This window comes from Saccopteryx leptura, chromosome 1, assembly GCF_036850995.1.
Source record: "Saccopteryx leptura isolate mSacLep1 chromosome 1, mSacLep1_pri_phased_curated, whole genome shotgun sequence".
Classification (NCBI taxonomy): Eukaryota; Metazoa; Chordata; class Mammalia; order Chiroptera; family Emballonuridae; genus Saccopteryx; species Saccopteryx leptura.
The window spans coordinates 263,120,467-263,264,355 of NC_089503.1; the positions used below are offsets into that span (position 1 = coordinate 263,120,467).

General features: G+C 51.4%; 1 protein-coding gene across 3 annotated transcripts; it reads right to left on the reverse strand.

The window, feature by feature from the left end:
- Positions 1 to 15,250: 15,250 nt before the first annotated feature.
- On the reverse strand, positions 15,251 to 103,978 carry GFRA2 (GDNF family receptor alpha 2). 3 transcript variants are annotated; one of them, XM_066351089.1, is made up of 10 exons: positions 103,924 to 103,978; positions 102,815 to 103,226; positions 97,548 to 97,862; positions 92,010 to 92,093; positions 71,647 to 72,001; positions 31,831 to 31,940; positions 30,995 to 31,135; positions 28,987 to 29,159; positions 16,277 to 16,330; positions 15,251 to 15,467 (listed from the first exon to the last, which is right to left on the reverse strand). In XM_066351089.1, the coding sequence occupies exons 2-10, from the start codon at positions 102,852 to 102,854 to the stop codon at positions 15,345 to 15,347; spliced, it is 1,395 nt and encodes a 464-aa protein (XP_066207186.1). In that variant the 5' UTR covers positions 102,855 to 103,226; positions 103,924 to 103,978; the 3' UTR covers positions 15,251 to 15,344. The 3 variants fall into 3 exon arrangements, with proteins under 3 accessions (XP_066207186.1, XP_066207200.1, XP_066207190.1); XM_066351103.1 differs by lacking the exon at positions 103,924 to 103,978 and adding an exon at positions 103,831 to 103,859; XM_066351093.1 differs by lacking the exon at positions 103,924 to 103,978 and adding an exon at positions 103,459 to 103,528.
- Between the last annotated feature and the right edge of the window lie 39,911 nt (positions 103,979 to 143,889).

A 143,889-nucleotide genomic window follows, 5' to 3' on the forward strand; every position in this document is an offset into this window, starting at 1 on the left:
ACACACACACACACACACACACACACACACACACACACACATAGAAGTTTCTGGTTTGCAGAACTCAGAGGGATGAAATTGTTTACTCTTTCACAGTTCTTTAAACCAAACCCTGAGCTCCTGTGTGGGAAGCTGGCTGACTAAGAAACCAAAGAGAAGTAGACTAAGAAATGACCATAGAAATGACTTCCCTGACCCTGCCCTGCATCGACCCAGCTGCTTATGGACTCAGGTGATCACAGGATCACAGCTGGGCCTAGCAGTGGGCTGGGGGAAGCCCACTTTGCCGGTGGGACCTGCTGCCTGTCTGCACGCCTTCCTGTCTCAAACTCGGACTGGGAGCCTGTCAGTCTTATTAAGGGCCACTTCTCTCAATGGCCCCATGATGGCATTCTTCCTGTAATAATTTGCAACTAATGATGAATTTTACTAAGTCCCTCATATGGCTTTTTTTAAATGTCACTAAGTTAAATTGTGAAAAATGTTATTTGCTTATGAACTTAAGAGAAATCAAAGTCCAAGGGAGTGGACAGAAAGAAAGAGGCATCCACAAAGGATGCTTGTCTTGTCTTTTCTTGGATTCCCTGTACACAGTGGATATGGCCTTATGATAAAAGATGAATGGGGCCCTGGTCAGTTGGCTCAGTGGATAGAGCATCGTCATGGTGTGTGGACATCCTGGGTTTGATCCCCAGTCCGGATACACAAAAGAAGTGGCCATCTACTTCTCTCCCTCTCCCTCTTCTCTCCTTCTTCCCCTCCCACAACTAGTGGCTTGATTGGTTCAAGTGTCTGTCCCAGACACTGAGGGTATCTCAGTTGGCTCAGGTACTAAGTATTGGCCCAAGACAGGGGTTGCCAGGTAGATCCCAGTCAAGGCACATGCAGGAGTCTGTCTCACTATCTCCCCTCCTCTTACTTAAAAAAAAAAAAGTGGATGGGATTTTGGACACTGTATCCCTGTGGATGAGGGCCAGGATGTGTGCCCCCCTTGGGGAATTTTGTGCAGCTGTACTGACGTGGCCAGGCAAAGGACAGAGGAGTCCTAACAAGCTTCTCTCCACTGAGTAGTAGTCAGTCATAAGGGCAATGCCTTCTGCTGGGCCTGGAGGAAAAGGTGTGACAGAGAAGGTACCTGTCTGCCTGAGAGTCAGGAAAGCATGGCTGTGGTCCTTTTCCTGGTCTAGGTCACTTGCCTCATGCCTGCCTCAGTTTCTTCTTTTGTCACATGAGTGGTTTGGACCAAGCAATCAGGCAATCTAGAATGAGTGGAATGAGTGAGAGCCGCAGGTGGCCAACTGGAGCAGATAGGCTCAGTGTGAGCCCACTGACTTTCTAAGTCCTTCAATACTAGGCTCCACTATGTGACCTTGGGAAGCCCCTTAGCCTCTGTAAACCTCAATTTGTCACCTGGAAAGGGGGTTAAGTGACACTTGGAAGAGCTGGGGGTACTGAATAAGCTAATGTGTATAAAATGCCTAGTGCAGGGCCTGGGACATAGTGGGCTCTTAATAAAATAGGTCTCCTTCTCATTTCCTTATTTCTGCACTGCCCATGCCTACCTTCTTCCTGCTAATTGCTGCACCAAATTTGAGCATTGGGAAGCCGCATAGGCAGCTGCATTGTTTTAATTCCCTGTACAAATGAATGAGCCGAGGGAAATTCTAGCATCTCCTCTCAGTTGTCTCAGGGGATTATTGCTGGAAGTCAAAGATATTTGATGAAGGTTTGCACTGTCTGCACACCCATTCTGGGAGACACAGCCCATTATAGACAATGTCCCTGAGATATGGGTATTCCTGATCTGAGATTTTTGGTACAGGAGAAACATGTCTTCTCGATATTAGACCACTAGGGAAGAGATCGTTTTCCATGTTTACCTTGGTAGTCAGAAAACTCATTTAACTTTTATGCTTAGGATCTATAATATCTGAAATATGGTATCCCTCCACCTCTCATACACACCTCTCAAAGAGACCTCCAACAGGACACTATTTCATTCCCTTCTCTCAACACACTTGTACATGCACACACAGGCACACACACAATTTTAAGTCATTTAAAACCAGGGAGTGTGTACACCACATGCAGAACACCTGGTGTCTGAAACTTAGGAGATACTGAATAAATGTTCATTGAACAGAGAGATGAAGGAATGAATAAAGGGGCAAATAAAGCATTTTAGTTTGGGTATCAGATATAATTTCTTCCCCTTCTACTTTTTGATCTTTTACATTTTGACCTTTTACAGTTACTGAACTTTTTACTATAAGCACAAACTTAATACCTTTTGAAATTACAGGGGTGGGGGGCATAAATAAATAAATAAATAAATAGGCATCCCTTCCCTGAAGCCTTCCTGGCCAGCTGCAGCCAGCGAGCACCTTGTACTCAGGAACATGGACTTGGGAATAAAGCAGGACACACGTTTCCCTGGCTAGGTTACTTAATAGCTGTGTGAACTTTGGCAAGTTGCTTTGCCTCTCTGACCTTCTGCTGCCTTTCTTATAAAAACAGAGACAATGAAACTTCCCTCATAAGGTAGTGGAAGATTAAACAAGACCTGGTAAATGAAGTGAGTGACAGACATGGAAGTGGCCCATGGGAGTGGCCCATGGAAGTGCTCAGTGAATGCTGACACAAGAAAGTGTCCTGCCAGTCTAACTCTAAGTTCCCCGCGGTCAGGCACCTTGCCTGATGCTCCTCTTGCGTAAACCTGACTCAGTGCTGGGCTCTGCAAGTCTTGGAATAAACTTCTGAACATCAGTAGAGGGAGTGTCCAGGCAAATATCAATCTGGTTTGTGAACTCATAGCCCATAGATATGGGAGGGGCCATGGAGGTTAGGTGATCTGGCCTGCATTTTACAGTGGGAGAAACTGGGGTCTAGGGAAGTGCTGGGTGGCAAGACTGGCAGGGACCCTGGGTTCCTGACATCAGGTCCCCTGTCATACTGCTCTTCCAGGCTATTGGCAGAGATGCGCTCAGGGACAGACAGCCTGGCCCAGGGTATCAGCCCCCTGAGGAGGTAGCTTCGAGAACTGTCTTAAAGCTGCAGTAATTAGCCGTGGTACAGACATGGAGCGTTCCACAGTGCTATTCACAGCCATGATCTCATTGCACCCTCACAGGAACCATGTGAGACAAGCACAGGTGTTTTCATCTGGACTCTAAGAGAAGCTTGAGTGCTAGAGAGATTAAGGGATGGGTGGAGCTCCCTGGCCCCTCCCTTCTTCCTTGTCTTTTAATTATCAGCTTTGGGACCCCTGACTGGAAGTGGAGGAAACTTTTGCTTTTGCTCCTGGCCTTGGCCCAACCAGTGGCCCTCAGTCTCCATCACTGATGGCCCAGCTGGGTTAGGAGCAGTGTTCTTTACCCCGTGCCCAGTGGGAATGTCCCAGGGGCTGTGTCTGGAAGTTGGCACCATCTCTCAAATTTGCTCTGGAGAAGGTCAGAGTCTGAATCCCACTGAGTCCGATCTGTGGGAGCTAAGAGGGCCTGGGCTTTGGCTGAGGCTGCCTTTGCCTGTTGCTTCCATGGGCCGATGGAATCAGGGGGAGCCCAGGGACTAACTTTGAAGGTCTTGACTGGTATCCTGGGCTAGGCTGAGAGCTAAGAGCTCCAGCGGTCAGTTTGGCCAAAGACAGTATTACTCACATGGTAAGGGTGAGGGAGGGAGGGCCAGGTGTGGAGCCCCAAGGCTGTGACGTTGGCCTCTGGACCTGCACCATGTACACACACATGCCTCCATTTGCCGCAGTCGCCAGACACACGCATGATTGGCATTTAGCAACTTTGAAAATGTGAATCGCAATATAAAATTAATTTCACATTTAAGCCTATTTATTCAGCAGCTCTTTATGAAGCCCTTGCCAATTTATCATCTATGCGGTTACTTGCTCCGCATTGCTGAGGGCTGAGTGTTAACCCTTAGCTAGAACAAACCCTTCTCTCCCTGGAGAGCGCTGGGCTCAGCTCCCCGCACCCACAGGACAGAGGAGGCCCAGGGCTGCTGCTGACTCAAGGAGGCAGTGGGCACCTGGAAGGGGGAGGTGACCTGCTGAGCACCCTCCCCTCCACCCTATGACCTATTTCTACCGGTTCTCTGGAAATCCCTGTGAGCTTAGAGCCTGAAACGCAGGACAAATGTATTCATCAACACCACTTATCCAGAGCCTACCACATGTTGACCACAGGGGAGCCCGAGGAAGAACTGCCTTAAAAAGTCCCTGATAGGCCAGACAGCAATGTGGGCTTCCCCTTACCATGTGTGGGTGACTGGCGCCCATCAACTCTTGTCCCCCCCACCCCCTCCTCACACTTTCCTAGGGAGCGAAGAAAGACTTGGCAGCTCCCCGGGGAGATCCCCAGGCCTTGGCCTTGCTCCTTTGGGTCAGCAGTCTAGTTTGGAGGTTTTCACTGAAGTCTGTTCTAGGGAGGTAAACCCCTTCCCTATACTTGGGCTAATGTAAGCCATTCTCTCTGCAGTCTCCCTCCAGAGAATGACTGGGGCCTTACGGGGTGTCTCCTCTACTGCTGTTAAGGAGCATTTGTGCTAATTATTTGCTGTCTCGCTTACATAACCGGGCCTTTGTCAGCGCTTCTCTGATGGGGCCTTATGTAAAGTCGGGGATTGGTGTTCAGTAAGCATTTCTGATGAATTCCCTGCAAAGCCCATAGAGCTCTAACTGTGCTTCTGCCCTGCTGGGCTCCGAGTGCCGCAGGGGCACTCACCCTGGCTGCACAGCCTTTGTACTGTGCTGGTGCTGTCTGTCGCCAAAGACAGCTGCTCCAAAGGGCACTCAACTGGGACACTGTCTGAGTCCACAGGCAGGCCTGGCACACCGAGCTCAAACCTCAGTTGGAGTAGGACCATCAATTGGAAGGGGCTGAGTATGGTAGAAATAATTCTCCTATAAAAAATGTGAGCCACCGCCCAACCCTCAATCCTCTTGTTAAATGCACAGCTCAGGCTTCAAAACTCATTAACTAAAATCTTATTAGTGGCCATGAGAGTAACGAATATCAATTGAGTGCCTTGTAGGCATTTTACCTGGGGTATCTTATTTAATCCTATCTATAATCCTGTGAGGTATCATTACTCTGTGCATTTTACAAGAATGGACACGAAGGCTAACGGAGGTTTGATACCTTGTCCAGAGCATTGGAGGTCACAAGTCTAGTGCATCTTGATAAACTTCCTCAGTGCCGCTATGTTCTTTCATAAAATCTTAAATAATAGGAGTGAACTGGGAACAATTGGGGAGTGGCTGGGGGGGACATGGTGACTTCAGACTCAACACTGAGACTTGCCATGCTAATGAGCATCCACCTCAAGACTCTGCAGCTGTATCTTCTTCTCCCTCCCCCACCCCAGCCCCACCTGTGCCCTTGGATGGGAAGACTCAATGTCATGAAAAGGTCAACACTCCTTTGGTTAATTTATACATTGAATACAATTTAAATCATATACCAGAGGGTTTTGTTTTTCTCCCTGAAACTAGACCTGGTATTTTAAAGTTTTTTTTGTTTGTTTGTTTGTTTTTTTGTTTTGTTTTGTTTTGTTTTTTAGAGAGGCGAGGTGGGGGGGGGGAGGAGCAGGAAGCATCAACTCCCATATGTGCCTTGACTAGGCAAGCCCAGGGCTTTGAACCGGCGACCTCAGCATTTCCAGGTTGACGCTTTATCCACTGGGCCACTATAGGTCAGGCGGTATTTTAAAGTTTAAAGAAAATAAAATGAACCAGCAAATAAAAGCTGAGAAATAATTTAAAAACAAAACATAAAAAGAGCACTGAGGAGAGACTAGCCCTGCCAGACAATCTGAAAACAGTGTACAGCCTCAGTGATGAAAACAGTGTGTTACTGGAGCAGATTAGCAGACCAATGGGACAGGACTGCCCCGATATAAGCCCAGAACATATGTAAGAACTTAGGAAATGATGACTTTTAAAGAAAAGATTTTGGAACAACAAAATAGCCATTTTTGGAAAAAGATAAATTTGGCTCTATACTTCAAACTGTGAACCCTGAAGGGTCCCGGGAGAGTGGAGGGGCAGGAAAATATTTACTAAGAAAGGCTCCTGATGGCTAACTGGGCTTAAATTAAAAAAAAAAAAACAACAACAACAACAAAAATAACAGAGTCTAGCACAGGGGCATCTTGGGGAGATGCCTCTGCATTAAACTACCTGCTTCTGCACTGCTCAACTGCCTGCACTGCACTGTGTTCCCGCCATCTGAGTCAGTCCTTATGAAGGAGCTGCTGGAGTCCTATTTCAACCAATAGGACTGAGGCCTTCCCCCATCCAATCAGAGCTGTACAGCTCTAACCAATCAGAGAGGCTCTATTCTGGTCAATAAGGACAAGTCATCCTCATTTGCATGAGAAGAGACCAATCAGGGACCAAGGCCAGACCAGCTCCCCTCTGGCTCTGCAGCACACTTTCCACCTAAGCTTGAGGCTGGGAAACAAATGTTGCTTGAGCAGAAGGTAGAGGAGAACTCAGACACAAAGCAGGCCAGAGCAGAGTAGTCTGTTATTGCAAAGCTACCCAAATGAACAGCCGCAGGCCACCAGAGCTTCCTGGCCCCAGAATAGTCTCACCCCCTGCTGTTTCCACAGTCACGCTGTAGCACCATTGAGCTATATAGCACTATTGACCTAACATTCTTGAGCTGTTGGCACTATATAGTTTTTTTCATCACTGCTCCCCAAATTGGAGATTCTTGTTGACGTCTGAGCTGGCCAAAACAATCCTTGGTCATTGATTGACAGGAGCGAGGATGGAGAAGACCTGAGGAGATCCCCTGGCAATACCCTTCTCCACTGGAAATCAATTATGCAACCAATCACAATTATTCAGGAGGGCAGTTCTCAGAGTCCTCTCTCTCTCCTGTCGCCGTCATGCTGAAGCTGTGAACTCACCAGTCTACATGGACACGCCCAGGTTGAGCTATATCCCCCATGCATGGGGAGGGCAGCCCCAGGTAGGGCTGCTCTCTGAGTGGGTCGTTTGCCCAGGCCAAAGGAGGGTGATATGAAGAATCCTGCCAAAGAATAATGTGGCCCTCAGCACCCACTAAGTCCCATTCCCAAGCAAAGACCCAGCAGTGTGTCTGCTTGCACAAATATTGTTCAGACTGCATGGCAGAGGACCTGTCTTCAGCATGGCTACCCTGGACCAGACAGTGAGACACACAAGTTTGGGCAAGTTTGGGGGTCTGGCGAGGGGATATCCCTGTCACCCAGAATGACAGCATCTCTCGCCCATTTTTAATTATCAATACAGTCACATCTCCATTCAGAAGAGAAGGTTATGTCCACAGCCCCCAGATAGAAATGTTATAAACACCCTTCCTGGAAAATTAGTATGAGTCATTTGGGTCACTGTGGCCTCGCACTCACCAGCTTTACAACAGAAAAGTGATTTCAGGTTGCTAGGGCCCCTGAAAAAAGACCTTTTATCTTCCACTTAGGGTAAGTGAAAGATGGCCTGGGCCAGAAGTGTCATCCCGCAAGGATTAATTTGGCCAGCTTGGCTGGACTCTGGTTTTTAAATGGAGCAAGGTGAGAGCTATGGCCTGTATTTAAAATTGTCAACTTCTTGCAAGTAGGTGGGTGGGAGAGGGTAGGAGCAATCCACTGTGCAGACCCAAGAAAAATCAAGAGGGAGGTTTTCCTGGAATCCTGGATCATGATGGCCATGGCGGTTGTGCAAACTCCTGCAGGAAAGTTAGATGAGAATTCATCGCTTCCAGTCTGGGTGGTCTAAGTGTAGGAGGTACCATGAGCAGCAACCAGATCAAAGGTGTAACTAGAGCCTGACCAGGCAGTGGTGCAGTGGATAGAGCATCGAAGTGGGACACGGAGGACCTAGGTTCGAAACCCTGAGGTCACCGGCTTGAGTGCAGACTCATCTGGCTTGAGCACAGGCTCACCAGCTTGAGCACGGGGTCGCTGGCTTGAACGTGAGATCATAGACATGACCCCATGGTTGATGGCTTAAGCCCAAGGTTGCTGGCTTAAGCAAGGGGTGCACTCACACTGCTGGAGTTCCCCGGTCAAGGCACATGAGAAAACACTCATTCAACAACTAAGGTGCCGCAACTGTGAGTTGATGCTTCTCATCTCTCTCCCTTCCTGTCTGCCTGTCCCTGTCTATCTGTCAGTCTCTCTCTCTCTCTCTCTCTCTCTCTCTCTCTCTCTCAAAGAAAAAAAAATGTGTAACTGGAGAGTGCCTTCCCCTGGGTCAGTCATTGTTCCATGTGTCCTGGCAGGTGTTGACTTTCCAGGAAATGCTATCCTACCAGAAGCAGGCATGGACAGAGAGCGAGGGGCACTATTGTGAGCCATATGCAGAATGAGCCTACAGCCACAGTCCACCGCTCTGCAGAGACACTAGTGCTGTTTACTGAAAGAAATGAATTGCATCTCCTTCCAAGTCATTCTGGGCTGGGCTGGTGAGTTCAGAAATAGCTGGCAGTCGTAGCATCACAGAATCAAGGTGGAAAAGCACCTTGGAGAGCAACACCTCTGACCCGTCCTTCCCTTTGCAGATGAGAAGAGTGGGGCCCAGGCACAAAGGGGCTCTCAGTGGCTGTGCTGCCGCGCCTCGACTTTCTCTGTGAGCACAGTGGCACTTCTCCTGGCCCACTCCTCGCTCTCAGCCATGGTCCTGTTCCAACACATGCGGATGCCTTCACTCAGACCAGAGAACAATGTCCCCTCTTCAGGGTAGAGGCCCTGGGTGGGTACAGTTGAATTTTAGCCTCATTCGCCTTCCCAGCCTGAAGCCCCTAGACAGACCCCAACTTTACAATGAATCTGCCCCCATGCTCCAGACCATATTTACGTCTGTGTGGCCCACAGGCTGCCGGGTTTTCTCCCAAGGTAGGGCCTTTCCTCCCAGCTTTCTCTCCACCAACTCATCTGCGAGTTCACCCTGCCCAGTAGAGTGGCAACCTGCTCTCTCTTGTCCTCTAACTTGAGGACAACTTCAGCCCCATCCTCCATCACCACCACCAAAGCTCTGTGGTCAGACTGGGAATGAAACTTGGTCTCAGAGATCATCAAGAGCGGGGGTGGCTAGCTGTAGCCCAGAGGCTCAGTCTGCCTGGACCTGTTTTTATAAATACAGTGTTATTAGGACACAAACAGACCCCATTATTAACATACTGCGACTGCTTTCATGCTACATTTGCCATGTTGACAGCAGCAACCAAAATAGCACGAAGTCTATAATATTTATTACCTGGCCCTTCACAGGAAAGGATTGCCAGTCTCTGATCTAAGGCAACCTTTCTGAGGCCCAGAAAAGTTCAGTGACTAACTAGTGTCACTAGCTGATGAATGGCCAAGCCAGAGTTTGAACCCAGGTGCCCTGACATTATTTCCAGTACACTCAAGACTTCTTGCAGAAAGTAAATGAACTTGGACCTGTCATCAGATGCTCAGCTTATTACCAGCCTTTTTCTGTAGGGAAATCACAGGGGAGAGGTGTTTCTGCTCAGAAAGCATCGAGGTGACTCTGAACTCATTCCCAAAAGCTGGTTTGGGGGGCCTGAGGCTCCTTCCCTGGAGAAACTTCCTGGAAAAGTTCCTGGAGAAAGAACCTGTGGTGGTTAAGCCCCTCTGCTCTTGCCTGGACCCTACAGGGATCAACACCAGCACTAGATGCTTCCCAGCAGTGCTAACACTGCCCTGGCTCCCGGGGCCAATCAAGGCCTCCTACTCTAGCTTTGAGCTTGTATCCCACTGCAGTGGCGTGTCCTCTGTTTTCACAAGTAGTGACAGGGTGGTTAACCAAAGGGACTCCAGACAACATGACATCTGGATCTTCTATAGCCACTGTCCCCAGCAACTGGCAGATCAAATCAACTCTGATTTATAAATACTAGGAGGTCCCCTTTTTCCACTTGGCAATACTCCCAGAAGCACAGTCCAGGGCCTGATGGTGGTCATGTTCTTGTGTCTTCCACAGGGAATCCATGAAAACTTCCAAGGGCACAGAAGGAGGAGGAAGGGAGAAGCTCAGATAGAACCCAGAGGGCTCCTCCCATTGCCAAGTGTGGGAACCCTGGCCAACCAGGCAGGTGCCGAGACTCCTGGGCAGGTGGAGGCCCAGGGTAGCATGACCAAAGGGTAAAGGGAAGGGCATGGCAGGACGGACACTTTAATCTCAACAGCGGTCCTATGTGGCAGGGACTGTCATCCTCATTTATAGATGAAAAAATCCAAACCCAGACTGGACGTGGTCACCCAGTTGGTCAACAAGAGGTTCGGAATTCAAACCCAGGTCTGTCTGACCCCCAAATGTATCCTCTTTCCTCACCACCTTGGTGCTCCCAAGGCAAGAGCAATCCAGAATCAAGTGAGCAGGTTCCCAAACAGTCAGTCCCCTTCCTGGAGAGGCCATCTTCCAGCCAGAGCCCTTTTCCAACAGGGTCGTCACCTATCCCGGGAAAATCGGGGTAGCAGACACCAAGGTGGAATGCCCGCCCCCATCCTCCACTGCCCAAGAAAGGCCTGGAGCGAGGGCCACGTCTGGGGCGGCATGTTCTGTGCATGTCTCTCCGTTCTGAGTCCACGCCACACTCTATTGAATAGACTAGTTTACAGAACTCCCTCACCATGTGCCTTGTAGGCTGGGGAGGGAGAGGAAAGCAAAGCAATCAAGCCCACATTAACTGGCACCCCTGGGGGGGGGGGGTAGCTACGGGGCAGGGCACAACATGGCAGCTTAGGGTTGGCAGCCTGGTGTGGTGCTTAGAGCACAGCTCTGCAAGCCAGCCTGCCTGGGTTTGCGTCGGATTGCTGCCACCTCCTCTCTGTACCATCTTGGGCAAGACAGTGACTTATCTCTGCCTCAGTCTGCTTTTCTGTTGAAGAGGGACAGGGCCAACCTGACCGCCCCCCCGGTGGGATGAGAGGAGATAATATTCATGCAATTTGAAATAGTGCCTGACACAGAGTGAGGGCTATATGGAAGCATTAGTTAAATCTTAAATATACGTATTTTGCTATATCTACATTTTGTTTTGCTTTCAGTAATGCTAGGAAAAACCTTCTGAAATGCTCACTCCCCTTTCTGCTCTGGAAAGTACAGCACAAAAAACAACTTGTTCTGGAAATGGAATGTGGCAAGTTATGTTCTGGTTACTTATGGCCTGCACACAGCACGCTTGTGAAGATTTCAGTACAATAGAGTCAACAGGTACTCACTTGTTTTAACATTTTTTATTGATTGATTGAACCAGCAACCTCTGTGCTTGGGGACCACACTCCAACCAGTGGAACTATCCAGCCAGGGCAATACTCACTTGTTTTAAACATAGGAGTGATATAGCCGGATTTTTAAGAAACACATCAGAACTTAGATATTCCAAGTGGTCACCTTAGCAAGCCCGGGTCCCATTATTCAGACAGGAGGCTCTGGGCAGGAACCCACCGCAGCGTCGCCTCTGCCCGTCTCTGTGTCTCCCTTCTCTCCCCTCTCCTCTCTTTCCTCTGGAGCCTGTTTAGAGTTTTAAAAGACCTTAATCATCATCTAATATAACTTTGTAGGACAGCTAGCCAAAGTTGGACAGGTGGCTAGAAACCAGCTTCTCCACCACCAAAACTGACCACTAAGAATGTCACCAAACTTTTAGTCCATTTTTAAAAGACAAATATTGACACACACACCCGGCCCCCCGCACTGAGACTTATAAGAATGGGCACCAGGCTGTGAAGATATTTACTTGTATTATCACAGATTATCTGACCAGTTTTTCCAGGTAGCATCCTGGCCCACTTGGAGGAAAGGTACAATTTAAATTCATGTCAGAGATTAGAAAAGGCTGGCAAAGAATTCCTCTAGCCAGCAGGCAGCACAGGGGGTTCACTCGTAGGTTAGCAAAAGGGGGTCTGTCCCACGCAGGCACTGGCTGTCAGGGGGACAGGGCTGGGGACCAGGAACAGGCAGGCCTGTGCACACCAGGCAGCAGGCAAGAAGTGGCTATGCTGGCAGGCCTGGAGCTGCCTAGTATCAAGACGGTCTGGTGGAGATGGCAGGGCTCATCTAGGGCCTGAGGATTGAGTCAGGGCTTGTGTCTTGGAAGGATTCACAAGAGCAGGGTTGGACTCTCTTGGAAAACCTGTGTTGCCAAGCAGGTTATAAAGGCAGGGACAGGTGCACAGGGAACTGAGAAAATGGCCCCATGTCTGGGCTTAAAGTAAGGCCAGCTGTGGAGCCCACCACCAGGTCAGCACAGGATGGGGGCACAGCTCGCTTGAACCTGCCTCCTCCGAGCCCTGGCTGCTAAGGGATGGGGCTGGGAGCTCTGCTGTGCCTTTAGACAGGTCCAAGTGGTCCTAGCTGCATTGTGAGTAGGACGGAGGGGGCAAGAGCCAGGTGGGAAGCTGATGTTCTTGGCTGAACAAAATCATCCCAGGTGGAAGCGTTCCCAGCGAGGGGAGAGGCATCCCTATGTGGTTCCGACCTGACAGACACTTCGAGCCTAGGAAACGGAGGGGAGCACAATTTGCAGACAATGCGTGCCCCAGATCAGGACTCCCCCGGGGCTGGTGGCAGAGAAGGTTCATTTCACAGACTTGCTGACTGCGGGAAAGGAGCAGCGGGCCTCTCCCAAAAGAACTACAAAATAATGTGAGCCCCACCTCTGGCAGCCCCCCCCCCCAGTCTCCTCGTCTCTCTCCTGCTCCTCTCCCCTCTCTGTCCCCCAAGCCCAATCTCAGTGCGGCCCAAATGTCTTACTGTTACTAAGACTCATTCAAACTATTAAGCTAATTAACATTAAAATAGTAACATTTTACTCTTCCCAGTTTTATTGACATGTTTCTGAGAGGGTCACAGAGAACAGGAGTCACCTCAACCGAAGGAATGACTGTTTAGTGGTAAAATCTTAGCTACATGATGCCCGGGAGATGTGTTAAGGCAGAGGACAGCTGCCCAGAATCCATTCCCCTCTTCCTCAGGGCAGCTCTGTTTCTTCTTGGGAAATCTCCTCTCCCCCATTACGCAATCCAAGGACTTGTTTCCCATTAGCAATGCCAGACATGATATATCCTCGCACCCAGGAATGGCAGGAGGTAGGCACAGGGTCCCAGTGCTGCCAGCTAGATGGCACAGGTGGTGGTCATTCCTCACAGAGGAGGCAGCATGCTGACCCTATAGGTCCTGCCCTCTAGGCCTCACACAGATGTTCTTTGGCACCCATCCTAGCCTTGGTGACTTCTACCCCCACTGATGCTGTCAGCCACCTCCCCCACAAGCCTTTAAGTGAACCAGACTTAGGTGTTTACAAAAAACATGGATGCTGAGCGGCCCCCACAGCTGCCTCCACGCACCATCAGGCCAGTGATGATGGGGAAGAGGGCTGGCGGGCTCACTGCCCTTCGACGTAGATCACAGTCGAACCCAGTCTGTCACTGTGAGCACTGCCAAGGACATGGTGCACGTGTGACCAGAAATGAGCCATTGGGAATGACCCAGGATTGGGAGTAGAAAATGGCTTCTGCGCTCCCTATGGCAACAGGATGGGATCACGTGCAGTCCTGAAGGCCGTGGTGACAGTGGAATGTCTCATCTGACAGTCTTCCCCGCCTTGCTGCCGTGTGCACTTGCACACGCGTGTGAGTACTTGCAAGCCCACATATACGTGCGCACGCTCTGCTAGCAGGCGTCCTCCTGGTCCTCCCCAGGAGAGCGTGGTGGTGTCTGGTAGAGGCTGTATGATGAGTGGGGGAAACAAGAAGGGGTGGACCACAAGTGGCTTCCTTCCCTGGTGGGACCCAAGAGGCCAGGTCCCTGCCTTCACAATCATGTACCTTCAATAAACTAGGAGTCCCAGAGGGGAAACTCCAGCCCCCCAGGACATAAGACTAACAGGGCCACATACAGAGCCACCCAGACAGCTTTAAGACAAAAACATACTCAATGTATGACATCAAGTTGTCCCCCCACCTTAATCCTTACAGAAACTTTCGTTACCTTCCAGATTGGGACCAACAACCAAAGGGCACGGCACTGATCAGACAAGTGAGTGGCCCAGAGACTCAGCACAGTGGGACCCTCAGACTCACCAAGCATATAACCATCTCCTAATGGAGCTTTGCCACCCACACCAAGCACACGTGATGGGCGGCCCACCAGGAGCCCCAGGTAAGCAGCCAGGTGCAGCACTGGGCCAGGAGCCCAGCAGGGAGAAGGCACACCGGAGCGAGGCAGAAAAGAAGCTGCTTCCTAGGACATTTATTGGAGCCTGGGCCAGCGTGAGTATGATCAGGAGTCCCAGCCACGGCCAGCAGCCCCACCAGCCATGACACAGGGCATCCATCTCCTTTGATCCCCTTATAGACAATGTTATAAAAAAAATAAACTTTACAGTAATACATTTCGCTCATCTGTTGGGGTATTATTTCAATAGTTTTGTTTCTTAAAAAAAGGAAAGAAAGGGAAAACACACGATATATGTATATGGATGTGTATATACATATATGTTGAGAAGGGAAACGTGTACATACAGTTGGCGTACGTCTTGGGTGAGGAAAGATGAGGTGGAGGAGGGGAACAGCTGCAGAGAGCAGAGGGGGGGGCAGTGGGTATCCCACTGTGGTGCTTTCTGCCCCTCTCAGCAGCCCCCTCTCCAAAGAGACCACCAAAAGAACTTCTCTTTGATTTCAAAATTCCTGCCACCAAGGAGGAAGCAGCAGCCTTGAGCTGGTTTTGCTCCCTCTGCCCCAGGGGGTCTCCCAGGGGCCCCCTTGGCTACAGTTGGGGGAGGGATCTCCAGGTCACCACCCCTGCAGGTCAGAAGCAGACCTGCCCGGCCCACAGAGGGAGGGCAAAATAAACTCCACCCTTGAAGCCAAATGGAGGTGTTACAGGTGCCCGACTGGACCCCCAGGGCCAGCCTCACTGCTCTGCCACCTTACGCTCCCTGCCAGCCCCTGGCAGATGCCCAGAGTGGGCAACTTCAGAAGAGCGCGGCCACTGTCCTGCCCCAGACCACATCAGGCACAGCCAAAAGTCCCTCGGGCCACAGGGTCTCATCTTGATTCTTCCAGCAGCAGGGTCCAGAGAGAAAACACCAGCCCCTTCAGTACCAGGGTACCCTTACCAGGGGGTTCACAGGCTGCCCGCCTGCTGTTTGGTTTAGAAAACTTCTCTGGTAGAAGAAACCTGGGAGCAGACAGGTTCAGAAAGTAGGTGGGAAAACATTTTTTGCAAGGGGTGTGTGTGTGTGTGTGTGTGTGTGTGTGTGTGTGTGTGTGTCCATCTCATCGGGCGGGTGCTCTCGTCCACAGAGCTTTCAGAAATCTCCAGACGTGGGGCCCAGTGCCTATAAGGCCAGCTTCCACAGCAGAAAGGAGACAGCGGTCAAGGTGGCCGGAGGTCTGGCTCTGCAGGAGCCTGAGTGAGATCTGATCACCTTGTTACTCCCTGGGATGATGTTGGTGGTGAGCTGAGGCCACGGCAGAGAGGGAGACAGAGCAAAGAGAACAAGAAAGACAAACCAGCAGAGTCAGCAGGGCTGGGAGCAGGCAGAGGAAAGGAGTCCCCTTGCCCTGCCCTCCCGCCCTCCCAGGAGGACATGCCTTTGTGCTCTCACTTGGAGACAGCCACGCTTCCAGGGAGCTGGGGGAGGCAGGGCCATAGCCCCCGGGACAGCCTGGCTGACCCTGCCCAGTAAGGAGGGTCTGCAGGTGCAGGCCAGCATGGAGGAGGTGGTCTAAAGATCTCAAGGAGAAGAAGCTCCCAGGGTCCACTAGGACCTCCTGGAGCTGTTCCTAAATGTGGTCAAACCCCTCCTCCCCCATGAGGTACCCCCTGCACAGCTCTGACTGCCGCTCCTCCTCCTGCATGGCCTCTTTCCTCATCTAGGCTACAAACAGACTATGTATGTAGTCAGATACACTCGTGCATGAGGGCACCTTCTAGGAAGGGAGGGTGTTTTTCTCCATCTCCATCTCCTCCAGATCACAGAACCAGCACAGAACACGTACTGTGAACACTTGTTTTAAAGAGTCAGGGAGGCTTGGGAAGGCTTCTGCTCATAGCAGCACTTGTGTCTCCTTCAAAGAGACAGCCAAGGGCCCTAACTGCAGCCTCTGCACCCATTCCCCAGCACAGTGTGTGCCCACCCAGGTCCAGGCCAACCAGGAGCTCAGCTGGCCCAGCCTGCAATGGGATCTGCGGGCTGTGAGTCTGAGGCTCGCCTGGAAACAGCCCCCTGTGGCCCATCCCCTGCAGTACCCGCTCTGCCCCACTCACCTCTGTGAAGCACATGCTCAGCTCTTTGGAGCTATTGGCCTTCAGCCCCTGCTCCTGTAGGAGATAAGGCACTAGTTAGGACAGGTCACTGCAGTTGGGTCTCTGACCAAGCTTAGTCCTGTCACTCGGAGGAGGTCCAACCCTCTGTGGCCCTGCCAGCCGCTGCTGGCCTCACAAAGCAGAGGGCACACGTGAACAGTGCTGGCTCCATCCCGTGCAGCACGAGACCCTGCCCCTTTCTGACATCCTCAGCAACCTGGTCCTGTCTCCTCTGGGCTCCTGAAGGACAGAGTTCTAACTGTGCTCGCCAACTTCCAACACAACAGAGAAACAAGCCACGCACCATGCACAGAACTTTCTTTTTTTTTTTTTTTTTTTTTTTAATTTCTGAAGCTGGAAACGGGGAGAGACAGTCAGACAGACTCCCGCATGCGCCCGACCGGGATCCACCCGGCATGCCCATCAGGGGCGATGCTCTGCCCCTCCGGGGGGTCGCTCTGCCGCGACCAGAGCCACTCTAGCACCTGGGGCAGAGGCCAAGGAGCCATCCCCAGCGCCCAGGCCATCTTTGCTCCAATGGAGCCTTGGCTGCGGGAGGGGAAGAGAGAGACAGAGAGGAAGGAGGGGGTGGGGGTGGAGAAGCAAATGGGCGCTTCTCCTATGTGCCCTGGCCGGGAATCGAACCTGGGTCCCCCGCACGCCAGGCCGACGCTCTACCGCTGAGCCAACCGGCCAGGGCTGCACAGAACTTCCTATCATGTCAGAGCTCCCTCGACAAGGTCAACACCATATCTTCCTCTCCTCACACTGGGTAGTGTCTGCCCCACAGCGGTGTTTTACCACATGCATGAATGAATAAATGCATGCCATGGGTCAGAACTGGCATCTGAGTGCCAGCTCCAGGAAGAGCATTTGGGCTCATGGGAAAGAGCTGTGATTGATTAGTGATGTCTGCCCCAGTGCATGTCAGGCGGGTATCTGGCAACAGTGCCAGGTGTTGGCCTTCCCACAGAAACAGATGTGTGGCACCTGGGAGCTCTGTGGTCAAGGCGAGGAAGGAGAAAGGACAGCCAGGGTGGGGGTGACTCAGGGTCTGCACCCCTGGCACGAGCAGGTGCATGCAGGACCAGAGAGTGCGGTGTGCATGAAGAACATCCTTTGTTATAATCCTTGTAACAGGGATCCAGGGGAACCAGCTGGGGGATATGCTACTTCTGTCTTGGCTTCAGAGGACTTGGTTCTCAAAGCACCTGGGGGAATCTCTGGCCCCCAGAAGTAACTGGGAAGCCCAAGAAATTCTGCCTAAATCACTGCTGTTGGCCAGAAGTATCAACAATCCCTCGGACATCACAGACAATCTAACACCCAGGGCATCTGGTCAGCTAAACAAAGCCCCAGCTGTCACACACCGGTCCCACCAAGAGCTATCACTGCCGACGGCGGAGACGTGACTGTGGTGGTGACAGTGCGGCAGGAATGAAATTAGAGACCAGACCCAGGGGATCCTATTCAAGACCATAGCACTAGTGACCCAGGTTTCAAGGTCCAGCCCAGCCAAGCCACCAACGTGTCTCCCTGGAAAATGGGGTGTACTCTAAGGCTCTCTGGCCCAAAGACTGTATTCTACTGCCCAGGACCAAGTGCAGCCCCAGCCAGAGCTGTGGGAGGCCACTGCCAGCAGACCCGCACACCCCACTTCCGAGATGGTGCCATCGCCACTGTCTTCTGACTGCCCCGACCCTCACCTTCACCCGGCCGGGGCATCTCCAAGATGGTGCCATCACCACTGTCTTCTGACTGCCCCGACCCTCACCTTCACCCGGCCGGGGCATCTCCGAGATGGTGCCATCACCACTGTCTTCTGACTGCCCCGACCCTCACCTTCACCCGGCCGGGGCATCTCCAAGATGGTGCCATCACCACTGTCTTCTGACTGCCCCGACCCTCACCTTCACCTGGCTGCTCCCGGGAGCAGCTCCCAGCCCCTACTGGCTGCCCTCCCGTGATGGCCTGGGGCCTGTCACACGACGGGAGCACACCAGCACGTTTCTCCCACACCCTTCCCTGCTCCGATGTCCCGGGTGTGGCAGCTCTGTCTCCCTCCACAGTCCCTGCCCACGGTGCTCACTAAATATGGACCCCGTACAGTTACACAGCGGGATTCGTGTCCTTATCCTCACCTCAACCAAGGCAGCTCCACTTTATATACTGGACACTGGCACAAAATTGTTTTGAAAAATAGTCTACTGCTTAAAAATAAATAAGGCCTGAGAAAACTACTGAATTAGCTGAGCTCTAGGCCTGGCCACACAACCTTCTCCCGTGAGACGCCAGCCCTCGGGGAGCTCAGGGCCCTCAGCACTGTGGGCTCTGAGAGCAGCACCAGGGCCAGCCCCACGGAGAAGCGCAGGAGCCCAGGGCCAGGTCTGGGCCAGGCTGAGCCAATGACGTATGGTCTGGTGTGCACTCCGCAGCAGCCCAGGGGATGGCTGGACTTCGCAGTTCAGGGTGAGCAGGACTTGGCAGGCTCTTTTTAAGAGGGGAGAGGGCAGGAGTGTTGTCAACTATTAGAGAGGGAAAAGGTGGGGGGAGGAGAAAGGGAGAAGAGGCAGAAAAGGGGGAAGCAGCACCCAGAGACAAAGAGCCCAGAGCAGGGAACAGAGGGGAGTGGGAGGGTCACAGAGGAGGGGGAGGGACACAGGAGGAGGCGCAGAGGAGGCCCCTTCAGCCTCTCCCCTGACCCACACCACCCTGGGCCAGCCCCAAGGAAAGCCAATGCAGCTGCCGGCTTGGACAAGAGCCTCAAGGACTTTGAGGACAAAAGGACTGACCTCCCTGAAGATCAGGCATAGGACCCGCCCCTCCCCACACCCCATTAGTGCCCATCATTCATAGATACACCTTCCACAGCCTTCACCTGAAGCCCTGCTGTACCAGGGACACTGCAGTCCTGCAGGCTCCAGGACAAGGGCCGCACTGACTGCTGAGAGCAGGTGACACAGTGGCTCCCTCCAGCTGTCCTACAGTTCCTCCTGCAAGTGCTATAAGATCTAGTGCATACATCTGCCCTCAGACCCCTCAGCCTTTAGACTGATCCCAGCCTCCCCTGGGATCGCCCCTTGACCCAAGAAAGGAGGGAAGGGCATCAGTCCATTTCAGCCAATGACCTGAGACAAGTCTCTTCATCTGCTGGAGCCTCCATTTCCTCATCTTTAAGATGGGACAAATGTACTTCACTGACCCATGTGACTATATATGAGAGGGCATAAGGCACAGCCAAGTCTGCACCAATCTAAGGACTCTGTAATTCCACAGGCATGGCGCTGAGCAGAGCTTAGTCCGGCCTCCTAAGGCAGGGCCAGGAGACACCAGGGAAGGCCTGCTGTTCTCCTCTACCCGGCAGCTCATGGGCCGGAGACAGGAAGAAGGCTGTAAGGTGGACACCACCTGACTTCCAGAAAACACGGAGCAGGTGGTGAAGGCCACGGCACCCTCTCCTAGGGCCAGCCTGAGGTCCACATAAGTCCCTCCAGATCTGGGCTCAGCAAACAGCACAGGGCAGGCATCTGCCCAGCAGCTGACCTCTACATATGGCACATGGGAGGAGGTGGTGTGCAGACAGAAAGAAGTCGCATTACCTAATTCAAAAGCCACAAGAAGTTCAAATTCCTGGCCTTCCTCCTCACCATTAACTCCCCCTCAGCGCTCTCTCCCACAAGGGGTTCCAAAGATGAATGGTCACAGCCCTGCTTACACCCCAGCAAGAGAAATAAACATCCACACAGTCACCTACACCCCAGGTCAATAACTAGGAGGGGGAAATAGGCTGCTTCCTTCCCGACCCCCCAGAATACAGGCTGTCCTCTATGGCCATGCTCCCACTTCCTCTCCATGATTATCTGAGCATGCCCATCCCACCCGTATGGGACAATGGTACTGGTCTAGAAGCTGGTCAGCCTCAGTGCCCGGAACACAGTGCCATGCAGGCAGAATTTATGTTGAACAAATGCACAAATGCACAGATGGGTGAATAAATGAATGACTACGAGGGAGAAGAGAGGGAGGAAGACAAGAAGGAATGCACACAAGTCTCTCAAAGCTGTGGAACAAGCCACACTTATAAATCAGAAATGCCTGCCTGATAGACAGGCCTAGGCTCCAGGTAGGAGACTCACCAGGGAACAGGCAGGATAAGGAGGAGACAGAGGTGGTGGCTGCTGGCTGCTGAGCCCGTGCAGGTGTGTGGTGAGGGGGCTGTGACAACCCCTTCCAACTCATTTTTAATCCCCCAGATGTGATGGGCAGCATCAAGGGTAAGAGCAGAAACTGGCTGGTGTAGACCCGGAAAGCAAAGGAGATGGTGTCGCTGGAGCCCCTTTGCCCAGAGAAGGGTGAGACTCCAAATGATCTGATGGGCCCTTTAAACTGGTCCAAAGCAACCCAGGGGGAATGCCAAGGCCACTGGGAACAAACCAGGGTCGGGAAAGGCGCTAATCTGCTGCTAGTCTCCCCCATCCACACTGCGCCTCCCTGGTCCAGGCCCATCAAATGGCGAAAGGACTTTCTAACCAATCTCCCTGCATTCTCAATGCAAGGACTTCCCTTCCATACACTCCCCACACAGGGGCATCAGGGAGAGGGAGGAAAGCGGAACAGGGAGCTGCCCACAAGCAGTAAAACAGGCCGTTTTCTAGACTGGAGGGCAGGACATTCCAACAGAGCAAATGGTCTGGGGACTCGGGGTTCTTTCCCTCCCTGGATGGAGTACTACGCAATGCCACGCACCAGGCACTCGATTACCCATAGATAGACGGTGGGGGCAAGCTGCAGCCAGTCTTCCAGGGATACTCAGCCGGGAGCCCCGAGTAAGCGAAGGCAGCTTTGTCTGAGCAGTCAGGGAGACCACCCCCTGAGCTGACATGCAGGCAGAGAGGGGTGCAGAGAGGAGAAGGGAAGACCCTTGCTCAGAAGGACTAACGAGGGCACAGCCAGCATCTTGCTTGCCTCGCCTTCACACCCACATCACGGAGTGGCCTCACTGGGCTCCAGAAGCCGGGCCTTGGATGAGGGTCAAGACTGGTCTGTTCACTACAGATTCTCTACTTTAGGGGAAACTCACACAGGTGTGTATGTGTGTGTGTGCGTGCATGGCAGGGTCAGAAGGGAGAGGGTAGAGGCCATTCTGCAGACTCTGCCACACTTTCCCACATTCTAGAAAGTCCCGTTTGGGCAGGGCTTCCAGGTCAGGGCACAGTCAGGGGTGGGAGTATAGGGCTGGAGACAGCACCAGGCAGCCAGACACAGGGCCGCCACAGGGCCTCCTCGCTGCTCTGTGGACGCCCACATGTCTGCTCAGCAGTCCCATCATGAGGACCAGAGTCTGTCAGGTCCCAGAGCAGAGGCCACGGTGGGAGAGACCCTGGGGGAGCAAACAGCATGGTGCAGCCGGAAGGAGACAGCCCCACAGCCGGGGGCTGCGGACTCTGAACAAGTTACTGTCCTCACTGGGCTTCTGTCCCTTGGGGTTGAAGGAGATCTCCTAGTGCCATCTGGTCCTAACATCCACTCATTCATGTGGGTCCCCAACAGGCTGCCACCTAAGGCTTCCCCAAGGGCCCAGGCCTGTGGATGGGGAGGAGGACAGGGGGTGTCTGGGGTGCACGGCCTCCCCCACACCCTCCCACCCTGACCTCAGCTTCTGCTCTGCCCTCACTCAGGGACTCCCTCTGTAGCCATGGGCTGCTGTATTCCCAAAGGCCCCATAATAGCCACCATGGAGCCCTTCCCAGCCAGCAGAGCTTCAGAAGGGGACACAGGCTAAGGAAGGGACAGACTGCTCATGCAGCCTCCTGCCCACGTGAGAGCACTTAATCACCTGCAGTCCCACACCTGGTATGGAGTAGCAGGTGTTCATTAAAAAGGCTCATGAAACAGAATCAGGGGCCCTTCCCCTTCGGCTTCTGTGAAGAAGAACCAGGGTTGATGGTGGGTGGGCTGCCTCTGAGGGTCTGCTTCTCTCCCTCTCCTCCTGGGATAGCTGTCCCCAGCTGTCCTGTCCAGAGGGGCAGAATCAACAGACCTCAAACAGAGTGTCACAGGGGCCGGGCCTTGGGGAGCCCCTGCCAGGCAGCCTCCCGAGCCCAGCCCCCAGGACTCATGACACCAGCTACAGTGTTTAGTCTACAGACACCCTCATGTCCATCACCTCGCGTACGGACTGGACACTAACTCCACTGGAACCAGACCAATGGTAAGACCAGCCCCCAGATGGGAAGCCTGCAGAAAATCAGGCTGGGGGAAAAGAAACCAGGCAACGAGTTAGCAAACTTCTAAGGTGAATTGGAGGAAAAAAGTGAGTCGGAGTCCTCGGGCACTGAGGGGCTGCAGTGGGGCGGAGAGCACAGCTTGAATTCTCCACACCCACCGCCAATCACATGGAGAGCCGCTTGCAGAGCCATATCTCCATGGGTGAACCTGCCCTGACGGGGTAGGGGAGGTAGGGTGACACATGCAGGCTGTCGGTGCCCAGAGGGACATGTGGACCATGTCAGAGCACGGTCACCTGACAGGTGGCACAGCCCTGACCAGCTGAGCTGCCCACCATGCTAGCATGAAATTTTATTCTTGACCCAATTTTTTTTTATTTGCTTTTTGTGGGTCCATACGCCCTTTTTTTTTCTTTTTTCTTTTTTTTGCCCCTTTATTACTTCTCCCCAATTCAGGCCCTCCATTACAGGCATTGTTTGTTCTATTTAACAATATAATTCACAGTTCACCACAAGATTTTCTCAAGAAAGAGGGGAGAGGAGAGGAGAGGAAAAAAGGAGGGGGGGAATAATTTCCTTTTTTTTTTTTTTAATTTTTATTTTATTTTTCTTTATTTCATTATTAACTTTTTTAAAAAAAACAAACCAACAACTCTTTTCTATTTTTTATTTTTTTTAACTTTTTATTCTTTATTAAATCTCATTAATACTATCAACAAAACCACCCTCAGATGCCATTAAGGAAGAGAAAATCGAATGTCATGGATACAAAAGAAAGAGAGGTAACATAGCCAGATGAGGAAAAATCTATGGAAAAAAAATTTAATATATTGGATACCTTGGAGCTAAATGATAGAGAATTTAAGATAGAAATCCTAAAAATCCTCCGAGATATACAAGAAAACACAGAAAGGCAATTTAGGGAGCTCAGAAAACAACTCAATGAACACAAAGAATATATTTCCAAGGAAATTGAAACTATAAAAACAAATCAAACAGAGATAAAAAACTCAATTCACAAGCTGAAAAACGAGGTAACAAGCTTAGCTAATAGAACAGGCTAGATAGAAGAGAGGATTAGTGAAATAGAAGACAAGCAACTTGAGGCACAACAGAGAGAAGAAGAAAGAGACTCAAAAATTAAAAAAAAAAATGAGATAGCCCTACAAGAATTATCTGACTCCATCAAAAAGAATAACATAAGAATAATAGGTATATCAGAGGGAGAAGAGAGAGAAAATGGAATGGAGAACATACTCCAACAAATAATAGATGAGAACTTCCCAAGCCTGTGGAAAGAACTAAAGCCTCAAATTCAAGAAGCAAACAGAACTCCGAGTTTTCTTAACCCCAACAAACCTAGTCCAAGGTATATCATAATGAAATTGGCACAAACCAACGGCAAAGAAAAAATTCTCAAGGCAGCCAGGGAAAAGAAGAATACAACATATAAAGGAAGGCCCATTAGATTATCATCAGATTTCTCAGCAGAAACTCTAAAAGCTAGAAGAGAGTGGACCCCAATATTTAAAGTCCTGAAAGAGAGGAACTTCCAGCCACGAATACTATACCCATCAAAGCTATCCTTCAAATATGAAGGAGAAATAAAAACATTCACAGATACAGAAAAGATGAGGGAATTTATCATCAGAAAACCCAGGAATTACTAAAGGGGGTTCTCCAATCAGATACAAAGAACAAAAAAAAACAAAGCCACAAGTAAAAGCTCCAAGAAGAACACAATAAAACCAAATTTAAACTGTGACAACAACAAAAAGAAAGGAGGGGAGAGGATGGAGATTAACAGTAGCAAAGGACGATGGAGTGCAAAAGTACTCACAAAATAGTGCACTACAATGAACAGGGTAGGAACCCTTTTCATTACTTAAAGGTAACCACCATTGAAAAAACCACCACAGAAGCACATGAGATAAAAAAGATAGCAACAGAGGAAAGATGTATGAAATACAACCAAATAAAAACAAAAGATAGAAAAACGAAAGAGAAGGATCAAACAAGACACAAAACTAACAGAAAGCAACTTATAAAATGGCAATAGGGAACTCACAAGTGTCAATAATTATAATAAATGTAAACGGATTAAACTCACCAATAAAAAGGCACAGAGTAGCAGAATGGATTAAAAAAGAAAATCCAACTGTATGCTGCCTACAGGAAACTCATCTAAGTAACAAGGATAAAAACAAATTCAAAGTGAAAGGCTGGAAAACAATACTCCAAGCAAATAACATCCAAAAAAAAGCAGGCGTAGCAATACTCATATCTGATAATGCTGACTACAAAACAGCAAAAGTACTCAGAGACAAAAATGGCCATTTCATAATGGCTAAGGAGACACTGAATCAACAAGACATAACAATGCTTAATATATATGCACCAAACCAAGGAGCACCAAAATATATAAGACAGCTACTTATTGACCTTAAAACAAAAATGGACAAAAATAAAATCATACTTGGAGACCTCAATACACCGCTGACGGCTCTAGATTGGTCATCCAAACAGAGAATCAACAAAGATATAGTGGCCTTAAACAAAACACTAGAGCACCTGGATATGATAGACATCTATAGGACATTTCATCCCAAAGTGACTGAGTATACGTTTTTCTCCAGTGTACATGGATCATTCTCAAGAATTGACCATATGTTGGGCCACAAAAACAACATCAGCAAATTCAGAAAAATTGAAGTTGTACCAAGCATATTTTCTGATCATAAAGCCTTGAAACTAGAATTCAACTGCAAAAAAGAGGAAAAAAATCCCACAAAAATGTGGAAACTAAACAACATACTTTTAAAAAATGAATGGGTCAAAGAAGAAATAAGTGCAGAGATCAAAAGATATATACAGACTAATAAAAATGACAATACGACATATCAGAATCTATGACATGCAGCAAAAGCAGTGATAAGAGGGAAGTTCGTATCACTTCAGGCATATATGAACAAACAAGAGAGAGCCCAAGTGAACCACTTAACTTCACACCTTAAGGAACTAGAAAAAGAAGAACAAAGACAACCCAAAACCAGCCAAAGAAAGGAGATAATAAAAATCAGAGCAGAAATAAATGAAATAGAGAACAGAAAAACTATAGAAAAAATTAATAGAACAAGGAGCTGGTTCTTTGAAAAGATCAACAAAATTGACAAACCCTTGGCAAGACTTACCAAGGAAAAAAGAGAAAGAACTCATATAAACAAAATCCAAAATGAAAGAGGAGAAATCACCACAGACACCGTAGATATACAAAGAATTATTGTAGCATACTATGAAAAACTTTATGCCACTAAATTCAACAACCTAGAAGAAATGGATAAATTCCTAGAACAATACAACCTTCCTAGACTGAGTCAAGAAGAAGCAGAAAGCCTAAACAGACCTATCAGTAGAGAAGAAATAGAAAAAACCATTAAAAACCTCCCCCAAAATAAAAGTCCAGGCCCTGACGGCTATACAAGCGAATTTTATCAAACATTCAAAGAAGACTTGGATCCAATTCTACTGAAAGTCTTCCAAAAAATTGAAGAAGAAGCAATACTTCCAAACACATTTTATGAGGCCAACATAACCCTCATACCAAAATCAGGCAAGGATGGCACAAAAAAAGAAAACTACAGACCAATATCTCTAATGAATACAGATGCTAAAATACTAAACAAAATACTAGCAAATCGAATACAACAACATATTAAAAAGATAATACATCATGATCAAGTGGGATTCATCCCAGAATATCAAGGATGGTTCAACATATGTAAAACGGTTAACGTAATACACCATATCAACAAAACAAAGAACAAAAACCACATGATCTTATCAATAGATGCAGAAAAGGCTTTCGATAAAATACAACACAATTTTATGTTTAAGACTCTTAACAAAATGGGTATAGAAGGAAAATATCTCAACATGATAAAGGCCATATATGATAAACCATCAGCTAACATCATAATAAATGGCACTAAACTGAAGGCTTTCCCTCTTAAATCAGGAACAAGACAGGGTTGTCCACTCTCTCCACTCTTATTTAATGTGGTGCTAGAGGTTCTAGCCAGAGCAATCAGACAAGACAAAGAAATAAAAGGCATCCATATCGGAAAAGAAGAAGTAAAGGTATCACATTTTGAAGATGATATGATACTATACATCGAAAATCCCAAAGAATCCACAAAAAGACTACTAGAAACAATAAGCCAATACAGTAAGGTCACAGGATACAAAATTAACATACAGAAGTCAATAGCCTTTCTATATGCCAACAATGAAACATTTGAGAACGAACTCAAAAGAACAATCCCCTTCACGATTGCAACAAAGAAAATAAAATACTTAGGAATAAACATAACAAAGAATGTAAAAGACTTATATAATGAAAACTATAAACCATTGTTAAGGGAAATCGAAAAAGATATAATGAGATGGAAGAATATACCTTGTTCTTGGTTAGGAAGAATAAATATAATCAAGATGGCCATATTATCCAAAGCAATATACAAATTTAATGCAATTCCCATCAAAATTCCAATGACATTTTTTAAAGAAATGGAGCAAAAAATCATCAGATTTATATGGAACTATAAAAAACCCCGAATAGCCAAAGCAATCCTAAAGAAAAAGAATGAAGCTGGGGGCATTACAATACCTGACTTCAAACTATATTATAGGGCCATGACAATCAAACAGCATGGTATTGGCAGAAAAATAGACACTCAGACCAATGGAACAGAATAGAAAACCCAGAAATAAAACCACATATATATAGTCAAATAATTTTTGATAAAGGGGCCAAGAACACACAATGGAGAAAAGAAAGCCTCTTCAATAAATGGTGCTGGGAAAACTGGAAAGCCACATGCAAAATGAAACTGGACTACAGTCTGTCCCCCTGTACAAAAATTAACTCAAAATGGATCAAAGATCTAAACATAAGACCTGAAACAATTAAGTGCATAGAAGAAGACATAGGTACTCAACTCATGGACCTGGGTTTTAAAGAGCATTTTGTGAATTTGACTCCAATGGCAAGAGAAGTGAAGGCAAAAATTAATGAATGGAACTACATCAGACTACGAAGTTTTTGCTCAGCAAGAGAAACTGATAACAAAATAAACAGCCAACTAAATGGGAAATGATATTTTCAAACAACAGCTCAGATAAGGGCCTAATATCCAAAATATACAAAGAACTCATAAAACTTAACAACAAACAAACAAACAATCCAATAAAAAAATGGGAAGAGGACATGAACAGACACTTCTCCCAGGAAAAAATAAATAAATAAATAAATAAATAAATAAATAAATAAATAAAATAAACTGTTTCACATACTGAAAACTGTAAACCTACTTTTGCCCCACCCTGTATATTTAAGTTGTGCAACCTGATGACCCAACACACGTACGGATACACTGAGAAATATTCACCACAAGCCAATCAACATACCCAGCACTTCACACCTTTACCACTTTCCTTTTGTGTGTGCGTGTGTGTGCGTGTGTGCTCGCGCGCGTGAGTGTGTGTGTGTGTGTGTGTGTGTGTGTGTGTGTGTGAGAGAGAGAGAGAGAGAGAGAGAGAGAGAGAGAGGAAGGGAGGGAGAGAATATGAGTGTGTGGGCACGACTGTATGTGAGTATGTGTGTATGTTCTGACTAGACTCACCTCCTAAGCAAAGAACCTACTGCAGTACCTGGTATGATGTCAGCAGAGCGAGAAGCTGGGTGGGGAGTCCTGTGATGTGCCTCCACAATGCCAACCGTGTAACCCTGCTGTGGCACTGACCACAGTCCATGTCTAATGCTGCTGAACTGTTTGACTCTGGACAACACCATAAGGACCACAAACGCCAGGCCTATGTCAAACTCACTCACTGACCCCTCCCTGGTGTCTCACATAAAATCTCGCACACATGCACACGTAACACATGTAGTATAGACAAGCGGACGATGGACAGACAAGAGAAATGATCACCATGGGTCTTGGAGTCAGGTGTAGATGAAATTTTCGGCCACCTCTAACTAGCTGATACCTGGGGCACGTCGCCTAAGCCTCCTGGGTCCATTTCTGTGTGTAAAATAAGAACGCCAACACCTCGCCGTGTGAGAACTCAGAGTCCATTGGCACGTACTTGGGGAGGAGCAGATGGCTGACATATAGCCGTTTCACTTCTCCTGTCAGCCATGCGGCCAGTACAACCCCGGGATGGAACAGGAGTGGGATACTTGCAAGGTGAATGCCTTGTGAAGCAATACGTGGGAAGCTAGCCCCACCAGAGGCTCCCTGCAGCCTAGGCCCCTGATCCAGAGGGAGGAAACTGCACCCCAGTCTGCTAATTCCCCACACTCACCTCGGACACCACGGTGCCTCTCTAGCCCCTCAGCCTGCCCTGGCTCCACTCCCCAGCTGCAAAGCTGTGTCCCCTCACCTGGACAGATGTGCAGGTGGTGATGACGCTGGTCCCCAGGCTGGTGCTATCACTGAGATCATCTGGCAAAGAAGGCATTTTCTCCGCCCTAGGGGCCTGGGTGGCCTGCAACGAGGGATTTTTAGGGGACAGGTTCACATCTGTGCCGTTGCCGAAGGCCTGGATGGCGTTCCCTGGATTGAGAGAGAGCAGGTAGACACAGAGATGTCAGGGGCCACCCATCACTCCTGCCCCTCACCATCTCAGCCCTGTGTTCCCTGTCATCACCCAGAGCCAGGATTTCACTGTGCTGAAGGTCCCTTCAGATCCAAGGTCTCACATGCACCAAAGAAAATAGCAAGAGGGAGCCTGAAAAAGACAAGAGACCAGAACGGAAAGAAATGTGGGTGATGAGGGGTGCCGAGGAGGAGAGGAGGGTTCTGGGAGTGTGGGGAGCCGGGAAGGAGGATCTGGCCTCGCCCAGGGCAGCGAGCACTGAGTCTCCTCAGACTCAGTGGTGCAGACCACACGCCCTCCAGAGCTTCCCCACCCCCACAGCACAGGGTCTCCTGGCTCCTTTGCAACTTCAGATGTTTCTAGGTCCCCACCATTGGCATTCCAAGGGCTCTAGACTCAGCCCTCATCCCTGGGTGCCCTCAGCAAATCCCACACAATTACTTAGCACTAATTCACTAAATTAATGGGACTTCTTTGACAAAACTGTCCCAAAGGTTTGACCTTATAGCCAAATACCTAAAGAAATCTCTGCCTCCACAGCCTCGAATTCACCACATCTGCACCTGAACTAGGCATCACTCCTTACATCTCAACACTGTCTCCCCTGTGCTTCCAGGCTCGGAGGCTTCACCTCTCCCTACCTGATCACACACTTGCCGTCATTTGAGCCCACCTCTTACAGATCTCTCCACTCCATCTCTCCCCTCCACCCCCCCTGACACTGTGCTGATTCACAGTTGTCCCTGTCTTCTCCCATGACAGCCACTACTCGCTCCGAGTACACCTGAAAATCACCGCCAAACCACATCCCTATCTCCACCTCTCCACACCAGAACAGAGAATGAGCCCTCCGAGATGCAGATCTGCCCGCTGCACCAGGGGCTGACCCCCTGCAGTGGCCCACACCACCACCTGACACCTGTGGGGACCACAGACCCCGTTTAGAACGAGGACTCTCCTCCTGTCCAGACAACTCCAGGCAGCCTCATACTCTGTAGCAAGGCTCAGTGGTCCACGGTTCTCACAACTCCCTCTGCCCAGGTGGATGGGCATGCTCTCCCCGCCTCTTCAGCTGACCGCTGTCCTGCCCCCTCAGTGGGTCAGCCTCCGAGAGCTTCCAAGGGCTCCTATAGGGCGCTCCACCCTCACCCTAGCGCGTTCATCCCAAACTGTGTCCACACGCGCCTCAGTCAGGCTGCCAGCTGTCCGTGACAGGCACTATGATTTGTATCCCTGAATTCCCAGGGTCATACAGAAAGGAAACATGGACAGGTGACAGAAGGGAGAATAGAGGGAAAGGAAAGGGGAGGGGACCTTCAGGTGGCTGTGGGCAGCAAAGGCTGAGAAAATGGAGGCAGATGGCTTGTGGCTTCCCTTGCTCTCCAGCCTGTGGGGTAGGAGCTTGATGACTTGGAAAAACAAGTTACTGATTCCAGTGGGGTCCTTAAAATAGACCTTTAGAGGGAGAAGTGACAGACAGCAGAGATCCTCACCACAGGTCTATCCCCAAAGGAACCTGTCTGAAATTGTCAGCATAGCAAGCCACACACCTTCAACCACTACTTGACACAGGCTCAAGGCCCCCAGAGGTAAACTGAGGCTGGCCCACTGACTGCTCTGGTGTGACTCTCCAAGAGCCCAAACTAAGGTCTCCGTAGGCCACGCCACGCTGGAGTCCACTGGCCGTCCCAGTGGCGGAGGAGGGAACGGCTCGGGCAGCCCTCCACGGACCACCCTGGAACGCGCAGCCGGTGAGGGGCTCCTGGGGACGAGGGGATGCTGCAGGACTTACGGAGGCAGGGGTTCTCGGTGAAGTCCCTGAGGAACTTCTCACACTCCTCCTCCATGTTCCCGCTCCCACGGCAGCTGCACCAGGGGGACACCACGATGCCAGTGGGCTTGGAGTCCACATAGTTGGGTGTCATGTCAAACCCTGGGCAGGGAGAAAGAGAAGCAGAGAAAGAGGAGCTAGTAAGACTTTCTCTTTGGGCCCCCAGACCTCAGGCATCACAGACAAGAGGCTGGGGACTCTCTCCCTCCTTTGTACCTGCCCTAAATACACAGACATTCCAACTCACAGTCCAAACTCTGAGGGTCACTATGCCAGGGAACCAGGGGCCTCAGAAGGGGACAGAGGGCATGGGCACAGAGGGAAGACCAGGATGGCCGAAGAGACACCTGCAGCCCCTCCCAGAGCATGGCCCTTGCTTTCTCCTCGGCCGCCAAGCAGAGTACGTTCTGGAGTCAATGATTAGGCTCACCTCCTAGACTTGAAGCCCAGTGCCAAGCATTTATTAACTAGGTGAACCTGTGCAAGTTAGTCCATTTCTCTAAGCCTCAGCTTTCCTATCTGAAAAATGGGAATCCCAGCACCTCCCCAGATTTAGACAGTCAGGTCAAGTGCTTGGCGCAGAACCTGGAGTGTCAGACCATGCCATCACTGTTACTTTTCCTTCTTATTTTGAAAGCCTTATAAAGGTCCTTGAGGCCTCCTCTCCCATGATGAAGCGCCAACCTCGCCTCTGGTTTCCTTGGCAGCTCTATCTGAAACTGCCACCGAGGCCCCTGCCCAAGGACACTGGGGCAGCCCGGAGTCACGGTGAGCCTGGGCATGGGGGGATGGCTTACCAATCATGCCAGCAAAGGAGCCAAGACACGCCTGGTAATTGTCAGCTGGGCAGCTGGTAAGTGTCTGGTAGGAGGCACGACAATTGGCGTGGAAGTCCGCCAGCCGGGACCTGGTGTTGGGAGAGAAGGGATTACGGTGGCTGCCTTCCCGCCTCTGATATGGCAGAGGGATTCCTCCCTCAGCTTCCTGGAGTGGAGGAAGCCAGAGAGAGGGAGAGGAGGAGTGGGGGTCGCCAGGCCGTGGGGGCTCGAGGCTGGGAGCTCCGGGAGGACAGGACTCCTGGAGAACAGACACACAGATTAGGCACGGTCCACTGTGGATGAATCGTTTGGTCAGAGGGACAGAGGACCCACAACAGGTATGACAAAAATGCCCAGACCGAGGCAGGAAAACTAGGTGCCACCCTCTGCTTGGCCACCCTCCTGGTGACCTGCCCAAGTCCTTCCATACCTCGCTCTCCCCACCTGCAGGATAGGGACATGCACCCTGCCCTAGCTACTACTGTGCAGCTACTACTGTGCAGGAAGTGTCTGAAGTCCAAGGAGCCGCCCAGGGAGGCACAAGAGTCACCACAGAAAGAGACGCCCTGAGGAAGGCCTTCTCCTCTTCATCAAAGCACTGAACTGGACTCTGAAAATGGTCAAAATGGTCACTTTTATGTTGTGTAGTTCACCACAATAAAAAGGTGATTTCAGAAAAGGTACTTCCACAGCCACCTTTTATCACTGAACCCTCGCAGACACTGTGAGATCTGGCAAGCCATCGCCCTGATGATCCCGCTTCACAGAGGAGGAGGCCGAGCCTCAGGCGGCTAAAGAGCTTGCCCAACGTCCCCGAGCTGCTGAGCGGGGTGCCCGACCTGCGTCCCCAACCTCCAGCTCGGGCAGCTCCCCTGCTGCCCGTCCCACTGCTCCAGTGCGCAAGTCCTTCAGCTCCTCCCAGAACCTGCACTCTGTGGCACCATAAATGTATTTTCTCTTTTGCAGGGAAAAAAAGGGAGGATCTGTCGTTATCTCTGCCCTCCTCCCTGCCCATAAATACACCGTCCAGCTCTTCACCACCCAGCCCGCAAATAGGGAGAAGCAGCTCTTCCAGCCAAGCCTCCAGCCCCCGCAGAAGACGATCTCATCTCCAACGGGAAGCCCAGCGCCCTCCCCGCTCCACCACCAGCAAACGAGGGACGGTGCCACGAAGGGGTGAGAGGGTTGGTCTCTGCCCACACCCCAGACCTGCAGAGACCTGAGAGGAGACAGAGATGTTAATAGGTTCAGGGGACCTGTGAATGTGACCCTATTTGGAAATAAGTTCTCTGAAGATATAATCCAGATAAGATAGCCATGGAGTAGGGCAGGCCTTTAATCCAGTGACCAGTGTCCTTACAAGAGAAGGCGACAAGACAGACACACAGGGTGTGAAGACAGAGGCCAAGGCTGGGGTGATGTGCCTACAAGCTCAGGAGCACCCAGGATCACGGTAACACCAAAAGCTGAGAGAAGGTCCCTGAACAGACACTCCTTCGAGCCTTTAGAGGGGCCTGGCCTTGGGGACACCTTGACGTCCAACTTCTGACCTCCAGGATTGTGAAAGAACACATTTCTGTTGTTTTAAGGCACCCAGCCCCAGCACTTTCTCCCAGCAGCCCCAGGAAACGCATGCAGCACCTTCAGAGAGCGCACTGTTGCTCCGCCCCGAGGTCTCCCCCAGTCAGGAGGGGTCTGTTCGGCCCCAGCACTGGAGGACCGCAGGTGGGCAGCATGGAGCCGGAGCTGCACTCCCGCAAGATGTGGGCTGCTGGACACCAGCTGAGCCGCAAGTTCCAGTTCCCACCAAGGAGACACCCAAAGATCATTCCTGAGCGCAAATACAGGGGTCCGTTCCAACACCACTGGGTCACATTACATTACGGCCCCGCTCCCTCCTGCAGCCTCCCCAGTGCCCACCTGGGCATCTGCCCAGCCATCCTGCCGCCCAGCCATCCTGCCATCCTGCCCTGGGAAGCCCTTCTGACCACAGCCCACGGGGGTCTCTCCCCTCTCTGTGTGCCAGCCACAGACATGATCTGGACTGGGCAACTGCACACGTCATTGCATAGACTCTGCTGTCCCCTGTGTGATCTCTCTAACTGGGACACACATTCCCGGAGGCAGAGGCTGCCGATATCTCCATCCAAATCCCGTGGGTCTGGACAAGATGGTAGATATCCACTTACCCTTTCTCTGAGTTTGTGCTGTGTCCCCGCCACGTGACTAAGACAGGATGGGAATGGCACACGTGTCCCTGCACTGTCAGAAAGGGATTCCCAGCTAACAGAATGGGGTCCTGCAGGAGTGTCTGCATGCGCAGGCATAGGAGCCTCCCGACAGCACCACTGTGCCCAGCACGCAGGCCTCACATCCCTCCAGAGTCACTGCCCCGGTCACTGACTCTGGGAACTCTCAGATCCAGCCGGCCTCACCACCGGGCCCCAAGGCTGGAGGAGTGGAAGCGTGAATAGGAGAATATAACAGCCCACAAAGAGAAACAAGGCCGCGATCAGAGGAGAGGGCTTGGGAAGGAAGCAAGCCAGGGAACAGAAGTGACAGAGCTCCCACACGAGGTGGGGCCCTCGGTGAAGAGGGAGGCAACTCAGCTGCTCGGAAAGGAGAGGGTCTGTCATGAAGCTATGCTCTGTCCCACAGGCAAGGGCCCGTGATGTAACCTGTACTCAGGGTCCCCAGTTTTCTGAAGGAGTGAGCCATGCCTGCCTGCCTCCCTCATGGGGCACATGGCACAAGTGGGGCACAGAAAAAGGGCACCAGTCACTCTCACATTCCTTCTCCACCCAGGCGTCTCACCCCAGCACTGTGCCTGCCACTGGCAAATATAAGCAGGGGACAGCTTTCCCCGTGTCTAGTCACCCCGCCATGGTGGATCCAGTCCCCTGCAAGGCCATCTGAACATACCCGGGAGAGAGCTCCCTCATCCCTCCCTCGCCACCAGGCTTCAGAGTCACCACGCTAGACCCCAGATGAACGACATCCTTCCTACCCCAACATCACTTTCCATGCCACACTGAGGACACAGGGAGGAGCACAGGCCCCCGAAGCTGGACAGCATGCACAAGGCCCCTCTGCCAGGCCCCAGAGTGACCCACGTGGCAGGGCAGCCTTGCTCCTCTGAGGCAGTGGCCTACTTCCTTCACAGCCGGCCCACAGCTCTATTTGGAACACAAGGAGGGAAGGAAGCAGGCCCAGGCCAGCAGACGGCAGAGGGGAGGGGCAGGGGAAGGGCAGCGGCTAAGCTTCTGTTCCTCCATTCTCTATTCTCAGTGTCCAAGTGGCCTTGGCAGACAAGAGTGACAAACCGGGCCGCTTAGGAGGATGTCCGGTCCAAGTCTCCGGGAGGCCTTTGACTGTTAGGCCTTCTCCACCCCTCAAGACACTCTGAAGTCTACAGCAGCCAGAGCCTCTGTCAGCATCAGAGACAATGCGGGGTCAAGTTCCTTCAAGCCGTGACACACTCAACTCCAACCAGAACACACACCTGCCATGTGACTGCACCCCGCCCGGCCTGGAGGGTGCAGCTTCCAAGGCCAATGTTACCCTCTGCAGCTGGGGATCTCTGAGCCACATCTGGGCCAGATGGCACTCTTCCCTGAAGATGCCCTGAGGTCACCTGTCTCTCGGAACTGCGCTCACTGCCAGCACAAACTTTCTCAGAGCAGCCCCTTCACCTCTCAGATGTCTTACTTTAAGAGCCCCCATGAGAGAAGATGGCACAAAAGAAAGCATGAGAAAGAGAAAGAGAGAAAGACACCCCCCCCCAAAAAAAGAGAGAAACAGAGACCAGTAAGACCCTGAGTCAAGCCCCCCTCACCAAGGTGGAGTGAAGACGCTTAGGAGCTCAGGGCAGCCAGGAGTCTGTCCGAAAACACAGAGCCTGTCGGGCCCGCCCATCACAGCTGAAGTCTGTTCAACCACAGGGAAGCGGCAAGAGGCAGATACTTGACTCCCAATTTGATTAAACAGTTGCCAGATTAAATACAGGACATATATTTAATTTGAATTTCAGATAAATAATAATGCACTTTTATAGTATAAGCATGTCCAGTGCCATGTTTGGAACATACTAATATTAACCAGTTTCTGTTGTTTATCTGGAATTGAAATTTACTGGGTATTCTGTGTTCTTATTCATGAGACCCAGCAACCCCGCTTGATGGGCAGCTGTGCTCCTGCAAAAGCAAGTGGATGTGTGAAGACTGATCCTCACGAGCAGAAATCACCCTAACTGGGGGGGGGGGGGGAGGGATGGACTTACTATGCATCAGTGGTTCTCAGAGTGTGGTCCCAAGACCAAAGCATTGGCATCACCTGGGAATTTGGTAGAAATGCAAATTCTTGGGCCCCAACCCAGACCTAGCTGATCTGACAGTTCAGAGCACGGTCCAGAAATCCATGCTTTCACAAGCCCACCAGGTGATCTGGAGGCAAGCAGGTCACAGTCTGGGGACAGGGCAACAGGCACAGGCTCAAAGTTGGATCGGCTCCCACTATCCCCACTTCATGGCCCTGCCAGTGGGGAAAGTGATGCTTCAGGCCACAGCTCAGGGCTACGTGGTAGAAAGTACACGTGTACACACACACACACACACACACGCACACACAGTTACCCTGGGACACATATTTCTCAGTTCTGTGCTTTGGTCTTAGCCAAAAACAAACAGAGGCACCAGTCACCAGCGAGAAACTCCACGATCCAGACTGTGAACTTCTTCCCAAACACCTATACTTTCTCAAAGCTGTCTGCTCTCATGTAACACTGAGGTGGATTGCTTCCATAGAACCCCAAACATTCCAATGCTTGGCCAGTACATGGGGTTTTTGGTCTGAAGTTGTATACTTCCCAAAGTTCTCCTTTTTAAAGAAAACCAATGGGTTTCTACTGGTTGGAGACAAGGAGAAAGAGGAAAGGGAGCTAATGTTTTCTGAGGACCTACTACGTACCCGACACCGTTCTCTCATTTTCTGTGCAACCCTGTAAAGCAGACAGAGTTCACAGTGAGGACAGGGTAGCTCCGAGAGGCAGGACACACAGATACATGCCCTGCAGCCAGCACTCCCAGGCCACCACCTGCCACTGAGGGCAGGGTCCTTTCTCGGGCTCTGCTGCCATGAGCCACAACTGCTAACAGAGTAGACACCAGCACTGCTTCACACAAACCAATAGGGCACTTGAATATTTCATGGAGGCAAAAAAGGGCTCCCAAGAAGAGCAAATGACTCATAATGGGCTTCACAGACAATTTGTGGGAATACAGAGATAATGGCTTTAATGGGCCCATGTGCCTCTGGAATGGCTTTCGAAGGGCCCCATTAAGGGGACTCGGTGTTATGGGACACTGAGAAAGAGGAAAGTGGATTTCACCCACACGGCTGCTTTCTGACACCTGCAGGGCTCACTGGGCAGCCTTCTCCTCCATCCTTTCCTGCCCCTTCAGAACACTGCCACCACTCACTTCATAACATTAGGAACCAACTGGCCTTCCTTCCCTCCCATGTATCCTGAAAGTGCACACAATACACTTACTGTTTGTGCCCAAAAGAGCTGCTCTCCTAGGAGTGGGTAGGGGGGCTTCCCCTTCGGCCAGGCTGTCAACCATGGTACTCCACCCTCCTGGGCAGCAGGGAACACATGATCCAGGCAGGGCCAACCACACAGTTCTTTTCCCAGGCACTCTGACTGGGCCAGGGAAAAGAAAGTAATGTAAGCTAAGCCAAGCAGCATCCAGCCCTGAGGTCTTGCTAACGGAGCAGGAATGGAAGAGCATTCTTCTTCTTGGTTATGAGACACCACAGGTGTGAGCCAAGAGAAACTGGGACTGTAGTTCTAGCCTCACAGTACAATAAGAACAAACAGCTAAACTGAAGAGAGAAGCACAAACAAGAGACAGAGAAAGAGACCTACTTGTATTTGAGTCCTGGAATACTCTCCTGCCCCTTTCTCTATTTTATCAGGAACCAGTAAGTTCCTTTTTATTTTTTCTTAAGCTAATTGGGTCTCTGTCACTGAAAACAAATAAAATGATACCATTTATCTTCGCTCTCTGATTTGATATGATCTTCTCTGTCCAGGTGCAAAACAGAAAAGGCACACACTGGAAAGGACACAGACTGAAAGCCAAACCCACCAATGGTCTGACTAACCCAGGCAAAAAGCCAGAGTGCAGGAGCACTTCAGAGACAGAAACTCAGACTATGAATGATGGCAAAATCCTAGAAAGAAGACATGCCTGGCCTGGGGTGCTTGTCCCAGCTCAACCGGAGACAAATGGCTCAGACGCATACACCACAGAAAGCCACATTGCTGTTCAAAATGACAAAGATGGACCCTGGCCGGTTGGCTCAGCAGTAGAGCATTGGCCCAGCATGTGGAAGTCCCAGGTTTGATTTCTAGTCAGGGCACACAGGAGAAGTGCCCATGTGCTTCTCCACTCCTCCACTCCCCTTCTTTTTCTTTCTCTCTCTCTCTTCTGCAGCCATAGCTTGAATGGTTTGAGCAAGTTGGCCCTGAGTGCTGAGGATGGCACCATGGCCTCATCTCAGGCACTAAAATAGCTCAGTTGCCAAGCAACAGAGCAGCGGCCCCAGATGGGCAGAACATGACCTAGTAGGGGACTTGCCAGGTGGATCCCGGTCGGGGTGTACGCGGGAGTCTGTCTCTCTGCCTCCTCTCCTCTCACTTAATCAAAAAAAATGACAAGGATATAGATTGTGCCAATATATGACAATTCAAACATGAAATCATGTTAAGGGATAAAAAGCAGGAGACAAGTCAGTGTATGCACTCCGGTTACAAATGGGGGTGGGGGTGGGGGGGTGAGCCTATGAAATGTCAGGACCCAGAAGTAAATTTCAAAAGATGCTAAAGCGATATACTGTTTGTTATGTTCTCTTTCAATAAAGTTGCTTTAATACCATAATTATTCCTTTAAGTGGGCAGGGCTGATTATAGACAACGATGTTTCTAAGCCTCAGAGCAAACATTACCAGTTCCAGAACCATCGGCAAATTCAATGGACTCTCCATCCAAGACAAAGAGGCTGAGAGAGAAAAGCTACCAGCTCAGAGAAGGGGCTCCTCATTCTGGGGCAGCTCGGCTTCCTAGGAGGTGGCAGGCCAGAGACAGCCTGATGCTTCCTGGGAAATGCAGACTGACCCCATCTGAACATGACCCAGACCGCCAGGCAGGCAGGCTGCCGCACATGGAAACGTTTAAGCTCCACTCCCAGGAGACCCTTAATTCATCCAGAACTTGTCTCCCCGCCCAAACCCTCCACAGAAGCACATCTAATTGTGAGGTCCACTTCTTGACATCAGGTCATGCTGATAGGCTATGAGCCTTGGCTCAGCTCCTCACTAGCTGTGTGACCCTGAGTGAGTCCTTAGCAGGTAATAATATGTTTGCTTTCGATGGTGAGTGGCTCTCTCCAGACCTCCGTTGCCTCATCTGCAAAATGGAGGTAAGAACATACCAGTACGGACCTCACAAGGCCATGAGGAGGACTGAAGGAGGTGTCCAATGAGCAAACATATGTGCATGCCTGGACACTGCCCGGTGGTGGCGGGTACCCATCAGTACTTGCTGCCTCTGTGACTGAGATTACGGGGCACCCCTAACCATCCTGAGCACGCAACACTGTGGAGAACGCAGAAGCTCTCTCTTCAGGACAAAAGGACATAGTATCTCTGACCTATTAACAAGCACCTCTGCATTTATACAGTGTCATGCAAAGTGCTTCCACTGACGTCATCACGTCTTACTCTCACAAGTCTCTGGAGGGGGCATCCCTGCCCTGTTTCACAGAAAAGGAAGCAGAGGCCTAGACAGGTTAATGAACTCAATTAACATCCCAGCAGCAAGGCCAAAAGCCTGAGCTCCAGACCTTAGCTGCAGAGCCGTGGGCTTTCCTACCACTGTGCTGCCCTGCCCTCCCCCAGTACCCCTACCCCAGCCCACCACTCTCCCCCAACTCCGGCACAGTGGCCACAGAACCGGGCAGGCTTACTTCTCCTCTGGACCATCCAAGGGAGCCAATGGGGCACCACCTTCCCCCTCTGTCCCTCTTTGCCATCCAGTCTAAGCTCATCCAGCATCCCCTCTCCCCACAGGAGCCATGGCAGCATCTCAGACAATGACCTGAGGAGGGCCATGGTTTGAGCCACTGGACCCCAGCTGACCAGAAGCAATCAATTAGACCCTGGCCACCATCAAGAGTCTGACACACCAACCACAGTGGCCAACCCAAGCCTGCGTTGGGAGAGGATCAGGAGAGTTTGGATTGGGCAGAGGTCAAGCCTAGCCCACGTGGCTCTTCCACCAGGACCCAGAGCTGGGAGCCAAGATAACTTCCTTCTGGAAACCACCACTGAGTACACTCCTCTTTGTCCTCTGAAAATACAGACATGCAGGCAGGTATCCTTTTCTCCATCTTTCCCCCATCCCTTCACCTGTGTTCCAAACGTATTATTACCTGCTAAGAGAAGAAAAGAATTAAATGTATGCATCATTTGATTTTAATTGAAGGACTGTTCTATTTCATTGAACTGCTAAGTAAGCTGAACAAGAGATTGTGTTTACATAAGCAAACCCCAAGTCACTATAGACTTGCTGTCACATTAAGTCAATACTTATGAAGGCTCTCTATTTAATTATTCAGTAAGGATTGACTTATTATTGTGTTAAGAGTGTGGTTAGCCTTGAGCAAGGTAGCCAGCCAGCTGAAATATTTCTTTCAACTTTCTCTGAATGCTGATATGGCTCTTGCTGGTGGTAGGAGGTTCAGTTTCTTCCCTGTCTCCCTCCCCACCTGCTGCAGCGGAAAAAGCTCCAGGTCCACCGTCCTCGAGTCAGGGGTAACAGGTGATCCTGTGATGGCCAAGGAGTGGGCAAGGTGCCGGGCATTAGTCCCACACCTCTGACACCCGGAGCTTTCATTAGCTCAGTTTTTCTGTTCTTAGGTCGAGCTGTTCTGACCTAATTGTTCCTGTGCCAGATGCCGGGACCGCCTACTCAAAGACCCAGTTCCCTCCCCACCTTTGTCGTTCCCAGCACTTCCCCTCCCTCCAACCTCCAGGGAATGTGCTTCTCAGCCTTCGCAATCCATCCAAACCCTGTTACTCTATGGCATATTGTTACAGAGATTCAGATAGGTTCTTACATCAAATCACATTTCCTGAAACATAACATTCAGGGGAAAAAACCCAGAGCCGGATGCTTAGCCTAAACTGCAGAGCAACAATAGAGGCACGGTGATTACCGGCAAAATTCCAGCCACCAAGCCACCTCATTCAAATCCCAACTCTGCAATTACGGAGCTCCAACACCAGGCAAGTTACTTACCCTCTGTGAGCGTTCTCTTCCATAACAATGGTCTAGTGGTCTTGGGCAGGAGTAACCAAGCTTCCCATGTAGCACCTAGCACTGCGCCCACGCTACTCTGCTGACTACTAACATCCCCAAAAGAGGACTCCCTGGGCTTTGACAGCCATAATTTGCCACCCTGACCCCCACGTATATCAGTGGTTCCCTGCTGATCTCTATTGTCTCAGCTGTTCTCACACTCCTCCTCTCTCCCACCCAATCCCTGTAGCAATATCAAACCACATGCATTCCCAACCATGAGGTTTCAGATCCTTATCCCTTAATGCTACTGCTGCCCGGAATGCCTGCCCCAGACCATGTTCTCTTCAAAATCTCTTCCAGTTCACCCTTCTAAACCCACTTCCAGTCCCAGCTCTCTCAGAAAACCTTCTCTGAATGCCTGCCCCAACTCTGAACATGTTTCACAAACTCCAATTACTGCACTAGCACCACCAACCATATCATGATTTATATTTTTCATATCTGTTTCTCCCAACTGGGAGGAACGATCATTCAGGACAGAAGAAACCATTTTATTTGCGTTTAATCTTCAGTGCCCAGAGTAGTGCTTAACGCCAGAGGCAAAATTAAGGTCAGTTGAGGCCCCGGGCACAGAAGAAAATATTGGGCCCCTTGTCATTATGAAAAATGTAAAGTTGGGTGTGGTTTTGCAGAGCCCTTCAGAAGTCAGGGTCCAGGGCGCATGCCCAGTGCACCTGCCATTAAATCTGCCTCTGCCTGACCCCCAAACAGGATCCCAGTAGCTGCTGGATGGAAGGAGAAAGGGAGATGGGAGAAAGAACAGATGGATGGGTGGGTGGGTAGATAGGTGGGTGGGTGGATGGATGGATGGATGGATGGGGACTACATCAAAAGCACATAAGACTTTCCTCTAAGCAGGAGGAAAGTGAAGAACTGTCTTAGTACCTGTCATCCTGAGAAATAAAATGATAAGCAGACTTCCAGCCAGCACCACAGCAAAATGCATCAACACTGCATCTACCTGGGTGCCAAGACAGCTCAGCCCCCCAGTGCCCTCTGCGGGTCTGTCTTCCTCCGCTCCTGGCAGTTGTTGGGAGCTTGGAAAAGTATCTTTGCTCTCTCTGGTAATAGCCATTCGCTAAAGGAGGCCCCAGGGGCCTGCAAGAATTAATGCACATCCTTAAGTACCACTCTTAAGATAAAGAAGTGCCTTGAGGACCACAGGGCTCCCGTGGAGAAAGGCTGGGAAACTGTCCATTCTCAGAGAGGCAGAGAGCAGAGGGAGACTGTGACAGACCAGAGGATGTGAGTCACACCGCCACTGCTCACAAGCTGTGAACCCCAGAAATGTCACCGTACCTCTCAGCACCTGACGCTGATCCCTACACAGAAGAGTGGAGTGAAACCACACATGCAAAAGTGAACAGTGAGAACACACAGGCAAAAGGACTCTTGAAAAACAGACTTCACCATCTACATGTTTATTCTTTTTCTCTTTAGGGATAAAAAAGAGAGAGAACGAGGCAGGGCTGTTACATCCACATTCCCTTCTCCAGCTGATTGGATAGAGCAGCTTCCGGCGCAGGGAGCCAGAGCCTGGACCCGAGGCTGGTGCAGGAGGCAGGTAAGCTGCACGCCACAGGCTGGACCCACAGGAAGCAGGAAGGGTCGGGTGTGGGCGGGGTCTGCTGTCAGACAGCACTAGGCAAACACACCCTCAGGCCCCTCAGCCTCTCTTCCAGGCCTTCTAGAATCGACAGACCAAATAGACAATATTCCTCCTATCAACTATCTAGGCAGCTCTGCCTCCACCAGGAGCCTTTCTCATTATATAGACTAATGAGAACACTGCTTCTCCGGAGCCATTCATCAAGGCAACATCCATTATAAATGACATTTTTCCTGAACTAACAAAGGATGTGAGGCTGGGGAAACTGGTTAAGAGGAAATATTTAGCTGATTTCAGAAACATTCCAAAATGAATTCCCCACCCCCTTGCTGGGCAGCGCTCCCTCCCTACCACGGTCCCCACCGTCTGGGTCCCTCATTCAGACCCCAGCCCTAGCCACAGGGCCACCTGCAAGCAGGCGGGGGGGGGGGGGGGGGGCTGGCTCCCAGGGACAGGCTCTCTCCAGAAGAGGGTGAAGTCTGAGCAGCAGCATCACTGAAGCATATAAGACTCAATTATTTGTGGCCCCAACCTGCTGAGGCAAGATGAAAAATAAAGCGAACTGCAGCTTTTTTTCTTTTTCTTCCTTCTTTCACCTTCACTGAGGATAGTGTTTCACAAAGAGAGCTGTACAAAAGTGCAATCTATAAACAAGGGGTTCCAACCCGTCAGCTATGGTCAAGCACACAGAAGCAGCTCCCGGGGAGGAGGGAACATGACCTGTCCATCTCACCTGCGAGCAGGAAGCTCGCTCACATGTGTTCCCACACACATGCTCAGATGAAGACTCTGCCACCCCGACAGGCTCAAGGCTACCCAGCCCCTGAGGGGGAGTCCTCTGTGCCCTCAATCACAGGCCGTTCCCCTAGGTCTTGAATCTCGTATGGGTTCTCCCTGTTTCTACCCTCCAACTCCAAAGCAGGCCACAACTTCAGGTATCCCTTTGAAATCCGAGGGCCGGTAGGGCCTGGTGCTGCACCGGCACTGAATACACGAAGTACAATGCTGCAGAGGGTCTGCTTCTGCCGGTGCCTCCCACGGGGAGTGGGCTGGAGAGAAACCAGAGGGCACACAGCAACCCACTCAGGGAGAGCAGGTGGCCACTGAGTAACTAGATTGGTCATTAACCCACTGAAAACCTCTACTATAAATCAATGAAATGTCAGGACCTGGAGCTTCTGAGAACTTGAACTGGAGCCTCTGGCTTCGACTGAGGAGAGGATCAAGTGTGCAAGTAGACCCTTCACATGGGGCAGGGAAAAGACGGTGACTGCTTTCTTTTGATGAAAAGATGGTGACTCCCATCTGACATACTACCGCCAGGCAAGGAGAAGACTTAGCTCAAGTGTTTGAATGCATTTATCTTAGAACAGGCAGATTCTGGGGCCCAGTCAAGTTCCTCACTGTTTACACCGAGTCTCTCACACATGCCCCGCCCCCCCCAGGGCCAGCCACGGAGTCCAAGATACAGAAGGAAGACAAGCCTGAGTGGAAACTAAGACACAGGTAGGGGCCAACCCACGGCGAGAGGGAGCGCCATGATGGCCAATGGTGCTATGGAAGGCAAGAAGAACACTCAGCCACAGGAGAGTAGAAAAGAGCAGGCTCTTGAGGTGGAATCTAGAGTGTTGCCGCAGAGTCTGGACGCCCAGACAGAAGCCGTTCCAGGGCACCTGTGCTCCAGCTTGAGCAAGAGAAAGCCCCAGAGGGGTCTGCTGTAGACTGAATGTTTGTGTCCCCACAAAGTTCACACGTCAAAACTTGGTCCCCCATGTGTAGGTACTCGGAGGTGGGGCCTTTGAGAAGTGATTAGGTCATGAGGGTGGAGTTCTCATAAAGGGATTAGGGCCCTTATGTAAGACACCCCACAGAGCCCCCTGCCTCTTCCCACCACATGAGGACACAGCAGAGGACAGCACTCTGTGAGACAGGAAGCAGGTTCTCACCAGACAATGAATGTGCTGGAGCCTTGACTCCAAACTGTAAGAAATACATGTCTGCTGTTTATAAGCTATCCAGTCCATGGTATTTCTATACGGCAGCCCAAGTGGACTGAGACACAGTTCACTGCCAATCTGCACTCTAGTGGGCGTAAGGACTCCCCAGATCCACTGTGAAAACTTTCAGCTCCCCAAGAAAATCTAAAGTATGAAGTAGGCCCCCCAAGATTGCTCACTCAGTAGTCCTCTTCCTTGTAAGCTAGAAACTGAGTTGGCCATAATACCACTGGATATCCAGTACTTCCTATAAAACAAACTCTAGTGTCTTAATCCCACTCCTGTGGTACTTCTGGGGATAAGGTAGAAAGCAGTATCTCAGATGGCAGCCAAGGTGGAACCGCACACACAGCAGCTAGAAGAAGGCAGAGCTGACTCAACAGACAAGGCCCCGAAGCAGGGAGTCAAACGCGGCAGAAGGAAGGCTCGTGGGGGACAGTGGGTGGAAAGCCACAAACCATGGCCCAGACCCATCAGGAAACAAGAGGGGCCATGGGCAGTCAAGTTCCACTCAAAGAGAAACACAAGAGGACTCTATCCCAAGAGGTACAGAGCCTGAAGGCAGAAAAGCCCATCAGGCTGACGACACCTGAACCCGTGTCCGAAGGAGCAGTCTTACCTACACAGGAAGGTGACCCAGCGGATGGTCCTCCACGGGGGCCTGGTGTTTTCCGATGTTCCTTCTCGTTGTCTCTTGGCCTACTGGATATGCACTGGACGTCCTTACTGGCAACCTGAATTTCACCTAGATTTTGCTCGTGGTGCAGATGTTGGTGTTCAAAGGGAAGAGAGCACACACACTCTCCACTGCTGCACTGGAATGGGGTACACTGACTGAGTTTTGATGGATGCGAATCTGTGGCAATGAGGATGGTAAGACTAGCTGCGTAGCTGATGGGAAGCTAGCCTTTGAACACCCTGCTGATACACCCTTCTGTAGTGTATGCAGGTGGAAGGCCTTAAAACAGAGCCCTCTCAAACCAGGAAGCAAACTGGGAATGGCAGGGTGAGATCTAGCGGCTGGCGATCTGACAGCAAAGGGTCTGCAAGGGGTGACAGCTTACATTTTAATGAAGGTATCCAGGACCCTAAGACGATGGAAGTCTGTGTGCACAGAACTGAACATAAATAGAACCAAAAAATAATAATAATTACATGCCAGGGGGCATTCAGGAATTGGCATAAAATGCAATTGTCTTTTTGGTCCCCTGACCCACCCTGGGCTCAATAAAGGGGCACATGTAAGGGGACCACATGGAGTGAGACATAATCAATGTCTGGACAAGGCTGCAATGGCTAGAGTCAAGGTCCACACACATCCACCGAAGACCAGCCTTCCGGGCTAGCACATACTCCCACTCACCCTCACACAGAAGACCTTCTTTAAACCCATCCCTTTGACCCCTCCTGCTCTGAAAGGGAGCAGAGGGACAGCCATAGGCACAAAAGAGAACAGACTTGTTATCTGAGCTTCCATCTTCAGAGCAGAGCTAGTCAGCTTGGAGAGGTTGAAAAGTCAAGGATTGATCATCCCAAAGGAGATTTCTGAGCCTCTCCCAAAACTGAGACCTCAGAGCTAGACTGTTCCGATCCAGCCTCTGCCAAGCAAAACCCACAGCAAAACCCACAGCTGTGCTCCCACTACCAGGAAATGAGCTCTGCTGCTGCATGCAACAGGAGACTGGACAGTGAGACTGAACAGGTCCCGGGCAGGGACCAGGGATGACACCCTGCACAGAAGCCACAGCCCAGCCTAGGGTGGGGAGAGCTGTTAGGGTGCTGAGTCTGCCCAGACACTCAGGATCTGAAACCTGTACCATGGAAAGCTGTACTGGATCCTGTTCGTGTTTCTATACTTATTTCCTTTCAGCCCTGCCTCTGCATTACTGAGACCTTACCAAACCAACACTAAATAATAAGAGCTAACAATTTTGAGTGTCCGACAAGCACCTCTAAAAGCATTAGCACATTTAGTCCTCACAAACACCCTGAGACAGGTAGCACGGAGTTCTGCACTTCACAGGAAAGGGGAACTGAGGCTTGGAGAGAAGATGGGACTGTGGCCTGGCTGGGAAGTACCAGGGCTGGGCCTCGAGCCCAGGCCTGTCTGTGGTGGTGCAGGCCCGAGGCCACCCGGCCTCTCAGTAGTGTAAACAGGTTTGGGACACTGTTCCCATGTGACATGGACATAGCCCTCTGGGATTTGTTGGTGGCAGCAGAATCCAAGAGAGGCCCAAAGGTGGGGTGAGACTCACAAAGGCAGAGCCAGTGCTGCCTGACCTTGAACACCCTCAGCCCCTCTTCCCCTTGAGAAGGTCATCCGGGCTCCACCCCGAGGATGCTGGGCTTTGCTGTCATGTGGAAGGCTGGCCCTTCTCAAGCCTACTTACTGTACAGCTTGGTCTCTACCATCAAAATTGTGGTCTTTCTCCTTAGCTCTTCTGCTTAGGACACCCCAGTACTCCCTCACCCCAGAGAAGACCCCAGCCCATCTTTTCCCCACAGAGCCCAGCACCTAGCATCCCTCTCTCCTTCCCTTTCCTCAGAAAGCCCCCTAGCATCTCCCAGCCTTACCTGAGCAGCGTCTGTGCACTTGAGCCCCCCCTGCCCGCCTCTCATGGGATAGTACCCATCATAAACCTTGTAGGGTCTGCCGTCCCCGGGGCAGCACTGGCAGCACCAAGACCACCCCTCTCTGTCTGGCGAACCCCCTGGGAAGGAGGGAGGCCTCCCCAGTGTATCAGCATGCTAGGGCTGCCATAGAGGAAAAAACAACAGAAACTAATTCTCCTGCATTCTGAAGATAAGGAGCCTGAGGTCCAGGTGTCAGCTGGGCCGTGCTCCTTCTGCAGGTGCCCAGGGCGGAGCCTTCCTGGCCTCTTCCCCAGGAGCTGGCTCCCAACCAGCCTTGGCATTCCTGGGCTTGTGGCTACAGCGCTGCAGTCTCTGCCTCCATCTGCACACAGCCTTCTCCCTGTGTCTTTGTGATTGCTGTCCCCTTGTTATAAGGACACTGGTCATTGGATTTGGGACCCGCCCTGCTCCAGTATGATCTCGATTCAATTAATTATATGTGCAAAGGCCCTATTCAAATAAGGCCACATTCTGAGGTTTTGGGTGAACACGAATTCTTGGACAGACACTGTTCCACCCACTCACACTCATCCACAGCCTCCCCCTTGCCATAGGCATGTGACCTCACCCCAGGCCCACCCCAGCTGGGCTGAGGCACAGGTTGAGACCCTCTGTGTGTCCAGCTGGGGGTGGCTACTGCACCAAAGACAGGATTTCACTCTCCAGGGTCTCCATCTCCACTGCTCACCTGGTGCTGGCCCTAGCTCCCCATGGGGGACAGGTAGGGCCTCCTCTGGGTAGGTCGTCTGGGCTGCCCTGGGGAAGAGGATGACGATTCTTCCATCATCAGGTCTCCAGGCCTGAAGGCCACAACGACTGCCCTGGGAGAACAAGCCCCACGGTGCTCTCCCCTCCCTGTGACAGGGCAGGCCAGGACAGCTGGGGGGCCTCTGCCTGCGCCGCAGGGTCCCAGACCACTCCGAGGCCGCCCGGGGCCAGGAGTGCCCCAACAGGAACTGGACAGTCCGCGCAGGATGCTGCATGTGGCACTTTGTGGTAATGGGGGCAGCCAGACCTGCCCAGGAGCACTGCCACTCCCTGCCCCACCACTCGGTCCTCGGGGGTCAGGCCCATCCCTCTGCTCTGTAAACGCCACGGTGGTCTCTCCACGCTGATGGCCCATTTCCAACGACTGTCTGGATTCACAGCAAATGTTGTGACTGTTTCCAGAGGATAAACAAGCAGGGGTCATTTTAACAGCACACGTGCCAACGGGATATTAAAATAGAAGCGTCTGGCTGTTCCACACAAGCACACGGCAGACAAACCTGGGCCACTCTCCAGCCCGGCACAGTCTGTCTCCCACTGGAAAGAGGCACAAGAATGCAGAGAAGGTGGGGACACCAGCAAACGGCGTCCCCCTCGCAGGCAGGTCCAAGAAGCAGACTCCTTCGTCAGGCCACACCTTCCAGGACCTTCTCGCCAGGTCCCTGCTCCGTGCTGATTCCAGGCACGGGCCCCAGTGCCAGGCGCAGTGTGCTCACACCTGGGTTTTCAGCCCTCCCTGTGCTCACCCAGGGAGCTGGGGGAAACCTGGAGTCCTGGGCCCCAAACCCGGGGGCTCTGTTGCAGTGGGTTCTAGGAGGGACTCGGGTCAGAGTCTACTAAGCCCGCCGCTGACAGAGCCACAGCAGAGACAGGCAGAGCAGCAGTGAGAACGCAGCCCGAGCCAGCCCCGCCTGTGGCTGCTGCGCCTCCCAGCAGCTGTGTTGTCTTGTTACAATCTCTGATCTTCAGTGTCCTTACATGAACACAAAGAAATAACAACAGTGCCTACCTTACAGGGTTGTAAAGAGCATGAGAGGTCAGGCATGGAAATTCCTGTCAGGGACAAGGTGCCAACCTCAGGAGAGCTCCATCGGTGTCACCTGCCTTGGCAGGCACCGTCCCTTTGTGCAAGTCTGCCTCCTGGGGGGGGGGGGGGGGGTTCTCAGGGTCAACCACAGCGAGAGGGACAAGTACTTAGCAGCCTTGGTCTCTGGGGTCTGGACAGCAAAGTGTCAGGAACTTATGTCTGTGCCCTATAGATCCCAGTACCGCCCACCACACGGGGCAGACCGAGGCCAGAGCAGGACAGGCCGGCTCGCCTCAGAGAGGTAGCAGGTCCGGGGATGGTCACCAGAGCAGAGACTTCCCTGTGTTTATCTCCCTTGTCTCCCCTGAGCATTTTTCAGTGTCAGTAAAGGTCTTGGTTTGACCCTGGCTGTGCTTGGGGGAAAGGCACTCCCACTGGAGCCTGAGTCTAACAGGGAGCAGGGCTGGGCCGTGCCTTCTGGCCCACAGGGAGTAGTGGTGGTCAGATCCCCTCTCGGCAGAGGTCCCCAAGACAAGACTGGGGCCGGGAAAGCCTGCCTGTCCTTCCTTCAAATACAGGTGTTCCCCCCCCCCTTTACAACTGTGCATAAACTGGGTTCCTCATTATTAAAGAAGGCAGTTTATTTATAGATTGAGCACCTACACCTCAGACACACTGGGGGCGGGGCATGCTGACAAAATGCATAGATGGCACGGAGTCCCTCTCCCATAGAGAACCCCTCCTGCGTGGCTGTGCACACATGTACTCACCTACAGCCCTGTGTGAGTGCACACTCATCCCCTGAAGAACACATTCTGAACCTCCCCTCCTCTGCCGCCACCCTAAATGAGGCTCAGTGACCTGGCACGGTCACCAAGGAATGACTCTCATTTCTGCTCTTCTGACCACAGGAATTAGGAGACCGTGGCTCACCTGGCTGCCTGGTCCCCAAGTTTCTGGGCCTGGGAAGCCCAAATATCATACAGAAGACTCCAGGAATCCACGGACCTGCCGGCATACCTCGGAAAGCTAGAAAGGTGCAGTATCCTGGGTGCGCTGGAGAGATGAACTGTCATTCACTAATCCCCCACACACCAAAGAATCCAGGGGTGCACAAGCCAGGCACACCCCTACGTCCTCTCTTGGGGGGAGGGACTGTAAAGGGTCTCTCAAGAGCTCTCAGTGTTGTGGCCCAGGTGCTACCCAGAGAGGACGGGGTCACCCATAACCCACCCGGCTCCTCTCTGTGTGCCCGAGTAGGGAGGGGGACGGGGAGACGCACACATCCACACCATGTGCAAGTTCCTCTTACAGCTCGGCCATCAGCACGGTCCGCATGCTGTCTCTGTACCCCCATGCCTCACTCAGCCAGGCCCCACGCATGTGTGCCACACCCACACGCGCACACCCCCCCCCCATCTTCTCACACAAAAGTTTACTGAATCATACGACAAAGAGTGAACACCTCCACTCCTTGACCTGGCTGAGCATTGGGAACTTCATGAGTGTCCCAAGCCCACGGTTCTCCGCAGATCATAGCCTACCCCCCTCCCCATCCCAAATTCCAAAAATAAGGCAAGTCACAGTCTAGCAAACACAGAAGTTGGGCCAAGTATCACCTCATTCAATCCCTCTGTTTTCAGATAAAGAGCAAACCCCAAGAGTGCTCCTGAAGTTTCCCAGAGAGAAGGGGCCCACTTGGGGACAGGACCCAGAAACTCTGGCCCTGGCTCACCCTTTCCATCGGCTTCTGCCGCTGTCCCAGCCCGCACCTCCCTATATTTCAGAGGAGCCCTCACTGTGCGTTATTCCTACCTCGTCCTCACAGTGCCTCTGCTGACAACTGTCCCCATCACTCACCAGCCGCTCAGTGTCACACGGTGATGAAGTGAGGCTCCAGGATGAGTTTAGCCACCCTGAGACCAAAACCACCCTCATCTGAATCCCTGGGCCCACGGTCAGTGACAAAAAATCGTGGTAATTGTACTGTGACCTAAAGTCATCAGAGAAACGGAAGACCATAAGGATTCAGTTTTTGCAGAGAAATCAAAGTCCACCTATCCTTATCCATCTCAATAGCCAAGTCTGATTCCAAAAGGCCTTAATATGCTCTCTTGTCCCTTTTCCAAAGTCATTTTAAAAATATATTTTTTTAATCTAAAAGGGCTCTAGCAAAACAGCGCTTTTGTAGGTCACACATCTGGCAGCCTGCCAAGAGTGAGGAAGTCACCCGCTCAGAGTACAGAGTGTGTACCCTGAAATGGGTGTGTTACTCCTAAGGAAACCCTTTCTCTTCTCACTGAAAGGCCCGTGGCCGCTGAGTACGCCCAGATCTAACACACAGGCACTCCACCTCTTTTCCACAGAACACCAGCGTAAGGGGGAGACAGACGGAAACTTCCAAGGGCAGACAGACCTTTCAGCAACAAGCGACGGGCAACACAGTGAAGGAGCCAGAAACGCTAACTGAGCACAACACGGAGACTCCATACTCTCAGACTCTGGGGCTAGGTAGTGTGGGGTAAACAGTTCCGAGTAACACTGGAAGTCACAGCCACCGCCACCTGTGTGATATAACGGGTGTCGAGGACAGCACTGTGTCACCAAGAAGAGGTTCAGTTACCGTCCACCATCTCTGCATTAAGGAGACAGAGCACTCAAGAAATCCACGGGTAGGCCCTGGCCGGTTGGCTCAGTGGTAGAGCGTCGGCCTGGCGTGTAGAAGTCCCAGGTTCGATTCTCGGCCAGGGCACACAGGAGAAGCACCCATTTGCTTCTCCACCCCTCCCCCTCTCCTTCCTCTCTGTCTCTTTCTTCCCCTCCCGCAGCGAGGCTCCGTTGGAGCAAAGTTGGCCCGGGCGCTGGGGATGGCTCCTTGGCCTCTGCCCCAGGCGCTCGAGTGGCTCTGGTCGCGGCAGAGCGAGGCCCCGGAGGGGCAGAACATCACCCCCTGGTGGGCAGAGCGTTGCCCCCTTGTGGGCGTGCCGGGTGGATCCTGGTCGGGCGCATGCGGGAGTCTGTCTGACTGTCTCTCCCAGTTTCTAGCTTCAGAAAAAATACAAAAAAAAAAAAAAGAAAGAAAGAAATCCACGGGTATTTCTTAGCCCCTACACTGTGCCAGGCCTGGGCATGAGGCAGGGTTAAATGAGCAAGCACAGTGTAACCCGAGAACAAACAAGGCTTACAGGGTCGGTAACCTGGCAGAGAAGCAGCTGTCTCACCTTCTTCAAGGGGCAGAATGAGAGAGGATTCAAATGGTGAGAGGTCTTTTTACTTCCTCTTCCCTTCCCACCCATGTGTCCTTTCTAGAAGGCTAGCGGGCTGTTGAGGCCAGGAGACATGGGGATCCCTGCCACTAAGAAGAGGCCTTGTCATCAGAAGCCTCACGAATGCCGGTCAATAGCTGGAGACAGCCAGGGCACGGAGCAGGCAAGGGTGGGGATGGTCACTGGGCAGAGAGGAGACCTGGTCTCACGGTGCCTGCTGAAATGGGAGGCCCCTGGGCTGAGGGCTGTCTCTGGCCAGTCTGGAGTCAGTGGAGTTGACGGCTGCGGGGCAGAGATGCTGAGGGCCCCAGCCCCAGTGTGAGACTGTCAGAGGAGCAACCCAACCCCAGCAGGCTTCCCCTGCTGACAGCCTGGAACCTGCAGGCCACACCCAGGAGAAGCTCGGTCCACTGGGATCACACTTCCTGCTGGCCAGGAAGAAAGAGCGAACCAGTAACCAGTTTAGAAAAATTAGGAAATGTGATCTGACCCCAGAGAGCGGTGCAGTGGAGTCCATGCATTTCACAAGTGCAGTCATCTTAAGAACAGATCTGACAGGGGCTGGGGCAAAGTGCAGCTGGGGGCAGGGGGCACAGAGCACACCTTCCTGGAAGGCAGGCTTTGGAGAGGTGCTGACCACAGCGGGTCTTCTCCCATGAACAGGCACTTTTCCTTCAGGCAGGGGGCTTGTCCCTGCAGAGCCCTGGGGCAGGAAAAGCAGAGGCAAGTGACACAGCTGGGAAGTCTTGAGCTCACACACCAGGAAGGGAGTGCAGGGCAGGGGGCTGCAGACGGGGGTCCAGGATGGGGAGCTACAGATGGGGGTCCAGGACGGGAGCTACAGACGGGGATCCAGGACGGGGAGCTACAGACGGGGGTCCAGGACGGGAGCTACAGACAGGGATCCAGGACGGGAGCTACAGACGGGGGTCCAGGATGGGAGCTGCAGACAGGGGTCCAGGACGGGAGCTACAGACAGGGATCCAGGACGGGGAGCTACAGACGGGGGTCCAGGATGGGAGCTACAGATGGGGGTCCAGGATGGGGAGCTACAGACAGGGGTCCAGGATGGGGTGCTGCAGACGGGGGTCCAGGACGGAGTGCTGCAGACAGGGGTCCAGGATGGGGAGCTACAGACGGGGGTCCAGGATGGGAGCTACAGATGGGGGTCCAGGATGGGGAGCTGCAGACGGGGGTCCAGGGCAGGGAGCTGCAGATGGGGGTCCAGGATGGGGAGCTGCAGACGGGGGTCCAGGGCAGGGAGCTACAGACGGGGGTCCAGGATGGGGTGCTGCAGACAGGGGTCCAGGATGGGAGCTACAGACGGGGGTCCAGGACGGGGAGCTACAGACGGGGGTCCAGGATGGGGTGCTGCAGACGGGGGTCCAGGACGGGGAGCTGCAGACGGGGGTCCAGGATGGGGAGGTACAGACAGGGGTCCAGGACGGGGAGCTGCAGACGGGGGTCCAGGGCAGGGAGCTACAGACGGGGGTCCAGGATGGGAGCTACAGACGGGGGTCCAGGATGGGGTGCTGCAGACAGGGGTCCAGGATGGGAGCTACAGACGGGGGTCCAGGACGGGGAGCTACAGACGGGGGTCCAGGACGGGGAGCTACAGACGGGGGTCCAGGACGGGAGCTACAGATGGGGATCCAGGATGGGAGCTACAGACGGGGGTCCAGGATGGGAGCTACAGATGGGGGTCCAGGATGGGGTGCTGCAGACGGGGGTCCAGGATGGGGTGCTGCAGACAGGGGTCCAGGACGGGGAGCTACAGACGGGGGTCCAGGACGGGAGCTACAGACGGGGGTCCAGGACGGGAGCTACAGACGGGGGTCCAGGATGGGGTGCTGCAGACAGGGGTCCAGGACGGGAGCTACAGACGGGGGTCCAGGATGGGAGCTACAGATGGGGGTCCAGGATGGGGTGCTGCAGACGGGGGTCCAGGATGGGAGCTACAGACGGGGGTCCAGGGCAGGGAGCTGCAGATGGGGGTCCAGGATGGGGAGCTGCAGACGGGGGTCCAGGACGGGGAGCTACAGACGGGGGTCCAGGACGGGAGCTACAGACGGGGGTCCAGGATGGGGTGCTGCAGACAGGGGTCCAGGATGGGAGCTACAGACGGGGGTCCAGGATGGGAGCTACAGACGGGGGTCCAGGACGGGAGCTACAGACGGGGGTCCAGGATGGGAGCTACAGACGGGGGTCCAGGATGGGAGCTACAGACGGGGGTCCAGGATGGGAGCTACAGACGGGGGTCCAGGACGGGGTGCTGCAGATGGGGATCCAGGACAGGGAGCTACAGACGGGGAGCCAGGACGGGGAGCTACAGACGGGGGTCCAGGATGGGAGCTACAGATGGGGGTCCAGGACGGGGTGCTGCAGATGGGGGTCTCCAGGACGGGGAGCTACAGACGGGGGTCCAGGACGGGAGCTACAGACGGGGGTCCAGGGCAGGGAGCTGCAGACAGGGGGCTTGGACCCCAGATTCTTCTGGAACCAGAGGCAGGAGGATCCTGGACCTGAGCACTTTGAAAAGCTCCTTCTGAGGACTTATCTAATGGTGCTCACTGTGGACCATTTGATTACAAAATCCATTTCCAAATGGCCAGCTCATCTGTGAGCGGCTAAAGGGGCTGTACATCAGGGCAGACACCCTCCCTACGGCCCACATCCGTCTCCCAGCTTTCTCAGGACACAGCCAGCAGGCCCTGGTGCCCCTCGATCACCAGGCACCAACCCCAGGCCCAGACCCTGGCCCGCACACAGCCCAAGATCAGGGGTGAGAGTCATTTCAGAATGAGCAGATTACAACCCTGGCATTTATGCACCGTGTCTTGTTAGAATGAAGCCCACAAAGCCCACAGTCCCAGCACCAGCCTCCACCCAGCACCCCACGCCTATGGATGTGCCCTTTCCCTGCTCTGCAGAGAAAGGAGGCAAAGGAAGAGAGAGCATGGCCCTCCTCCATTTTAACCACCTGGCAGGTGATTCCAGGCCAACAGTGCCTACGGTGGAGCTGGGGACCCTGGAAACCCTGATCTAGTTAAAATACATCTATCTGCAGCATTCAGAAAATAGCTATCTAAAGTATTGCTTTCAGCTATAATGGAAAACTGATGGCTTTTATCTCCCCAACTTTATGACTATTGATGGGATAGAGGCTGAGGTTTGATGACCATTTAATAGCCGACCCTGTGCAGTTAGCAGAGCATCAGAAAGCAGTGAAAATGCCGAGATGATTGTCTGACAGAAAATTCTCCGCTGAGGTCCAAGAAGCAAAACAACCACCCTCCCAGGCTCCAGCAGAAGAAAAATCAAAGTCATCATTTCTGTTCTCCCCCCTCCTTTCTGCCACTGACCTTTGGGGGGTTGATCCAAGAGAGGGAGGGTCAGGAGCAGGGCGCAGCGATGCAGGTGTGAGCCCTTCTGGAGAAAGGGGGAACAAAAGAGTCTCTGGACTGGGGACCCCGTGATGCCCTCCTTCCCACCCATGGACCGGCTGGGCCTAAAAGGACCACTGAGGCTTGGGACTCTCTGACAGGCTCCAGGGAAGGAGGTGGAAAGAAGGAAGTAGAGGTCTGGTCTAGCCTGAGATCCAGCTGGGCTTAGACCTTCCGTCCATGGCCAGAAACCAAAGCCATCTCCAGGGCCCTGCATGTACTCAAGTGCCAAGCCTTCCCTGACCTTCTGCCTGTCCCCTTCCGGGCGCTGTACCCACCACTGCCCACCTGTCCACCAGGTCCACAGGCCAGCATGCTGCTGGGGACAGCACACTTTGAAACTCCGGAAGGAGGGTGTGTGGGGGGGGGGGCCAAGTCTTGGTAGCATTTACGGATCTTTTCTTGTTTTCTACAACAGCCCCAGGAGGCAGGCAGGGCAGATGGGATTTGGCCTTTTTTTTTTTTTTTTTTAATTTAAAGAGCTGAGGCTCAGAGATGTTCCATGTCCCAAGTCTGGGACCCTGGTTCTGACCCCCCTACCCAATCCACCCTGTGCCACGCCAAGCCGCCTCTCGGAACAGAGCACGGCCCCAGGCGTTGAGGCCTGGTCTTCTGCCTGGGTCCTACCACTCCCTGGCTGTGGGACTTGGGGCAGGTAACTCCAGCTCTTGGGGCCCTCAGCTTCCATCTACAAATGAATGTTGTTGGGATGAGCTTCGAGATCTCTTCCAGCTCTGTTTCAAAGTGAAATCATGGACCCTTGGGGTCCTACCCAGACACGTTCTCAAGCACAATGACATCTTGCTCCGCCCCTGGCCACCACATTTCAGACAGCACAGCTCCATCACACCAGGGACACTCCTTCAGTGTCCTTCAGTGCAGGGAAAGTGACGTGTTCGGGCAACTGGGCGGGGATCTCAAAGGCTATCCCTTCCCCACCTTCAGGCCCAATGCAGGTGCTCTGTCTGGTTCTCTCTCTGAGGCCCCTCTACCAGATCCCCCACACCTGCTCACCTGCCCAGCTTTCTCCATGCCCAGCCCACCTGTCCTCCAAGCACAGATCAACACCCCATCCATAGCAGCTAATGGACTCTGGGCTGCAGTGCTCAAGTCTTCAGAGCTCATTGGTTACCACCTGGTAGCTACTAGCTGGTTTTCCCACCTGTCCCTGCCAGAAATAGAGGAGCAGCAGGCAGCAGACAATGATCCCGGCTTGATTTCCTTAAAACTCCCCCAGAGAAACATACTGAGGAAAACCACATAGAGAGAATATGCCCCAGACCTTCCAGGCTCAGCCCCCCAACACTCTCCAATGTGCCCACGGCCCCCACTCTCAACGTTACCAGCCAGCTTATATTTTAATGATGCCAGCACATATATCAATTCCTGAGATTTTTCCACTTTGGGCATCATCTTCCTTGTATCTAGGTGGCTGTTAAGGAAACCTCCAACACTCCATTCTAAAACCCACTGACTCCACTGCAGTGCCCGCCTGTCTGCTCCGTAAGACAGGAGAGGAAACAGGCCACACTGCTAAAGACCTGGCCAAACCAGCAAGTGGAAACTACCGGGAAACATTCCCAACCCCTGTGAACACACTGCACCTTCCCAGCCTCTTCTCCCTTCCCCTTAGGAAGTGCAGAGGCAGGAGCCAAACTCTCTTGAGGGTCTCATTACCTGAATGTGCCCTTTCCTTGAGGGCCTAGAAGGTGCTGTCCCCATCGGTCAGGCTCCAGTCCAGACACAAGTTTTTCCCAGTCCCACGTGAAGAGTGAATGAACATGTGTGAAGACGAGCTGTGCACGCTACCTACCTACAGGGACGCAAACCCGCGGGGAAAACTAGAACGCCCTTAAGAGCCAGCAAACCTGTATGTGTGGAGATGCTAACAAAGACTGAAACGGTAACAGTACAGTTCACAAAATAGCTTATACTGCATGACATCACTTTTGTTCAAATCTGGGCATACATATTTTAAGAGTCTGAGAGTGTACACACAGTCTCCAAAATGTTAACCCTGGCTTATTTCAGGGTGTTAGGATTGCGAGTGATTTTTTTTCTTGCCTTCGTATACCATCCGGCCTTGCCTGAGTTACATTTTACAGTGAGCACATACAATGTTCATGATAAACTGAATTTCATTTTGACCATTAGCAAAAAAGGAAAGAGAAAATGGAGAAGGGATCTGGGGGTTATTGGGGAAGAGAAGGGAGGGAAGAAAAGGAGAGGGGAGGATAGGAGAAGGAAAGGGAGAGGAGGGGAGGGGAGGAGAGGAGAGAGAAGGAGAAGGAAGGGAAAGGACGGGAGAGGACACCTCCTACGCCGCTAATCTATTCCCTTCACTTAACCGCCTGAGAGGAGAGCCACATTACACCTACTCAAAGGGACCTAAAAAGGTCACTAACCTGACCTGAGGTCTGGTAAAGGGCCTCCAGCCTCTGCTTGGTACCTCTGAGGGTGGGGAACTCACTACCTAACAAGGCAACTCATTCTAGTTTCCAACAAGACCAGAGAGTCAGTTATAGGCAGAGGCAGTATTAGGACAGCGGTAGTGTTAAGATTTAGTATACAGTATCTCCAGTCCTGGCCGGTTGGTTCAGCTGTAGAGCATCAGCCCAGTGCGTGGATGTCCTGGATTCGATTCCTGGTCAGGGCACACAGGAGAAGTGACCATCTGTTTCTCCACCCCTCCCCCTTCTCTATCTCTCTCTTCCTCTCCCGCAGCCATGGATCAGTTGGAGCAAGTTGGCCCCGGGGCGCTGAGGATGGCTCCATAGCCTCGCCTCAGGTGCTAAAATAGCTCAGCTGCCAAGCAATAGAGTAATGGCCCCAGATGGGCATAGCATCACTTCATAGGGGCCTTGTCGAGTGGATCCTGGTTGGGGTACATGCAGGAGTCTATCTCTCTGTCTCCCCACGTCTCAGTTAAGAAAACAAACAAAAAATAAATAAATGAGTTTAGTATAACTCCTAATCCAGGACTCTTCCTACCTGACTTCCTGTCTTCCTCTTTCCAAGCACCAGGCTTGGAAAACCCTAAATCTGCTGGGGATGGGGACCAACAGGTAGGAGGCTGGGAGGGTGGGGGAGACCTTGTCTGCTCTGTGTCTCTCCACATCATCTCAAAACTCCAGTCCCTCCCTCCCTCCCTCCCTCCCTCCCTCCCCCCCTCCCCCTCTCTCTCCCTGGTACCTTCTGCTCCAAGCAGGACATCCCTCCCTGCATGGGATCAGCCCTGGCCAGTCCTGTCTCCCCCTCTGTCCCCTCTCCTGGAAGGCTCTACTCTTAGGGTGCCCTGCCCTCCTCCTCGCTAGCAGTAAGACCACCCTGTCTCCCCAGCACCCTCCGTGGCTCTTCCAGCCATAGGCTCTCCTTCCCTGAATGCCCACAGCGAGCAGTTTAATCCTTACAACACTTAATGAAGAAGGGCCTCCTCTTAGCATTTATTGTTGCCACACGGGTGAGCCTCGCCTCCCCAAATGAGATTATAAGCACTTTGAAGGAAGTGATGTTTGCCCTGTACCATGTGCCAGTCCCTATGCTCACTGCTTTCCCTGCTTTAGTTCACTTAATCCTATAATCTCCATCGCAAGCCCCAGTTCTCCTGAACTCTCACATATACAAATACTTTCCTGACATTTACATTTATGTGTTTCAAAGGCTGTTTGGAATCCAAACACCTTCCCTTTGTGCTCTCCTCCTCCTCCTCCTCCTCCTCCTCCTCTTGCCTTCTCTCATGTAATGACTTCACCAGCCAGACAGCCACCAGGCCAGAGACCTTGGCATCACCCTGGACTCCTTCCCTCCCTCGTACAACACACCGTGGAAGTCCCCAGGATCTGACCTCGTCTGCAGGTGTCTGAGATTAGGGCCCTCCTCACTCATCTCCTGCCTCAGCCCAATCACAGTGGGTCCCCAGAAGGACTTCTCAACTCCGGCCTTCCTCTCCTCTGACCACGGCGCACACAGCAGCCAAAGGGGTCTTACTAAAACACCAGCTGGATAGAGTCATTTTCTTGCTTAAACTACTTCGTGGCTCCCCATTCTCTTCCTGAGAAAATCAAACCCCTCAGCAAACTGTACAAAGGTCTTAGGAGCTGGTTACCCCTGCCTCTCTGGAGCCCTCTCTTTTAACACACACATTCCCTCTGCAAGGACCACAAAGGGCATCTTCTACTTCTCCCCCACTTCTCCCCTCCACCGAGCCCAGACTCCTCCTCCGAGCCACCTGCTCCGAGCCCCGCCAGCCTCTTGGAGCTGGCTTCCACCTCCTAGGCGACACCAACCTCTGGGCTACTCAGGGCAGGCCTTTGGGTCTGACCCTGAGCTCCCTGACAGCTCTGTAGAAGGGGTACCAGGCTGCTATCCTTACTCTGACAAGGTACACAGAGGCTCCGCCATGGGAGAGCACCGGCCCAAGCTCACGCACTGTGGAGGCGAGCATCTGAAGCCAGGACTGTGACTCCAGCCTCTTCGTGCACCCTCTGAAGAACACATGGGGTGGGGGTGGGGTTCCTTGAGCACACAACGATGCTCAGGGAGCACGTCCATGGGCCCAGGGAGGGGAACTCGCACACTCAGGAGGACCCTTCCATACTAGAGCAATGCAGGGTGTGAACACAAGCCAGGCCTTGAGCCAAGCAGGCTGTGGGAAGCTCTTCAGGAATTCCCCTCCCGCTGTGCATGAGGAGCAAATACCTCACTGTTCTCCCGTGTCTAACTCAACATTCTGGCCTTCTCCAGGTGGGAGGGCGCCAGTGGTCCGACAGGCCTGCTTGCCTCAGAGACCCCAGATAGCAGAGCTCCTCACAGGTCTCCTAGTCTTCCAGGACAGCCTGAAAGGGCCCTGAGGAGGGCAGCTGGCTCCGGGAGGCCAGGCTGATGCTGTGTAAGAAGAGGCGAGGGAGTCGGCCTGCCACCCTCTGCGGACTCGGCCCCAGGAAGACGAAGACCACACCCTCGTTGTTCTCCACATCCAGCCCTGGAACACCGCGGCCAGGAAGCCCGGTGCAGGTGGCCCCAGGGCGCCTCTCAAGCCACCTCAGCACTGTTCTAAGTGCCTCCTCAACGGAGAAGGTGAGACAAGCAAGGCTGCTCTGGGCAGTCCAGGCTGTCTCCCCTGGGAGGGCAGGCCATCCAGTGGCTCAGAGAGCACAGCGACTAGAGAGAAGTCTCTTCCCACAGCTCAGGGACTCTTCCGGCTGTGACTGGAGAAGGAGCCACTGCACGTGGCTCCTCAGAGCCTAGGGACATGGGAGGCAGGGGTGTTTGGGGCCAACTCATGTTGTAGCTTATGGGTCAGCATCAAAAACCGGCAGGCACACGTGTCCCACACTGTGGACTGCCCCCTAGGCTGGGGCCACAGGTCACAGGCTGACTCTGGCCGAGGGTGTGACCCGAGGCCCTGCAGGGCCATGGTGGAACACCTAGGATAGCCCCCAGTGAGTCACTCCCACCCCACACTTCCCAACACGAAGTCAGTGTTGGGCTCTCCTTGGTCTTTTGGCACTGAGGGGACAGGTGAGCAATTTCTCTACCCTGGAAAGCTCCCTTTCCATGAGGACCTTTCCCAGGAAGCTCTGACCAATTAACAACATCCCTTTCCCTCTGATCGGGTTTCTGTAATCACCATTTCGTCAAAACTGCTGTGGAGGGGTCACCACCGCTCACCGCTCCATGGTCCCCATCACCCCCATATCTGCATCTCTCCATAGTGGCCGGCATGGCTGTCCACTCCCTCTTTTTCAGAAATCTCCTTTCGACTCCCAAGGCACCATAATAACATCACTGAACACGTTCCGGGCGCTTCCAGGGCCAGGCACACCCTCGGTGTGTCCTCTCTCTAGGAGATCCTACCACTCCCAAGCCATAGACACCCGTACACAAGTCACAGACCCCAGAATGCATAGCTCCAGTCAGGCTCCATACAGGATTGTCTCAAAGGCATCTCAAAATTAACATGCCTAAGGTGGAAGCCCAGACTTACCCTCCCCCCACCAAGCCTTCACTGGCTCAGAAAATGGCACCGTCACCTACTCAGCTGCTCAAGCCAGGAGCCTCCGAGTTACTCTTGAGTTCCTCCGTTCCTCACTCCCACTTCGGGTTGCATCATTTCCATTCTCCAAAATACCTCAAACATACCGACTTACCTTTCTCCACATGACCACACCCGGCCAGAGCTGCCATCATCTCTGATATGTCTAGTGACACAAAAATAGCCTCCCCCCATCTCTTAGAGGTACTCTTGCCTCTTCCCTTAATTCTCCACACAGTAGCCAGAGTAATCCTTTTATACTACAATTTTTAAAATGTCACTAGTGGGCTTCAGAAATTTCCTTCTAACTCCACCTGGAATAACTCCGAACTCCTTGCCATGGCCTGAAAGGCCCTGTGGGACCTGGCCCTGCCTGCCCCCCCCCCACCTCTTTCTACACCCTCTCCCAAGTCCCCCCTGCTTTAGCCACAGTGGCCTCTGGTCACTTCCCAGCTATGCCAAGTCCCGTCCCTCCTCCAAACTTCTGCACGTGTTACTCCTTCCATGTGAAACCCTAACCTCCAGTGTGATGGTTTAAGGTGGTGCCCTTAAGAGATTACAGGGGAGCCCCCGTGATGGAATTAGTGCAGGTATAGGAAGAAGAAGAGCCACCAGGTCTCTCTCCCTGCATGCACCCAGTGAGAAAGGCCACGTGAAGAGGGCCCTCACCAAGAGCCCAACTGGGTTGGCACCCTGATCTCGGGCTTCTAGCCTCCAGGACTGTAAGAAAGAAATGCTTGTTGTTTAAGATCCCCGGTCTACGGTACGGTTATAACAGCCGAACAGACTAAGACTCTAGCAAGGAGAGAGCCCACGGCACCAAGTGGCCAGAGAACAGAGCAAGATCAGGGTAAACAGGCATGTGCCTGCCCCTGTGCGGGAGATGTACAGTTGGCCTCAGGCCAGAACAAACCTGACTTGTATTCTGACTATTTCTGCATAAATGGCAGCTCTCCAATAGGCCAGTCCTCCTGCCACTCACCCAGTAGAGGGGGTCGTCACACAGAACTCCACAAGTAGGTGCACATCACCTTTGTGAGTGTGAGTTTTGTGGAGCCCAGATGCCCAGTGAGTAGCCTGGATGGTTAAGGTTAAAGGCACTCTACCCAGCCAAGCTGTCCCTGTAGAGGCCAGAACGGGAAGAGGCAGAGACCAGATCTTGTAAACCAGTGGTCCCCAACCTTTTTTGGACTATGGACCGGTTTAATGTCAGAAAATATTTTCACGGACCCGGTCCGCGGCCCGGGGGTTGGGGACCACTGTTGTAAACTAGACATCGAGGTTGCAGATTCTCCGTGCTTATTTTCCCAGGGCCTTTAGTAAAGAAATGTTCAACATTCCAGCCTTACCTCAACTTGCCACAGGAAATCCTAAGAGGAGTCCTCTGAGTAACCTTGGCTCAGAGTTCAAGGGTAAGCAAGGCCCCGACTGAAAGAAGCCAGCATGGGACCCCCAAAAGGGAGACGGGTCTTGAGGGTCTCTGGCAGGGCAGAGGATCCCAGAGCCCTCTCCACATACCGAATAGCTCTCCACTGGCACCCCCGCAGCTTAGGATTTCCTCAGGAGGCGGGAACTTCTTGTGGCAGGACTGGCCACAGCTTTGGTCTGAGAGTGCATGGGGTGTTGGGCTCTGAGTGCTGCTCAGAGTCAGGCAGGCTCAATCCCATCAAGAAGGAGCTGCTCCCCTGTGCCACCAGAGTGGCCCAGGAAGACCTGGTAGGTAGCAAACTAGAGCTGGGTTTCAGGAGAACCTGAGTGGAAATACTACCATCTAGTTTATTGTGTGGCTCTCTTCCAACTGTAGAGGCAATAAACACAGTGTCCTGTCACTAGACTGTAAGTGCCCTACTTCATTAACTCTCCAATTTCAACAGAAGGTGTGGCCCAGAATGGATCTTCAATAAACAGCTGGTAAATGAACAAAGAAATAGCCCCAAGACCCTCGTTCCTCCTGCAACAGGTAACCCACTGGCCTCAGGAACAACTGGCTGGATTCCAGCAGGGCAAGACACTCTCCTTTCAAAGAAGTGGAGACCTGGAAGCCCCACAGCCCACCTGCTGCTATCTATAGAGACAACCTGCTAAAAACACCAGCCAGCAGCTTCTACAGTCTGAAAGAAGCTGAGGGACAGCCCCAAGGAGCCAGGAATCAAACCCAGACTGGTACGTCCACACTGTCTACAGACACTGGGCATGCCCCAAGCTGGGCAAGACGGGGCTTGCTGCAGGGATTTCTTCCTGCTCCCTGCGGACCCCCTTCTGGGAGAGGACCCCAAACCCCCTGCCTTCTCAGCAGTCCTCTCGGACAAGGACAGTGTCCGCTACATGAAGGGGCCAGGCAGTCAGAGCAGTCCCAGGCTGGAATCTATTTATACACATCCTCAGCACCCAGAGGTTAAACTGCAGCCCAGACTATGGCACGGGGCCAGAGCAGGGTTATTTATATCCTCTTGACAGACCAAGAGGAGCAGGGCACATCAAAGGGCTTCTGCCAACGAGACCTAGAAGGGACACAGATTTCAGGGCAACAAAACCCTCTTTCCCACAGCCCCCTAACCACCACACATATCCCACCCACACACACACACAATCTAGACCTCTACACTCACCCTTGCAATGAGTGCAAGCTGAGAGAGTAGAAACCAAAACAATTTCAAAAGTAGGTCACAGCCCATTGGGGAGCTGGGGCAAGAGAATTCAGCCAAATCCCATGGACGCATTCCAAGAGGCTCTCGAGGCCTTCTGCACTCCGCATCAGAACTTTTTAAAGAAAAAGTCTGTTCTGGTCGTTAGCCCACAGTCCTGAAGGCTCGCAGGCTGGGAACCAGACAACGGCAAAAAGCAGAGCCTGGGCGCCCGCTGTACCTTCCACGGCTACAGCAGGAAGTTCCCACTCTCAGCCCAAACTGATGCTAGTCCAAAGATGGGTGTTTGGAAGTGCTTCCACTAACCTGGGGCCCCAGCAAGGAGACAGTCTTGTGTAATCGAAGACTTCCTCAAATCCCCATGCTTTGTCGTCTGGGACATCTCATAAGACAGCACAGGGGCTTCAAGACCAGTGGGGACACACAAGCCACCACTGGGGTGCTGCAGGGCACAGCCAGGCACCTACTTCCATACAAGGCCGGCTGAGGTGAACCAACAGTGGCTGAGCTGCTCCCCAGGAATTCTGGGCCAAGATTCACTCAGGAAAGAAGCTCAGGCATAGCCGGGCCAATTCCTCAATCAGGAGGGTGAGGGGACCAAGCAGGCTGGACACTGCAGCACTGGTGCGTGGGGGACATTCCAGGAGAGGCCCAGGGATGAGGGCCACACTCCCAAAGGGTCAGCCAGAGAGGCTCTCCCGCCACCACTCAAGGCCAGCTTTGTCCTTTAAAGTACCCAGGAAAGGAAGGTTTGGGAGATCCCAAGCTCCTGCTCCGAACACCATGGCACTGGGCTCTCCCCTGTCCACAGTAAAGGTTCCCACCTGTGGTGCCCACCCTGGCGTAGCAGGAGAAACCTGGAGGAGGCCAAGGCTGGAAGGGAAGGGGGAGTGCTCGTTCCTGAACGTGAAGAACAGCCTGTTCTCCAGGTGCCTCTCACCTCCTAGGCTCCTCCATGGCTGCCCCAGGGTCCGCACAAGCACTTGGAAAGAAGTCAGTGCCTCTCCTTCAAGCCCCAGCCCCATTGCATCTCCTCTTGTACCCAGAGCTCATCTCTCCAGATACACGATCTCAAGTGGAGGCGCAGGGCCAGAGGGCGGGCTGGAGAGCTGCTTCAACTGACTCAGCCATAGACCTGCAAGGGTCCTTGGAGATGGGTGAGCATCCTTGTGTGATCAATTAAGAAACTGAGGCCACGAGGAGTAAAATGGCCCATCCAGAACCACTTGAGACACAGGAGCAGAGTGAGCACAGAAGACAGGTCTCCTGGCTCCAGGGTCACCATGGCAACCACCTCCCACCACCACCCACCTCTTTTTCTCCATGGTGCACCTCTGCCACCCACCTCAAGCCTCAACTCTGCGTCACAAGCAAAGCTCCCTAAGGACACTTAGCCATGCTGCCACAACCCCCCAGGTCCTACCAGCCTCGTCCTAAATGCTGGCTCTGCCCTCATCCCTGCCTCACCACTTGCAGGACCAGGTTGGAGAAATGAGAAACACGTTGGAGATAAGAAACAGGTTGGAGAAATGCCCTGATTCTAGACCAGGAGCTCACCTGGCCATAGCACTTGGAACTTCTATGCAGGACCCAATTCAAAAGTCTAGAGATCATCCTGCTCATGGGTCCTGCCGTGGCTGTTTAGATTTACGTCCCAATGCAAGTCACTCACCCGCTGGGCACAGCACCTCCAGACACTGCCCACCCTTAGCCCCTGAGAAGCCAGTACTGAGTCCCATCTAAACACCTTTTCTCATTCTACGTTAGGAAGTTCATCCCCCAATTTTCCTGTTCGTGGCTCCTCCCCCCTCCGGAAAAACAAACAAACAAAAATCCCCTCTGGCTCTTTAAACAAACACAGATGTTCTACAAGCCACCAGAATCAGCCTGCTCCAAGCTGTCCCATCTCACTCTGGGTCGCAGATCCTTAGGAGCCTCAAGTCCTGTCCCTCCTTGAAGCACGGGACGCTGGTATTCAGGCCGCTTCTCTGCTCAGGACTCCTCAGGACACTGGGTGAGCTCGGCTCCAGGCCCTGAGCCCACTGGCCCTGGGGGAGCACCTGGCCCGCAGGTGCGCACTGGGCCTGACAGCACCCCTTGCCATCACTAGGCTTGGCCTCGGGCTGGCCGTGCAGCCCCCTGCAAGGCCCAGTTCCTCATCCAATCTGTCACTCCACAGAGACGGCCTGAAAACATCATTTCAGCATTTAAATGAGGAGAGAAAAAAAAAAACAAAAAACAAGGAGAGAATGCATCTTGATCCAAGAATTAGTGTCCATCGAGTCTGGGAATCAAGCTGCCCATCAAGACTGCTCTTCCCCAGGCACCAGGGAGCTCAGACCTCTTGCGGCACATGCTCCCATGGTGTTTCCAGGCTCTGGGTTAGAGTCTGATTTTCATTTCATTTTTTTAATTATTTTTTAAGTGAGAGGAGAGGAGATAGTGAGACTCCCACATGCACCCCAACCAGGATCCACCTGGCAACCTCCATCTGGGGCCAAGGCTTGAATCCACCAAGCTATCCTCAGCACCCAGGGCCGACGCTTGGCCCAATGGAGCCACTGGCTGCAGGAGGGGAAGAGAGAAAGGGGAGAGGGAGGGGAAGAGAAGCAGATGGTCACTTCTCCTGTGTGCCCTGACCGGGAATCGAACCCAGGACATCCATAAGCCTAGCTGATGTTCTATCCACTGAGCCAACTTCCCAGTGCCTATAGTGTGATTTTCAATTGCCTCAATCTGTTGTGGGTTCTTTTGTGATAAGGTATATTTTTTAAGTAAGCAAAAGAAAAGATCCCCCTTCTTCCTGGCTTTCCTGCGACCTGCAGCCAGCAATGGGGATCAGCCCTTCTCTCAACAGCAGCAGCACCCATTCCCAAACAAGGGAGTGCACCCCTTCTGTGTGCACACAGCCCAGCGCTGCCCTGGGACAGAGAGGCCTCCCTTTCTTCTGCCGCCCCATCCCTGCCTGCCTGGTCCTTCTCAACAGGGTGGTCTGGACCCACGGCCTTCACTCCTGCCTCCGGCCAGTCCTCCCACTTCCCCCTGCACACACACACACACACACACACACATATACTCATACCTTCTCATCACAGACACACACACACCCACTCACACATATACACTCATACCCTCTCATCAGACACACACACCCACTCACACATATACACTCATACCCTCTCTCACACACACACTCACACATATATACTCATACCCTCTCATCACACCCACTCACACATATATACTCATACTATCTCTCACACACACACACACTCACACATATACACTCATACCCTCTCATCAGAGACACACACCCACTCACACATATACACTCATACCCTCTCATCACACCCACTCACACATATATACTCATACCGTCTCATCACACATACACACACACACCCACTCACATATATATACTCATACCCTCTCACACACACACACACTCACACATATATACTCATATCCTCTCATCTCACACATATACACACACACATATATACTCATACCTTCTCATCACAGACACACACACACCCACTCACACATATACACTCATACCCTCTCTCACACACCCACTCACACATATATACACATACCCTCTCCTCAGACACACACACCCACTCACACATATACACTCATACCCTCTCTCACACACACACTCACACATATATACTCATACCCTCTCATCACACATACACACTCACACATATATACTCATACTGTCTCTCATACACACACACACTCACACATATACACTCATACCCTCTCATCAGAGACACACACCCACTCACACATATACACTCATACCCTCTCATCACACCCACTCACACATATATACTCATACCGTCTCATCACACACACACACACTCACACATATATACTCATACCTTCTCACACACACACACTCACACATATATACTCATATCCTCTCATCTCACACATATACACACACACATATATACTCATACCTTCTCATCACAGACACACACACACCCACTCACACATATACACTCATACCCTCTCTCACACACCCACTCACACATATATACACATACCCTCTCCTCAGAGACACACACCCACTCACACATATACACTCATACCCTCTCTCACACACACACTCACACATATATACTCATACCCTCTCATCACACATACACACTCACACATATATACTCATACTGTCTCTCACACACACACACACTCACACATATACACTCATACCCTCTCATCAGACACACACCCACTCACATATATACACTCATACCCTCTCATCACACCCACTCACACATATATACTCATACCGTCTCATCACACACACACACACTCACACATATATACTCATACCCTCTCATCACACATACACACACATACCCACTCACACATATACACTCATACCCTCTCTCACACACACACTCACACATATATACTCATACCCTCTCATCACACATACACACTCACACATATATACTCATACTGTCTCTCACACACACACACACTCACACATATACACTCATACCCTCTCATCAGACACACACCCACTCACATATATACACTCATACCCTCTCATCACACCCACTCACACATATATACTCATACTGTCTCTCACACACACACACACTCACACATATATACTCATACCGTCTCTCACACACACACACACTCACACATATATACTCATACCTTCTCATCACACATACACACACATACCCACTCACATATATATACTCATACCCTCTCACACACACACCCACTCAAACATATATACTCATATCCTCTCATCTCACACATACACACACACACTCACATATATACTCATACACACACACACCTATACACTTGCATACATTCCCACCCTCACACACACACTCACACTCACATTCCCTCACACATGCATGCATATGTGCTCTTCCACACTCACACTGCCTCACATACACACACCCTGACGCACACACACACACTCTGTGAGGCCTCACATCACTCACTCCCTCAGGAACCCTTTCTGTCCCCTGGTTTTCCTCGAAACCCCGAAGTCCCTCCCTTAAGACCTGGTGTTTCCAGCAGAGTTCCGCCTCACACCAACAGCTTCTTTTCTCTAACCACTGAGGATGCCCAACCTGCAGGCATCTCCTTCCTAGAATCCGTTCACTCTCCTACACCACCTCACTCACTCACTGCTGTGGCTTTAATCACCACCAGGGCACCCAACAAGTCCCAACCCACTTCCCTACTCTGGCCCCTTCGCTGAGCTCCGGGCCCACAATCCAGGTGTCCCAGACACTGCCATGGGGAAAACAGGGGTCCCCGGTACCTCCAACACCCCCACACACACACACTGTGTAGCTCCATCACCTGCAGCTGTTCAACCAGTAAACATGGCAGCCACCAGACATGTGTTCATTCAAGTAATGCCTGTGCTATGCTCCCCACGTGCCAGGCTCTGTGGGCAGAACAAGGTGTGCAGTTACAAAACGGAAAAGCTTTGCTTCCAGGGAACTTCAACAAGCCATCCAGTCCTGACAGGTCTACTTACCATTCATCTCTGAAATGACACACTTCTCTCCGTCCCTACACCCGCTATCTTAGTCAAGGCCAGTGTGCTATCCTGGGAAGAAAGCAGTATAGACCAGATGCCAGCTCTGAAGTGCATGAGCTGTGTGACCCCAGGCTGGTTCCTCTGCATCTCTGGTTCCCCATGGGGAATACAGAGATAATAGCAGTACCTCATCTGCAGTCTTATTGCAGGGATCAAATTAGATAAACCATACAATAGATGGGTGTCTGGTGTACAGCAAGCACTCTCTCTGCACTGCTGTGAGCCCTGTTTCTCCAGCGGCCTCCCGCGGGCCTCCACACCTCGTGGCCCACACTCCGGATGTGCCCACCACCTACCCAGGCTCTCTCCCACCCTCCAGCCTTTGCACAGGCTTTGGCCCTGGCTTATTCCCTGGCGTTCTCCCTCTGGCTTTTCAAAGTGCAGCTCGAGTCTCCTCCCCTCTGGACTGCAGGCTGAGGCCGGGGCCCTCTGGTGCTCCCCACTCAGGGTGCCCTCAGCCTTTGTCCGGCTGCACTGGGACCCCTGCTGTCCTTGTCTTCCTCCCGGGGCTGGAGGCTTCTCAGAGCATCGTGTTCACCTCCCACCGGGCCTGAGAACCCAGCCCTGGAGCGACAGGGGCTCCATCACTGCTTAGCAACAAACAAAATAAACAAGAGAATTACAAAGAAGCGAATTTCAAGTTATCATAAAAACAACAACAACAAAAAGAAAAAAAAAACCTTCTGATAATTAGGCTACACTTTTTAAACATATACTAATCACTGGGCTCAGTGCTAAGCTACGGACACACATTATGTAATCCCCGTAACCCTGGGATACAGGTATTTTTATCCCTGTTTTACAGGTAAAGGGATGGAGAATAGGGACATTAAAAAAAAAAAAAAAAAAAAAAAAAAAAAAAAAAAAACTTGCTCCAAGTGACACCAAGAGGAAGTAGAAATGTCTGAATTTGAACCCAGAGCTATCAGACTCTAGACCTGAGTTCCACCCCACTAGTCAATGGGCTCAGCTCTTAATGTAAAAGGACCTTGCTCTGTGCCTATGAGAACCCCTTTCTGAAGACCACACAATGTCATGGGGACTTGGAAAGGCTTCCTTTAGAGGTGGGGCTGCAGTCACTAAAGGCCCCTTCCTCTTCTTGGCTCTAGGGGATTTATGATTTAAATTATAAGCTCCTTGGGTTTTTGTCTTGTTTTCCCCTCAGTGTTTAGTATGTGGCTGGGCACAGAGAAGGCAAACAATAAACCCGTGAGGGATGGAGGTAGGACAGCTCATTCCGCGCATGTCCAAGTCTTTGCTGGGCCCAGGATCATCACCCAGCCAACCCAGGGCCTGCCAGGAGGGGAGGGCTCCTGCCTGTGACACCCTGCACGCCGCGGCGCCCACGCTCTTACCGGCACAGGTGGTCGGTCCGGCAGACGCTGCGCAAGTCCAGGCAGTTGGGCTTCTCCTTGTCCTCGTAGGAACAGCTGGGCAGAATGGTCTGTCGGCGGCGCTCGGCACACGCCTGGTCCTGGCAGGAGCAGAAGAGCATGCGGTAGGTGTACTCGCTGGGCACCCGGTCGAAGAACTGGCGCAGGGCCTTGTGGCACTTGCGGCGGTTGCAGCGCTCGGTGGGCGAGATCTCGCGGTTGCAGATGGAGATGTAGGAGGAACGCAGCTTCTTACAGTTCTCATTGAGGTTGCAGGCCTTGGCTGCGTCCAGGCAGTGGTTGCTCTTGGCACTGACCGCTGGGTCTGCCCCGGTCCCTGGACGGGGAGGGGAGAGACGTCAGAGGCCCACACAGGCACGGGGACGACATGCTGCCCCCTCACTGGGGACCCCTCCCAGCATTCACTGTGCTCTGCTTCAGCTTCCCCATCTGTGGAATGGGGTCACCTAACAGGCCCGACCTCCTCAGGTTGTGGTGAGGGGTCAATGAGTGAAGTGCACAGGGTATGCACACAGGGTGAGCTCCCACAATGAGGGCTGTTTCTCCCAAGTCTTACTTAAGACGTATCACAGCCCTGGCCGGTTGGCTCCATGACAGGGTGTCTGTCGGCCAGGCATGTGGGTGTCCCAGGTTCAATTCCCAGCCAGGGCACACAGGAGAAGTGCCCATCTGCTTCTCCACCCTTCCCCCTCTCCTTCCTCTCTGTCTCTCTCTTCTCCTCCTGCAGCCAAGGCTCCATTGGAACAAAGTTGTCCCGGGTGCTGAGGATGGCTCCATGGCCTCTGCCTCAGGCACTAGAATGGTTCCAGCTGCAACAGAGCAACATTCCAGATGGGCAGAGCATCGCCCCCTGGCAGGCATGCCTGTCTTTCTGCCTTCCGGCTTCTCACTTCAGAAAACTTACAAAAAATAAAATAAAAATAAAAAGACTTATCACGAGCAGAAAAGGTGAGCAACTAGATTGTTTGCGGCTCATGGCTCAGGGTCACACAGCTGGTGGCAGGCAAGCCCAGGCGGGCAGGCAATGAGCACCACAGAAGCATGTGTGAGCAAAGCTTCTGGCAGGGACATTGCCGGCATTCAGGGAAGGACACTGCTCACGTGGTAGCTTCAACAGCCAAGGCCCAAACCACACCCCTCCCACCACCCACCCTGGAGCTGTTTCCACACAGTTCAAAATGCCCCTTGGTGGGGCGGAGTAGGGGTACCACTGCAGCTACTTAGTGTCAGAACCCACTGGCACCCACAGAAAGCTCTGGGAGGGGACCCAGTAGTGTGAGGCGCAGGCTGACGGTACGCCTGGACCTGTAGGGATGATGTGCAGGACATGGGGACTCTGGAGCCAGCGCATGGCCCTGAAATTCATGCCACTGCCTGTGGACACAGAGGATTCCCAGGAATTGTCGGTTCCCCTGTGGTGGCTGTCCCAACTGCAAGTGTTAGCTATCCTAAGAGGAACACACAGCACAGGGACCACCTGGCCCTCCACTGCCAGCCAACTCCCACCTCCAGAGCACCTCCTATCCGTCCTGATGACCAAAAGATGAAGGAGGCAGGAATCCAGTCTGCATATGCCCCTCAAGACGTTCTGGTGAGAAGGATGGGCAATCATCTAACCCTACCTTCTCATTTCACAGGTAAGGAAACGGAGGTGCTGAGTGGACAGAGGGCTTGCTGTGTTGGATGAGGAGGTGTAAGAGAAGATCCTATTCTCAGGCACCCGTAAATCAAGCCAGGAAAGCAAGAGGCAGAAGAGCAAAGTGGTGAAGACCAGCAGTCCTAGAAATACGCCACCTCCATTCACTCCTCGCCCTGCTGCTCATTAGCTGTGTGGCTTTGTGCAAGTTACTGAACCGTTCTTTGCCTCAGTTTCCCTGTCGGTGACTCCCTCAGAGATCTCTCCACCTCTTCGTGGCTAAGCTGTCACCCTATTTTGCTGCTCCCATTTAAAGCAAAGCCCCTCAAACAACTCATCTGTTTCAGCAGTCTCTCTCCCTTCCAGTTCTCTCCTGGGCCCGCCGCTGCCTGGTGTCTGCCCCCGCCCATGTCAGTGGTCAGGGGACCGCGGGCACGCTGCACACAGCTGGGCACTCTCTCCACCCTTCCCTGTGGCTGCTGGTCCTCCTCTGCCACCCTGTGCTCCGCTGGCTCTGCCTTCCCCTCCAGGGCTCAGCCCCATCTCTATATGCACCCACTCCCCAGGGCCCTTGGCCCCCCTTCTGCCATCAATGACTCCCAAATGTATATCCCAAACCAGACCTCCCCACAGACCCCTCCACCTGAAAGGCTGGCACCCTCTCTCAGACTTAAACCTCATACCCCCAGCCCTAGTGTCTGTGCCCTCTCCTGGTCTCCTCATCCTTCTGAGAACAGCCACACCCTTCCAGATCTCAAGGCCACAAATCTGGGTGCTTCTTTGGCTTCTCTCTCACTGACACACCACGTCAGAAGATCTGGCAGTTCTACCTTCAAAATACATCCAGCGCCCAAGCATTGCTCACCACTACCGCTGCCACCATGGTCTAAGCCACCATCACTGGGCCTGGCCTCCTGCCAGGCTCCCTGCTCCATCCTTGAACCGAACCCTCATCTCAAAACAGTTCTCTCATCACAGACAAAGCAAGCCTTCTAGAACTTAAGGCGGAGAGATAGGGATCCTGCGGCCCAAGTTTTCAGTGACTTCCCATCTCATTCAGAGGCTTGGCATGACCCATGGGCCCTCTATACCTATGCTGTCCAATACTAGCTACACACGGCCACTGGGCTTGAAATGAGGCTAGCCTAAAATGAGATGTTCATGCCAGTTTTGAAAATACACACCAGATTTTGAGTACTTAATAAGAAAATAATGTAAAGCATTTCACTAACAATATTTTACTTTGATCACGTGTCAAAGTGATGGTATTTTGGAGATATTGTGTTAAATAAATATATTATTAAAGTCAATTTCACTTGTTTTTTTTTTATTTTTTCTAATGTGACTACTAGAAAATTTTAAATTACCTATGTGACATACAGGATAGGGAAAAAGTAGGTTTATAGTTGTCTTTTTATGGGAAATAATAATTAATAAATTGTAGAAGAATAAACTCTGTTCTGAGTACTTACGACTATAAACCTACGTTTGCCCCACCCGATACTTCTATCAGCTGGCAGTACTCTGGATGACCTCATCTCGCCGTGCCCTGCTCACTTACTGTAGTCTCCTTGGTCTTCCTGGAACATGCCCTAACCTCAAGACCTTTGCACTTGCTGCTTCCTCTGCCTGAAAGGCTCTCCTCCACCCCCATGACCACACAGTTCCATTCCTCACTTCTTTAAGTTCTCTGCTCAAATGTTACTTTATCTGTGAGTCCTTCCTGACCACCCTATACATAATAACAAGTCACTCCCTTTCCCCCCCACTCTGATTGGTTTCTCCCACAGCACTCGCCCCCATCTGCCATACATAGTACTATATACACTTACTCATCCTTAGTTTGTTTGTATCAAATATAAGCTCCATAGAGGCAAAGGCTTTGTTTGTTGTTGTGTTCACTGTGCTGTATCCGTATTTCCCAGCACCTGACGCATGCTGGGTGTTGAACAAGCATTTGATGAGTGAAAGAATAAATGTACTTAGAACAGTATCTAGTTCATAATAACAAAGAGTATCCAGCTCATAATAAGTGATCAAAAAGTGTTGGTTAACATTATTAAGGAAGCCAAGTTGACAGAGGGTCGGTAACAGGGGTCAATACAAGTCCAAGTCTAATCAAATTATCAGTGTGCAGTCCTGCCTGAAGTGCTCAGAAGGGAAAGCCGGAGTCAATGGATGATGACTGAGCCATCACCTCAACACCTCGCCTTGCCAACAACAGCCCTGTCAGGGCAGAAAGAACAAACTCCCTCTCTTCTTGTTAAACCAAAAGGAGAATTAAAGCAGAAAGGAAAACAAGGTTTGTTTTCCTACTCATTCGATTAGCAAATCTTTACTGAGGGCCTACTCTGTGTGGGCATTTCCCCCAGAGACACAGCTGGGGACACAGAGCAGGCCGTGCACAGAGGAAGGCAAAGTGCTGTGGGAGCAGAGAGGAGAGCATCCTACCCAGACCAGACCAGGTCAGAGAAGCCATGGGATCTCTGTTGAGACCTGCAGGATGAGCAAAGGAGAAGAGAGTGGCGAGGGAGCCCCAGACAGGGGCCCTAACGGCAGGGGATGAGTCGACAGCACTCAGCAGGCCTGGAGGTGGAGACTGGAAGAGGGACCCAGCAGCGATGACTTCAGAGGCTGAGCAACTTGCCGCCACAGTGGGGTGTGTCACATGGCCCCCCTACCCTGAGCTGCTGTCAAACCATTCTGTCCCTGGCCAGCCAAGGACCTGAGGACGCCTGTCTACACAAAGGCTATTCTGGGAGCATGGACTCCTGGGCATGGGCCTCCCTGCCTCTAGGAGGTCCTTCCGCATTCAGTGCACCTGTCAGGACACTGGTAGAAAGAAAAGGCAACACGGCCTGAGTGGAGGACAGCAAGGACAGGAAGGGGCCCCAGAGGGGGACAGGGCGACAGCCACGAACAGAACAGCAGCTAATTTGGGCCCGCGGCTGCTTTTAGGTTCCCCAGGTGCTCCGTGCCACTCCTCTCAGCATGTTTCTGAGCTAACCCAGTGTAATTATAGCTTTAGTGGCTTCCATTTGGAGCTTAAATAGTGAAAGCTTTTGCTAGGGGGTGGCAGATGTAAATCCCTGGGCCAAAACTTGGTAAATTTCCTAGAGAAAAGAAATACAAGAAACAAACAAAAAAAATGTGGCAATAGTAACAGTAATTGCCTAGTTACCAGGAAGAGGTCCTTTCTGATCCTCCCAGGGCGGTACAGGGAGTGAGTGGGCCCAATGACAGGGCCCCCACTCTACCAGGGGGCTAGCCTCGGCGTTGGCTAGCCTTCTAAGTTAGGAGCCATGTGCCGGGGGGCAGGTAGGCGGCCCAGACAGCCCCTTCCCAGCCTGTCACTGCCTCTTTGCCACTAAGATTCCTCCTTCAAGCTTGGTTTTCTTCTTCAAGAGGCCCCACTGGGGAGCAAGGAGGAGGTGCTGGATTCTAAACACCTGCCTCACTCAACGTAGGCCCCAGCCCCTAAACCAGAATGTCCAAAGATCAGAATGGAGACCCCTGCCAACCCCCATACACCCTCCTTCATTCCACCCTGTCCTTATGTAAACAAAGGAGACCACACAGAAAGCTCCCAGGGACTCAGGAGCCGCAAATTCATCCCAGACCTGGGCAGACCCACCCTCCAGACTCATTCCCACTTCTACCCACGTGGGCCTCCCAGGCCTGCTGACAGGAGCCAGATGGACAGACACTTTCAACCAAAGAGTAAAGGCTAACAGCTGCCCCAGGAGAGTGAGGTAGGATTCAACCACGCCTGGCACTTCCCGAAACCTGCCAGCTCCAGTCCCTGGGGACACATTCTGGCTTCTTCATCCCCTCCCTTCTCCTCCCTTGGTGATCAGAGTGGGGCGGTCCAGCCTCACCCCAGCCAACCCTCATCCAGTTCCCCTCTTCCCTCCTGGGCTGCTATCCTGAGCCAATGAACCATCCTTCCCCAGTGCTTCAGACTGGATATCCTCGGGATATTTGTTTGACACATATAGAGCTTCAGCCCCTCAGGTACTAACTGCATGTATTATTTTGGCCATATTTCCAGAACCGCCTGTACTAGCATTTAATTATATTCTTCTTTAAATCCCTTACTTTCTTTTTTTTTTTTTTTTTTTTGGTATTTTTCCAAAGTGAGAAGTGGGGAGGCAGACAGACTCCCGCATGCGCCCGACCAGGATCCACCTGGCATGCCCACCAGGGGGGCAATGCTTGGCCCCTCTGGGGCATTGCTCCACTACAATAGGAACCATTCTAGAGCCTGAGGCAGAGGCCATGGAGCCATCCTCAGTGCCTGGGCCAACTTTGCTCCAGTGGAGCCTTGGCTGCGGGAGAAAAAGAGAGAGATAGAGAAAAAGGAGAGGGGGAAGGGTAGAGAAGCAGATGGGCACTTCTCCTGTGTGCCCTGGCCGGGAATCGAACCCGGGACTTCCACACACCAGAATGACACTCTACCACTGAGCCCATTGGCCAGGGTCTAAACCCCTTACTTCTTAAGTTAAATGAAATATTTAAATATCTTCAATTGACTCACTTTTTAAATCTTTCAGTACCCCCACCTAGATTTGTCCTAAATGGTAAAATCTATGTTAGTTCTGAATTTTTCTATGTATTCAAATGCACTGCTGTTATAGTACAATTTACTCCTGTGCTCACAGTCCATCCCAGCAGCAGTGGGCGTGCACTTGAAGGAACGTAACTGGTTTTAAGTTGAGGCTCTCAAACTTGGCTGCATTGAGACACACTAGAGCTGTCAATCACACACAGACACACAGGCCCCACCCAGACCCACTGTAACCATACCCAAGCTCCGTGACAGGTCCCAGGAACGTGGCTTTCCCAAGCTCCCCACGATTCTGAGGCTGCCCTCCAAAGCTGGAGAACCAGTGTCTTAGAGGAGAGGCTGAGTTACCCAAGGCCCACTCCTCAAACATGCACACACCCTACCCAGCACACAATTTTCCAAATCCACCCTCTGAAAGGGGCAGTTTGTGGCCTATGTTGTCACCAGAGCATGCCCCTTGCCCAACCGAGAAGGTCATCAAGCAGGCCTCTCCCTACAGGAGCAAAAATAGTTCATCTGTGACATTTCTAACCCACAGGGCCCCAGGTATTTCAGCCCCCCTCTGGCCTTCCAGGAGCCTCCAACCTGGCCGCCTGCCCTCATCACACTCCCACCTGCAATGCCCACCCCCGAGCCCACTGGCCCCCCGGCCATACTCTCTATAGCTCTTCCACTGGAGTGGGAGTCAGAGACCAGGGCCCAAAATCTACCTCTGCCTCTCCCGGCTGTGCAAGACCCCGGACAAAGCCCAACCCCCTCTGCATCTCACTTCCTCCCCTGAAATTATACAGCTTCCTACATTCTGTGACTCTCTGCCCACCTGCCTCCCCTACACACACAAACACACATACACACACACATGTGCAAGACTTTGTGGGCTACAGGGAGGAAGTTCCTTGTCCCACCCCATTCCTATGAGCAGGCTCAGTCTAGCTTGGCCCTGTGCAGATACAGCCAACACACACATACATGCAGCACTCACAATCACACCTGTCTCCTCCATACACAGCATCCATGTCCCTGCTGATTATCAGCCAGTCAACCAGCAGTCAGTCAGCAAATATTCTCATGTGCTGACTATGTGCCCTAGAAACCCAAGCTGTGAGCTAGAAAGACAGAGTCCCTGCTCTCCAGGGATTCATGTTTCCATGAGAAGAAGACTGGCAATGAACACATAACAAATAAATAAGGTGATTTAAAGTGTGATAAGTGCTATGAAGAAAATAAAATAGGGAAATTCATAAGAGAATGACTGGAGGTAGGGCAGGGGGAGGGATGAAGGAGGGCCTATCCTAGGAGATGACATTCAAGTTAAGACAGAATGACGGGCAGGAGTGAATCATGCAAAACATCAAGGTAGGATAGTCCCAAGCAACAGGAAGAGCAGGTGCAAAAGTCCTGAGACAGCCATGAGCCCAACATGCTCACAAGCAAAAGGAAGGGTAAGGTGGCTGGAGCTTCCTGAATGGAGCAAAAGGAAGAGGAAGAACAGTCGGGGAGATCATGTGGGACCTGGCAGGGTGGAATAAGAACTTCAGATTTTATTCTAAGATGCAATGTTCCTGAAGGGTTTTAAGGAAGAGAAGCTTCCTGACCTCATTTACTTTGGCTGCCATTTGGAAGGCTGAGGACACACGAGGCATCCAGGCTTAAGAGGAAAGCATCCATGGATTGTGTGGCAGTGAGGGGGAGACGGCGATGGCTTCGTGCAGTGCTGACTATAGGGAGGGTAGACACGGGCCCGTTCTGCATCTACAGAGCGGGGCAAAATCACGTTCACAGCGTGAGTGCGAAACAGAGTGTATCTTTGTATTATTGCTTATTAATCATTGTATTACTTCCCATACCATCAACTGTAAACCTACATTTGCCCCACCTTGTATTTAGAGATAAAGCCAACAGAATGGTTTAGATGCTGAATGAAAAGAGAGAACTCAAGGAAAAGTCCCCAGTTTGGGGCCCTAACACCAGGATGCTGGAATCGTTTAGTGAAACAGAAAAATCTAGGAAGGAGGAGCAGGACTAAATGGAGAATTCCGTTCTGAATGAGGGCTGAGACGTCCATTGGGTGTCCAAGAGGAGGTGTTGAACGGCAGTGGGACAAACGACTCTGAAGTTCAGGAGAGAGGACTGAGCCTAACCGACTAAGGGCTATTTAAAGCCACCTGACTAAATGAGCGGCCAAGGGTGAGCAAGAGGGCAGGGGTCAGGACAGAGCTCCAGGTGACACCAGTTAGGCGAGAAGGAGTGGACCATGAGGTAGGTGGTAGAAGTCAGGACCCACCGGTGTTGTGAAAACCAAGACAAGAGCTTCAGAAAGGACAGTCAACTGAGTCCTGATAATGAGGGTCATAAGGGTTAGCAGAGGAGCAATCAACAATGGGGTACAGACGGAGCAAACCCTAACAGGGCTGGACTGAGGCAGGAAGGCTGGGGAGGAAAGGCGAGGGCCCTGCCCTCCCTGCTGGGCTGTAGCTGCCCAACTGCACCTGCCCTCAGAGGGGCACAAACGGAACTGCCAATGCCCTGCCCTCCCGGAGCTTACATTCTAGGGCAAGCGACAGTATAATCAAGTAACAAATGGAAACTCTCCCCTGGGCCTGCAGCTCACTTGCCTGGCCTCACAGGCATCCCTGCTGCCCTGCTCCGCACTGGGCTTGTGATTAAGAGCAGGGACTCTGGCCCAGGAGCGGCCAGGGAGACGGAGAACCTGGCTGGGCCACGGAGGAGCAAAGCAAGCACACACAGGTATGTGACTTTTTATTTGAGCCTCGTTTTTCTCGTATGCAAAATGGGGATACAGCATCCGCCCTGCCTAGACACGGGACCATGCTAAAGACTACACAGGAAGATGTAGGTAAAAAGACTCACACGGTTTCCAGCTCATAGCATGTGCACTAAACGCTTGTTTAAGAGCATGTTTCCTGGCTAGAAGGTCCTCCCTTCCACCTCTTGGTTTTCACGCAGCCATGCTAGCAGAGGCCAGTCCCACACACCTGCCGCTGCAGCCTCACATACCACACCCCAAAAGATAACAAGGTCCCTTGTCTCCCCCCCCCATCAGTGAGCAGGAGGTAATCTTTGGAGCTCCCTCTGTTCATCCAAGAAACCTAAGAGAGCAGTGTTAGGGGCCTCTCTCAGCTTGGATGGCCAAAACCCCAGGCATCATCAGGCGGTGCCTCAGCTTGCCCAAGAGTGGCCAGCCAGCCCCAGGACGCTGTGCCCACTAGGCCTCTGTAGTCACTCAAGGCACAGGGACCCCTCCCGACTGACCCCAGCCTGCCCCCCTAACGCTCTGCAGCCCAGACTCCCTCTGTTAGCTCGCCCCGCCCTCAGCCCCACCCCCAGCCTCCCCAGCTCTCTCCGGGGCTCCTGCATTTTGGAAGCAGGCCAACCCACCAAAAGTCAATCTGATACATAGAAAATTCCTTGAAAATCAATTTGGGAAAAAAAATTACTATTGAACATCATTTTATATTTTGTCAAATTTTAGTATATGTGCTGCCGAAGTGAGCACTATTTTGTCAAATTTTAACCACTGTCGAAATTCTTTTTCCAATTCTTCAAAAAGGGTATTCATCTTTTTTTTTTAATTCTATAAAGAATGTATTTCAATTCTAGTGAATTAGGAAAAAGAAATTGTCTCCTACTTTCTCTTTCTGGGTTCTTAGGAAAAGCACATTCATCTTAATTTTGTGTTTTTAGCAATTAGAATATCATTATTTCACATTCAAAGGAACTTCCACAGCCATTTTTGAGGGCTCTGTGTCTTTTTTAATATAGTTTAGGTGGGGCTTTTTAAGATATAGGATTTTTACCATCTTCACACCAATTCCCACAATGGTATATCAACATTAATTTTGTATTTATAACAATTCATCAAAACCAAAATTGAGGCACTTGATATTGATGTGATACTAAACCCCTCATCTGTATTTCGTGTGTGGATGGATGTAGCACTGGGGCACCAATCATATAAAAGTTGTTTGCTGGCCCTGGCTGGTTGGCTCAGTGGTAGAGCGTCAGCCTGGCGTGCGGGGGACCCGGGTTCAATTCCCGGCCAGGGCACACAGGAGAAGCGCCCATTTGCTTCTCCACCCCCCACCCCCTCCTTCCTCTCTGTCTCTCTCTTCCCCTCCCGCAGCCAAGGCTCCATTGGAGCAAAGATGGCCCGGGCGCTGGGGATGGCTCATTGGCCTCTGCCCCAGGCGCTAGAATGGCTCTGGTCGCAGCAGAGCGACGCCCCGGAGGAGCAGAGCATCGCCCCCTGGTGGGCAGAGCGTCACCCCTGGTGGGTGTGACGGGTGGATCCCGGTCGGGCGCATGCGGAAGTCTGTCTGACTGTCTCTCCCCGTTTCCAGCTTCAGAAATTTAAAAAAAAAAAAAAAAAAAGTTGTTTGCTGATAATCAATACACTTTACTTGCCGTAAGAAGTCTACATCAATCATGACTCTTAGGTCTCAAACACTCAATATACCCTAAAATACAGTTATGAAAACCTTTTCCAAAGATCTTTAGAAGCCATGAATACCATTCCATGTGCATTTCTGAAAGCTTTTAAAATAACAAAAGAAACAAGTTTTGGTGAATCAATAAATTTGGTAAAATTGGTGACCTGGTCACTTAGCATACCGAGTTGAAAAGCAATGACCACTGGGAAGATTACGAACAGCTGCCCTTTGGGCCCAGGGCTGGTGGGAGACCCGCTTGGCCCTCACCAAACATCTCTGTGACATTTCTCCTCTGGCGGGATTCCTGCCACTAGTCCACCACCTTACTACTCCTTGAGACTGTCACTACTGACCTCAGCACACCCACTGTCTGCCCTCAAGAATGACCTCACACCTGTCCTCCCCCTCTCCTCCCATTCTCAGTGGCTCCTACTCCTCTGTTCCTGGGGAGGAAGGACCCCGGACCCCTGCCCCATGTACTCTGGGCCCCATACATCCTCCTTCTCAAGGACATCACTCCTGAAATTACCCATTTTCTCTCCCCCTTCAACTTCTCCCTCACCAATGGGACATTCCCAACAGCATCCACCAAGCCACCATCATTGCCCATCTCAGAACACACCAAAGACAGCAAAGCTTTCCTGTGACCCCACATCCTCCTATTTCATGGTCCTCTTCACAGAGAAATTCCAAAGAGCCATCTATGGTTGCTATCTTTACCTTCTCACCTCACCTTCTCTCCTCCATCCCACACAGATCAAGCTTCCGACCCACCACCTCCCTAAGGGACATTCCAGTCAAGGTCATCCGTGACCTACATAGTACTGAATCCAATGGTCACTTCTCTAAACTTCTCCTACTTGACCTCTGGGGCCACACTGACACAGCCAACCACCTCCCTGTCTGGAGACCCATGCTTCTCCTGCGCCCTTCCCTAGTACCTTTGTCTCAGTTTCCCGTTCCTCACTGGCCCTAGTCTTGGCTTGTTCTCTGATTTTCTCTGTCTTGGGCTAATCAAACACAAGCTCCTTTGCATAGAGAGCCCCAGTCTCCCTCTCTCCCTCTACACACTCTGTAGGTGACGTTATGGTTTCATGATTCTAAACACCACCTGCATGCTAACAACTCTCAATCTACACATCAACCCTGACCTCGCCTCAAAACTCCAGGTTCACCGCCAACTGCCCACTAGGCACTTCCAGGTGGGGATCTCACTAGCATCAACCCTCGGGTCCCTTCTCTCATCCACCCCATCCCAGTTTTCAGCAGTGCCACTGTTGTTCAAGTCTAAAGGATCAGTTATTCTTCACTGCAGCCCATCTCCTCTCCACTCGGCCTAGACCCAAGCACCCGCTCCACCTCTCCCGCTGCCCGGGGATGTGGCCACTGCGACGGCCTCTACCTGCTCTCCTGCTTCCCAGCTTGCCGTGCCCTCACGCCCCATGAGCCGCTTTCCATGGTACAGGTGTAATCTTTCCAAATTCATAAATCGTACAGTGCTACTTGAGTGTCTAAATCCTCCAAAGGTCTCTCATCACTCTTAGAGTGAACTTCAAACTCTGCCACGTGCCTGCAACATCTGGCCCAAGACCCGTGATCTGGCTGGCCCACCTGGCTCTGTGCCCGCCGCCCAAACCACGGCCTCGGCTGCACTCCCCAGGCCCCAGCCACACAGTCCACCTGAAGTCCCTCCCTCCACCACGCACAACCCCTCTTGGGGGTCTTTTCCTGGCTGTTCCTTCTGACATTCCCCAGATCTCCCCATAGCTGGACGCTTCCTCAAGGTCACAGGCTGGGACTCCTCATCTAGGACAGCACCAGCCACCTCTGTCTTATCACCTCATTTTATTTCCCTGCTTAGCATCCGTCTCTACGTTACATCTATATTGTTGTTCTTTTGTTTGTTGGCTTGTTTTCTGGTTTTCTCTGTCTCGGGCTAATCGAACATAAGCTCCATGAGCACAACAGACTGCTCTGTCCTGTGTGTGGACGTGTCCCCAGCATCCAGGTCAGCACACAGCATGAGAGGGATGCTCAGTGGATATGTGGTGCCCCAATCACGCACACACTGCTTCTACAGAGAGGGGGTCTAAGATTCAGTGTTCAGTTACTTAGCCCCAGATCGCAGGGGGCTCAGTGCCCTCATTCTTTGGTCAGATGCAGATGGCCGCCAGGTCTTCTCATGCCCCCTGGAACTCACCCCTCGCCTTGTTCCCAGGGCTTCCCTGAGAGGTGAGACAGGGGCAAAGGGCAACAGCTGCTCCGTGACGGAAGGGCCATAGCTCCTTCCAGCATCTCACCACTCAGTTCTTCTCCAACCTGCCCCTTGTCCTTCCCTATCCACACGCAGCGGGGGCCCCACCAAACACCCTTACCCACACACACACGCCATCCACCCAACCCAGGCACACCATACACATACCCCACCACACACACAAAACCACACACACCACCCAACACACACAAAAACCATACATACCACTCCACACACGCAGCGCACACACCACCCCCACATACACCCTCACATAAACACAGCACCCCCATACATACACACATGACATCACCTACACACATACACCACCACATATACACCACCACACACACATACTAGAGAAGCATGTACCAAGCACACTTACACTGCCCACCTGCACAGTCCACACACGCACACACACACACACTATGACCTTTCTCACACACACTCCTCGCTATACCCACCCTGAAGTTATGCTGACAGGGTGAGGAGGGGTCTTCCAGGTCTGTTATTTTACCCTGCCTCCTATCTGGATAAATAGGGGAACACAGTTCATGGCTGAGCCGTGAGCACGCTCACATGCTCGGGGGACAGACCCTGCAGAGCCACGTCAGGAGCTACAAAGAGCAGAACACCCAGCTCAGAACACCCACGCCCACTGCTGGTACGGCCGGTCCCATGTGCCACAGGGAAGCAAGCAAGCAGGTGCCCCTTGATGTTATCTAAAGGGTACTCAAAAATACCTTCACCCCAAAAACCTCACCCCAATGGCGACACCTGAAATTCTACTATTAAAAAGCCTTGTTTGAGGTTAAATTTTGCTCTTTTCCTTTTTTTTATAGCAATTTGTTCCTTATACATAATGACAACAGACATGAGCTCACCAACACCTGTTCACACCTTAGTGGGAGCAGATTCTTCTGCCCGCTGACAGGAGCAGAGGCCCTGCCATTGATGAAAGCGGGGCAGGGGACGCGGCATGGAAGAAGGGGATGCAGATTTCTCCAGTTTCCCCCAGACGCCTGAACACCCCAGGATGGGAAAGCTGGCCTCCTCCCAGCTGGTCCCAACTGCTGACCAGCAGGGTGAGAGTCACTGGTCCCCTGAGGCCACTCAGCCAGACACCTTACTTTTCCTTTCCCCACAGTCCTCTCCCCCAGGCCACAACCTCTCCTTGGCCATCGGACAAATTCTCTGAAAGAGGAGGTGTAAGAGGTGACAGAGCTGCAGCCAAAGCCCAATTTTCATTGACACTCAGAGTCTCTGACAGCTGTTCGAAGAAGAATGAGATTTTGAAATTTAAATAACACGTTTCTGCATTCAGCTCAGGGAGACAACCTGAGGATAAGCAGTTTATCGCCTGAGCCACAATGCAGGGGGCAGGGAGAGCAGCCGCCTGTTCCTTCACTCCCCCCCCCCTTCCCTCCATCCCTAACCCCCCACCTCCTCCTCAGCGGGGGCTGCTCCAGAAAGGGGTCTCCCAGAGGCTCCACCAACCTGCTGAACTGGTAATGCTTTCACTCACTTTACTCACGGGCTGCTCAGCAACCCAGAGGGAGGAGGAGCCGGGGCTCACAGGCTCAGACACCCCCGTAAACACCCCCGTAAGAAAGCCACAGAAGGGCTGGGCCCTCTAGCCACCCAGCAGAGCTCAGCCAGACCCAGTCCTTCCCACCCAGCCCTCGCCAGAGCCACGGGGATGACTCTAATGGAGGACTGAAGCCCTCCCCCAGCCAAGGGCAGCTCAACTGCTCTCCAGGGCCGGGTGCTCTCTGAGCTCTGCCCTCTGGATAATCCTGGGCAGGAGTCCCCAGGGAGGAGATCCCAGGGAGGCCTATCTCCCACCTGCCACAGGGTCTGTATTCAGTGAGCCCTGCGCCCACCAGGTTCAGAGGACGTGTGGCTCCTTCAGCACCCAGAGCACGGTCTGGCTCCACACCAGGGTGCTGCCAGCAACGTCATCCCAGATCCCAGTCTTCCCTCTTCCAAGACTTTCCTGATGTCCCTGGGCCCCGCCCACGGCAGCCTCCCCCGGACTCTTGGGGCAGCACTCTGTCTACCCCGCCAGTCAGCCACCTGGCAGGCGTCTGCCAGCCCCACTGGACAGGGGCATGTGGGTCTGACCCACAGAAGGCTGCATCTCAGGTGGGATGCCCTGAGTACTCCGCGTTTACTGAACAGAACGTGTGCCTGCAGAAACGGCTGCAGCCCCGCCGTGGGCACTTGTGGGCACATGGTCAGGACCCCTCTCTAAACCTCAGATGCTCCTACGAGGTGGCACACACAGGACACCCACACCTTCTCGGGCCTCCTGTCACCTTCCCAGTGCAGGCTAACACTCACACTAAACTGTTAGCCCCCGCCCCCCCAGCCAGACGATGCCACCGCAGCCACCATGTTGGCAGTCCTGCGCTTCCCCTCCATGTGAGCTGCTGTGCACACACTGTCGCCAGTCCTTGCTGGGCAGGCTGAACTGCTCCATTTTACAGATGCGAAGAATGAGATGCAGAGGGCTTGAGTGACCCACCCTGTGGTCACACAGCTGTAGGGCAGGCCGGATTCAAAACTAGGATCAGCAGGCCACAAAGTCCACATCCTCCCCACTATTCCCAGATTCTCCATGGAGCTATGTTAGGGGCACAGCCCTGACCCAGATACCAGCACCCGCAATCCCACCTGCCCCAGCGGGTGACAGCGAGAACTGTGATAAAGGACAAAGTGCCACGGCACCAAGGGGAAGGGCAGGGCTCACCTCTCAAGGGGCCATCTGCAGGGCTTTCAGACAGGGGTCGGGCTCCCTCCTGCCCTGTGCCCCCACAAAGGAATCCACCAGAGCCTCCGACAAGAATACCTCTGGCCTCTCCTACTTCCATCCAAGCAAGATGGCCCACTCCAGGAGCCTGCGGGCCAACTGAGGCAGACACCACCTGTCTACTTCCTCCAACCGAGAAAACTGTCTGAGCCTGGCCTCACGTCAACTTTCATGTGTCCCCACCCACTCACAGTAAAGCAACAAAGGCCACAGCAGCTCAGCAGGAGCCCTGGGGCCCCTCTGTCCCCTGAAAACCGCCCAACAGCCTCCCACTCCTGCCCCCACCCAGCACTCTCACATAGCCGAAGATATGCCTTTCCTAAGTGCTGGGTTCAGCACTGCCACAGCCTGCCATTCTACCAGGGAGAAGTCACTGAACGAAGTCTGCATAGCTGCACGTTTTAGTGCAATGCGCCAGATACAGGCCAGGCACCTCCCTGCAGGGTCTCACTGCATCCTGACAACACCCGGCAGGCAGGGTTCCGATCAGCCCCACACTGTGGAAGAGGAAGCCAGGGCTCAGACGTGAGGTGCCCGCGGGGGTACACAAGAGGCAGCGGCAGAGCTGGTCTGGAACTTTGATCTACATCTGTACCTTCTCTCTGCGCCTCAGTTTCCTTTTCGGTCAGGGGAAGGGGTGGGCCTAGATGATCTCTAGGTTCCTTTCCAGCTACAGAAAGAGGTCATGTTCGTATAAACATGCTCCATGTTCCTGCAACAGAGCATGCCAGAGGCCTGGAAGTCCACCCCTCACCAAGAGGACCCAGCAGCGCCTGCTGAAGGTCCAGCCCAGGCCACCTGCCTGTCGATAACCCTGTCCCTTAGGCACGGCCTGTGGCTACGAGAAAACAACCACTGCCTGGCCCACACAGGTCCTTCATCCCCACTTTGAAGACCTCCCTCCAGGTGGACAGAGCACTCTGCTCCCCTCACTCTCCACATGGCTCCTCAGTGACCTTTTTCTGCCTGGATAATCTGGTCTTCCCTAAGAAGCCTTTCTCCTTCCTCTCTACCTTTCTCCTTCCTCTCTACCTTATTCCATTCTCTCCCATCTCCCCAGATAAAACCAGCTGGGTCACAGATACTCAGGGACAGGGGGACTCACCTTTAGCTCCAGCCCTGCATCCCCCTAGAAGGACCTTGCCTCGAGGATGACTCGCTGCCCCTCTCCCTGTGTCCATCCTCGCTGAATCCTCCTCATCAGCCCTTTGAGCAGGTATCACACTCCCATCTGGCAAACATGGGCACCAGAGCTCCAAAAGGCCACCTGAAGCCCGCAACCACACAGCCCCAGGAGGACGAGTCAGGCTTCAAACCAACACTGTATGGCTCAAGGCCCGCATACTCTTCCCACGCACCGGTGCAGCTGGTGCACTGAACACTCGCTTCATGTTTCCAAGGGCAATTTGAATTGTTAGAAATAAGGTATATCTCACTTCTTCTCCATGAAATCGCCCCTCCCATCGACAGGGCTACGGCAGGACACTGGCTGCCTCCAGCAGCATCTGGCCCTGGTCCAGGGTAGAACCAGACTGCTTTCTTCTTGGTCTTGGACTTGGAACTAAATGAACATGAGGAACTTCAGACCCAGTCCCTGAGCCCAGGGCCTGCGTCTGATTTGGGCAGCGAGGAGAGGAGGGTGTGCCCTCCCTCAGGGCTTCTGGCATCAGACAGTATTGGGGAATCCTGGCAGCTTTCCTGGCCAACAGAATCCCAGCAGAACTTTCCAAGAACCCCACCAGAGAGAGAAGGCGAGAGGTGAAGAGAACACATGTTCCGGGACCCTGAATTCTCATACAGTAAAGAGAAAATAGAAACTGAGTCTCACAGACACAGCAGCACGCCCCTCAGAGTCCCTGAGGCCCCCACTGGGGGGGAGCGGCCTACAGGAGGGCCACCAAGAAAGGGAGCAGAATACAGCCAAATAAAGGTATGTACAAGTGGGAGGGGCTTCCCACGGCCCAACAGGGCAGCACCTTTAACATCCTAAAGCATCATTAGTGCAAGATCTCGGGTCATCCAGGCCAGGCCTTCCCACCAGCAAGCTACAGGGGTGACACATGTGCCCAGATGCTGACCCCTCAGCTGGCAGGGCAGCCTGGCTTGTGCTACAGTCTCCTGAGCTCCAAGCTGCTCTGCTGATCCTAGTATGCCAAACAATACCACTGTTATCTGGGTACCCTGATGGGGAGAGCTTGGGGAACACTGCTCTTAGTTCGTGTCTCTTTCCTCCAGACAGAAAAACGTAAGGTTTGGAGCAGGATGTGACCCTCTCAAGCCCTGCAGCTGACTTGTGGCAGAGAATGCACCAGGACCTGGGCGTCCCGACTCCCCGTCCAGCCTTCTCTGTCGAGCCCACCATGGCCTACTTGCTTTCTTGGCAGCCAGGCTAGAGCCTCCTCACCCAGCTCTGTGCCCAAGTGTCCCCAGCCAGAGCCTCCCATGAGCAAACTCTAGGGCTGCTGTGGGTAGAGCAGGGTCAACAGGGTTGATGAGGGCAGCACTGTCACGGACCCAGCAGCCTCGCCTTCACAGCAAAGAGCAGTGCTCAGAGCCTAGGCAGCCAGGGTGGTGTGCGCCCAGTCATGGCTGGGCAGCAGGTGAAGGAAGCCGAGACGGTGAGCCACAGACCCAGTCATTTCTTCATTCGTCTTGTCAACATCCTTGTCCCACAGAGTGTCAAGTCCATTATGTAAAGATTTTCTGCTAAGAAGGACCTTCAGGTGAGTCCGGGAAGCAGCAAGGGCCCGACTAAAATGGAGATTTCTGACCTTCAACCTTCAGTGAGTAAGCCACAGCTGTTTCTTTACTGGAGCTACACCCGGGGGCTCCGCCCACACAGCAGCACTCAGCCAGTGCCTGACGGGTCACCCACAAGGAAACAAAAACTGGCTCGGCACAAAGGTAGATATTACAATGGTTTGTGGCCTTCCAAAACTCAACCCTATCTAACAAAACTTGACTCTTCACATTGGCTACGGACCAGATTGCGGCCCTCAGAGAGCTGGAACCCCTCATGAGACTCTATTTGAAGAGAGGGTTTTTAGGAGGTAATTAAGGTTGAATGAGTTATATGGCCAGGGGCCTAAACCGAGAGGACTGTGGCCTTATAAAAAGAGATCTCTCTTTCTCCCCTCACCCCTCACCAACCTCCTGTCCCACCCAGCCTGTGAGGACACAGTGAGAAGGCAGCCAGCTACAAGTCAGAGAGAGTGCCCTCACCAGGAACTGAACCCTGTCACAGCTCCTCCTGGAACTTCAGCCCCTGGAACTGTGAGACAATGAACTTACACTGTTCAAGCCACTTCACTCTGTGCTATTTCATTGTGGCAGCCCAAGAAGAATAAGACGGTATTTCTCTAGTTAGAGAATATGAATTTTTCTCCATAGGGAGTAATAATGAGAAAAAAGTTTGAGCAACACTGTCCTAGAGAATTCTTCATTCGAAAGGGCTCAGGGGCTCCCTAGAGTCCTTTGTGTCTCAGTTTAGAGCACTGCTTCTCCACTGACAGCAACTGGGACCCCGGGCAACGTCTGGAGACATTTGGGGTTGTCACAACTTGGGGAGAGGATGCTCCTGGCATCTAGTGGTCAGAGGCCAGGGATGCTGCTTATACTGCACAGGGTGGACCATGCCTCCCACAGATTTACCCAGGCCAAAATATCAATAGTGGTGCTGTTGAGAAACCCCAGTTTAGAGCAAAAGAAACTGAGAGGTTGCACCTACTGCCCATGAAACCATCCGGAAACCCGGGGCCTGTGCACAGGGACCCCAGGGAATGAGCCCACCCCGCTCCAGGAAGAGGTCCCCAGCCCCCACAGAGCGGTTCCAAGGCCAGAAGCGTCCCCCCACCACCCACCAGTGTCCAAGCAGGCACAGACCATCCAGGGCCCATACACAAGGCCAAGAGGAATGAACCAAAAAACTCATCGGGCTCCTATACGTTGACCACGGCAAGCAAAGCTGGAGTTCAGCCTGGGCCTCCCCATCCCTGGGGCAGGCAGGTGTGAGTGGTGGGGGCTCAGAGCGCACCCTCAGAGGCCCCCTCAGTGGGCTGCAAGGAGCAGGCCCTCAGCAGAGAGGGAACCCAGAGCAGAATGGGCAGCAGCAACACCACAGCTGGTACTCCCTGAGTGCCCACCCGGTAGCACGCTGAGCCTGCAGCAAACACTGCCTCATTCAGACCTCACGACCGTCCACGGAGCAGGCATGTTCCCCACTGCACAGCTAAGGAAACTGAGGCACAAAGAGCTTGAACAACTGGAATGGAAGAGCTGAGGAGCTAGAAGGAAGGACCCATCAGGGCGAGACGGGTGACAGACTAGAAGAGTGACAAGACTAGGAGAGTGACATCAAGTTTCAGATTCAAGGCTTGCAGCCTGGCAGGCTCATGCCAGGCAACTCCCATACATGCTTCACTCTATATATACACAACCTCAGGGTCAACGTGCCATCTCCGTGTTCACAGATGAGAGAGGATCTGATGCCCAGAGGTGTTAGGGGGCTTGCTGGGCTCAAGGCCAGGATGCCTGACCCAGGCCCAGGGCTCTGTCTGCCAAGCCAGGACCAGAGGAGAATCGCAAGATCCCAGCACAAACCCACTTACCTGAGAAGATTGAGGCAAGCCTGAAGATGTCCGAGAGGCGGGAGGTCACCGGCTCGTAGGGCGAGGCCTCGTAAAACTCCTCACCTGGAAAAGAGAACATCATCAGGCACAGGTGCCCTTTGGAAAGTGAAGGGGCAAGTCATGAGTGAGATGCCGGCCAGTCACATGGATGAGTTATTTCCTGCAACTAGACCAGAAAGCCCCCAGAACAGGGCAGGCTGCCTGACAGCCGTCCCTTGTGACATCCCAGCACGACCTGCCCTCTTCTAAGGACTTCTAAATGCTTCTGGAAGGTGGAAACATGACAGGCTGAGAAAGGCCGGGTCCCATCATTCAGTACAGCATCCTTATTTCACAAGACGGGGCTTGGAGGTGGCCCAGAGAGGTGAAGCAACCTGCCCGAGATCACACAGCTACTCATGGCAGCACTGCACCTGGACGCCCAGCCCCACACCAGCATTCTCTCCATCACACCAGGCTGGCTCTCCCCAGGCCACCTGAAGGGATAGCAGGTCCTCGTCGTTTCTCATCATGACACCAGAAGAATCTGGCCGGAAAACCGAAGACCTGCTGACCCCCAACTCCTGTTGGCCGACCCCCTCCTATGCTCCCCACCACCTGCTGGCTTCTCAGACCTCCAGGTGCATCAGAGGCTGAGTGAGAGGAGGAGAAAGGGAGTGACGGGAGAGAAACGGCACAGGGCTGCCCTCCAGACTCGACCACCTCACCAGACTCCCGCCCCGCTGCCAGCGCCTGGCAAGAGAGATGTCCTCTCGAGACATTCTCGTGAGATGAAATCATTGAATGACCAATCACTCAGGCTGTTCAAGTGTGTTCAGGGGCGGGGTAGATAGTGACCTTCATCCACCCAGGACCCAGCGTTCTGGGCAGGCACCTCCTGGGAGCTACCTGCAGGGAGGTGCCAGCCATCCAGATGTGGGCCTGGGAAACCCCTGTGAAGGGCCCTGTCACTGGCCCATGAGATCACCCAGAGGCTAGGGCGAGGCTGGTACCCGGAGCAAGGCCTCCTGTCTGCTGCACTAGTAGACCCCCAGATAACACGGGAAGCGCCGTCCTGCTAGAGAAACGGCCTGTCTCTTCACTTCAACTCGTAGGAACTCCCCTCGTGCCCTGCAACACCCAGCGCACAGCCTGAAGCATAGTGGGTGCCTAACTGGCATTTGCCCTTTGACCTGAGCCAAATGTTACTCATCCCTTCAGGCCTGCCTCCGACCCCACCTTCCCCCTGGGGCCTGGGGGATCTGTGTCCTCCACTCTACCCACCAGCCCTGGAGAAGCTCCCTGTGGGTGGGGGAGGGGGAGGTGTTGCCAGCCAATGCTAGTTGTTGTGGCCAAATAACATAAAAACTTAGGAAGTAATTTTGTAATAAAAACGATGCTATACTGTGCTTTCCACGTGCTCGCCCCTACTAAAAGTGCTATAGATATACTAACTCATCTAATCCTCTTAATTTATCTATAAGGTAGCTACCATTAGTCTCCCTATTTTACTGATAAGGAACTGGAGCACAGAGACGCTAAGTAATTTGCCCAAGGCCACACAGCTGGTAAGCGTAAGCAGCAGAACCAGGCTTCCAACCCAGGCAGTTGGTGGCAGGGTCCAGGTACTTAACTCTTATGAATGCAGTCTGCAAAAATGATGATACTGAAGCTAAATCGTTTAAGCAAGCACTGCTCTGGTTTAACACTTCATGGACCAGTCTTCTGCCAGCTGGACTGGTCACCCCAAGCAGGGTCTGTCCTTCACTACTGCATCTGGTACAGCTCTGCACCTGGGTACCATCAGCCAGTATGATTGACTAAGGAGTCCCTGGGGGAAACAGCCCTCTCCCAGCACTGGCTGGGAGGGGTCCAATCTATTTAGGTCAACAGAATTCACCGGTGGAAGCCTGAGGCCTGGTTACTCGGGCATCCCCAGGAACAAGACTGAAGCCAAATCAGGACATCAGGTTGCTGGGCCATGACCTGGGAGAGGATTCATAGGACAGGCCTTGGCTTTCCACATCTGAAGGACCAGGGTGACCCGGAACTTCACTGCCACCTTTGAAAAAGACAAGGAGCCTGGTCTCAAGTCCCCTATGCAGCCAGCAGCAACAACCCCACCCTGTAAATACCAGCAGTGATGGTGGTGGTGACGATGGAAGGGGAAGGCAGGTCCAAGGCCACAGGCCCTCCCCAGAGGCAGTGGGAAGAGGCTGGATAAGGAGCCAGGGCCTGAGCCACCGTTAGCTTGCTGTGCACGCTGGGGTCCCACCCCTCCTCCCTGCACATCAGCTTTCCCACCAGAATGGGTGTGGGGCTGACTAGCTCCAGATCCTTGCAGTTGGGGCTATCCAGGAGCTCAGCAGAGGCCACATTCCTGCCACCGCCAGCTCTTTCCATTGGCTGAGGGCCTCAGCCTCAGGCAGACGGAGAAAGTGGGACCAAGTCTCCAGGGGACTGTCATCCAGCAGCAGGGGCCAAGGAGAAGACGAGAATGGAAGTCCAGACCTACCCTGGTCTCTCGCCTCCCAATCCTCCCAGCCGGCCCCAGGTGCAAGCCAGATTATTGGATATTATAAGGAACAGGGAGGAAGTGCCCAGAGACCACTTCCCTACACCATGAATAATTCACTGTCAGGTAGCTCCTCTTACTCACTGGAACATTACCTGCTGTTAGAAGGCCTCCAGGCTTCCCCTGGTCAGCCTTCAGCAAAAACTACCTCTGGCCCCCCAGTGCCAGGGGGAAGGGGCTGTGGAATCCTGGGGGTGGGTTAAGGGGAGGGACAGGGTTCCCCCAACCCACACACTGGCCAGCACAGAGACCAACCATGGCTCCTGTAAGCTGAAGTACCAGTAGGTGCTCAACAGATGTTTGGAGACTAAATGAACCAACAAAGCAGCTCAAGATTTGGAACCGAACTGTCTCCAGCCAGGCATTTCAGGGTAAAATGACCTAGAAGACCACAGGGCAATCCGCGGCAGAAACACATTAGTTTATTGTTGCCCTCCAAACATGTCACTGCCAATCAGAAAGTCCCCAGTTTCGGTGACATCAGAGGGAGCCCTTCACACGGGAAGGTTCTCGGGCAGCCCACCTGCTGGCTCTCTGGCTGGCAGTTCTGTCCCCTCCCTGTGCATGCCGCAGCAAGCCCACCCCGACCTGCTGCCCAGTCTCCTGAGCTGAAATGGAAGGCTGCAGGAGAGAACGCGAGAAGCTAACACGCCAGCTCACTGAATCCGGGACCTTAACCTTTGTGCACTACAGCCGGCCCAGGGCATAGACAGCTCCTGTCCCTGGAAACACAGCGTGTGGGCCTCTCTCTCTGCTAGCTTCTCATTCTAGAACTCGAGGTTGCTAGAAATAAGAGGAATGACCACCTGATTCATGAGGAGTCACTTTGTTATTAATGGTGGTAACGGTATTAGTAATTATACGCACAACTTATTCCTATACTCTCCGGCCTCCGCACCTGTATCCATGTCCACCTTCCTTCCAGCACCCGGAGGAGGGATTGCTCCTCTCACTCCAGGCCCTGGACCCACCCTCTCCCTTCTCCCAGGCACTGTCCACAGAGCACCCCCTCTCTCTCCTTCACCTCAACATGTCCATCACTACTGTCTTGCTTTAGAATCTAAGCTATCCAACCTTCCCTCATCTTTAAAAATTAAAAAAAAAATTCATCCTTTGTTCTGCTCTCCTCTTCACATCAGAGCTCTAAAAGCTGCTGTCCACCGGCTCTGCAGCTCCCATTCGCTCCCCAGCCAGATTTCCGCTCCCCAAAGCTGCCTCAAAAGCTCGCCCTAGGGCACTGAGAACCCTCTGTCCACCCACTTCTGCTGGACCTAAAGTACTGGAGGCTGGCACGCTGAGCTCCTGCCCCCAATCTCCGCCATCGCGAGTCCCTAGCCAGGCCTCCTCAGTCACACCTTGGCAGGGCCCCTTCTTCCCCTGCACAGTTGTCAGTGTGGGCAGTCCTGGGACTCTGTCCCTGCCCTCCTCCCATGGCCATGCACCCACTCCCTTGGCCCGGTTACCACCTACAGGCTGACAGCAATTCAGATCTGTCACCTGAACTCCAACCCTGCACACTCAGCTGTCCACAGGGCACAGCCCATGAGAGGCACATGCCCCCAAATAAATTCATCATCTCCCTGCCCTCCCCCCACTCAAAACCTTTGCTGCTTCTTGTGACCAGATCCACCACCCAGCCAGTCTCCAAGACAGAAAACTGGGAGCTCTCCTTGACTCTTTGCTCCCTTCACCAAGACTTGTGCATTCTACCTCCTATACAGCCCTTAGCTCCTCCTCCTTTCCTGCCCTCTCCTTCAGCCACCATGATCCCTGGCCTGTGTCACATGTGCCTTCCCATCTCTCGGTCTGCTCTCATGACAGAACCACATGAACACACTGTCCTAATGCAGAGCTCAAGGGCCGTCTCACCAGTCCCCTGGTGCCCAATAGATCACGTAGTCTCACTCTCCTCACCCCACCCCACTCCCAACTCCACCCCTCCATACTGAGTTACCTGCGGGTCCCAGGCAACTTCAGCTTGCTCCCATGCAGGCCTCCACCCAGCCTCCCTGCTCCTCCCACACTGTTCCCATGGTCCTTTACCACGTAGCTGCCAGCTCACTCTTTAGTCTCAGCTGAGAGGCTGCCTCCTCCAGGAAGGCTCTCCAGGTTTTGTAGCAAGGAGTTAGACAGCACCCAGTGCTTCCCACAGCACTCATACCTCAAGTGACAGAAAGCCCTCATTTATCTGCATCCCAGACTATGAGCTCCATGAAAGCAGAGGCTACCCCAGCTTGTTCTTGACTGTTCCCACAATGCCTAACAGAAGGTAAACTCTCACTAAACTGCTGTTGAACTAAAAAAATAAACATCTGACCCAGGTGGCCAGCCCTCCTACAGTTTATGCAAATTGTCCACACTCTGTGCAGGGAGAGGAAATGGAGGGATATTCTTAGGGAGAGAGTATCGCAGGTTCTGCCTTGGGTCCTGGGGGCAGGCCTGTTGAGGGATGTGCCCCTGCTGCCCTAACACTGCTCCAAGCCCTATAAAAGGCACCTAGGCCATCCACAGGGTCCGGAAGCCACTGAAGAGGGGGCCTCCTGGGAACAGGAGGAGCAGGAAGGGGCCAGCCCTTACTCGGTGCCCAGGCAGCGGGAGCAGCAGGAGTCAATGTACTCACAGCTCAGCTCTGCACACGACCGGTCCTCCTCTCTCCTCTCTTCTCACTTCTCCATCTGCCTGGGCCACCTGCCTCACCTTCTCCTGTGACCAGGTCCTTCTGTTCCTGGTTTATTTCCTGTCCCCCCACCCCTGCTCAGCCTTGTTCCCCTCCCACCGCCGCCGCGCCTCCTCTCCTCCTTGGCTACCCTCCTGGGGCTGGGGCTACTTCCTCTGGGTTCATGTTTCCCCCAGCCAAGAGGGACAGAAAGCTGGTGAGTTCCCGCCATACCGCTGAGTCTGCTCCTGAGCCTGGGCCCCCCTCACGCCTCACCACCACCCCTGTCTCTCCCCACCAGGCTTACCCTCGGTCAGCCCCAGGTGGATGCTCCAGTAGATCTGCAGGCATTGCAGCTCCTTCTTCATGCCCCGCTTGCAGCGACAGTCATACAGCGGGCTCTCCTGCAGGACCTCCAGGGCCGCCTGGCACTCCTTGTTGGCCAGCATGGTGTTGCGGTCCCGGCCGGCCAGGCACTGCCGCAGCGTGCGGTAGCGGGAGCTGCAGTTGGATTCGGCAGCACACAGCTCATTGGCCCGGACACAGTCCACTGGGGGGCGCCAGCCATGCAGCTCAGGGCCCTGCAGGGAGGAAGGGCTGGCCAAAGAGCGGAGGGTCTTGTCTGGGTGGTGGGGAGGGAAGACAAGCATAAGTGAGGGCCACCATGGTCTCCCACACAGGATGCAGGGCTGCGGGGCAGGCCCTTCTGAAACCTCACACCCATTTCCTCCGAAGCACATCGAGGCCCACTCAAAGCTACCTTCCAACAGAGCAGGTCAGAGGGAAGGTTGCTGGTCCCAAAACACCAACATCTCTCCTCAAACCCCATGGAGCACTCCAAGTGCCACTCTGCCCTGGCTCTATCACGCTGTCTTCCGGTTCCACCTGTCACCCTCAGCACCAGGCCCAGCCAGAAGGCCCTCAAGCAAGACCACGGGCTGTCGAAGATGCCGAAAGGCCGAAGAAATACATAACAGCGTCAGCAGAGCGTGGCGGGCAGCGGGCTGCAGGGCCGGCTGTGGTAACAGAGGGGGCCCGTTCGCACCCCCAGACCTCCTATCGGCTCCAGTGCCGGCCAGGGGGCCACAACGCACTGCTTAAGCCAGGAACGCAGCAGAAAAGAATTTAACTTCCACAGCCTGTTAGAACCTTACACACCACAGAGTCCAGCCCCCAGACTTTACCGAGGAAACTGAGGCCCAAAGAAGGGAGATGACAGCTCAAGGTCACACACAGGCTGAAAGGGCTCCTCAAACCCCTAGCTCATTTATTCTGAGTTCGTAATTGAAAAAAAAAATTAATTTTTTTAATTTTTTTTAAAGAGAGAGAGAGATGACTGGGAGACAAGCCTGACTCTGGGCTGGGGGTGCCCAGGGCTCCCCGTTCCCAGCCCAGCCCCTCCACACACCCAGTCCAACCTCACAGCACCCACGGCCTAAAACGGCACCTTCCAAGGACAAGCTCCACCCCAGCCCCCCACTAAGAAAATACTCTAAGCAAACACTTTTCTTTCACCTCTCTATCTCTTTTCCCCTTCCTGTTTCTTTTTCTTTTCTCTCCCCCCACTCTCCTCTGAAACCTTCTCCCCCTCTGTCTCTCCTTTCTTTTCTTCTTTCCAAAAGCCAAATAAGCCAATTGCAAAAGGGAAAGAGTGTCCCTCCTAGGCCCTCGTCTCACACATGGAGGCCAGCTTCTCCAAAAGTGAGCAGGTAGGAATCTGGTGGCCCACTCTATCCATCATCCAGGGGGTCCAAACTCACAGTCCTCAGGAGGGAGAGCATCAGGGAAGAAGATTCAGAGGTGAAGGGCAGGTAGAGGTCCACTTGATCCTTTCAAAGTGACACTCCCAAAATGGTTTCACCTATCATAGACATCTTCTGGGTCTCCCTGTCCCCTCCAAGCCCCTCAGATCCTGCCCTAGAGAAAGCCCGTACCATGGCCCAGAGCCAAGACGGCCATTTCCAAGACCCAAGGAGTGATCTGGGAGTTTTCCTCCACTTCACCCTTCCCCAAAACATAATATGATTCTGTGGCAGATGTCCCTTCCTTGGAATCCCAAAGAATCCTCCCATCTCTACCCAGACTGCCAGGTCTCACTCCTTCCCCCGCAGGAGGCCCTGCTCAGGGGGGGAGCTACCGCAGGGAGACAGCGACACCTAGAGGCAGAATGCTGCGCTGAGAGCTGGTCCCTCCCAACAGAGCCACGGAGGAGAAAGGGATGCTCCTGGAGGGACCAGGCCTACCCACAAGCCCAAAAAAGAGGAGTAGGGTGTGGGCCTGGAGTGGAGAAGGTCTCCAGGACAAGAGCAATAGACATTTCCTTTGCCCGTTGACTATACTCCTGCCTCAGGACAAGAAGAGCTGAAGGTTGTGGCCAGGCTGAGATAGATCAGAAAAGAAACCAGCATGGAGTGTCCGTGTGGATAGTGGAGCATATGCTTTATTTCCCGGTTTCAGCAAATTCCATGGTCCCTAAACAGGATTTGGTGCATCTGGGCCACCCAGGAGCAGCTGAGCTGACATGGCCTCACCTGCACCTGCTGCCCCCACCTAGCCAGTCAGCCAGCCAGCTGGAGCCTTAAGACCAACCCAGCTCTTGGCCTTCCACTGACTTTGATCACCCCAGCATCCCGGCAGCTTCCCCCGCCCCACCATGACTGTATTCGAGGTGGACTGAGAAAAGGGCACCCTCAGCAGGTTTGGCGATCAGGACATTTGCCCAGAGGGTTGGGGCAATGTGGACATTTACCCTGCCTGCTCTACAGGTGGGGTCTAGAGTCCCAGGGATGATCCTTACAGAACCCTGACTCCTGTGCCAAAAGCAAGGGCTTCCCCATCCTGCCAGCCAGCACATGAGACCAGGCAAGAGAGGCTCAGCAGAGGGCAGGGCAACTGCCCAACTGTTACCTGTCTCTAACTCTTCTAGTTGACGTCATGACTCCCAAAAGCAACCAAGCCCAGCCAGAGAAAGAAATTGTGGCAACTCGGGGCCAAGAATTCTAGGAGAATAAAGGTCAGAAGGTATCCAGATGGCGTATCCAAGTTCTAGATCGGAAGGAAACTCAGATCCATCAAGAAAAGATGTGTGGAACAGCTTCTAGAGACACAGGACTAGGTGACTACACAGAACCACAACCACTCTATTGCATCGACTGTCCCTGCTACAGCTAAGATGCTGATGTGAAGCTGGCTCTCTGGTCAGATCCCCCTCCCTCAAGTGGCGTTCCCCATCTCATTGTCCCGCTGGGCATGTCCACACTGGAGGGCAGGAAGGCTGGGCCTGTAAGGCCTCCCCATCCCCAGACCTCACTTGGAACCTTAGGACTCTGCTCCTGGGAACACACTTTACCATGCCCCCAACCAAAATTCCAGGAAAACCTGTCCCCCGGTGGAATTTCCAACCAATTCCCAACTGTGGGCTCCTTGCCAGAAAAGGGGCCCAGGGGCTGAAGTTTCCTTAACGCCAACCTATCCCTTCCTTCTTGGCTAGCTTAGCCCAGAGCTTTGCAATGTTCTGTGGTCCTTCAGTTAACTCCTCACCCAACTTGGGAAAGGGGCTTCTCGAGGGAAGGGAACTGAAGGGCTCTGACCGATGGGGCTGCTTACCCTCTCTGACTGCTCTCATGCCCTCCTCTCACCACTTAGCCCCCAGCGTCAAGGACACTAGGGCGGGCATCTCTGACCAACACACCTTCTCATACCCACACGGGTACCATGAGAACAGAGTGAACTCCTCAGCCCTCCCAGCTGGGCAAGGCTTGCCTGCAACATGGGGGTCTGGGCCTGGAGGTGACTGACTGAGGGGACAGTATTACTCTCCTCCATTCCAGGACCTCCGAGGGCTCTCACTTCTGGGAGTCCTGGGAGCCTGGGGTGTGTGCAACTTGGCAGTGTACAATCTGACTGCTTTTCCACAAAATACAGTTTCTTCTTGGCCCCAAAAAGCTGGGATTTCTCCCAAACTAGTAGGAGAAAAGGTAGGTTTTATAACAGCCCCTTCAGAACCAAAGTCCACTTAGAGAGAGGGCTGCAGGGACAAGCTGTAGGACCTCCGTGGGCCCAGAGCAGCTCCCACCTTCTTAGCTCAGCCCCTCCCATACCCTGGAGAGAAACTGTCTCTGGCTTTGGGCAGCAGGATGGTCAAAGCCACACCCTAGAGCAGGACCAGGGGCCCCTGGGAACTGATGTTTAGGGGAGGGGGCAGAAGTGGGCGGGTGAACAAAAGGCCCAGAGCCCACTGACTGAAACCCCTTCCTAGTCAGGAGGCCCTTACTAAACCACCCACGTCTTCCTGAGACCACCCCTTCTCCCCAGGCCTTCCCCTCTCCCCTCCTTCAGTAGGACAGGGTGCACTCATGACCCAGCTGGGCAGCCTGTCTCAGCACAAGCTACACAGCAGGCTTGAGTGGCAGCAATGGCACCCGCACTGAGGCAGATATGACACACAAACACACACACAAGTCACTAGCTCCCTCTCTGGAGCACCGACTCCAGGACAGCAGCCTTGCCTGGGACTCCAGGGCAGCACAGTCTCACAAATACCTTTTTTCCACACCTCCGTTCCCAGAATGCTCTCTCTATACCCATTTCCCAAGCAGCTGAGATGCCACATAGCATACAAGGAGGCAAGGATTGGAAAGTCTTGGTGGGAAAGAGCCTGCCCAGGGTTTGTGGCACCAGGCAGCCCTTCCTCCCTGCCCTTGGGGAAAGGGGCTTATAGTAGAATACTGATCTTGGTTCCGATCTGCTTTTTTTCCATCACCCCTCTCTCCTCCATTACCCAAGGAAACAAACTTTGGACTCCTTTCCCTCTCTTCTCACCAGCTTGTGACAGGGTTCCAGCCCCCAGAGGTGAGGAAGGAAACATACTCAACACTGCTCACAACCTTCTACTCCCGCCTACCCATCAGGCTGGGCCTGGGCACCAGGGAGGGCAAAGGGTGAGGGGAAAACTTGAAAAGTGTTCCAGGGAGCAGAGCTGCGGGAAGGGGTTCAGGGAGTTGGAACCGGGTGCATTTCACAGAGGTTGATTGGCAGGTGGGGATGGCTGCCAGTGCTCCCCACAAAGATGTCCAACAAGAAGCTCCTAGAGAAACCCATACCCTCCACCACGATCCACTCTAGGAGCCAGGAAAGGTGAGACTGGATTTTTCTCTCCCAATACTGAACCTTTCTCCTCCCTCCTCTTCCAGATCAAGAGTTGGATTTTTTCTTCTTAAATTGCCGCAATTGGAACCCATTATTTTGAGGGACATGAGTGTTATCACTGTGTGTGAATGACGAGTGTGAGTGTGTGAGTGCCTGTGTGCGAGGATGGCTTCGGTGTTCTAAGTCTCCTTCCCAGTTCCCTCTCGTAACCAGACAGCCGCGGCTCGCGCCCGGCCCACTCGGCTGACAGCGCCCCGGCTGGCTCGCTTCGCGGCGCGCTCTCCCGCCCGCCGCCCCTCTGGTTTCTCCCGCGCCCCGCTCGCCCCCTGCGCCCCTGGCTGCTCGCATGCGCCCGAACGCACCGCCCTCGCCGCCCTGTCCCCGGCGCTGGTAGACCCGCTTCCCTCGCCGCCCGCAGGTACTCACCTAGAAAGAAGAAGAGGCAGAAGGCTTTTGCCAAGATCATGTTAAATAAATCCCACAGTTTTGTTGTTGTTGTTGTTATTATTGTTGTTGTTTGTCTTTCACCCTTGGGTAAAATAACAATAATAATAGCCAAGCAGTGATAATCAGCCCCAAATCCAATGCGGAGATCTCAGCTGGTCCACCCAATGAAGATCCTGAGTCCTGCGATTCTCGCCTCTGGCTGGAGGGGGTTAAGGAAGGAGGGCGATGGACACCTCTCGACGCCCCCTTGCCCACTAAAACCAAATACACAGGTATATCTGTGGATGTCTGTTTCCCAACCGACAGCAGTCCTGAGCTCTTCCGTCCCTCCGCTGGTCGGGGAGGCGCAGGTCCCAGCAGGTCCGATCCCCTTGCGCTCCTCCGGAGGGGCCTGGGGAGGTAAGGAGAGGCGACGAAGGGTGGAGGGTTGGAAGGAAGCAGCGAGGGTGGGGGTCAGGGAAAAAAAAAAACACGCAAAAAGGAAAGCAATCCACCGACGGGGGGAAGCGCCAGGGAACAATCCAACGGGATCTTGGAGGACGAGAGACCGGAGTCGCTTCTTTCGCTCCAAGACGAAGGAAAAATTCAAAAACCTTTCTCCCGCTACCCCTTGGCCGGCTCACTTTTTTCTAATGGAATTCCGGTGCCCGAGTCTCGGCGTGCGTCTGTCTTCCTCCCACTCCCGGCTCTTGCTCTTTGCTCGCTCTCCCCAGCTCTCCCTCGCTCGCCTCTCTCCCTCCTCTCTCCCTCTCTCCCGCTCCTCCCTCCGCCCGCCCCCTTCCCCCTTCGCGGCTCCCTTGCCGCGGCTCTCGCGCCCGCGCCCCTCTACTCCGCCTAGGGCTCGGCGCTCGGGCTCCCAGGCGGCTGGCGGCGCGGGGCGCGCGGCAGAGCAGCGACTCTGCAGCGGCGGCGACAGCGCGGCAGTGGCAAGGCGGTGGCGCCGGGAAACGCTGGCTGGGAGGAGAGCTCGGCCGCTCGCCCTTTCTCGGACTGACCTGCTGCCTGAGCCAGAAACTGACCGGCTCCCTAGGCTGCGGCGCAAACCCCCCAACGACTCCACGCCTCCCCACCCCCACCCCGCTGCGTACCCCTGCCATCTGCGGCGGGAAGGCTGCGCCCACCAAATCCTACTGCCCCTGTCCCGCCCCCTCGGCCACCTGACCTCGGACGCCGGGGGAGGCTGAGCCGAGGCCGGAGGGCGTGTACTCCAGGGCGCCCAAGCTATCCCAAGGGCTGGGGGAGGGGCGCCAGAAAAACCCCATCTTGGTGGCCCGGGTCTGGGGAAGGGTCTGTACCCTTCGTGGGCGAATGCGTACTTAACCGGGAAATCGAAGGCTTGCGTCTGCCCAAAGGCGCCAGGGAAAAGAAGGACCCCTTTGGGCGCCAGCAGCCACCGGGCCCGGGTCTAGCCCCTCGCACGCATACACGTGCGGAGTTCGAGAATTTTCCCCGCACCCCCGCGGCGCGCTCGCCCCTCGTATACCCATCGTTGCAGCCCTTTGAGACCCCTTCCTAATGTCTCCCCTCCACGGCGCGAGCAGAAGGCTGCCGAGCCCGGGCGCCCTCGCCGGCGCCCCCGAGGCCGGCAAATCTGCCGGAACCGTGCTGAAGAGGTCAGCCGAGGGCTGGCACTTGACCCTGGCGGGAGTGCCCCGAGACTGTCCCGTCCAGGACTCGGCCCCACGCTCGCGGCCCGCGCAAGGCGGCCGATGGGCCCTGGGTAGCTCTCTCGAGGCAGCCGGCAGCTCCCCGCTTCCGAGGCTCCGAGTGGGGTACCCTTCCCCTCAGTCAGGAAGGGAGCGATTGATCCATCTGTCAATGGTCCAGGCTTACGGGCAAATTTTAGTCACGGAATTTACAGTAAACGTGCAGAAACGTCAGAAAAGAAGCGTCTGGTTGGGAAAGGGCTTAAGGAGAGGTGAGGTTGCTGACACGTCCTGGCAAAAAGGCGTGGCGGCGGGGTGGTGGTCACACGGGGGCACACACCCACGCACGCCAGGCAGCCGGGTTTCACGCTCCCTCCTGACAGCCTCAGTTCGGTTAGCGCTGCCCGCATCCCTCGGCCCTGGCGCACACCCTCCTGCCTGCAGCTCCGCGCGCACCCCGTGTGCTGCCGTGGGGGACGCGTAGTACCTGTAAACTTTCCGCCCTCCCCAAAACCCGATCTGAACTCTATCTAAGCTGTGCCTTTTTAAATGCATTTTTAAAAATGAGCAAGACTCTGGCAAAGAGTAAATGCTAGAAATCGACCTGGGCATGAAGGCAGGAGTCACTCACAAAATCAGCAGCCTTTGCTTGTGGGAAAGCTAGAGGGAGCAACTTTCATCTTGCGGATTTAGGCGGGAACGCGGCTTCTCCAGCCTTGGAAGCGCCGGGTGCGGGTCTCCGCTGAACGCCTCGTCTCCTTTGGCGCATCCTGGGGCGTTGGCCCGCGCTCCACTCTGTATCAGGCCACTGAATGGTGTCCACCCAAGGAACCGCTCTGGCCCGATACAAAAGAGGGCTTGGGGATTGGAGCTGGGAAGAGTCCCCCTCGGGCTGCCTTCCTATCATTTCTTTCTGGTTCTAGGAAATGAGTTCACATCTGACAAGGTCTCTTGGCTTCTTTCCAAACATTGGACGACTTAAGGAACTGGGTTCAGAAAATTCAGAAAAGTGTAGGTTAAATGATTAGAACCAGACAAGAATTACACTTGAGAAGTCTGGCCAGAGGCTGAGACCCTGCCCTATATACACTTTCTCCCTCCCCTCTGCTACTTCTGGGACCTCCTGGTGGCCCCACCACCCCCACACTTTGTATCCCAGACAGCTCTTCTCTCTCCAAGGATCTTACTCCAGGGTCAAAAATTATTGCTCAGCACATTCCTCTCCCTCCTCCAAAAATGTTTTAAATGTCTTTTAACCCTTGCAGTGCATAAGGAGGAAAACCCTCTAAAAATATATGGGAGCTTTGCCCAGTCCCCAGCCTTTTCCAGTGAAGGGGCTGAGAAACCAGCAGGGGACACCCAGGAGTGGCTCTCATTCATTTCTCCTGGTGGAGGGGGAAAGAATCTGGTAGCAGAAAGTGACTGGCTGAGGCCCTTCAGGGACTGGAGGTCACTCAGCCTTCACAAGGATGGTAGACAATGCCAACCAGACCAACACTGATCATGTTGTGGCTCAGGGGCACTGTGACCTTTGGCCCTTTCTTTCCACCTGTCTATACAAGCTTTCCCCTATACCCCCTTCTTTACTAACCTCAACCCTCAACCTGAGCTGCCCTTAGATATGGCAGAGTACATATCTGAGCATCTGTGTGTAAGCTCCTCCCCGCCCATGCCAAGATATGTGGAGGAAACACAGGTAAAAACCTACTAGTCATGGGCAGTTTAATCTTGCTGAACCTCAGTTGTCATGGCTATAAAATGGGGATTTTAGAAAAACCCCAACCTTGTAGAGATTAGATGAAATACTCTACAGTGAGCAGCTAGTCTAACACCTTTTCATAAATGGTTGTTCATAAAATGCCTCCTCTTGGGCCCTGGCCGGTTGGCTCAGTGGTAGAGCGTCGGCCTGGCGTGCAGAAGTCCCGGGTTCGATTCCCTGCCAGGGCACACAGGAGAAGCGCCCATCTGCTTCTCCACCACTCCCCCTCTCCTTCCTCTCTGTCTCTCTCTTCCCCTCCCGCAGCAAGGCTCCATTGGAGCAAAGATGGCCCGGGCGCTGGGGATGGCTCCTTGGCCTCTGCCCCAGGCGCTGTAGTGGCTCTGGTCGCGACAGAGCGAAGCCCCGGAGGGGCAGAGCATCGCCCCCTGGTGGGCGTACCGGGTGGATCCCGGTCGGGCGCATGTGGGAGTCTGTCTGACTGTCTCTCCCTGTTTCCAGCTTCAGAAAAATACAAAAAAAAAAAAATTAAATGCCTCCTCTTTCCCCTGAATCCAGAAGAATTGGGAACCCATGACAAAGCATATAACCTAAGTGACAACCAAGAGGCAGAGAGAAAAAGCTATAGGGGTTCAAGAGAAATAGAGACTACTTGGTAGAAGATCAAGTTTAAGAGGTCTTACAAGAGGGAGTCACTGGAGAAGAGAGGGTCAAGAGGTGTGAGCAAAAGCTCTAGGTTCCCTGATACACTTTCTCAGGCCCTCAGGTACTACATCCTTCAAAACACCTTCAAGGGCCCATCCCAGCTGCTCCTGAGCTCACCAGCAGATGAGCCTCTGCCCACCCAAGACAGCCCTTCCCCATCACAGACCCAGGAGTTGTCATGTGCAAGACCAGGAAAGAGGACCGACAATAGGCCTTTCGTTTCTTTCCTTGCCCTCATCTCTCTAGACCTGCCTACTCATCTTATGGGATGGAGTCTCGGGAGGGTAAGAGCAGTAGAGAAGCAGAGAAAAGAAGAAGGACCAAAGGGGAGAGGGTTGCAGCCTTACTCCAGTATACACAAGCACACACATACAGGCATTAGGTGCATGGCTCACTGACCAGATGTGTGCCACTCCCAGCAAAATCTCATCCTTTCCCTTCCTTCGTCAGAGGGAGAAAGGCTGAGGGTTCCCTTGCCCCAGAGATTTTAAAATAAATTTAAAAAACCAACCAGAAATAAAAAGAAGGTGCAAACTAAGACATGTTCAGGGACCTGGCAAGCGGACAGCATGGGACCATAGGACAGCATGGCATCTCACCATCAACCAAACAACACAAACTTATTGGATCCTTTCTCTGTCCCCAGCACAGTACCAGGGTTATAGGGAATATGCCCTCAGCAGGCCTGCCCCTGCCACAGAAGTATGTACAGATAGAATTAGGTTAGCTACCCATGAAAAGAGTGAGCAATCCCAGGGCACACTGGGTTTCAGGCAGACTTGCAGGGAAGGCTGAAGCTAAGCTAGACCCAAAAGGATGGTAGAATGTGGCTGAGCACAGAGGAGGGCAGTCTGGGAAGGAGGCAGCCTACACAAATACACAGCGGCAAGAAGGGTTTGAGAAACAGTCAAGAGTTAGGAGGAACCACGTGTACAGGTGGAAGGGGCCTGAGGAGAGAGGGTCCGGAAGGCCTGGGAGGTACAGCAAAGGACAGAGGACAAGCACTGAAGGCCTGGGACTTGCTCCCCTAGGAGCCACTGAAGGTGTTACAGCAGGTGAGTGACAGGACAAGAATGGTGTTCCGGGAAGATGATCTGACAACCCTGTGAAGGATGGAGATGGGGGACCGGTTAGAAGACTATTGTAACAGTCTCAGCCAAAGGCAGTGAGGGCCCCAAACAGGAGATGGTGGGTATGGATGAAGGAGGTGGCTGTTAGAGGCACTGTAAAGATAGATCAGCAAGATGTTGGTGACAGATGCCACACAGAGGACGGGGACTAGGAAAATTGTCAAGGTAACGTGACCAACCCAGACGTCAGCCTTTGTCATTGGAAAAAATAAAGTAGCCAACTTTGTGGTGAGATATGTTTTGATGTTCCTTTAATTCTTACAACTCCATGGTGTAGGTACTATTAATAGCCCTACTTACAAATAAGAAAACTGAAGCAAGAAATGTGATTTAAGTTGCCTGAGGTCATATTTTAAGTGGCTGAATCAGGATTCGAACTCTGGCATTTGGGACCCAGGGTCCCACCCTGGTAACTTCTGTGGGCTGAATAAATAAGCAAAGTGACAGCTCTCTCTTGGGGATTTTCATGTCCCAATTTGGAACACCTTATATACGCCTTCTCTCCCCGCCCCGCCCCCACCCCTCCCACCAGTAAAGCAGCAGTGGGAAGAAATCAAGACAATTGCAACTTCTTTTCATCTGTTCTGTGGGCCTTGTTCGGCCTAATCCTTGGAGTTCAAGTCCAGAGCCTAGGAAGGAACCTGTCTAGCATGGCACAGTTCCACAATGCCCAGCTCACCCATGGCCTTTCCCAGCCCCGTACCAGCTCCTGTCTCCCTCCCAACAGCAGGCCGACCTCCTCACCAACATTTCCTCTCCCCACAGCCAACCCAGATCCTTGAGGCCAAGCCTGGCTGGAATAGAGACCAGCAGGGGTTTAACTAAACCCTCTGATTCCCAAAGACTCTTTGGCAGAGAGCAATCAGAGCTGTGAGCAGGGTCGGTGGGACTGGGCGGGGAGGGGAGAAATGCATACCACTGCACTCAGGGGCATTGATTCCTCTAATTGATTTCAGTCACTGTTCTCCTGCTTCATCACTCTGTGTAGAAGTAGGCACTGCAGGAGGTGGGAATCCAGCTTCACTTAGCCTCTCCCCAGGGCCTCAGAGGCCTCTCTGCAGCCCCACCCAGGCGAGGGAGCCCCTAGCCCCTGGGTAGCCCATTAGAGGGGAGGAGGCAGGAGAGCAAATGGAAGTTGCTATCAGCACCACCTTATGGATCTAGCACCCCATAGTGCTTCCTCCTCAAGCTCTGGAGCCCTCGCCACATCCCTGGGAGGAAGGTGGAACACAGTTACCTTCCTTTCCAGGTGAACAAACTCAGGCATGAAGATGGCCAAGGTCACAATGCAGCCAGCAAGTGGCAAAGCAGGTTCTCCCACAGTTTGGTCTCGTGAATTTTCCTCTCTGCCACAGAAACCCAGCATCCGTCTCCATCTGCCCCCACTGCTCTTTCCCTTCTAGGAGACCATGGAGGAGAGAGAGACTACATCCAACAGTTTGGGTGGAGCACTGTCTCTGTTTCATCCAGGACGGGCCTGAGAAGGGCTGTTTCTCTACACCCCTCTTGCCCCAGAAGTTACAACTGTCCTGAGGAAACTAGGAAGCTCCACTCCTCGCCAGCCCCTCCGCAATTCCCCAGTGGCAGCAGGAGCTGGGCTAATAATAACCATCCTTTTGGTGAGCTACCATCAGCTTAAAATCCCAGCTTGCTGTCAAGCCTCCCCACTGGCCCTGACTACACTGCTTTCCGCCTGTATTGTCACCATCCTGGCCACACCCCAGCGTTGTCCTGGTGCCAGCATGTGCTTGGCAGACCCCAGCTGCCTGGAACAACCCCACAGCCTCTCTCCTGAGCATCTACACCCACCTCAGCTCTCAGGCACTGGCCATCTGCCAGGCTACCAAGGTCAGAGGCAGAATCCAGGGACAGGGGCAGCGACTGCCTCTGCCAAGCAGTGGGGAGCCAGCACCTGCTGCCTGAGCACCCAGGACAGCTCTCAGCCCCAGCAGCTCCCCACAGGGACCGTGTCTTTATTTAACCAAGCCTGGCGAGGTGGATGGAACATCGGTGCTAGGTCTGAAATGGACTGTCACCTGAAGGGCCCAACTCTGTCTCCAGGGGCTAGAAGGCAGTTCACAGGAACTCCAGACAGAAAATGGGGACAGAGGTCCCTCTCTGAGCAGACCTGCCTTCCCTGAGCCCAAGCTATAGTCTCTAGCCAAACGAGCACATCAAACTACATGCCCCTTCTTTCACCCTGACCTAAAGTCCTGGGAACTTCTTTTCCCATCATCCACAATGTTCTCTCCTTACACCACTGTCTCCGCCACTGTCCCCATGCATTAGTGTTTTCCTGCTATCCTATCTTTTTTCCAGGAGTAGGAAACAAGCTGCTACCAGTGGGAGGGGCAAGTGTAACCCAAAGGATTAAATTGTTAATGGTAGAATGTCAATCATCATGGGCCCTCAGGCTCTTAGGGTCCAGGACAATAATAGCCACCCAGGGCATAGCACTCAACAGCTTACAAAGCTTTTTCTCCTTCCACACAGCCTCTGAGGTGGGCATATTTTAGATGAGAAAACTTAAAGTCAAGGCATCAAGTGATTTGTCCATGATGGCATCATCGGTGAGTTGCTGATTCAGGACTTGAACCCAGCGTCCTGATTTCAAATTCCCTATTTGTGAGATGCCCCTTGCTTAAACACTTCAGAAAATCAAATAAAAATAAAATACTCTTTAGTCATAAAATGTGAAAACTAAGACAACTTCACGGAAACACTCCCCTTGACAGGGTGCTTATTTCTAGCCAGGGACCCCGTTCCATGGTCTGAGACGGCTGGGATAATTGGGTTCTCCCTTACACCAAGATGGAGTTCGCCGCACTGTGACTCCCCTGCCCACAAGGATGGGAAGTGTGCGGAGCCTTCGGGAGTCTCAGATGGCACACACCCAGGGACAGCCGGCTGCCATTGACCTCCCCGGCCAAAGGCCTGTTCTGAGTGCTTTGTGCTTTTGGCAGAGCAGACAGAAGCCCCTCCCATGAAGGCCCTCAGGTGCACTGCCCACCTACCACGCTCCAGCCCCAATCAACTACAAGGGAGACATCATCCCACCTGCAAAGCAGACTCTAGGAGAAGCTATTCTCAGGGGTCCAGGCACCTGCTTACCCAAAATGGGTAAGTCCTGCTCCATGGAGGGGGGGGGACTGGCTGCACTAGAGGGTCTATACTGCTAACAGCAACAGGTGCTTCAGGATTCTGCAATCTTCCCAGCCCTGGGGTGGTCCCATCTCTCCATATTCTTGCCATCTGGCTCCCAGGAAACACCTCAATTGCAAGTGTGGCATTGTGGAAGGAGGCCCAGATAGGGTTCAAGTTCCAGCTTTGACCTGGGCTTGCTGGCCAGTCAGAAAAGTGGTCAGTACTTCTTGGGGTAGCACAGTGCAAATAGTCAACCTTCAGTAAACATTTCCTCCTTGAAAGGAAGAACAAAAGAAGGAAGAGAGGAAGGGAAAGAGGGAGGGAGGAAGGGAGGGATTTATGTACTATTGGAATCTGTCTTTTCACTGTCTCAGTGTTCCATCCTAATTCCCCAGCTCATCTTCCACCCAGTTCACCCCATGGAATGAGCGGACACCTAGGTTCTAGCACCCAGCTGTGCCCTCAGCCATGTCTGTGGGTCACCTCAACTCCTCTGGAATAGCAGACTCCACCCTCCCTGCCACACACAAGGCAAGGAAGATCAGTGAGACATGAAAAGTGACAGTGCTTTGGAATGCATGAGACACTGCAGATACAAGAAGCAGCCATGCCATTGGGGGCAGCCCACGCCCTATGGTGATTCTGGGCCACCCTCCCACCTGCTTCAGGAATGGGCAACCCCCCCACCCACCCAAAGTGCACAGTTTGGGACAGCTCTTGCTGCTACAGTGACTTGAGTTCCACGGTAGTGAGGGTTTGTTCCCTTTCCATAGATGAGAGAACTGAGGCCTCCTGAGCTCAGCACTCATCATAGTCCCCTGAAATTGCTTGTTTTCTTGTTGGTACAGCTCACTTAATTTAAAGCTCTATGTGGACAGATTACCCACGCACGTAATCTTCACCCTGTATCGTCAGAGGCTGACACATCATAAGTACTTGTTGAATGAATGAATGGTGCCCCTTCCCTGACATAACTTGAGCACAGAGATTCCGGCTGGGATCACTGACCTAGTTCAAAGCACGTACCTCTGTTACTGGACTCACAAGAGTGTCACTAACCTGTATGTAAATGTTTCTCTTTCCCACCATTCTGTTCTCCTTAGAAAAATTAATAAATCTGACCAGAGGATTATTTTTGCCATTTAAGTTCTTTTAATTCAAACTATATTGGCTTATGCTCTTCATTTTAAAGTCTAATTCTATAAAGACTTAACATATGGATAGACGTTAGACTCGTTAGAATTCTTGATTGACACAGTGAACTGTCTCACTCCTACTTGTTAGTGTAGAACCCTCCATACTCTGCAGTCTGGCCCAGTGATCCCCAATAAATTTTTAGCCTAAAAAAACAAAGCAGCTGAAACCTCTGTTCTCCTTCAGCCTGAGGTCCAGCTCTCAGAGAATGGGTGTCAATGCCAGGAACACAGGCTCTTCAATAGGGTTTCTGAACAGAGGAAGGAGCAGAGATGGTCTCATGCCTCCCACAGGTGCTCAGCACCTCCTACCTCTAGCACTCTGTGTCCCCATTGCAAGGTGCACCCTGAGTCAAGGGACCTCTAGTTTTCAAACCTGCCTTCCACCAACTGATCTGCTCTCCCATTTCCTCTCGGTTGCCTGCCACTTTGGAAGGCAGTCTGATAAACCAATCCTAAACCAAGTGATAATCTATGTACTTTGTAAGAATTTCCAATACCTTGCATTTTCCAGAACTGATCGTGATCTTTTTGTTTGCAATTAATCTCAATCCATCAATCATGAATTCTTCCATATCTTCTTGGAACTCTTCTCTGCCACATGCATCTTTTAAAAATATGAACTGAGAGACAATGAGGTATGAGGTAATGGCTCTCTAATCGTGAAGTCAGGTGCCAGGAGAAAGTGATTCAGATGAGATCCCAGATGGAAAATCTGCGGCATTCCCGGCACGCTCTCTCCTAGCCAGGCAGGTGCTGCTAATTGATGGCGGCTAAGCCTTCTCAGCGCAACACTCCCGGCAGCCACGGCAGCCACTTGTGGTGGGCACACAGGTCCACCCAGTCCATTTGCAGGTGCTGGCCAGATGAATTCTGAGTGCCCTCCAGTTATAATGTATGGGATTCTGGGAGGTGGCAAGGAGACTGCTACCTCCACCCTTCAAATAACATTATATGATGACCTCAGGCTACTCAACATGCCAGGAGTGTCAGGTGAGGGGGGGGGGTCCAAAAGGCTGTCAAAAGAGAGCGACTTCCAACTCCCCACAGGAGGGCAGGAAAGAGGTCTATTGGAGGAGCTGTGCTGTGCCAAGGACTAGGGTCAGCCCTGGAACTGATGGCCGCTGAGAACAATCTCTGCTACAGAAAGGCTTCTACCCCGCCAGCCCTCAGGGAGGGAGGAGCATTTCTTCCTAAGGTGCTGCCCACAGCCCCCAATGGGTCAGCACTAAGGATGCTCCATCCATCTGCTCCTAGATAGGTCCCAGGCCATCAGAAAACAAGAAAGGGCCTCCCCACAGGTCTCCCCGACCTCAACCAGAAGCCAGGTGTATGGAGGCTTGCCTGATGTTGTGTTTGCTAATAAGTGCTTAAATGACCACAGAGGTGCGACATTGAGCCAGACACGCACAATATTGCAATGACCACCAACCTAGACCCTGCGTTTCCATAAGGACAGGAGACAGATACCATGTGGGTCCCAAGGGATGCAGCCAGAAGGCAAGCAGGAATGGAGCCTACATGTGGTCCCTACCCTACACATCCCCATCACAGATCCATGCCTTTAAAATTTAAGTTAGAGGCCTGACCTGTGGTGGCGCAGTGGATAAAGCGTTGACTTGGAAATGCTGAGGTCGCCGGTTCAAAACCCTGGGCTTGCCTGGTCAAGGCACATATGGGAGTTGATGCTTCCTGCTCCTCCCCCCTTCTCTCTCTCTTGGTCTTTCTCTCCTCTCTCTCTCCTTTCTAAAATAAAAAAAAAAACACAAAAATTTAAGTTAGAGCATTTTTTTCCTGCCTCTACCTGCCTCCTCCTTGCCACTTTTTCAAGGGGCACTGTATGGTCCAGGCCCTACAAGGCACTCCCCCCAGGGAGTGTCCCTCCCAGTCCGCCCCTCAACATAGGCCTCAGTCCAGCCGAGCCCTCCCCCACTGGTACACCACCACGTGTGTCTCCACGCTGGCCTTTAGAAGTAGATGAAACACAATAGGAAGGCCTTACACAGCACTCTAGCAAGACAATCTCATTTGATCCTCAATGTTGCCTGTGCAGCAGGATTATTGGTCATGAAGATGAGGCTCACTCCTGGCCCTGCCCCGTACTAACTGGGTAACCTTGGGCTGGTCCTTTAACCTCACCACATGCTTCAAAATGGGTGCAGTAGGCCTGTCCTGCCTACCTCACACAGCACCTATTGTAATATACATGAACACACAAAACCAACCAACCTGGCCCCTGTCTTGAATATTGAGGAGCTCCAGCCTGGCTGGTTTGGAAGCTACAATGGAAGAATTGAAGTGTTGTGGGCCAGGGGGAGGGGGTTGCTTGAAAAACAAGTATGTGTAGAAATGGGGATTTTAGAGAAGTCATTACATAAAGAAATGATAGTGAGCTATTAGCAGCAGGAATTCCCATATAGGTCATTGTTCTGAGAATCACAAAGGATGATAAGCTGGTGTAAACCAGCTCTATAATAAACAGTGGAAACTTGTACAGAGCAGGTATGAGCTTTACTATTAATGCAACATGTCAGCCCTCAGTCAACCAAAATGTGTTGTATTAGTTAGCTAGGCGCTAGTACAGCGAAAAATATCTGCAATGTCCTAGGGTTATACCACAGAGGTTTATTTCTTCTTCATGCAGTAAGCTCTGTGTAGGTAAAGGTGTACAGGGGGCTCTGCTCCACACAGCCACTCAGACTGATACACTATCACCATCCTTCTCCTAGAACACAAAGCCTCCTCCATCACTGAGGCAGAAGGAGAGGGCACTGGCCAGAATGAGATGTGTCACTTTCACTCACAACCCATTGGCCAGAACCAATGACATGGCCTTCAAACTGGAATTGGGGCTGGTAGGTATGGGGAAAGAGATGGGATGTCTGGTGGGCATCAATGTCTTTATTACAGGGGCCAAAGAAAAAAACTCTGCATCCTGTACAACCTGGTGTTTGCCAATTAGAGAGTTCTTGAGTGATGATTGTGTCCCTCAACAGTCTGTGAGGCATGGAACTGAAACTGGGTTCTTCCTAACTCCAAAGTGACTGTTTGTGGCAGAGAGCTCAGGAACGACCACAAGATTGAGCTTATTTCTATGACTTAGACCCAGAATTAAAACTATAATAATTATAGCTAACATTTGTTGCGCATTTACTTAAGTCCATATCATCTGTGTTGCTTCACTTAAGCCTGGCAATGACCCAGGAAGGTAAAGGGTGTTGTTAGCCCCTGTTGATCTATGAAGAAGAAAAGTCTAAGGTTCTTCACGCTCTTCAGTGAGGAAAATAATAGAACAGAAATCAAATACAGAACTATTCTGTCTCTCCAAAAACCATTCACTTTACCACCAACCTATACTACCTCCCATAGCAGAACTACTTACATACACACACACACACACACACACACACACACACACACACACAATCTTGCAGTCCCAAGATCTGGATTCTCAGCCTGGTTCTGTCACTGGCTATATGGCCCTGGCTAAGTCACTTCACCTCTCTGAACTTCCACTTCCTCAAACTATAGAACAGGATAAATAGCAATACCTATCTCATCAGAGGGTTGAAAGAATCAAAAGATTATTGTAATTATCTTATAGAGTTTTTGTCAACTGTAAACTTTTCTTCTGTTTCATGACCCAAAGAATGGATTAGACCTCCCCTAGGGACGGAGCAAGGGGAGGACCTACTTGTTGGTGCACAAAGCAGAACAGGTCCCTTATCCCCTGAGGAGTCTTGCTCACATGCCTGAAACAACCCAGTCAAACACAATGTGATGGAGGCCTTTCTGGCATCTTCCTCGGGGCCCATACTCACTTCAGCAGCAGCCCTCCTATAGCTTTACATTTGTCTATTTTTCCTGCAGAGGGTTTTGAAGTATTCATCCTAAGTGGGACAGCTATATCAATAAGTTCTATTGCATCACACATGTGATTGAAGAGTCTGGCTTGCTGGCTGGAGCTTCTGGTCCAATGCACAAAGCATCATCTTACACACACACACACACTCCCCACTACCAGGACAGTCTGGCCCTTTTCTGCCCTCTACAACTGTTGGCAGTGGTGGAAAGGAAAACACCACCAGGCGTTAGTCTGGCAGGGTCAAACCAGACCTCAGGTCAGCGACCTTGGTACTTGAGTTCTGGCTAGGAAATTATACAGACCCAAGAGTCCAAATATAAGAGAAAGTTTACATAGGAAGTCACGAAGGTAGAAGAAATGGGTTCCAGAAACAAGTTACAGAGGCAAAACAAAGGTCCTTGGAGCTTAGGAGAGAGAGAGAAACGCTCTTGGAGAGAAGAGGGGGAGGAGGGAAAAGGCATGGCTGTGCTCCCAGGAGGGAGAGCTCACTGGGTCCTCTGTCCTAAGTGCTTTTAAGGGTGGAGATTTTACAGGAGGTCCCAAGGGAGGATCCCAATAGACTATTCATCAGTTCTCCAGGTGTGTCCTTTCAAGGTCCTGGTCTCCACTGATTGGTCGGCGCTGGGATCCTTAGTGCAGCTGGTTCTGAGGTCAGCCATGGCATCATTTGTCTGCTTTTGCTGCTTTTCTGGGCCAGGAGCTAAAACACAACTGGCCTTTGTCCTTGCTCTAATGACCTTCTGTACCTGGCCCATCATCCTTGCACTGCTCATGTCTGTCTAACTCCCTACCACACAAACATCTTCCCCTCCTTCAGCCTCTAATTCCAACCCCCGCTCCAGGACCCCTGCTCCAGCCTGCCTGGGCCACACATCCAATGCCCAAGGTATCCACCATGGGTTCTACCTTCCCTCAACCCAGAGCCTTCACGAAGACATTTCTTCCACCTAGAACAGCCTCCCACCATCTCTGCCTGTCAAAATCCTCCCAGACACACACAAAAATGTCAACAGCAGTTATCTCTGCCTGATAAGATTACAGATTATCTCCTTCCTTCCAATTCCCTCTATTTAGAGGGTTTTTTTGGGGGGAGAGGGGGATAAACACATGCTATTTTTATAATCAGACTTTAAAAAGTCATGCTTCAAGCCCCTGTCCTCTGGCAAGGCCCCCCACACCCTAGCTTATACTTATCTTCCTCCTCTGAAGTGCTGTAGCTCTTGGCCAATCACAATTGCTTTGTATTATGTAGTTTGCTTTGTATGAACGGCTGATATCCATAACTGTGTTGTAACTGCTATGAGAGCAGGAACACATTACACACCCCTCCCTACTACAATTAGCCCTCTGCGTAGAGTAGAACTGCAAGCACAAACCACGTTGTCAGTGAGCTGACTGGTCACAGGGACAGCCCTGGTTTACCGTACCTGGGCTTGGGGAGGTGGAATCATAGGAAGTTGGGATGAATGGGCCTTGGAGTTTATATAACCCGATACTTTGCATCTATACACACTGTCTCTGACATTTTATTTGCCCATTAATAAGGTTTTTCACTCCCACCCCAAGAGCAGCCAAACTAAGGCCTAGAGAGGTAAAGGGACCTGTCCCAAGAATCCAGAACCCCTGTCTTCTGTCACCCAGCCCATGCCCTAACCACTAAACCACAGCTGCCACTCTAATATCTTATTAATAGACATTTCTTCCCCCAGTCAGAGGCTGGACATGGCTTGCCAGGTTAATAATTTGTTCATTAGGCACCTAATGAATTGCTTGTTAATTGCTAACTTGATGAACAGCCAGCAGTCCCCATCGGCCCAGAGAAATGGCAGCGAATAACCACAGAAGGGCCGGCCAAGCCCCAGCCACTGGAGAGTAGAAGCTTGCGGGCTGAGAGGGTGGTGGCCAGGGAAGAAACCTGTTCTGGGCAGTCAATGACAAGTCTCTCAGCAGTGACACCTTCCAGGTGAGTCAGACCACACACTGGGTGACTTCAACAACAGAAACTTACTTTCTCAGTTCTAGGGGCTGGAAGTTTAAGATCAAGGTGCCAGTAAGATTGGTTTCCCCTGAGGCCTCTCTTCTGGGCTTGCAGATGGCAGCCTCCTCCCTGTGTCCTCTCAGAATCTTCCCTCTGTGTGCGTGTGTGTATCTGGTGTCCAAGTGCCCTCATCTCATAAAGACACCCTTGTAAGATTGGAAGATTGGATTCAGGACCACCCTACTGACCTCATTTTAACTTAACTACCTCTTTAAAGATCTTACCTCTAAATACAATCACATTCTGAGGCACTGGGGGTGAGAACTTCAATATAAGAATTTGGGAGGAGGCCCTGGCCGGTTGGCTCAGTGGTAGAGCGTCGGCCTGGAGTGCATAAGTCCCGGGTTTGATTCCCGGCCAGGGCACACAGGAGAAGCGCCCATCTGCTTCTCCACCCCTCCCCCTCTCCTTCCTCTCTGTCCCTCTCTTCCCCTCCCGCAGCCGAGGCTCCACTGGAGCAAAGATGGCCCGGGCGCTGGGGATGGCTTCTCGGCCTCTGCCCCAGGCGCTAGAGTGGCTCTGGTCGCAACAGAGCAACGCCCCGGAGGGGCAGAGCATCGCCCCCTGGTGGGCGTGCCGGGTGGATCCCGGTCGGGCGCATGCGGGAGTCTGTCTGACTGTCTCTCCCCATTTCCGGCTTCAGAAAAATACAGAAGAAAAAAAATTAAATTAAATTAAAATAAAATAAAATAAAAAAAGAATTTGGGAGGAACCCAATCTAGCCCATGACAACTTCTCAGCCCACAATGCCTACCTCAGTGCTGGGCACGTACTAACTATTCCACACATGCTCCAGAGTTGACAGGCATTTTGTTTTCTCCAGGGGGAGGGCTCATCTGTGTGGCATGGGCTACCAGCCCTGCTCAGATCCCTGACAACTTCCAGGGTGGAGTGTTTAAGGCAAACCCTCTGGGTCGAGTTGGCTCCCAAATCCTAATAGCTCTCTTATATTTGAAGTCACTTTGGAGCAGCACTGAATAGAAATAATGACTTTTTGCATTTACTTAGCAATTCTTCTTATCTGAGCCCATTCCCAGTTTAGACCCCAGCATTGCTGTGAGGGACGCACAGGAAGGGTACGGTGTCCATCTCATGGATGAAGACGTGAAATAAGGAACTAATCGACTCTGCCACGTCAAGCTGAACCTGCTGTGTGGCTCTCACTCCTGGTCTTTTTCGTGCCCACTTTATAGGACAGGACTCAGCCATTTTCCTCTCTGTGTCTGAGCAGCCAGCCCAGGGTCAGGCACGGAAGTGGTGCTTGCATAGGTTTGGTATTAACGATAATGGAGCTGTCGGTAGAGCCTTGACCCAGAGCAGCAAGAGGCTAAAGAGTCAGAACTAACCCCTTCCAGCCCCCAACCCAAAGTACTCTCCAGATAAAACCAGCCCAAGGGCCAAGCAGATGGCCAGCTTCCCTGTCTGAGGTTTTCATGCCAACCTGCTTTTTCAGTTAAAGCCCTGAAGGCCAAGGTTAAATTGAAAATAAGTCCGGGAAATAATATATGTATTATCACTTTCTCACTGCTCCCAGTGACAATAAGGAAAATGTGTTTACAGTACAATTGCAAAATGATTTCACATATTATTTATTTTTATCCCTTTTATATCACGGGTTTTTTTAGAAACTGCCTCAAATCCTTTGTGGATTGAAGTAGGGTATGAATTTTAAAAACTCCACCCTCAGAACAATGCCTCACTGGATAAGATAGAGAAGGATATTATACCCATTTGGCAGATGAGTAAAGCAAGGCAAAGAGAGGTCAAGTATACTGCTCACAAAAATTAGGGGATATTTCAAAATGAATATGAAGCAATAAAAAAAGCATTTGATTTTTTTATTAAACAAGAACATCAGAAAAGCAAATGACAAGTCAAAGAAAGTTTTTGATTATGCAAATGAGATGCAAAACCACCTTTTATTTCATTGATGAAGATCCACTATACAAAAGGCTGAAAGTACTGGAGTATCTGCACGTTCCGTGAGCCCCTAACTTTTGCGAGCAGTGTATTTTCCCGAAGTCATACAAGAAGCAGGTTAATGACCTGGCCTCGCTGCACAGCCATGCCCTTTCCTCGGAGTCACTGGATTGGCACTGGGAAAAGTCATTCTGAGGGCAGGCGAAAAGGATGAAGTCTGCCCCAGCAGTCACCAGGTTTCATCTGCAGACATATCTTCTCTGCAAACACAGAGTTTTTGAACAATTTGTATCTGAACGATTTCAGTTGAGGTACAGAGTCCCCCACAGGCTTTACCATACCCTCCTGTGTCTGTTCCTCGGTCTTTCCATCTGTGCTTATGTTGTCAACTGGGCTCAGGAAGGAGAGTGGGGGGACACGAAATGCAAACTCACACCCTTCTCACCCAGCAACATGATTCTGCCAAGTTCAGACAGACTTGCAGCAGATGACGGAGTCTCGGCCTTGAACCCCAGGTGCTGCTTTTCCTACATTCCTGGGCATGAGTGGACCACATTTTTATCTTCTCTGATCATCCTCTAACACATGGTATGAAATAGGCACAGAATGAGCAAGCCATGGGCTCTCCCCAGCTCAGCTCAACAAAGAGAACTGTGAGCCCCACGCGTTCCATAAAGGCCAATAGCAGGTGACACAATCCCCCCAGCCAGCAAGGGCCTCCTCCCTGCTAGCTTTCTTCGCTGGTGAACACAAATAGGCCTCCTGCTGTTGTCCATAGCCCTGAACTCTAGAGTGGAAACTATCTGAAACATACAGTCCTTCTCCACACTTCCTCCCTAGGAATATCTGTCCCAGCTGGGGTGTGGTCAGCCTCCCTCTCCTTCCCCCAGCCCCTAATGAGGTTCAAAACTCTTCGAGTCCTTCTGCTCCCCCAGACAGACTTCTTCCTGGGCGTTTTCTACCAACATAGATCAAATCTACAACTACGTGGTGCCAGCTCCTTGGCAGGCTGAGGATACGAAAGGAATGGGCCCCAGGGGATCAGGGGCATGGCAGGTCCCACGGGCTGTCCTAGCAGCTAGTTTTCTCCAGAAACGAATGGAAATCTACCCCTTCACCCCCACTCCTGCAGTACTCATTGCAAACTCTGGTTTAGCTTTACTTTGTTTTGTTTTCTTAAACTTAAAAATAATAATAATTACAGATTCATAGGAAGTTGTAAAACATTGCCTGATTGTTCTCATAGACCCTTAATGCAGGGTGAGTGGTAACAATTTACATAACTATACTACAAAATCAAAACCAGGATATGGACAAGGTACACATATAGCTCTGTGCCATTTACTCACAGGTGTAACTGCTACAGCACTTAAGATATAGAACCATTCTGTCACCACAAACATCCCCTCATCTTTTTTTTTTATTCAGTGAGAGGAGGGGAGGCAGAGAGACAGACTCCCACATGCGCCCCTCCTGGGATCCACCTGGCAAGCCCACTAGGGGACAATGTTCTGCCCATCTGGGGTGTTGCTCCATTGCTCAGCAACTCAGCTCTTCTTAGCACCTGAGGCAGAGGCCATGGAGCCATCCTCAACACCTGGGGCCAGCTTTGCTCCAGTGGAGCCGTGGCTGTGGGAGGGGAAGAGAGAGATAGAGAGGAAGGAGAGGGAGAGGGGTGGAGAAGCAGATGGGCGCTTCTCCTGTGTGCCCTGGCCGGGAATCGAACCGTGACATCCATATACCAGGCCGATGCTCTACCACTGAACCAACCGGCCAGGGTCACTTCCCCTCATCTTGCTCCTCTGCCTCAAACATCTTTCACCCCTTTCTCTCCTCCCCAAACCTCCACTATTGTTGACCAGCTTTCCATTTCTATGAGTGTATCATTTCCAATCTTTCCTTCTACTGAGCCTGTGGCCATTAAAAAGCACCTCAGAGACTGGGTGGAGCAGACAGACCTGGGACAGAAGTGGCCCAAGGCATAAGGAGGAGCCCAGCGTCACTTGGATTCAGACAACCCACATACCTGGGGCCTGTGTTCTACAAACCAGTCTTCACCTGCCCGTGTTGGGCCTGCCTGATCACTCCTATCCCATGCCACCTGTGTTCCTCTTGCTGCCCTGAGCAAGGTCCCTCACTTGGGTGGTGTACTCCAGGGGTGAGCTCCATGAAGCAGCTGCCCTCTGCTGCCCCCATCAGGCAGCTGGGTGCTCAAAGTGCCTTGGCCACAGGATTTTAATTTAAAATTCTCCCGTTATGCTTCCTGGACTGTACCTACATAATTCATTTTTATTACCTAAATATAGGGTTCAATATTCGTCCCTGCTAAATTTCATCTCCTTTGTTTCAGGCATCATTTGAGCTTCTCAGGATGTTTTCAAACCCTCAGCTATCTCTCTGGACCTCAATTATCCCTTCTAACTGTTATCTAAAAATTTTATAATCTTGCTCTCTGTGTCTTTACCCACGTCATAGACAAAATCATTGAATATGATTTAATACTGAATTCTACGGCATAATACTGTACTAGGATACCCCCTTCTAGAATGAAAGTTGAGATTTAAGCAATCCCCTTTGGAACAATTGTTCAGCGGCTGTAAGTCCATCCAAGTGCACTATCCACTGGGCTTTGTTTTATTTTTATTTTTTCATTTATTCAAAAGCTGCCGTGAGTGATTGCACTGCCAACTCAAAAATTGACCAGCCCACGTAGCAAGGCCTCACTAACCTCTAAGTGTAGAAGGCGGTCCTGTTTCCTTTCATACCCAAGTTAAAAAGGCTTTGAGTCTCCAACCACTTACTCAAGGATCTGAATCCTAAGTATTCCCGGTAATACCCAAGGTTGTGCATGCTTGTCTAAAAGTCAGCCCACCTCAAGGCTACCTGGCTGCAATCCACAAAGAAAGTGGAACTCAGAAGCTGGCCCTGCCCACTGGCCTGCTGGAGACTCTGCCTGTTTTGCTGGGTGGTGGTGGCTCTGTGAGGTGGAAGGGGGCACACGACACCTGCCCAGGACCTATGTTGCACACCTGTAATTGGAAATGTGCAGCTATTCCCCAGAGCCACCAAGGTTCTAAGTTAGCCCTGGGCTACTTGGGAGCTACCTCCACGCCCCCCCCCTTTTCACTGAGGGTCCTGGAGGGCTGAACCCCCCCCCCTCACTGGTGGGTTTCCACCTGTAGAGCCATGCTGTTCTTTTATGCCTGCTCACTGTGGCTATACCATCAACACATCAGTGTGGACGTGGGCATTCATTCTCAGTCTTTGATGGGATCATTCTGCTCCTGTGCACATCCAAGATAAAAATACAGAAATAAGAAGACAGCCCACAAGGCCATCCCACAAGACCTAAACTTCATGTGCACATGGGCAGTGTCGGGAGAAGGACAACTCCTCATCCACCCACCTCCATCCTCCTGGCCGAGCAGAAGCATCAGTCTACACTGAGGATCAGTCTAACAGCTGTCAGAAAGGGAACAGAAGGTGGCTTGATAGGCTTTGTTCAAAGTGAACTCATGCTGGCTTCTAGCAATCACCTTTATTTTCTAAGAACTCACAAATCATCAGTTTCAGTCATCTGTTTTGGAATTTTGCCAAGAGTCAACATGGAAATTACATCATTTCCAGAATCAGGAAAGGTTCCAAACTATCTAGGGCTGGTGAATGAACAAGAGCCTCAAGGAGAAGCCAGGCTTCTCCAAGCCCTGCCAGCTGCTCCTTCCCCTCCTACTCACCATCATGATCACACAGATGTACACACACATACATGTATATGTGAGCATGCACACATGCATGCCTGCACAGACACATATAGAACACCCGCAGACTACACTCAGAGGACCCCGCAGCCCTTCTAACATGGACATGCCATTCAGCACAAAGACACTCAAAATCAATATCTCGGATTCTTCCCATCTTTTCTTATTTTTGCCTCATGCAGAATAGCTCTGTTCTCTCTCTCCACCACACTGCCCCTCCTCTGGAGGTAACTGCAGTCTTCCCATCTCTATAATTGTGACTGTGGCTGAGTCACCATGTGATCCTAGGCAAAGGGGAGCCAGGAATGTGGGAAGGTACTCAGTGGGCTGTGACCCCTGCCACAAACACACCTCCATCTGTCAGCACGGCCGCCCCTGCCTGGGGAGTTGATGGACCATCGCCTGCCAGCTTGCTAACACTCTTGTCTGAGAATGCTGCAAAGACAGTTTTACACAGAGGAATTCTAAGGCTTAGACTTGCGTCTTCCCAGAATTACAGTAATTAAAGTTGAGAAGAGTAGCATGTCAGAATGACCACACACACACACACACACACTTAACCTGCCACTTCTTGGCTAACAACAGGGCTCTGGCTCTAGGTCCACTCTGTCCCCCTCCCAGGTGGCCTCTCTCTTGCCTTCTAGCCCCTCTGTCCTCTCCAAGCCAGGCCCCAGACAGCCAAGGGCCCAATGTTACTCAATGGCAAGTGTGAGGCCAACCAGTCCCCAGGAAAAGCAAGCTCCTTTGAATGCAGCTCTCCAGAGCCAGCTGAGTCTTGCTGGACTGCTTCACCCAGGCTTAGATGGGGGTAACAGGAAAACGTATATGGGGACTGGGTCAGAGACCTGATCAGAAATAGGAGATACCACAAATATCACCCAGACATGCTAATTCCACAAATGAGGAAACCGAGGTTCTGAAGAGAGAAGTAACTTGCTCAAGTTCAACCAAACAGTCACAGATCCAGGATAAGCACTTGGCTCCCCTAACTCCTGGTCTCTTCCACTATGCCAGGGCCACTTAGTTAAGCCAAGCCTTGCACAGAAGCCTTACATAAGTTACTCTAATTTGGGGGTTGAGAAAATGGAGTCAAATGCCCAGGGGCAGACAAAAGGAAAGTGGTAGATGAGGGGTTTGAGCTCATTTCATTACACAGTTCTTCCTCATAAATGCCCATCAAGGGCTGACAGAAGCTAGTCTAAGTGGGTTTGTGAACACTTGAGTGTGCCCCAAGTAGCAAGTCCTGGAAACTACCTACTGGAATGTCCCAGCTATGGGTCTCCACTGACAACATCAGCTCAGCATGTCCTTCCCAGTAAGGACCATATGTGGCCAAGTAACAGGGCACCAAGAAGGAAGGGTGCGCCTGAGCATGAAAGGTGCAGGCAGTGGTCGTGGAAAAGGTGTGCCTGAGGTCTGGAAAGGCAGGTGAAAGCAGGGAGGTCCCTGGAACTGAGAGAATCTCAAGAAGGACCAAGGAAGTTCAATAGCCTTGCTTGGTTATTGGCTGCTGTTTATATGGGAGAGAGAAGTGAGGCTGATTTGCAACCTAGCTCCTCCTCCCTCTTCACCATCCCTGCTCCTGGATTAACAGGAGGATTGACCAGACCTCAGAGAAACTGACAAGATTATTTTGTCCCTGGAGCCCAGCTTGGTATGCCACACTCCTACCCCAACTCTTGGGAAGTTAAGAGGCTTTGCAAAGGAAGTCAGGGGACAGAGTGTAGGGGTAGTATTAGAAAGGGGCTGTTTGTCAGAGAAAGACCCAGCCCTACACAACACTGGGAATGGAGCAGAGGGGCTGAGCCGTCCCTTAATGTCTGGCCTCTGTGGACTTGGGCACAGCACGGCTGAAACATTCGCAGGTGGAGGACGCTGCTTTCTTAGCTCTCTCTGTGAGATAGAACAATTGCCAAATCATCAACAATTGAGTTACTTATACCAACTATCTCATAGTCTCTCTTTGTAAAATGCGGCTGATAATAGTATGCAACACAGAGGTTGGTTGTGAGGATTAAATGAGAGGCCGAGTGCCCAGCCCATAATTAGCACATAATAGATGTGAGCTTCTTGTTATTGTTTCTATTTCTATCTTGATGAAAATTGTACAATTTTTACAGTGTTTTAAAAAGTAAGAGGACTACAAGTTAGGTCTCACAAGTTTTATTGCCAAAATCATGCACTTCAGACAGTTCTATGATATTGGTGTTATTTAAACAAAATATTTCCCTTCTTGGGCAAGTTGGGAGAAAAGTGTTTTCTCTACCACCACAAAGTGGTGCTTATGCTCATAAAATACTTTTTCATTTCAAGGTGATTCCTAACTAGTCCTCATCATGTGCTCACAGTATCATTCCGAGGTCAGCGGTGCACACACGGTTACACATTTTATTTGACCTAAAACTCAGGGTAAAGGAAGTTTGTTGACTGGCTCTACACCCAGGTTGCTGATGTCTCTCTCAGCCCTCAGTCCAGCCACATTGAGCCCAGACAGCCCTGCAGGCTGCCGGCCTGTCTTCCCAGCACACCCGGGAGTTCCTCCTTGGGACCTGTTCCTGACCTTCACTCAGTCCTGCATCTCCCCCAGGCTTCAGCCAGTAGGTTCATCACCTGGGAAGGAGATGATCAGAATCCTGAGGAGTTTGGAATTGCATGCAAAGATGATATTTCGGCTGTTTTCAAAGGAGCATGATGCAGAGATGTTTTTCCATCCCACCAGGATTTCTGTAACCCACGCCTGCATTCCCAGCTCTACCTGCACCCCACCCCTGTTCACAACTAACCCTTTTTCCTTACTTATCCTGCTTCCAGAAAGACACTCAGGCTTACATTGGTTCTAGTGCTCTGGGGGGTGGGGGGATCCACCGCTCACACCTGTCATGATTGGTCACGGCCCGTGTTCTTCCAGGTGTCGGAGGTGTTCTACATATTAGCTGTTCTGAATATCACCCCTCCCTGTTTCCATGTTCCCCGAAACCTGTGCCTACCCCTCTACAAGTAGGTGCCACCATTCCCCAAACATCTAGGTGTATCCTCCAAGGTCTTGCTCAGTCTTCTTTCCCAGAATGACTTTCCCTTCCTGATCCTCCAGGACCCTGGTCAAGGACTTTTCAGACAGAAAGCCCTCCTAGGCCATCTGTAGCCCAGAGTGTTTACCACCATTCTCAAGCTCCCAAAAGTCTTTTTTAATTAATTTTAATGGGGTGACATTGATAAATCAGGGTACATATGTTCAGAGAGAACATCTCCAGGTTATTTTTGACATTTGATTATGCTGCATTCCCATCACCCAAAGTTAAATTGTCTTCCCTCCCCTCCCCCAAGCCCCTCCCTCTCCTCCCCCCCACCCCGTAACCACGATACTCTTGTCCATGTCTCTGAGTCTCATTTTTATGTCCCACCTATGTATGGAATCCTATAGTTCTTAGTTTTTTCTGATTTACTTATTTCGCTCAGTATAATGTTATCAAGATCCATCCATATTGTTGTAAATGATCCGATGTCATCATTTCTTATGGCTAAGTAGTATTCCATCGTATATATGTACCAAAACTTTTTTTTTTTTTTTTTTTTTTTTTTTTTTTTTCATTTTTCTGAAGCTGGAAACAGGGAGAGACAGTCAGACAGACTCCCGCATGCGCCCGACCGGGATCCACCCGGCACGCCCACCAGGGGCGATGCTCTGCCCACCAGGGGGCGATGCTCTGCCCATCCTGGGCGTCGCCATGTTGCGACCAGAGCCACTCTAGCGCCTGAGGCAGAGGCCACAGAGCCATGCCCAGCGCCCGGGCCATCTTTGCTCCAATGGAGCCTTGGCTGCAGGAGGGGAAGAGAGAGACAGAGAGGAAAGCGCGGCGGAGGGGTGGAGAAGCAAATGGGCGCTTCTCCTGTGTGCCCTGGCCAGGAATCGAACCCGGGTCCTCCGCACGCTAGGCCGACGCTCTACCACTGAGCCAACCGGCCAGGGCTGTACCAAAACTTTTTAATCCACTCGTCCACTGATGGACACGTGGGCTGTTTCCAGATCTTCGCTATTGTGAACAATGCTGCCATAAACATGGGGGTGCATTTCTTCTTTTTTTTTTTTTTTTTTTTTTTTTCCATTTTTCTGAAGCTGGAAACAGGGAGAGACAGTCAGACAGACTCCCGCATGCGCCCGACCGGGATCCACCCGGCAGGCCCACCAGGGGCAACGCTCTGCCCACCAGTGGGTGATGCTCTGCCCTTCCTGGGCGTCACCATATTGCGACCAGAGCCACTCTAGCGCCTGAGGCAGAGGCCACAGAGCCATCCCCAGCGCCCAGGCTATCTTTGCTCCAATGGAGCCTCGGCTGCGGGAGGGGAAGAGAGAGACAGAGAGGAAAGCGCGGCGGAGGGGTGGAGAAGCAAATGGGCGCTTCTCCTATGTGCCCTGGCCGGGAATCGAACCCGGGTCCTCCGCACGCTAGGCCGACGCTCTACCGCTGAGCCAACCGGCCAGGGCCGCATTTCTTCTTTTGACACAGTGCTATGGTGTTCCTAGGGTATATTCTTATTGCCATTTTATAGATTGCTTTCTGTTAGTTTTGTGTCTTGTTTGATCCTTCTCTTTCGTTTTTCTATCTTTTGTTTTTATTTGGTTGTATTCCATACATCTTTCCTCTGTTGCTATCTTTTTTATCTCATGTGCTTCTGTGGTGGTTTTTTCAATGGTGGTTACCTTTGAATAATGAAAAGGGTTCCTACCCTGTTCATTGTAGTGCACTATTTTGTGAGTACTTTTGTACTCCATCGTCCTTTGCTACTGTTAATCTCCATCCTCTCCCCCCTTTCTTTTTGTTGTTGTCACAGTTTAAATTTGGTTTAATTGTGTTCTTCTTGGAGCTTTTACTTGTGGCTTTATTTTTTTTTGTTCTTTGTATCTGGTTGGAGAACCCCCTTTAGTAATTCCTGGAGTGGGGGTTTTCTGATGATAAATTCCCTCATCTTTTCTGTATCTGTGAATGTTTTTATTTCTCCTTCATATTTGAAGGATAGCTTTGATGGGTATAGTATTCATGGCTGAAAGTTCCTCTCTTTCAGGACTTTAAATATTGGGGTCCACTCTCTTCCAGCTTGTAGAGTTTCTGCTGAGAAATCTGATGATAACCTAATGGGCCTTCCTTTATATGTTGTATTCTTCTTTTCCCTGGCTGCCTTGAGAATTTTTTCTTTGCCATTGGTTTGTGCCAATTTCATTATGATGTGCCTTGGAGTAGGTTTGTTGGGGTTAAGAAAACTCAGAGTTCTGTTTGCTTCTTGAATTTGAGGCTTTAGTTCTTTCCACAGGCTTGGGAAGTTCTCATCTATTATTTGTTGAGTATGTTCTCCATTCCATTTTCTCTCTCTTCTCCCTCTGATATACCTATTATTCTTATGTTATTCTTTCTGATGGAGTCAGATAATTCTTGTAGGGCTATCTCATTTTTTTTTTATTTTTGAGTCTCTTTCTTCTTCTCTCTGTTGTGCCTCAAGTTGCTTGTCTTCTATTTCACTAATCCTCTCTTCTATCTGGCCTGTTCTATTAGCTAAGCTTGTTACCTCATTTTTCAGCTCGTGAATTGAGTTTTTCATCTCTGTTTGTTTTTATAGTTTCAATTTCCTTGGACATATATTCTTTGTGTTCATTGAGTTGTTTTCTGAGCTCCCTAAATTGCCTTTCTGTGTTTTCTTGTATATCTCTGAGTATTTTTAGGATTTCTATCTTGAATTCTCTGTCATTGCACCAAGGTTTCCAATATATTAAATTTTTTCTCCATAGATTTTTCCTCATCTATCTGTGTTACCTCTCTTTCTTTTGTATCCATGATATTCGATTTTCTCTTCCTTAATGGCATCTGAGGGTGGTTTTGTTGATAGTATCAATGAGATTTAATAAAGAATAAAAAGTTAAAAAAATAAAAAATCAAAAAAGTTGTGATTTTTAAAAAATTAATAATGAAATAAAGAAAAATAAAATTAAATAAAAATTTTAAAAAAGAAAATTATTCCCCCCCTCCTTTTTTTCTCTCCTCTCCTCTCCCCTCTTTCTTGAGAAAATCTTGTGGTGAACTGTGAATTATATTGTATTTAATAGAACAAACAATGCCTGTAATGGAGGGCCTGAATTGGGGAAAAGTAATAAAGGGGCAAAAAATAAAATAAAATAAAAAATTATTAAAAAAAGGGGAGTATGAATCCACAAAAAGCAAATAATGAAAAAATTTGGATCAAGAATAAAATGATTTGCGTTTAGGTGTTGGTTGACTAAGAGTTATGATGAGAGGAATAATAGGGAAACAGGAAAATGGGGGGACAAATTAAAAAATTACTATTGTATTTAGTGGAACAAGAGCTTGATAAAATGGAGAGCCAGGGATGGGAGCACTGCTATTGAGTTAAAGGTGAAGTAAAAAACCCCCAAAATGCCACAAACATAAGTTTGAGTCCCAGATAAGATAATTTGTTCGTTATTGAGGTTTGAATGAGAGGAAACGTAAAGGAGAAAAGAAGAAACTAATATAGAGGGAGAAAAGAAAGAGAGAGAGAGAGAAAAAGAGGGAACCACTAAAAGAAGAAAAAAGAAAAAAGAGGAGAGAGAGAGAGAGAGATAAGGGTTTTGGAGTGCAACCCTCATAGAGAGAAAGGAAGAGGAAAGAAAAGATAATGGCAGATGTAACACTTATGGGTAGTGTAGTTCAAGGAGAGGAAAGAGTAAGACCGGTAGAGAGTTAAACGACCAAATTGGAGAAGGAAAAAGAAAAAAAAAATCAAGGATGAAGATAAGAGAAACAAATGAACAAATATAATAAAATGGGATAGGTTATAAAGTCTGCGGATTATTCTTGATTTTGAGAGGTTATCTTCTTGCTTTTTCTTTTCTCTCCCTCTTCCTGGTCAGTGACTCTGTACCCCGGGTTCTGCCCCTTTGGCACGCTCAGGTAGAGGTTTGCAGTTGATAAGTCTCTATGGCGATGTCATGTATTGTGCTTTAGTCGTGTTGGCAGTCGAGGCTCATTAGCATTTATAGGCTCCGACAGTGAGAGAGTCCGTGTTCCTGGAGCCTCTCTCCTAGTCTTTCCTTCCTCAATTAGTAGCCTGATAATCCAGCTATGGGGTTGCTGCTGCCTCTGCCTGGATAGTAAGAGGCTCAAAGAGCTGGCCACTCCCCACTCTATTCCCACTCAGCACAAGGCTCTGGGTAAGGCTCAGTCAGTCAGAGCTGCTAGCATAATCAGCCAGGGCTTCCGCCCACTCAAAGACCTCTGGCTCTGCCACTCTGTCCAGTAACACAGGCGGGCACCCACTCCCGGGGCGCTTGGAGGAAACTCTCGCTCACTATCTGCGTGCGCAGACCAGGATGTCAGGCCGGAAGTCTCACCCTCTGAGTGAAACCCCCACCCGCACTGAAAAGTTCCAGCGTTGGAATTGGCTCTCGCTCCGTCCCCGTGTGCGGCTTTTTCAAGGCACTGGGGCGGCCTGAGATTCCGCTTTCGGCCCACACAAAGACCCCTGACTCTGCCCCTCTGTGGGATAACACGGGCTCCCACTCTTGAGGTGCTGGGAGGAGTCTCTTGCCCACTCTCCGTGCGCGCCGACCAGGATATAAGGCCAGCCACCTCACCCTCTGAGTGAAACCTCTCCCGCACAGACACGTTCCAGTGTTGGAATTAGTTCTCGCTCCCTTCCCGTGCGCGGCTCCCTCAGGGTGCTGGGGCGGCCCGAGATTCTGCTTTTTGGCCCACACAAAGGCCCCTGACTCAGCCCCTCTGTGGGATAACACGGGCAGGCACTGCCGAGGCACTTGGAGGAATCTCTTGCTCACTATCTGCATGCACAGACCAGGATATCAGACCAGCGGCCTCACCCTCTGAGTGAAACCTCCTCCCGCACAGAAAAGATCCAGCATTGGAATTAGTTCTCGCTCCCTCCCCGTGCGCAGCTCCCCCAGGGCACTGGGGCGGCCTGGAGATTCCACTTTCAGCCCACACAAAGGCCTCTGACTCTGCCTCTGCCTCTCTGTGGGACAACACGGGCTCACACTCCCGGGGCTTTGGAAGGAATCTCTCGCCCACTATCTGCACGCACCGACCAGGAGACCGGGTAAAATGGCTGCCCCGCTTGTCTTTCTTTGTCTGGGTTTGGCACAAGTGTTAGCTGTATTGCCCGGGTTGTCACAGGAACAGTTTTTCCTCGGCTTGGATCTCCATGCCACAGCCTGGTTCGGCCGTTTGTGCCGCGGCCCGGATCTATTCACCCCCTTTGCCTGCCTTAGTTTCTATATTCTCAGTTTCCAGTGAAAGCCGCCCTGTTTAGGTTAGTGAGGAAGGCTGAGCATTTCTTACTCCCTATTTCCTTTGGGGTTTGGTTATATATTTAGCCAATTTTTCGCTCGATCATACCTTCGGGTGTATTGCAAAACATCTGGGGGCTCCAAGGATAGGTTTTTCTGTTTCTGGTTGAAGATCTTGTTGAGTATTGGGGGAGATTTATCGGTATCGCTTCCTACCCCACCATTACTCTGACGTCATCTCTCCTAGGGTATATTCTTAAAAGTGGAATAGCTGAGTCAAAAGGCAGTTCGATTTTTAATTTCTTTTTTTTTTTTTTTTTTTTTTTTTTTTTTGTATTTTTCTGAAGCTGGAAACGGGGAGAGATAGTCAGACAGACTCCCACATGCACCCGACCGGGATCGACCTGCCACGCCCACCAGGGGCGACGCTCTGCCCACCAGGGGGCGACGCTCTGCCCCTCCGGGGCATCGCTCTGACGTGACCAGAGCCACTGTAGCACCTAGGGCAGAGGCCAAGGAGCCATCCCCAGCGCCCGAGCCATCTTTGCTCCAATGGAGCCTTGGCTGCGGGAGGGGAAGAGAGAGACAGAGAGGAAGGAGGGGGTGGGGGTGGAGAAGCAAATGGGCGCTTCTCCTATGTGCCCTGGCCAGGAATCGAACCCGGGTCCCCCGCACGCCAGGCCGACGCTCTACCGCTGAGCCAACCAGCCAGGGCCTGATTTTTAATTTCTTGAGGAATCTTCATAAAGTTTTCCACAGTGGCTGCACCAGTCTTCATTCCCACCAGCAGTGAAGGAGGGTTCCCTTTTCTCCACATCCTCGCCAGCATTTATTCTGTGTTGTTTTGTTGATGAGTGCCATTCTGACTGCTGTGAGGTGAGGTGATATCTCATTGTGGTTTTAATTTGCATTTCTGTAATGATTAGTGATGTTGAGCATTTTTTCATATGCCTATTGGCCATCTGTATGTCCTCTTTGGAGAAGTGTCTATTCATTTCTTTCGCCCATTTTTTTATTGGATTGTTTGTCTTCCTGGTATTGAGTTTTACAAGTTCTTTATAAATATTGGTTATTAACCCCTTATCAGATGTATTGTCAAATACGTTGTCCCATTCTGTAGTTTGCCTTTTTATTCTGTTCTTATTGTCTTTAGCTGTGCAAAAGCTTTTTAGTTTGATATAGTCCCATTTGTTTATCCTGTCTTTTATTTCACTTGCCCATGGAGATAAATCAGCAAATATATTGCTGCGAGAGACGTCAGAGAGCTTACTGCCTGTGTTTTCTTCTAAGATGCTTATACTTTTACGGCTTACATTTAAGTCTTTTATCCGTTTTGAGTTTATTTTTGTGAATGGTGTAAGTTGGTCATCTAGTTTCATTTTTTTGCAGGTAGCTGTCCAATTTTCCCAGCACCATTTGTTGAAGAGGCTGTCTTTACTCCATTGTATTTCCTTACCTCCTTTGTCAAATATCAGTTGTCCATAAAAGTGTGGGTTTATTTCTGGGTTCTCTGTTCTGTTCCATTGATCTATATGCCTGTTCTTATGCCAGTACCAGGCTGTTTTGAGTACAATGGCCTTGTAGTATAACTTGATATCCAGAAGTGTGATACCTCCCACTTTATTCTTCCTTTTCAAGATTGCTGAGGCTATCGTGTTCTTTTGGTTCCATATAAACTTTTGGAATATGTGTTCTATATCTTTGAAGTAAGTCATTGGTATTTTAATCGAAATTGCATTGAATTTATAAATTGCTTTAGGTAATATAGACATGTTAATGATGTTTATTCTTCGTAACCCTGAGCACGGTATATTGTTTGTATTTTCCCTGATTTCCTTTATCAATGTTTTATAATTTTCCGAGTACAAGTCTTTAATCTCCCTGGTTAAATTTATTCCTAGGTACTTTATTTTTTTGGTTGCAATGGTGAAGGGGATTGCTTCATTAATTTCTCTTTCTGACAGTTCATTGTTAGTGTATAAAAATGCCTCTGATTTCTGAGTATTAATTTTATATCCTGCCACCTTGCTGAATTCATTTATCAGGTCCAGTAGTTTTTTGACTGAGACTTTAGGGTTTTCTATATACAATATCATATCATCTGCAAATAATGATAGTTTTACTTCTTCTTTTTCAATTTGGATGCATTTTATTTCTTCTTCTTGTCTGATTGCTGTGGCTAGGACTTCCAGAACTATGTAGAATAAGAGTGGTGAAAGGGGGCACCCTACCTTGTTCCTGATCTTAAGGGGATTGCTTTTAATTTTTGCCCATTGAGTATGGTGTTGGCTGTGGGTTTGTCAAAGATGGCCTTTATCATGTTGAGGAATGTTCCCTGTATTCCCACTTTGCTGAGAGTTTTGATCATGAATGGGTACTGCATTTAATCAAATGCTTTTTCTGCATCTATTGAAATTTTCATGTGGTTTTTGTCTTTCCTTTTGTTTATGTGATGAATCACATTAATTAATTTGTGAATATTGTACCAGCCTTGCCTCCCAAGAATAAATCCCACTTGATCATAGTGTATGATTTCTTTCATATATTGCTGGATCCGGTTTGCTAATATTTTGTTGAGGATTTTAGCATCTATATTCTCAGGGATATTGGCCTATAATTTTCTTTCTTTCTCTTGTCTTTGCCTGGTTTTGGAATCAGAATTATGCTTGCCTCATAAAAGAAGCTTGGAAGTCTTCCTTTCTCTTGAATTTTTTGAAATAGCTTGAGAAGGATAGGAGTTAGTTCTTCTTTGAATATTTGGTAGAATTCACTTGTGAAGCCATCAGGCCCAGGACTTTTCTTTTTTGGGAGTTTTTTTATAACTGTTTCAATTTCATTCATTGTAATTGGTCTGTTTAGATTTTCTGATTCTTCTAGATTAATTTTTGGAAGATTATATGTTTCAAGGAATTTGTCCATTTCATCTAGGTTGTCTAGTTTTTTGGCATACGGTTTTTCATAGTATTTTCTAACAGTATTTTGTATTTCTGTTGTGTCAGTTGTTATTTCTCCACTCTCATTTCTAATTTTATTTATTTGAGTCCTCTCCCTTTTTTTCTTGGTGAGTCTGGTTAAAAGTTCATCAATTTTGTTTATCTTTTCAAAGAACCAACTCTTGGTTTCATTGATCCTCCGTATTGTTTCTTTAGCCTCTATGTCATTTATTTCGGCTCTGATCTTTATTATTTCCTTCCTTCTAATACCTCTGGGCTTTACTTGCTCTTCTTTTTCTAGTTCTTTTAGATGCAGGATCAAGTTGTTTATTTGAGCTTTTTCTAGCTTTTTAAGGTATGCCTGTTATGAACTTCCCTCTCAGGACTGCTTTTGCTGTGTTCCATAAATTTTGAGTTGATGTATGCTTGTTATCATTCATTTATAGGAATTTTTTAATGTCTTCTTTTTTTTTTTTTTTTTTCTTTTCATTTTTCTGAAGCTGGAAACAGGGAGAGACAGTCAGACAGACTCCCGCATGCGCCCGACCGGGATCCACCCGGCACACCCACCAGGGGCGACGCTCTGCCCACCAGGGGGCGATGCTCTGCCCATCCTGGGCGTCGCCATGTTGCGACCAGAGCCACTCTAGCGCCTGGGGCAGAGGCCAAGGAGCCATCCCCAGGGCCCGGGCCATCCTTGCTCCAATGGAGCCTCGGCTGCGGGAGGGGAAGAGAGAGACAGAGAGGAAAGCGCGGCGGAGGGGTGGAGAAGCAAATGGGCGCCTCTCCCGTGTGCCCTGGCCGGGAATCGAACCCGGGTCCTCCGCACGCTAGGCCGACGCTCTACCGCTGAGCCAACCAGCCAGGGCCTTAATGTCTTCTTTGATCTCATTGTTAACCCATTCATTATTTAATAGCATGCTATTTAGTTTCCAAGTGTTTGAGTATTTTTCAGTTTTTCTATTGTGGTTGATTTCTAATTTCATGCCATTGTGATCAAAGAAAGTGCTCGATATGATTTCAATCTTCTTAAATTTGTTGAGGACACTTTTGTGCCCTAACATGTGGTCTATCCTAGAGAATGTACCATGAGCACTTGAAAAGAATGTATATTCTGCTGCTTTAGGATGATAGGTTCAGAAAATATCTATTAAATTGAGTTGATCTATTATGTCCTTTAAGTCTGCTGTTTCTTTGTTAATTTTCTTTCTTGAGGATCTATCTAGTGATGTTAGTGGGGTATTGAAATCCCCTACTATTATAGTATTGCTGTTGATCTCACCCTTTAAATCCATCAAAATCTGCTTTATATATTTAGGTGCTCCTATATTAGGTGCATAGATATTTATAACGGTTATATCTTCCTGTTGGATTGCTCCCTTTATCATTATGTAGTGACCTTCTTTATCTCTTACTATAGCCTTTGTTTTAAAGTCCATTTTGTCTGATATAAGTATTGCTACCCCAGCTTTTTTTTCATTTCTGTTTGCGTGAAATATTTTTTTCCATCCTTTTATCTTCAGTCTATGTGCATCTTTTGTTTTACGGTGTGTCTCTTGTAGACAGCATATGTATGGGTCCTGTTTTCTTATCCATGCAGCTACCCTATATCTTTTGATCGGGTCATTTAATCCATTTACATTTAAGGTTATTATCAATATGTAGTTGTTTATTGCCATTTTACTCATTTAAAAATACATTTAAAACTGTATTCTTCTTTTGCTATATTCTTTTTCCCCTTTGATCTGTTTACAACAGGCCCCTTAGCATTTCTGCAGCATTAGTTTTATTGTAGTGAATTCCTTGAGTTTTTTATTTTTCTGGGAAGCTTTTTATTTCTCCTTCAATTTTAAATGATAGCCTTGCTAGATAAAGTAGTCTTGGTTGTAGGCCCTTGGTCTGCATTACTTGAATATTTCTTGCCATTCTCTTTTTGCCTCAAGTGTTTCTGTTGAGAAGTCGGAAGTCATCCTTATGGGGGCTCCTTTGTAGGTGATAGACGTTTTTTTCTGTAGGAGCTTTTAATATTTTCTCTTTATCACTTAGCTTTGGTATTTTAATTATGGTGTGTCTTGGTGTAGATTTCTTTGGGTTTCTCTTTAATGGAGTTCTCTGTGCTTCTTGAACTTGTGAGACATTTTCCTGCCTTAATTTAGGGAAGTTTTCAGCTATGATATGTTTGAACAAAGTCTCTATCCCTTGTTCTTTCTCTTCTTCTTCAGGAACCCCTATGATTGATGCGGATGTTATTTCTCTTCATGTTGTCACAGAACTCTCTTAGAGTTTCCACAGACTTTTTGAGTCTCTTTTCTTTTATCTGTTCTGCTTCAATGCCTTCATTTATCTTGTCCTCTAACTCGCTGATTCGATTCTCAGCTTCATCCATTCTGCTTTTAATTCCTTCCATTGTGTTCTTCATTTCTGATATTATATTTGTCATTTCTGACTCATTCTTTTAAATTATTTCAATGCCCTTTTTTTATATTTGTTATCTCTTTATTTAGGTGTTCGTAATGACCAACTATTATTGTTCTAACATCTTTGAGCATCCTAACAATTGTTATTTTAAACTCTGCATCTGGTAATTTGGTTATATCTGACTCATTCAAGTCCTTTTCTGGGGATTTCTCTTGATTCATTTGGTTGCATTTCTCTGCCTTCTCATTTTGTCTGTGTAAAAGAAGGTTTTGGCCACTGGAGTCCACTGGGTGTGGCCTCTGTGTTCCCTAGGTATGGTCTGTCTGCAGGCCCACTACCCCTTCTGTTGCTGCTGCCTAGGGTGTTCAGTTATGGGTGTTGCTGTGGTTTCCGCCTCTCCTTCATGGAGGGGCTGTGATCACGTGCTCGGGTGTACATGCCTCGGTGGCCTTGGCCTTGATCCCACCCCCATGGGTGTGGTTATACTCAGCCCTGAGGGCAGGGATGAGCACCTTTGCTCAGCTGTGGGTCTCCACCAGATTCTGGGCTTTCGTCCTGCCCCTGTGGGAGGAGCCCACTCACGGGATGGCTGCAAGCCTTGGCTCCATGGGCCAGGCGGGTCTGCGTGCCCATGCTCAGTTGCAGGACCCTGACTATTCTGGGCTTTTTCTCCCCCCCCCTCGGGAGGACCCAGCTCCAGCATCAGGCAACAAGCCTAGGTTCTGCAAGAGGGGCGGGTGAGGCTATGCTCCTGTGCCCTTGCTCAAGGGCAGGTCTCCACCCCTTTGGGGCTCATGCCCTTCCCCCACAGGCTGGATTGCAGGCGGCCTGCAGCTGGGCTGAACCACTTTCACAGGTCCCCTCCTCCCCAGCTGGGCAAGACCAAGCTCATACCTGGTTCTTAGTTGTGGCCAACCAGCTTCCGCCCTTGCCAACAGAACCACGCTTCCATGTCCCACTGCTACCTGCCCTCAGGCAAGCCCTCAGCCGTGTGGGTGGGGGTGCTGCAGCTCAGACCTTAAGATTCGCTACTGTAGTCCAAAAAGCTCCCTCCTTCTAAGCAACTCTGCTCTAAGTACTGTGGGAGAGCTTGTTTGGCTGGTGTCCTGCTTCCCTTTGCTGGTATTGCTGTTTCCAGGGGAAATATTCACTTTAGATTTGGGGAGTGACTCAGCCCAGGGGTTAGGGTTGCTGTTTCTCAAAGTGTTTCTCCCTGTGCCTCCTAGATTACACTCCATTCCCGCTGCTCTGGTCCTCTTCTCTCTTCCCATCCCCCAGGAGCCCTGGGTGAGTGGTTGTGAGAGAGGTTTTCTGTGTGGTCCCTTTAAGAAGAATCCTGGGTCTGAGAAATCAGTCTCTCTCTCAAACAGTATCCTGTCTTGTTTCCAGCTAAATACTGTCCATATGCCTCTTCTAGGCTCTGGGACTGCAGGCTGGGACTTTGTTCCTGGGGCTCAGGACCCTCCCTCTCTGCTAAACTCACTTCCTGCCATGCAAGTTTCTCTGGGCTGCCGTTCACTCCAGGAAGCTGGGCAGCGTCTCTGCGTTTTCACTTTTCCTACCAGTCTCAGTGTGGCTTCTTCAGTGTTCCTTGGTTGAAGAGTCCTCTTAGGTCAGTCCAAAGTTCTTAAAATTAAGTTGTAATCCACTTTGGTTCTGGGAGGTGGAAGTTGGTACGTCCGCCTACTCCATCGTCATCTTGTCCCCCAAAAGTCTTTATTGTGTAGACTGATTTTTTTTTTCAAACTGCAGATTTGTATCATTAGAGGATCATGGAAACCAATTCTGTGGGTCACAATGAGTATTCTTTAACAAAATGTAATAGAATATGACATTTGAAATACATTACCAGTTGTCAGTAAAGATCCCGGCATCCCCATGCCCATGCACGTGTATTTCTGTTATATCCTGATGCATGCAAAATATATTTATCACTCTGAGTTTCTGTCAAAATAACTTAAAAATATTAGATATTGGTGCCTCCTATCCTCAGTAATGCAATGAATGTATAATCTACCCAACTTCTCCAACAGAAGAATCAACCAGGAGTGAAGTCACAGAGGAAGAGAGTGAAGGCCTAGATGGAGCCTCTCCCACCTGGGAGTGAAAGTATGACCTGGCCACACACTGTCAGACCTGCAAGCTTGGCACAAGTGATGAGACAAGATGCTCTCAGGAGCAGGAGCTCAGCCTTGTCCTTACCTCTCTCCCAGCACCTAGAACCCAATAGCAGGAGCTCAGAAGTGCTAGTGAATGAATGGCACAGGGTCGGGTAGCTTACTCTGTGATGATAAAAAAGGGCATCTTCACGGCTTAACACAGTTTATTTCCCACCCATATGAGGTACCTTCTGGGTCAGCTCCATGCAGGATCTCAGAAATCTAGGCTGCTTTTGTCACATTGCACTGCCTGGAGAGATATTGGGGCTTCTTCCCCTTTCCTCCCATGAGATGGGCAGGGGAGTTGGTGGACTGGCATTAGCACTACTCAGGTCCTGGGGCACTAGCTGCTCAGCAGAGAAGATGGGTCAATAACTATGCCTCCAAGTCTAACTTGGAAAAGAAACACTGCTGATCAAATATACATATTTCTGTAGTTCTCAAATTACCCAGGTCCCAATCTGGTTCTTTCTCTATATAGAACATCTATGCAAGGGGGTTTTGTTGTCATTGTTTGGCTTTGTTTAACTCTTCCATTATTTCAAAACCAAGAACAAAAGGAGAAGGGAAATCAGATGTTTTCTCCTGTGGCATTCAAATAAAGAGTGATCAATTAACCCTCCAAATTAGGGATGTACCAAGGAGACCCATAAAGATGAGGCTTTGGACCTCATGTTCATACACCCATCAGCACTCCAGTCCTAAATTATATTTGACATTTAATTAAAACCCCAAGGCAGTGAAGTCAAAGCTGAACTGCTGCATTTCGGGAAAAGGAGATGCTCTTTTAGGATGGATTCATTTATCTTCTGTCACCAAAGGCGTCAACACCCACCCTTCCACCACCCCCTGGACCCCAGCTCAGCTCCCTCACCACCTGCAGAATACAATAGAGGCAGTGATTAGAAGAAGGGAACCTCCCTCTCCTGCCCTTCCTCCACCCCCACGCTCTCTCAAGTGCTATCACTGCCAAAATGGAGCTGGTCCTTCCTAGTTCCATGCCATCTAGAGCCAACATCTCTCCTGGCCACCTACGCACACCTCACTCCCAACTCCCCATCTCATTCCCATTTACTTGGCCAAAGACATGAAGATTTTTAGCATTGAGCATTCTTTCTTCTGCCCTTTCTTCTCTCCCCACCCTCCTTTTCTACCTTCCTCCTTCCTTTTCCTTTTTACTCTCTCCCTTCTATCCTACCTACCTTCCTCCCTCTCCCCACTTCATTCCTTCTTTCCTGGCTGCTCCCAGAACTCACTGAGCAGTCTCCACATTCTGGGCTGTACTAAATGTGATGGGGATATGAAGACCTCTAAGACTCAACTCCCACCCTTGATCTTTTTTGGTGGAAACAAAGGAACTATGGAAAGCTGAGCATCTGTATGATGTGTAGGTAGAGCCACACATCAAAAACAAAACCCCCTTGCACAGGGACTTTGGAATCAGAGGAAGGGGAAGAGTGGGCAGGAAGGGCTTCATGAAGGAGCCAAGGCTGTGCTGGGCCTCAAATACTGATATAATCTAGAAAGATGGGGAAAGAGGAAAGCATTTCAACCATGTGCAAAGGTCTAGAAACAAAATGAGAACAGGAAATAGTGAGAAGGCCTCTGCGCCTGGAGAAGAGGGTCAGTAAATTGGAGTAGAAAAGATGGATGGGAGATGCCTGTTAATAACAGGAGGATTCTAGACTTGCTCTGGAATCTGGAATCCTATAGGCCCTGCAGGGGCTCTAGGCATGTTGATGAAAGTGGAACACACAACAAACCCAAACTGTGTTGCTTTCTGGCTTTTCTAGGACTGGCTGAATAGCCTTGGGGGACTGCCTACTCTCTGAGCCAAATTTTCTTTCCTCTGTGACGTGGGGAGAGTCACCACATACCTGCTCCCCCAACCTACCTTTCAGAATCACATCAGTACCAAACGATGCCACAGTCCAGGTTTGTCCCTAGATCTTGGATCCTGGTCTTCTTCTATAGCTTTTAGATGTCAGAATAAGTGCGGCTTCCTGAACACAGATCACAAACCCAGCACAGGATTAAGTACATTAGCAATGACTCACACACATAATCTCACTCTGCACAAAACAGAGCATTTCCTAACTTCTTGAATCACCTTGCTCACAATTTCATCCCAGAAGGTTTAGAACAGGGGTCCCCAAACTACGGCCCACGGGCCGCATGCGGCCCCCTGAGGCCATTTATCCAGCCCCCGCCGCACTTCCTGAAGGGGCACCTCTTTCATTGGTGGTCAGTGAAAGGAGCATAGTTCCCATTGAAATACTGGTCAGTTTGTTTGTTTTTTTGGGGTTTTTTTAAGACTTTATTTATTCATTATAGAGAGGAGAGGGGGGGGGGGAGGAGCAGGAAGCACCAACTCCCATATGTGCCTTGACCAGGCAAGCCCAGGGTTTTGAACTGGCAACCTTAGTGTTTCCAGGTTGACACTTTATCCACTGCGCCACCACAGGTCGGGCTGGTCAGTTTGTTGATTTAAATTTACTTGTTCTTTATTTTAAATATTGTATTTGTTCCTGTTTTGGTTTTTTACTTTAAAATAAGATATGTGCAGTGTGTGTAGGGATTTGTTCATAGTTTTTTTTATAGTCCAGCCCTCCAACGATCTGAGGGACAGTGAACTGGCCCCCTGTGTAAAAAGTTTTGGGACCCCTGGTTTAGAAGGTAACGAAAGGCAGCAGCTTAACTCTGATCCACCAGGAAAATATCACCGAGTACTGGAAATGACAGAAACCATGCACAGGGACGGGAACTTAGAATAGAGGGCACATGTCATCAGAGAGTTTAGAGCAGTCCATGGTGCAGAGGGATATGTCCTTTGGTAACTTGCTCATCACTTCCACTAACATGGACAGGGCTTGGGCAGGAACCCCACAATGCTCCTCTTGGGCACCCATTCCACCCCCTAAAAGTGTGGGACACAATTCATAAAGCCTGTCTGAAGGACACAGAAATAAGACCTGCTCAGCCAGGTAATAGCTATGCGACCTTGGATGACTGCGTCTCTTTCAGCCTCACCATCCTCATCTGAACACCAGGGCTGGGCCAGGCCCTTCCAGCAGTAGTGTCCAGGAAGGGCGGCTGTAAGGTATGGGGCATAATGTGGGCCTTATGAGAGCCTGACAGATGTGGTGGAGGGCTGGGGAGCAGAAGAGAGTGCTGGCTGGACACCGCCCAGAAACCCTCGCTGTGGTTTGTTTGTTCTGAAACCTTGATACGGGTGTGTTGCAAGGGGAGAGGACAGCAGCCTTGCAAATGGGGCCCACTGGCAGAGAGAGGGTGTGCTTAGCATGGTGTGCACATGGATGGTGTGGCTGGTGTGCATCCACCTTTAGTGTCCCTTCCCACCTGAGGAAGAAAGAAGGGGTTCCTCAAGAGAGGGAGATGTCAGAGGAAAGCAGGGAGACCCTTTCTGCTTCAACCCTGCACAAGGCTATAACTTCCCCATTTTTTAGACAGAGCTGAGGCAGCCCTCAGTAAGAGTATCCTCTTAAATTTTATTGATTGATTTTTAGAGAGAGAGAGAAAAACATCAATTCAATGTTCCATTTATTTATGCATTCACTGGTTGATTCTTGTCTGTTCCCTGACCGGGGATCGAACCTGCAATCTTGGCTTATCAGGACAATGCTCTAACAAACTGAGCTACCCGTCCAGGGTAGGAAGAGTATTCTCTTAAAAAAAATAAGTCAGGAGCCTGGCCTGTGGTGGCGCTGTGGATAAAGCATCAACCTGGAAGGCTGAGGTTGCCAGTTTGAAACCCAGGCTTGCCCGGTTATGGCACATGTGGGAGTTGATGCTTCCTGCTCCTCCCCCTTTTTTTTCTCTCTCTCTCTCTCCTCTCTAAAATGAATAGATAAAGTCTTTTTTAAATAAATAAATAAATAAGCCAGAAGCCGGTCAGAAACCTCTGATGCTGACAGTGGTCTGGGTCTCACGTTAACTAGCTGGCAGGGAGAAGGGAGGCCAGGGGCAGGGAAAAGACTGTGGCACAGGGGGATGACTCAGGTGGGCGAGGGCGTGCCAGGAAACACCTAGCATCTCACAGAGGAAAAAGCCACCGCCAGCAGAGCTGCCATCGGCAGGGAGGAAAGAGAGGAGCTCTCCAGGCACTGAGGCCTGTAGT

Excerpts from the sequence above, each read along its gene's own strand:
- GFRA2 (XM_066351089.1), bottom strand. The coding sequence starts at position 102,854 with ATGATCTTGGCAAAAGCCTTCTGCCTCTTCTTCTTTCTAG. Across the intron at positions 92,094-97,547 it reads CCACCTGGGGCTGACCGAGG|GTGAGGAGTTTTACGAGGCC; the intron begins GTAAGCCTGGTG and ends TCTCTTTTCCAG. Across the intron at positions 16,331-28,986 it reads CCACCTGCACATCTGTCCAG|GAGCAGGGGCTGAAGGCCAA; the intron begins GTGAGGGGACAC and ends TATCTCCTACAG.